A 144,179-nucleotide genomic window follows, 5' to 3' on the forward strand; every position below is an offset into this window, starting at 1 on the left:
CCTGGCATCAGGTGCCATTTGCGTGGGCCCTCAACCGCCTGAAATTGCGCTGTTGCTCTCCTTTTTTTAGTTATCAGATGCTGAGTAGGAGAGGTGACAGCACTTTGACCCAGCAAGGTTTCCCCCGAAGCCACAAACCACCATGCAGTCGGGTCTGGAGGCATTAAGAAGTTGCGAGATTGAGATAAGTGATGTAGGTGCGGTCCGTAGAAGCACCCATAATAATGATATTTATTAATTTATTTAGCGCTATTAATTCAATAACGCTTTACATACATTGGCAACACTGTCCCCATTGGGGCTCACAATCTAAGGTCCCTATCAGTATATTTTTGGAGTGTGGGAGGAAACCCAGGACCCCAGCGCTGCAAAAGCTACAGTGCTAACCACTGAGCCACCGTTCCGCCCAATCAGGGCTTTCTCTTCCTCAGTCATTTTGTCATTTAGCCGTGTCCTTGACCATCATGACCATTACTTTTTATGTGGACTCTGGGCACATTCCCGACGACCGCAGTACTCAGACAGCAGCCGCGGTTGTCCGCTGCCGGCCCTTTAAATTGTCCTCAGCACGCTGGCACAGGCTTTGTGGGCGGGGTAAGCACGAGATTCACTGAGCTCCCATCCCACAGTCCCACACAAGGAGCAGCAGATGTACCGCCCTCTCTGCTGTACCTGCCTCCCGCTGCTATGAGCTTCCCTTCTGTACTTGCCTCCCCCTGTGATAAGCCTCCTGCCTCCCACTGCGGTGAGCCTCCTGCCTCCCCCTGCGGTGAGCCTCCTGCCTCCCCCTGGTGTGAGCGCCTTGCTGTTCCTACCTCCAGCCGCTGTGAGCCTCCTGCCTCCAGATGCTGTGAGCCTCCTGCCTCCCCCTGGTGTGAGCTTCCTGCCTCCCCCTGCTGTGAGCCTCCTGCCTCTCTCTCCTGTGAGACTCCTGCCTCCACCTGCTATGAGCCTCCCCCTGCTGTAAGTCTCTCCCTGTTGTGAGCCTCCTACCTCCTGCGAGCCTCCTGCCTCCCGCTGCTGTGTACCCCCCCTAGTAATGTGTACGCCCACCAGTGCTGTGTGCCACCCCCAGTGCTGGCTGTATCCCCATGGTGATGTTCGTGCCCCAGTCCTGTTCGTGCCCCAGTCCTGTTCGTGCCCCCAAGTGATGTCCAAGTCCCAGCCCCTCCTGTGATGTGTATATGCCCCCAGCCCCTCCTGTGATGTATATGTACGTCCCCAGTCCCTCTTGTGATGTATGTGTATATGTCCATAGTCCCTCCTGTGAGTATATATGTGTCCACAGCTCCTCCTGTGATGTATTTTTTGCGGCCACTGAAGGTTCGTAGAAATTTCCATATGGCCCCTGGCAGAAGAAAGGTTCCCCAGCCCTGATCTAAATGATCGCCAAGAAGTCTTTGGACTTCTTTGAGCTGAGGTGGCGGAGGTGAAAATAACGCACCAATCCACCGCCCGTCACGTCTGTTGCCTCCCAGACATATCCACCACCACCTCCAGTCCCACAGCCATAAGGATGTCCTGTGGGACACTCTGAGACAATACATTTTTGGCCAACCGAGGAAGGCTGGCACTCAGGACCACATTTCCATCTTTATAGAGGTGGAACAAACACATACAGAGACTACTCCCATGACCTAGCATGTGGCCCAAGTGTCCAGGGAACCTATGCCCCTTGACAACCATCCACATACTATCCCGCTGACACCCCATCTATGGATGTACCAACTCATCATCCACCTACTCACCTCATCCTTGAAACAGTCTCACCATCCCACCCAGATTACCCTCCTCATATTATAATTTGCCCATTTAAGTTGCTTGTGAAAGTATCAAACACTCATCTCCTGGACTCCAATGTGTATTTCACATTGTTTGGCCTTTTTATTTGTGTGTGTTGATAGTATCAAATAAAAACTAGGTGTTGGATATTTATTAAGTCTATTTATTGCGTTTTATAGCACACAGTTTTTTTATTTATATATACACTACAGTTCAAAAGTTTGCGGTCATCCAGACAATTTTGTCTTTTCCATGAAAAATCATACTTTTATTTATCAAATGAGTTATATAATGAATAGAAAATATAGTCCAGACATTGACTAGGATAGAAATAATGATTTTTACTTGAAATAATAATTTTCTCCTTCAGACTTTGCTTTCGTCACAGAAAGCTCCTTTGCAGCAATTCCAGCTTTGCAGACCTTTGGCATTCTAGCTGTTAATTTGCAGAGGTTATCTGGAGATATTTCACCCCATGCTTCCCTTCCCCAACTCCCACGAGTTGGATTGGCTTGATGGGCACTTTTTGCACCATACGGTCAAGCTGCTCCCAGAACGGCTCAATAGGGTTGAGATCTGGTGACTGGGCTGGCCACTCCATTACAGATACCAGCTGCCTGCTTCTTCCCTAAATATTTCATGCATAATTTGGAGGTGTGCTTTGGGTCATTGTCCTGTTGTAGGATGAAATTGCCTCCAATCAAGCGCGGTCCACAGGGAATGGCATGGCGTTGCAAAATGGAGTGATAGCCTTCATTATTCAAAATCCCTTTTACCTTGTACAAATCTCCCACTTTATCAGCATCACAGCAACCCCAGACCATCACATTACCTCCACCATGCTTGACAGATGGCGTCAGGCACTCTTCCAGCAACTTTTCAGTTGTTCTGCGTCTCACAAGTGTTCTTCTGTGTGATCCAAACATCTCAAACTTTGATTCCTCTGTCCATAACACTTTTTTCCAATCTTCCTCTGTCCAATGTCTGTGTTCTTTTGCCTATATTATTATCTTTTCCTTATATTAGCCAGTCTCAGATATGGCTTTTTCTTTGCCACTCTGCCCTGAAGGCCAGCATCCCGCAGTCGCCTCTTCACTGTAGACGTTGACACTGACGTTTTAAGGGTACTATTTAATGAAGCTGCAAGTTGAGGACCTGTGAGACGTCGATTTCTCAAACTAGAGACTCTAATGTACTTGTCTTGTTGCTCAGTTGTGCAGTGCGGCCTCCCACTTCTCTTTCTACTCTGGTTAGAGCCTGTTTGTGCTCTCCTCTGAAGGGAGTAGTACACACCGTTGTAGGAAATCTTTAGTTTCTTGGCAATTTCCCGCATGGAATATCCTTCATTTCTAAGAACAAGAATAGGCTGTCGAGTTTCACATGAAAGTTCTCTTTTTCTGGCCATTTTGAGAGTTTAATGGAACCAAAAAATGTAATGCTCCAGATTCTCAACTAGGTCAAATGAAGGTCAGTTTTATAGCTTCTCTAATCGGCAAAACTGTTTTCAGCTGTGCTAACATACTTGCACAAGGGTTTTCAAGGGATTTCTAAACATCCATTAGCCTTCTAACACAGTTAGCAAACACAATGTACCATTAGAACACTGGAGTGGTGGTTGTTGGAAATGGGCCTCTATACACCTATGTAGATATTGCATTAAAAACCAGACGTTTGCAGCTAGAATAGTAATTTGCCCCATTAACAATGTATAGAGTGTATTTATGTTTAATTTAATGTTAGCTTCATTGAAAAGAAAATGTGCTTTTCTTTAAAAAATAAGGAAATATCTAAGTGACCCTAAACTTTTCAACTGTAGTGTATGTATATGGAAAGGTGCAACTTCTAATTCAAAACATTGTTACACACAAAAACAATGATCCTATCCATTATATATTTATATTATCTGCACATGGTGCAGATCCCTTGGGTGTCATAAAATAGTTTGGAAACATATTACGAGTTCTGAAGCCTGAAGAATCGTGCCGTCTTCCAGGAAGGTTACATCATGGAAGTGATTCGGGGATGTTTTCTCTATCAACATTCACAGAATTCGGACTATCATGAATGTGAGTGAAATTATGGAGGATCACACATGCTTGAATGACGTCATTGATATTTTGTTTGCTTAATTGGAAGACATTCATTAATACCCTCCAGTTAGCACACAAAATGCCAAAGGCTATAATTAAAGACCCTCCATTGTTCGGTCAAAACTCTCTGTGGAAAAGGCCTCATGACATGGCGGCTCAGTTGAAAGGCCTCATCCACATAATTTTCTGATAAACTGTCCAGAAAAAAACAAAAAAGTCAAGTTGTCACCCACCCCTGGAGCTGAGGGTGGTCCCCGGCTCCCGCACGCAGACTGGTGGATTGGACATCGTGGCAGAGATGTGGGAGTTAAAGGGACCCTGTCAGGTCCAATATGCACCCAGAACCACGAGCAGTTGTGGGTGCATATTGCTGATTCCTGCCTAACCGTCCCTGTATACACTAGCATAGATAAACAGATCTTTAGAAAAAGTATTTCTAAAGATCTTTTATTGTATGCTAATGAGCACGGGGACTAATCCCCTGGGCGTTGCTTCCCCTGGCTAATCGGCCCCATTAGCATGTTAGTACGTCCCTGTGGGGCATGATCTCACTCACCTCTTCGCTGCCATTGCCGCCTGACGCTGAATTTCAGCTCAGTGTGCATGATCCCGGAGTTTGGGTCATGTGCACTACTTCAGTTTGAAACCAGGACGCAAACACCCGGCTTCATAGTGCGCATGACCCAAACTCCGGGGTCATGCACACTGAGCCAAAATCCAGTGTCGGGCGGCGACGGCAGCGAAGAGGTGAGTGAAATCATCCTCCTTCTACCCAGCCTAGTACTGTAAAGCGCAGGAGCGAGGAAAGGTTACAAATTGCCCGCACATGCACACCACAATACTTTGATCTGTCCTGAGTAGGACAGATCAAAGTGCGCCTGCACAGGACCACAATGTCGACTAGTGTGCATGACACATTATCCATACTGGGCTAAGAAGAAGGAGAACGGCGATTGCTGTAGAGAGGAGGTGCCAGACCGGAGAGCAGCGACACCCATCGTACCGGAGAGCAGCGACACCCATCGTACCGGAGAGCAGCGACCCCCATCGTACCGGAGAGCAGCGACACCCATCGTACCGGAGAGCAGCGACACCCATCGTACCGGAGAGCAGCGACACCCATCGTACCGGAGAGCAGCGACACCCATCGTACCGGAGAGCAGCGACACCCATCGTACCGGAGAGCAGCGACACCCATCGTACCGGAGAGCAGCGACACCCATCGTACCGGAGAGCAGCGACACCCATCGTACCGGAGAGCAGCGACACCCATCGTACCGAAGAGCAGCGACACCCATCGTACCGCAGAGCAGCGACACCCATCGTACCGGAGAGCAGCGACACCCATCGTACCGGAGAGCAGCGACACCCATCGTACCGGAGAGCAGCGACACCCATCAGACCGGACCGCCCCCTAGGGGAGTATTAAAAAAGTGATTTTTATGTTATACAGAGTGGCCTGGGGTCTTATATACAGTATTCTGGAATGCTGCATATAAGAGCTCACTGGTGGTGGCCGCAGCTTATGGGGGCCAAATCTGGTGACAGCTTCCCTTTAACACTAGAAACCTATAATGCAGAATGAGTATAAGGAGCCGAATAATTCATACGATAAAATAGAAATCTTTATTGCAAATATTATTAAAAACAAGAATTTAAAAAGAAGAGGACACTGACAGAAAGTCCGAGGTTGTCAACAAAACAAGATTTGTTCCAATAATGAATATTACACAGATATTATCTACGTACACAGAAGAATTCAAAGAGGTGATAAGTATGGAAAAAGATATGTAAAAAAATTAATGAATGTAGCTCTCACTGAAGGGGAGGGGTGTATATTCAAGAACACTGCATAAAAAATGCTGGAAGCAAAGTATACAAACAGGATGCTGCAGAGCATACACCAATATAAAGGATCAACACTCCTTATAAAAAGGTTAGATAAATGATGCCAAAAGAGCAACTGAAGTTATAACCCCAAGAGAGACCAATAATTCCAAAGTTAATATACAGAATTCCACAGGGATTTTAAAAAAAATCACATCTTACATGATCCTGGGAGGGATAATAAATATGTCATGGCTAAGTTGAAAGCAGACGATGGTATAGAATCAAAACAATTCACAATCAATGTGAGAATAGCGGTCAAAAGGTTTCTCGTCTAGCTTCTTCCAGGGGGTAAAGAAGAAGCTAGACGCGAAACGTGCGTAGGAGTACTTCTTTAGGCTCCCTGGTTGTTCTCTTATCCGTGCACACGCACTTCCACAGGTATTATCCTGGTTGATCCCCTCTTATAGCTGGTCCTTCCTTTTTTTTGGTCTAAGCTTTGCCACAACGCCATTTTGGTGTACCTTTTGAAATTATATCATCTTTTGATAGTAGTTATATTTTTTATTCTGAGTTGTCTTTGCTGCTGGTCTGCCGTTTTAATACGCCAATTCGGTGTGTATTTATATGGACTAAAGGTGGTGTCACACACAGCGACGGCGACAACAACGTCGCTGCTAAGTCACCATTTTCTGTGACGTAGCAGCGACGTCCCGTCGCTGTCGCTGTGTGTGACATCCAGCAACAACCTGGCCCCTGCTGTGAGGTCGCCGGTCGTTGATGAATGTCCTGCTTCATTTTTTGCTCGTCGCTCTCCCGCTGTGAAGCACACATCGCTGTGTGTGACAGCGAGAGAGCGACGAACTGAAGCGAGCAGGGAGCTGGCTTCTGGCAGCTGCGGTAAGCTGTAACTAAGGTAAATATCGGGTAACCAAGGGAAGCCCTTTCTTGGTTACCCAATATTTACATTAGTTACTAGCACCGCTGCTCTCACGCTGTCAGTGCCGGCTCCCTGCACACGTAGCCGGAGTACACTTCGGGTAATTAACCCAATGTGTACTCTGGCTAGGAGTGCAGGGAGCCAGCGCTAAGCGGTGTGCGCTGGTAACCAAGGTAAATATTGGGTAATGGTTACCCGATATTTACCTTAGTTACCAAGCGCAGCATCACTTCCACGCGTCGCTGCTGGCTGGGGGCTGGTCACTGGTGAGATCTGCCTGTTTGACAGCTCACCAGCGACCATTTAACGACGCAGCAGCGATCCTGATAAGGTCAGGTCGCCCGTCGTGATCGCTGCTGCGTCGCTATGTGTGAAAGGGGCTTAAGACTTCTCTGTGGCAGCAAGGACTTTATATATTAACCTTTTGACCGCTATTCTCACATTGATTGGGAATTATTTTGATTCTATACCTTTGTCTGCTTTCAACTTAGCCATGACATATTTATTATCACTCCCAGGATCATGTAAGATGTGATTTTTTTAAAATCCCTGTGGAATTCTGTATATTAACTTTGGAATTATTGGTCTCTCTTGGGGTTATACCTTCAGTTGCTCTTTTGGCATCATTTATCTAACCTTTTTATAAGGAGTGTTGATCCTTTATATTGGTGTGTGCTCTGCAGCATCCTGTTTGTATACTTTGCTTCCAGCATCTTTTATGCAGTGTTCTTGAATATACACCCCTCCCCTTCAGTGAGAGATACATTCATTAATTTTTGTACATTTCTTTTTCCATACTTATCACCTCTTTGAATTCTTCTATGTACTTAGATAATATCTGTGTAATATTCATTATTGGAACAAATCTTTTGTTGACAACCTCAGACTTTCTGTCAGTGTCCTCTTCTTTTTAAATTCTTGTTTTTAATAATATTTGCAATAAAGATTTCTATTTTATCGTATGAATTATTCGGCTCCTTATTCTCATTCTGCATTATAGGTTTCTACTAGTACTTGAGTAAGAGCCCTATCTGTATATTCTGGGTCTCATTTAGGTTTTTTCCCTTTAACACTAGAAGTCACAGAAATTTCGAGTTCCCCCCTTAAGTCCCGAAAGAGGGTCAAATGACATACAATAAACTGAATAGAGCTAACTAGAAACTAAATGGCTAAACTCAATGGAAAACAACAACCTCCTGTGGTGCGACAGTAATGGCCTTAATTACAGAACAAAAGACGGTGATTATAGGATTCTAGCTAAAATCCTTCAGGTCATTCGACCCGTCTCTGGGTTCCAAAGGTAGAAATGTTAAATGACCCCTCTCTGGGACTTCTAGTGTTAAATCCCAACAAAACCCCCTAAAATCACATGATCTGTCATGTGATGTGTGCAGAACCCTTTCAAGTGTTGGGTTTTCTGTAATCGCGATATTATGTCACAGTGTCCCACTGGTGTCAGCTCTTCACTGACATTTCCACGTGTTTCTTCTCGCCGCCTCCGCTGTAATCTTGTTCTTAATGATAAAGCTTTTCCATAAAAAAAAAAAAAAAAAAAAAAGCTCCGTTTCCTACCTGTGTACGCGGGGCGCCCTCTGGTGTCCGTTGTCGGTATAGGCGGGCTCTGGATGGCGGCTCCTGGAGTGGCGCTGAGCCCGCACGGATGGTGTCCTGAGCCGCCGCCGGACTCCGCTCTGCTCTCAGCAATCCACCGTCATGGCGACATTTGTCAGCGAACTGGAAGCGGCCAAGAAAGGCCTGAGCGAGGCGCTGGGGGAGAACGTGAAGCAGTGAGTGCAGGGTGTCAGCGGACAGGGCGAGAACCGGAGGCCTGCACATCCCCGGGCTAAAGTAACCGCGCGCCCCGGGGTGCTGAGGGCGAGCTGGGCCGTCACTGTGCGGCCTGCATGGCCAGTAATGGCAGGTGTGAGGAGCCAGCTGCTACATGGAGAGCACACACTGGGCTGAGTGTATCCACTGTACTGGAGGTGTGTGTGTATATATAATATATATATATATATATCTCACACACACATCTCCCAATGCTTAATGCATAGGGGTCCCATGTGACTGGGGGGGTTGCCTCTTCCGCATGCGACTAATGGGGGGCTGCCTCTTCTGCCTGCGGCTGCATGTGACTAATGGGGGGCTGCCTCTTCTGCCTGCGGCTGCATGTGACTAATGGGGGGCTGCCTCTTCTGCCTGCAGCCTCATGTGTCTACTGGGGACTGCCTCTTCTGCCTGCGGCTGCATGTGACTAATGGGGGCTGCCTCTTCCACCTGTGGCCGCATGCGTCTAGTGGGGGCTGCCTCTTCTGCCTAAGGCCACATTTGTCTAATGGGGGGCTGCTTTTTCTGCCTGAGGCTGCATGTGACTAATGGGGGCTGCCTCTTCTACATGCAGCCTCAGGCTCCCCGGCCGCAGATAGAAGAGGCAGCCCACCATTAGACAAATGCGGCTTTAGGCAGAAGAGGCAGCCCCCACTAGACGCATGCGACCACAGGTGGAAGAGGCAGACCCTCCACTAGACACATGCAGGCGGAAGAGGCAGCCCACCACTAGACACATGCAGCCGCAGGCGGAAGAGACAGCCCCCCAGTCATATGCGGCCACAGGCAGAAGAGGCAGCCCCCAGTAGACACATGAGGCTGCAGGCAGAAGAAACAGCCCCCCATTAGTCACAAATCGGGGGCTGCCTTTTCTGCCTGAGGCTGCATGTGACTAATGGGGGGCTGCCTCATCTGCTTGCGGCCGCATGTGTCTTATGGGGGGCTACCTCTTCTGCCTGCAGCCGCATGTGGCTGTGGGAGGGGCTGCATGTTGCTGGGCAGAGGGGCTGTTTCCTCCTTCTCCTGTGGCTAAGGCCGCATGTGACTTGTGGATGCCACTTCCATCCCTGATTTTAATGAATTTTACTCTGGCTTCTTGTGTGTATTCCTTAGTACAGAGGTTCCCAACTCCAGTCCTCAAGGCACACCAACAGTGCATGTTTTCAGGATTTCCTTAGTATTGCACAGGTGATAATTTAATCACCTGCAAAGGTGCTGAATCCAACACCCATGCAATGCTAAAGAAATCCTGAAAACATGCACTATTGGTGTGCCTTGAGGACTGGAGTTGGGAACCTCTGCCTTAGTATTCATGAGCTGCAGGTAGTTCTGTTCCTCACTTTTTACTTACAGCTTTCTGTCTATGCACAGAGGTCAGGTGAAGCCGAAGCCCATAAATGTTCAAAAACATGGTGAAAGTCTCCCTTTAATAAAAGCATAACATAGAGAGCCATCCCCTAGAATCGCCTCCATCACACAGCCTCTGATCCTCGGCTGCAGCCCTTCCAGCTTTAGTTTCTCAGGCAGTGGGGTCCTGGGTAGTATCTGGTGTGTGATGCATCCAGCTATGCGCTGTGATATCCGTTTTTATACAGAGGCCACTTCCAGGTGGTAACAAAGCTGGAGAATCTGATTGAGATTATCGGAAAACCTGTTTTAACCATTTTTTTTTATTTGTGTTTCAGATATTGGGCAAATTTAAAACTCTGGTTCAAGCAGAAAATAAGTAAAGAAGAGTTTGATGTTGAAGCTCGGCGGCTTCTCTCTCAGGAGAATGGTGAGGATGAATGTGTGCTAATTTATTACCGTGTTTTTCGGACTATAAGACGCACCGGACCATAAGGCTATGTGCGCATGTGCGCACGTTGCGTTTTTTACCGCGGAAACGCTGCATTTTGAACTGCATGCGTTCAGCTTCCCCAGCAAAGTCTATGAGAAAGCCGAAGAATCAATGCACATGCTGCGTTTGTAAACGCAGCGTTTTGAATGCCCAAAATCGCTGCGGAAAAGAAAGCATGTCACTTCTTTTGTGCGTTGTAGCTGCGTTCTCCACCCATTGAAATCAATGATGTGGGTCAGAACGCACCAAAATGCACTTGGACTGCATTTTTGTTGCGTTCCGCATGCTTTTTTGACAAACAAAACGCAGGTCTTTTCAGTCTCTGTGATGTCTGTCAATTTCTGTCTGTGGATGTCTGTGAATCTCCCTCTGTCGGTCGGTTGGTCTCTTTCTCTGTCAGTTGGTTTCTCTCTCTCTCTCTCTCTCTCTCTCTCTCTCTCTCTCTCTCTCTCTCTCTCTCTCTCTCTCTCTCTCTCTCTCTCTCTCTCTCTCTCTCTCTCTCTCTCTCTCTCTCTCTCTCTCTCTCTGTCGGTCTGTGCCTCTCTGTCCGTCGGTCAGTCTCCCCCTCCCCCTCTCTCATACTCGCCGTTCCCCGATCACCGGCGCGGCGCTGCACAGCGTTCACACTGCTCTGGCGGCATTTCCTCTTTTGAAAATGCCGGCCGCTCATTATTCAATCTCGTATTCCCTGCTTTCCCCGCCAACCGGCGCCTATGATTGGTTGCAGTCAGACACGCCCCCACGCTGAGTGACAGCTGTCTCACTGCAACCAATCACAGCCGCAGGTGGGCGGGTCTATATCGTGCAGTAAAATAAATAAATAATTAAAAAAAAACGGCGTGCGGTCCCCCCAATATTGATACCAGCCAAGATACAGCCACACGGCTGAAGGCTGGTATTCTCAGGATGGGGAGCGCCAGAGGTCCTGCGACGCATCCAGCTCTGCTACATGAAGCTGACAGGAGCGGCAGTAGAACACCGCCACCCCTGTGAGCTCCACGCAGCAACTGAAGTGAATCGCGCTGTCAGCGGGGACGTCACTGAGGTAATGCCGGTGTGTGTGCGGTGATGATGAGGGCTGTAGTGTCGGGATGTCGGCGGTAATGTCGGGATGTGTGCGGGGATGTCGGCGGTAATGTCGGGATGTGTGCGGGGATGTCGGCGGGGATGTCGGCGGTAATGTCGGGATGTGTGCCGGGATGTGTGCCGGGATGTCGGCGGTAATGTCGGGATGTGTGCAGGGATGTCGGCGGTAATGTCGGGATGTGTGCCGGGATGTCGGCGGTAATGTCGGGATGTGTGCCGGGATGTCGGCAGTAATGTCGGGATGTGTGCCGGGATGTCGGCAGTAATGTCGGGATGTGTGCCGGGATGTCGGCGGTAATGTCAGGATGTGTGCCGGGATGTCGGCGGTAATGTCGGGATGTGTGCGGGGATGTTGGCGCAAAAATGCATGCAAAACGCATGGAAAAAGCATCCAAAATGCATGCGTTGTGGATGCATTTTATTTTATAAACGCAGTGTCCAGTCTGCCAGAGGGTGTGTTCTTTTCCGCACTGCAGAGAACGCAACGTGCGCACATAGCCTAAGACGCACCCTGGTTTTAGAGGAGAAAAATAGGAAATAAAATTTTAAGCAAAAAAATGTGGTCATGACACACTGTTATGGGGCGAGGATCTGCTGCTGACACTGTTATGGGGTAATGTCCCCAAATTCTCTACTAAGGTACCCCATCTTGGTTATGGTCCCCATCCTTGTATATATGTCCCCCATCCTGCTATATACCCCCATTTTGCTATATACCCCCATCCTGCTATATACCCCCATCCTGCTATATACCCCCATCCTGCTATATACCCCCATCCTGCTATATACCCCCATCCTGCTATATGGCCTGCATCCTGTGGCACAGAAAAAAATAAACGTTTATACTCCCCTTTCCTCCCTCCAGCAGCATCGCTCATCCTCCTGTCTGTGTCAGCAGCAGCGCCGCTGACCTGTGTGGAGCCATCACTGTTTCCTGCAGCATCGCAATGTCCTCCTGTCTGCCGTCCGCTGATGTGTGGAGAGCAGGGCGCACAGGGATGACTTCATCGCTGTGTGCACCGCTCTCTACACAGATCAGCTGGCCGGCAGACAGGAGGACATTGCGATGCTGCAGGGAACAGTGACTGGTGAGTGTACCGTACTTATTCACTCCCCCCCCCGCGTTGATGATGATGCGCGGGGAGCAGTGAATACAGCAGAGCATGATCACTCCAGGCTGTAGTTGCCAGGGGTGATCATGCGGGCCGGCTGTTTACTATGTGCGCATCCCCCACCCATCATCCCGCCCACCTGTCAGCGCCAGCTTCAGCGCTGAGAGATGATGGGCGGGAGGATGGGCATGCATATGAAGTGAGTGGGCCCACGTAGTCACAGCAGGCGCTGTTACAGCCTGCTCGTGCCCCCGACGACCCGCTCCACCGCAGCACCCTCATTCTCCACAGCCACATTCAGACTATGACGCACCCCCCACTTTACCCCAATATTTGGGGGAAAAAAAGTGTCTTATAGTCTGAAAAATACGGTACATGAAGCAGTGCTGGAGTATCTGCGAGCGCTCACCTCGTACCCAGGGTACAGAAGCCTCAGCCGTTCTGATCATTCATGAGAATGTTCTGATGGGGATGGCTCTGGGATGACTTGCTACTGGACTGTTAACTGGTTACTCCAATATTAGCAAGTGTGCTAGGACTCCACTGATTCCAACAGCAGCGATCTAATATCACTCCCGAAAATTGAAGGTTAGCCCTGAATGTGCAGCACCGATAATGGCAGAGCGAGTGCAGTGCTCCACAATCTCCATCAGTCACAGAGAGAATGAATGAAGCATGGCCGCTGCTTCTACCTAAACAAGCATTTCAGAGCCTCATTTTTGGGATTGTGAGACCCAGCAGTCAGCACGTTATCGTCCATCCTAGAGGGGTGATCACATGCTATGATGGGAACGTTGAAATAGTGTTAGTCGGGCACGTACCCTGCATTCAGGCTCTATGGGAAGGATAGAAATGGACGACTCCTGCTCCGTGTAAGGGGCTTTGTGGTAAGATGTTACACTGCACCTCCTTGCTGTGGTTGTGCTGCAGAATGCCATATTGTCATCGTTGGTTGTACTTATTGGTTGGCGTTTCTGCAGTCAAATCCGTAATAATTTGGCATTCCTTGCCATCCGGTGGGTGGAATTCCCCCTTAATATTTTGTTTCTAGACTTTCAAAGAAATGAAGAATAATAAATGTGTAAATCAATGACGCACCTACGGGCTCGAGGTCTGATTGGGGAAATTTGATTCCACCCGGCCTGCTGACTGAAGGACCAATGGAATAATTGACATTCATGTATCTAAGCAAAAGAATTGTCTGGCAGTCAGCGCTAGAAACTGCTAGATGGTGTTACACCTTAGATGTGTTTTCTGGTGATGCTTGCCCTTCCTATTTTAGATGTGGTTGTATGATGGAAGGATTGGTACATGCTTACTATAACTTGGAGACAAAACCAAACACATCATCTTTCCAACATCCGACTTAAATCCCCGACTCGATTTATCTACGAATTTAGAGGCAACCTGTCACCAGATTTGGCAACGATAAGGTGCGGCCACCACCACAAGGCCCTTTTATATATAGCATTCTAGAATACTGTATATAAGAGCCCAGGCCGCTGTGTAGAAGGTAAAAATCACTTTATAATACTCACCTAACGGTCACTGCGGTGCAGACTGATCAGATGGGTGTCTCTGCTCTCAGAGACCGGCACCTCCTCTTTCGTCCATCTCTGTCCTTCTTCTGAAGCTGCAATGCATGACGCGTCCTACGTCATCCACACAGGCTGACATTGAGGTCCCGCTGAGCAGCGCAGATCAAAGTATTGTAGTGCGCCTGTGCAGGATTTCAATGCCAGCTAGTGTAGAGTAAATGACTTGGGACGCGTCATGCACCCCGGCTTCAGAAGGAGGAGTACAAAGATGGCTGAAAGAGGAGGTGCCGGTATCGGAGAAAAGAGACACCCATCTGCACCGAACCACCCCCTAGGTGAATGTTATAAAGTGTTTTTTATGTTCTACACAGCGGCCTGGGCTCTTATATACAGTATTCTATAATGCTGTATATAAGAGCTCAGTGCTGGTGGCTGCAGCTTATAGTCACCAAATCTGGTGACAGGTTCCCTTTAAGCAACATTACACTATACCCTGTACCGGTGGTCCGCTGCCTCGGAGTAACCCTTGAATCTCACCTGTCAATCAAACCGCACATCCAAGCTCTCGCAACCTCCAGTTAAAATATTTCCAGAGTTCGTCTATTAGAATTAGAGATGGGCGAGCACTACAATGCTCGGGTTCCCGAGTTGAGCAGGTCAGAGGCTCTGAAAGTGCTGAACTCGAGGAACGAGTGTAATGTAAGTCACTGATGGTGCAGTTCGGCTCTCGGCCCACATACAGGCAGCCATACACAGAGGATTTCCGGCTGGAGGGAGGACGGGGCTTTTTTTCCTCTTTCGTTTTATGTGACACACAACATCCGGAAGCCTGGCGTTAACCCCAGTGAGAGCCATTCAGAGACTGTGCATGGCTTTCCCTGAGCTCTGCCTCCATACGTTATGCAGTGAAGGAAGCCTGTGCGTTGTGGTCATTGTCTCACGTTCGAAACATCCGAGCACCCGTGATACTCGGCCAAACTCCGTGAGTACCTAAGCCCCCCGCTGCTCGATCGAGTAACGAGCAGTGCCGAGCACACACTCTCCTCACTAATTAAAATGTTATCTAATACCCTCATCATTTCTTGTGTTGACTACTGCAATATCCTCCATTGCCACACTGTAAACACTCTTGCATCTCTCCAGTCCATCCTTAACCCCTTTACGACCGCCGATACGCCTTTTAACGGCGGTAAATAAGGGTACTTTTTCCGATCCGCCGCTTTTTAACGGCGGTCGGAAAAAAGGGTCTAGCGCCCCCCAGAGTCAGAAAATTTCCGGGGTCTCAGCTGCCGGGGGTAGCTGAGACCCTGGAGATCATGATTCGGGCCGGTTTTTCCGGTCCCCGCTCACCTGATGACCGGTATACACCGTATACCGATCATCAAGTTATAGTAAATGACCGCGCCGGTAAAAAATCATTTATCTCCCATCTGGCATGATCAAACATGTCAGATGGGAGATAAATCTTTTTCCCGGTTCCCTCCGGTCCCCCGGTGTCCCCAAAGTGCCCCCCCCGACCCCCAACCCCCTCCCGAAAATCCAAGATGGCCGCGCGCACCGGCGATCACAGCAGCGCGCCGGCCGCATTTCCACTGTTCCTATGGTTTCTGTCGTATGTGCCATAACACATACGACAGAAACCTGCTCCCTAGGCCCTGCCGGGTCCCCCCCTACCCCCCCCCCTGGTGTCCCCCGGTGTCCCCCGGTGTCATACATACCTGTCGCAGCTCTGATCCCCCGCGGCCCCCTCCTCCGGCTCCTTCTGTGCAGACTCCGGTCACATGAGCAGAGCGCAGCTGTCAGCTTCCTGTGTTCAGGACGCTGGCTGCTCGCACTCTGCAGCTGTGACCCAGGGAGGGTGGGTGCAGATTCTTTGCACCCACTCTCCTCAAATGGAGGGTCTGCCCTCCTAGAAAATGGGGGATACGTTCCCTGAACGTCTCCCCCATATTCTAGAAGGTCCAGAGGCGACGTGGACGTCCAAATGGATTATTGTGGATTTTTTTTTTTTTCTTTTCAATAAATTGGTCAATCAGGGAATGTTTTGGGGAGTGTTTTTTCAAATAAATTTTTTTTTGTTGTCAATTTTATTTTTATTACTGTCAATTAGTTATGTCGGGTATCTGATAGACGCCGTGACATAACTAATTGCTGGGCTTGATGCCAGGTGACATTACACACCTGGTATCAACCCCATTCATTACCCCGTTAGCCAACGCACCAGGGCGCGGGATGAGCTGGGGCGAAGCACCAGAATTGGCGCATCTAATGGATGCGCCACTTCTGGGGCGGCTGCGGCCTGCTATTTTTAGGCTGGGAAGAGTCCAATAACCGTGGCTCTTCCCATCCTGAGAATACCAGACCCCAGCTGTCAGCTTCACCTTGGCTGGTGATCTAATTTGGGGGGACCCCACGTTTGTTTTTTTTTTTTTTAATTATTTATTTATAAATAATTAAAAAAAAAAAACAGCTTGGGGAGCCCTCCAAATTGATCACCAGACAAGATGAAGCTGTCAGCTGTGGTTTGCAGGCTACAGCTGTCTGCTTTACCCTAGCTGGCTATCAAAAATAGGGGGGGCCCCACGTCATTTATTTTAATTCTTTTTTTTTTTTTTTGGCTAAATACAAGGCTAGGCATCCTTTAGTGTCACATGAAAGGCACTAAAGGGCGCCAGCTTAGAATATGCAGGGGGGTGGGACGTTATATATGTTTGACATCTATCCATTCATCCATTGTAGCATTTTACGCTGTGTGCCCACAATCAGGGTTTGCAACGTTTTGGGCGCAGAGTGTTTTCCCTGCGTCCATAACGCTGCGTTGTGCAGTAGAAGCACAGTGGCAGGATTTTTAGAAATCCCGTGCCCACTGTGTTTCTTTTCTCCGCAGCATAAATCGACCTGTGGCGCAGCTTCCCGAGCCTCAGCATGTCAATTTATGCTGCGGAGATGAGTGTTCTTTGCAGGTAGAATAGAACTAAAGTCCACAGCAGCCTGAACCCAAATCGTGGGCATGGGCAGCTGCGTTCTCCCGTGGACAACACTCACATTTCTGCAGGAGGCTGACACTGGGTACTAGACGCCGTGTCGCTGGATCATGGCCACATAGCCTAAAGGCTACTTTACAGGCTGCGATATCGGTCCCGATATCGCTAGCGTGGGTACCCGCCCCCATCTGTTGTGCGACACGGGCAATCGCTGCCCGTGCCGCACAACATCGCGCAGATGCGTCACACATACTTACCTGCCCGGCGACGTCGCTGTGACCGGCAAACCGCCTCCTTTCTAAGGGGGCTGTCCGTGTGGCGTCACAGTGACGTCACTGAGCGGCCGCCCAATAGAAGCGGAGGGGCGGAGATGAGTGGCCGGAACATCCCGCCCACCTCCTTCCTTCCTCATAGCGGCCGGGAGGCAGGTAAGGAGAGGTTCCTCGTTCCTGCGGCGTCACACATAGCGATGTGTGCTGCCGCAGGAGCGACGAACTACATCGTTACTGCTGCAGTAACGATAATCGAGAATGGACCCCCATGTCACTGATGAGCGATTTTGCACATTTTTGCAACGATGCAAAATCGCTCATCGGTGTCACACGCAGCAACATCGCTAATGCGGCCGGATGTGCGTCACCAATTCCGTGACCCTAACGACTCCGCATTAGCGATGTCGCAGCGTGTAAAGCCCCCTTAACAGTGAGAAATTTTTTGCTACAGCAACAGTTTTGTGAAGTACCTGTGGATTCAAAATGTTTACTATACTCCTGAATAAAATCCTTGAGGGGTCCAGTTTCCAAAATGAGGTCACTTGTGGGGGGTTTCTGATGTATAGGTGCCCAAGGGGCCCTGCTAATGTGACATGGTGCGCGCAATTTACTTCAACTTTTCCAAAATTCAAATGGTGCTCCTTCCATTCCAAGCCCTCCCATTTATCCAAACAAAGGTTTTTGGCCACATGTGTGGTATCCCTGCGCTCACAAGAAATTAGATAACAACCTGTGGGGTACACGTTTTGTTGTTGCCTCTTGAAAAAGTGAAAAATGTGTCGCTAAATCAACATTTTTGTGAAAAAAATGAAAATTTCAATATGGCAACCTAAGCTTATCAAATTCTGTGAAGTATTCGTGGATTCAAAATGCTCAATATACACCTAGATTAAAGCCTTGAGGGGTCTTATTTCCAGAATGGGGTCACTTGTGGGGGACCTCCACTGCTTAGGCACCTCAGGGGTTCTCCTAATGCAACATGGCGTCCGCTATTGATTCCAGCCAATTTTGCAGTCAAATTGCACTCCTTCTCTTCTGAGCCCTGTAGTGTGCCCAAACAGTTGATTTCCACCACATACAAGATATCAACAAACTCAGGAGAAATTGCGCAATAAATTTCATGGTGATTTTTTTCCTGTTACCCTTGTGAAAAAAAAAGCTACCTGGTTGAAGTAACAATTTTGTGGTAAAATTTTATTTTTTTATTTTCATGGCTCAACGTTATAAACTTCTGTAAAGCTCCTGGGGGTTCAGGGTACTCACCAAACATCAAGATAAATTCCTTGAGGGGCCTAGTTTCCAATATGGGGTCACTTGTGGTGTTTTTTTGCTGTTTACGTACCTTAGGGGTCCTCCAAATGCGACATGGTGCCCGCAATCTTTTTCAGCCAAATTTCCTTTCCAAAATTCAAATATTGCTCCTTCCGTTCCAAGCCCTCCCATTTCTCCAAACAAAGGTTTCAGACCACAAGTGAGGTATCACCGCGCTCATAAAAAAGTGGGTAACAAACATTGGGGTCAAATTTTTGGAATTACCTCTTGAAAAAGTGAAAAAATTGATGCTAAAGCAACATTTTTGAGAAAAAAATGAAAATTTTCAATGTGACAACGTAACGTTATCAAAATCTGTGAAGTACCTGTGGATCCAAAATGCTCACTATACCCCTAGATAGAAGCCTTAAGGGGTCTAGTTTCCAAAATGGTGTCACTTGTAAGGGGTTTCTGCTGTTTAGGTACCTTGGCGGACATGTAAATGCAACATGGTGCCCGCAATCTATTTCAGCCAAATTTGCTTTCCAAAATTCACATATTGCTCCTTCTGTTCCGAGCCCTCCCATTTGTCCAAACAAAGGTTTCTGACCACATGTGGGGTATTGGCGCGTTCATAAGAAAGTGGGTAACAAGTTTTGGGGTTCATTTTGTTGTGTTATTTCTTCTAAAAGTGAATAAATTTGGGGTAGAGCAACATTTTAGGTAAAATTTTATTTTTTGCTTTTTTTCATTCCACTTTGCTTTAGTTCCTGTGAAGCACCTGAAGGGTTAATAAACTTCTTGGATGTGGTTTTGAGTACTTTGAGGCGTGCTGTTTTGAGAATGGTGTCACTTTTGGGTATTTTCTGTCACCCAGGCCTCTCAAAGTCACTTCAAATGTGATGTGGTCCCTAAAAAAATGGTTTTGTGAATTTTGTTGAAAAAATGGGAAATTGCTGATGAACTTTGACCCCTTCTAACTTCCTAACCCCAAAACATTTTGTTTCAGAAATTGCGCTAATGTAAAGTAGACAAGTGGGAAATGTTATTTATTAAGTGTTTTGTGTGACATAACTCTCTGGGTTAAGGGCATAAAAATTAAAAGTTTGAAAATTGCAAAATTTTCAAAATTTTCATCAAATTTCCGATTTTTTCACAAATAAAAGCAAAAAATATCGTTCTAAATTTATAACTATCATGAAGTACAATATGTCACGAAAAAACAATGTCAGAATCACCGGGATCCGTTGAAGCGTTCCAGAGTTATAACCTCATAAAGTGACACTGGTCAGAATTGCAAAAAATGGCCTGGTCATTAAGTACAAAACTGGCTTTGTCCTTAAGGGGTTAAAGGGAATCTGTCAGCAGGTGTTTCCCACCTCATCTGAGAGCTGCATGATATAGGCAAAGAGACCCTGAATTCAACAATCTGTCACTTAATTAATTGTTTTGACACAGAGTTTTTAGATTTAGCAATGCAGCAGAGCTGAGAAACGTGCACCTGCCCACATCAGGCTCTGTATGTACAATATTTATAGACAGTGAGCTACTAATCACAGCAGGGGCGTGCTGGACTACCAGGCAAGCAATGCTGTAATCCGAGCAATGATAAGGTCCTGGTGTTAAAACAATCAATGCAGGTAAGCAGTACAGAGCTTGATAAGAGACACATCTCTGAAATCTTTGTTTTAATCCCTACTGCATGTTGTCTTCAGATGACCTGGCAAACACCTGCTGACAGATTCCCTTTAACTCAGCTTCCTGACTAATCCACCTCTCACCTCACTACTCCTTTTTCTCCTCTCTGCAAATCCCATCATTGACTCCTAATTTCCCAATGAATACAGTTTAGACTACTAACATTGACTTACAAAGCCTTCCATAACCTGTCTCATCCATATATCTCCGAACTAATCTCCAGAGTCCTCCACACATGTAATGTCTTATCCTCCCAAGACCTCCTTCTCTCCTCCACACTTGTACGTTCCTCACCCAGTCGCCTCCAAGACTTCTCCCAAGTGTCCCCCATCCTCTGGAATTCTGTGCCCCAACATGTCCGATTATCCACCACATTCGGGACTTTCAGACAGAACTTGAAAACCCATCTTTTCAAGAAAGCTACAGCCTGCAATGTCCCCACTGCCGCCTCGCCACCACCGGAGCAGGCGCAACCCCCAACCTACTGTCTACTCCGCATTATTCTATAGACTCTATATCCACAAGGACAGGACCCTCTCCCCTCTTTACCAGTCTGCTTGCTCATTGCTATATTTTGATTATAACCCCTTCTCATGTACAGCACCATGGAATCAATGATGATCTGAAAATAAATACTGTAAATATTAGATAACACCACCTTATATCTGACCCTTACACGGCAAGACAAATGGTCTCTGAGATGCCTGCTAATATAAGCGTATTTTTGTTGCAGTCCATTCCCACAATGATTTCCTCCTGGCTATTCTTACCCGATGCCAAATTCTTATTTCATCTCCTGGTAAGTAACTGCATTAAGTTTTCTTATTAGTTATTTTAACGTTGGTAATAAGGATGATACATGATGATGTGACACGCCAATGTTTCGCTTGTTTTAGAGGGAGCCGGAGTATTACCCTGCACAACCAAAACGAAGCCTAAAGGAAAGAAAAAAATCACCTCTGTTCGGCAGAAGTTTGATGTAAGCCCGTGTATCCTCTCGTAAGATGAAGTGTGCAATTGTAATGTAAAGCAAGGTGGGGTCAGTACAGCTTATCTGTGCCTTGCTGCCCCATCAGAGGGCAGCGTGATGTGGACACAGAGACCCTGATATCAGTGATGTCACTTTCTGAGCTTGAGTTTTGATAAAATCCCTGTTTTCTCTGCTGCAAGTCTAGCAGCTCTCTTAGGCTACTTTCACACATCACTTTTTTTGCCATCAAGCACAATCCGGTTTGTGCCTGATGCGACGGATTTGTCGCATATTGTATCAAAACTGATTCAACGGATCTGGTAAATTAATAGATCCGTCTAATACACTTCTGGTCACATTTTTTGTGACCAGAAGTGAATTTCCACAACTTCTGGGCATGCCCAGAAACAAAAGACAGAGCCATCGCCTGATTCCGTCATTTGACAGATGATGATGCCCATAGGCTTCCATTATAAAAAAGACGGATGGCGCCGGATCCGTCGCTTTCCATTTTTTCGATGCACACAAAAAACGTTGCACTGTCCGTTGCTTCCAGCGGCCGCACTCTCAATTTCTTTGTCGCTCCATTGGGAGACCCAGACAATTGGGGTGTATAGCTTCTGCCTCCGGAGGCCACACAAAGTATTACACTTTAAAAGTGTAACCCCTCCCCTCTGCCTATACACCCTCCCGTGGATCACGGGCTCCTCAGTTTGGTTTTTATGCTTTGTGTGGAAGGAGGCACACATCCACTCATGCATTCTCATTTTAGTTATTTCGGTTGGAAGAAAAGCGGGCCCCCACGGGGCCCCCGGCATGTTCCCTTCTCACCCCACTACGTCGGCGGTGCTGTTAAGGGTGAGGTACCCATTGCGGGTACAAAGGCCGGAGCCTCATGCCGTTTTCCTTCACCATCCCTCAGCGGCTCTGGGAGAAGTGGGATCCTGACCGGTCATCCATTTACTGGGACCGGGCTCCCTCCGCAGCCCCTGTGGGAATCTGCCGGACAGGAGTCTATTCATCCTCAGGGACCGGGCCCTGCATCTATAAGGTACTCTGTGTTTCCATGGGGACTGTGCATGGAGCACCTCTTTCCCGGACGCTGCAGCAGCTGCGGATTTGTGAAGACCGGCGGACCTCCGCGCCGACCGCGCCTGCTTGTCGGCCGCGGTTTTAACTTTAGTCCCCGGCTTCATCGCGGCCTAGTAGCAAAACTCCCGCCCCCGGGCCTGTCTGTCAGGGGTAAAGGCGGGACGGCCGACCTGACGTCGGATGTGAGGGCCGGAGCATCCTGTATGTTTCCTCCCCCCTCACTGATCACTGTGGGGACCCCAGATTCCCGCACTTTCCTAGCGCCGCCCACGGCTCCACTCCTCCCCTGAGAGCTCCGGCAGCCATTTTTTGGCATTCTGCCGGTGGAGGATTATCAGGGAAGAGCTCTGGGAGACCTAAGGCAGGGAATCTGGAGGACACACACTCCGCTTTTTACCGGTCACCCGGTGCTGGTCCCCCTAGGGTGCCGGAATAGATACGTATTTTGTATATATATATTTCTGTTCGGCCGGGCTGTATACCCTTTCCCATATACCCTCAGTGATCACTCTCCTAGGAGACAACAGCATGTCGTCCACAAGGAGCAAGGGCGCTAAGGCACAGGGTTTTTTTGCGTCCTGTACCTCGTGTGCGGCTATGTTACCTGCGGGTTCCACCTACCCTCACTGTGAGCAATGCTCGACCCCTGTTTCGCTTGCTCAGCCGGAGCCTCGGTCACTTGTGGGCCCCTCGGCTCAGGTTGACCACCCTGCTCCCCCGGTCCAGGCGGCAGGAACAGAGTTTGCAGTTTTTGCTGAGAAACTCTGAGTCACTTTCACAATCCATGGCTCAGTCTATGGACAAGTGGTCTGCCAAGCTGCTAGAAGCCTTGCAGTCCAGACCGGCCCTTACACAGGCCCCGGGCCCTGCTGGTTTGTCGCCTCCAGGTACCTCTCGGTCCGCGTCGCAGCACGCTCCCGGGGGGGACCCTAGGCCTCACGTGGAGGACTCCTGCACGGACCACAGTCCCAGACCGGCTAAGCGGGCTCGCTGGGAATCTTCCCCGACTTCTTCACGCTGCTCGGGGTCCCACCTTGATGACTCTCTGGAGGACGAGGCGGACGGCGCAGCTCAGGGCTCTGACCCTGACGTCGCCCTCAACCTTGATACACCTGAAGGGGACGCCTTAGTAAATGATCTTATCTCGTCCATCAATCAGGTGTTAGATCTATCTCCCCCGCCTCCACCTGTAGAGGAGTCGGCTTCTCAGCAGGAGAAACACCAGTTTCGGTTCCCCAAACGTACACGGAGTGCGTTTTTCGATCACTCTAACTTCAGAGATGCTGTCCAGAAGCCGAGCGGTTCCGGACAAGCGCTTTACTAAGCGCCTTACTGACACACGTTACCCCTTCCCCTCTGACGTTGTTAAGGGTTGGGCTCAATGTCCCAAGGTGGATCCTCCAGTCTCTAGATTGGCGGCTAGATCTGTGGTATCGGTTGCAGATGGCTCATCGCTAAAAGATGCCACTGACAGGCAGATAGAGCTACTGGTGAAATCCATCTATGAAGCCACGGGCGCGTCTTTTGCCCCGGCTTTTGCAGCCGTATGGGCACTCCAAGCTATCTCAGCTTGTCTTGCTGAGATTAATGCGGTCACACGTACTTCTGCTCCGCAGGTTGCGTCTTTGACTTCTCAGGCGACGGCATTTTCTTCATACGCCATGAACGCAGTCCTAGACTCTGCTAGCCGTACAGCGGTGGCATCCGCTAATTCAGTGGCAGTCCGCAGGGCCATGTGGCTGCGAGAATGGAAGGCAGACTCGGCTTCCAAGAGGTTCTTAACCGGTTTGCCGTTTTCTGGCGACCGATTGTTTGGCGAACGATTGGATGAGATTATTAAGGAATCCAAGGGAAAGGACTCCTCCTTACCCCAGTCCAAACCGAAGAGACCTCAGCAACGGAAAATACAATCGAGGTTTCGGTCCTTTCGTCCCTCCGCCAAGTCCCAATCCTCTTCGTCCAACAGGCCGGAGAAGGGCCAGAGGAACTCCTATGCGTGGCGGTCTAAGTCACGACCCCAAAAAGCCGCAGGAGGCACTGCCTCCAAGGCGGCCTCCTCATGACTCTCGGCATCCCCGAACCGCATCCTCGGTCGGTGGCAGGCTCTCCCGCTTTTGCGACGCCTGGTGGCCACATGTCCAAGACCGATGGGTGAGAGACATTCTGTCTCACGGTTACAGGATAGAGTTCAGCTCTCGTCCTCCGACTCGTTTCTTCAGAACATCTCCGCCACCCGCTCGGGCCGACGCACTTGTTCAGGCAGTGGACGCTCTGAAGGCAGAAGGAGTTGTGATTCCCGTTCCCCCTCAGGAACTTGGTCGCGGCTTTTACTCCAACTTGTTCGTGGTGCCAAAGAAGGACGGATCATTCCGTCCCGTTCTGGACCTCAAACTACTAAACAGACATGTGAGCACCAGACTGTTTCGGATGGAATCTCTCCGCTCGGTCATCGCATCGATGTCACAAGGAGACTTCCTAGCATCGATCGACATCAAGGATGCCTATCTCCACGTGCCGATCGCACCCGAACATCAACGCTTCTTGCGTTTCGCCATCGGGGACGAACACCTTCAGTTCGTGGCATTGCCTTTCGGCCTGGCGACAGCCCCACGGGTTTTCACCAAAGTCATGGCATCCGTCGTGGCGGTCCTACACTCTCAGGGCCACTCGGTGATTCCCTACTTAGACGATCTCCTAGTCAGGGCACCTTCTTGGGTGGCGTGTCAACACAGCCTTACCATCGCTCTGGAGACTCTCCAGCAGTTCGGGTGGATCATCAACTTCCCAAAATCCAAGTTGACACCGACCCAGTCACTGACTTACCTCGGGATGGAGTTTCATACACAATCAGCGGTAGTCAAGCTACCGCTGGACAAACAGCTGTCTCTGCAGGCAGGGGTGCAATCTCTTCTTCGGGGACAGTCACACCCCTTGAGGCGCCTCATGCACTTCCTGGGGAAGATGGTGGCAGCGATGGAGGCAGTGCCCTTCGCGCAATTTCATCTGCGCCCACTCCAATGGGACATTCTCCGCAAATGGGACAGGAAGTCGACTTCCCTCGACAGGAACGTCTCTCTTTCCCTTGCAACCAAGACGTCTCTTCAGTGGTGGCTTCTTCCCAATTCTCTATCGCAGGGAAAATCCTTCCTGCCCCCAACCTGGGCTGTGGTCACCACGGACGCGAGCCTGTCAGGGTGGGGAGCGGTTTTCCTCCACCACAGGGCTCAGGGAACCTGGACTCCGATGGAGTCTTCCCTTCAGATCAATGTTTTGGAGATAAGGGCAGTGTATCTAGCCCTATTGGCCTTCCAGCGGTGGCTGGAGGGCAGACAGATCCGTGTACAGTCGGACAACGCCACTGCCGTCGCATACATCAACCACCAGGGCGGCACGCGCAGTCGTCATGCCTTCCAGGAAGTCCGGCGGATTCTGCAGTGGGTGGAAGCCACAGCCTCCACGATCTCCGCAGTTCACATCCCGGGCGTAGAAAACTGGGAAGCAGATTTTCTCAGTCGTCAGGGCATGGACGCGGGGGAATGGTCTCTTCACCCAGACGTGTTTCGAGAGATCTGTCGCCGCTGGGGAACGCCGGACGTCGATCTCATGGCGTCACGGCACAACAACAAAGTCCCGCCATTCATGGCTCGGTCTCAAGATCACAGAGCTCTGGCGGCGGACGCGTTAGTTCAGGATTGGTCGCAGTTTCGACTGCCTTATGTGTTTCCTCCTCTGGCGATGCTGCCCAGAGTGTTACGCAAGATCAGGTCCGACTGCCGTCACGCCATCCTCGTCGCTCCAGACTGGCCGAGGCGGTCGTGGTACCCGGATCTGTGGCATCTCACGGTGGGTCAGCCGTGGGCGCTTCCAGACCGCCCAGACTTGCTGTCACAAGGGCCGTTTTTCCATCTGAATTCTGCGGCCCTCAACCTGACTGTGTGGCCATTGAGTCCTGGCTCCTAGCGTCTTCAGGGTTATCTCAGGATGTCATTGCCACTATGAGACAAGCCAGGAAACCAACGTCCGCCAAGATCTATTACAGGTCTTGGCGGATCTTCTTGTCCTGGTGCTCTGATAATGGTTTTGCTCCCTGGCCTTTTGCCTTACCCATTTTTCTTTCATTCCTTCAATCCGGAATGGACAAGGGTTTGTCACTCGGCTCTCTCAAGGGACAAGTATCGGCGCTCTCAGTATTTTTTCAAAAGCGTCTAGCCAGGCTTCCGCAGGTCCGCACGTTCCTGCAGGGAATTTGCCACATAGTCCCACCTTACAAGCGCCCGCTGGAACCCTGGGACCTTAACAGGGTGCTAACGGCTCTTCAGAAGCCACCTTTCGAGCCGCTGCGGGATGTCTCTTTATCACGTCTTTCGCAAAAGGTGGCATTTCTAGTGGCAGTTACATCACTCCGAAGAGTGTCGGAGCTTGCAGCGCTGTCATGCAAAGCCCCCTTCCTAGTGTTTCACCAGGATAAGGTGGTTCTGCGTCCTGTCCCGGAATTTCTCCCTAAGGTGGTATCTCCGTTTCATCTCAATCAGGATATCTCCTTACCTTCATTTTGCCCTAATCCAATTCACCAATGTGAAAAGGACTTGCACTCATTAGATCTAGTGAGAGTACTCCGGTTCTACGTGTCTCGCACGGCGCCCCTGCGCCGTTCAGATGCGCTCTTTGTCCTTGTTGCTGGCCGGCGTAAGGGATCGCAGGCTTCCAAGTCAACCTTGGCTCGGTGGATCAAGGAACCGATTCTTGAAGCTTACCGTTCTGCGGGGCTTCCGCTTCCTTCGGGGCTGAAAGCCCATTCTACCAGAGCCGTGGGTGCGTCCTGGGCATTGCGGCACCGGGCTACGGCTCAGCAGGTGTGTCAGGCAGCTACCTGGTCTAGTCTGCACACTTTCACGAAACACTATCAGGTGCATACCTATGCTTCGGCAGACGCCAGTCTAGGTAGGCGAGTCCTGCAGGCGGCGGTTGCCCACCTGTAAGAGGGAGTCGTGTCGGCTCTTTTTATTGAGGTATTCTTTTACCCACCCAGGGACTGCTTTTGGACGTCCCAATTGTCTGGGTCTCCCAATGGAGCGACAAAGAAGAAGGGAATTTTGTTTACTTACCGTAAATTCCTTTTCTTCTAGCTCCTATTGGGAGACCCAGCACCCGCCCCTGTTCCCTTCGGGCTGTTGTTCTTTTGTGTACACATGTTGTTCATGTTGAATTGTTCTTTTGGTTCATGGTCTTCAGTTCTCCGAACATCCTTCGGATTGAATTTACCTTAGACCAATTTATAAGTTTCCTCCTTCCTGCTTTTGCACCAAAACTGAGGAGCCCGTGATGCACGGGAGGGTGTATAGGCAGAGGGGAGGGGTTACACTTTTAAAGTGTAATACTTTGTGTGGCCTCCGGAGACAGAAGCTATACACCCAATTGTCTGGGTCTCCCAATAGGAGCTAGAAGAAAAGGAATTTACGGTAAGTAAACAAAATTCCCTTCTTTTGCCGCATCCGGCGGCCGCCGGATGAAATGCAAGGCCATGCTGCACAGTCTGGCGCTAATACAAGTCTGTGAGGAAAAAAACGGATCCAGCGTCATCAGACTGATCCGTTTTATCCGGAATTTGCCGGATTGTGCCTGATGGCAAAAAACTGATGTGTGAAAGAGGCCATAATGATAAGCTCTGTATAACCCCACCGACACCACTGATTGGCTGCTTTCTGCCTATTCACAGTGTACACAGAAAGCTGGCAATCTGTGGAGGGGGCGGGGTTATGCAGAGCTCATGAATATAGAGCACTACATGGCAGCAGGTTTACTAGTCCTCTACTGATAATCTGCAAATGACAAAGCTAGAATGCATGTTAAAAAGACCCCCAACTTAGAGCATCATAATGAGATCCTGATTCCAGCGATGTGTCACTTACTGAGCTGTTTGCTGTCATTTTGATAAAATCAATGTTTTTTCTGCTGCAGATCTAGCAGTTATACAGAGCTCATGAATATGCTGGACTACCTGCAGCACGCCAAGTAGTCCTGTAATGATAATCTACTGCTGATTAAACAGTGATTTTATCACAACTACAGCAAGCAGCCTTGTAAGGGACACATTACTGGAATCAGGATCTCTGCACCCCTATCAATGGTGACAGATTCCCTTTAATAGTAATGAGCATAGAAATGTAAGATCTCCTTGCGTTCCACATTACCTGATTTCCAGGGTGTTTTTGTTCCTTTCAATCCTCCTAAGCCCTGCTGCCATGTGGTCCTAGATAGTGTATGGTGTGATAGAATAAATGTGGTTTTGTCATGAACACTGATCACACCTTTTGATTATTCTTCTGAACAGCATATACACGTTTACTGATTATATGCAGGGAGCAGGCCCTGAGCTGCCGCTGTAAGACCCTTCATTGCTTTCTTCTCCAGCATCGTTTCCAGCCTCAGAATCCTCTGGCAGGAGCTCAGCAGTTTGTGAGTCGGGATCCTCAGGAGGACGATGAGCTGAAGCTGTGTTCTCACACCATGACGTTGCCCAGCAGAGGGCAGCTGGAGGGGCGGATGATTGTTACTGCTTTTGAGCATGGATTGGACAATGTAACAGAGGACGCAGTGACCATTGTTATGCACGCATTAGAGGTACGGGGTCTTTGGGCTTTATTAAACTTTACATAAGTAGCTGAGACCTCATGAGTCACATGGCTCATGGCTTCCCTGATGTCAGCAGTATAGCCCGTTCTAGGACAGTCTGCAAACAAGGACATGTCATATCATTCTGTATGCTTGGGAACAATTCCCAGGGCAACAGGAAATGTACTATTTCACACCCTGTTGTGCATTTTTTTATTTTGTTGACAACTGAAATCAGTTTAATAAGCAATGAGGCCATAAATAAATTATTAGTGGGGATGCCACCCCAGGGCTCCTGTCATCACACGGCTGAGTGCTTGACCCCGACTGTATACCAGTCCTATCCATATTTTGGTCCTACATACTGTAGAGAAGCAGGCGTCACTGCATCTTTCATTCCAATAAACAGTTACTACCATATTTTCCGGCGTATAAGACGACTTTTTAACGCCTGAAAATCTTCTCAAAAGTCGGGGGTCGTCTTATACGCCGGGTGTCCTCACTTTACACACAATAAAAGATATTCTCACCTGACCTCCGTGCCCGCGGAGCCTCCAGCTTTTTCTTGTAGTCCGCAGGCATACAGACTCCTCTGTGATAGCATCCATGCACGGAGCGGCCGCTGCAGGATGTTGTCATGGCTTTACTACGGTTGAATGCTTTACGGTGCCACAAAGCATTTAATTGCAGTAAAGCGCTGATAGTACCGGCGGCCCTGTGTATTGGACGCGCTTTACTGCAGTTGAATGCTTTGTGGCGCTGTAAAGCATTCAACTGTAGTAAAGACATGACGACATCCTGCAGCGGCCGCTCCGTGCTCTGGACGCTGTCACAGAGGGCTCTGTGTGCCTGCGGACTGCAAGAAACAGCTGGAGCCTCCGCGGGCATGGAGGACAGGTGAGAATATCATTTATTAAGTGTGAACAACTGCATGACAGGGGACAGAAGGGAACCAGCATGAGGGCATTATTGTACAATGGGCTCATTACTGCACGGGAAATTACAGCAGGGGACATCACTAAACAATGGGGACATTACTTGGGTCGGCTTACACTCGAGTGTATACAATTTATCCCAAACTCTGTTTTAACTGGAAAAGTTGGGGGTCGTCTTATACGCCGGAAAATAATATAATAAAAATAATAATAATATTTATTCATTTATATAGCGCTATTAATTCCATAGCGCTTTACATACATTGGCAACACTGTCCCCATTGGGGTTCACAATCTAGAGTCCCTATCAGTATGTTTTTGGAGTGTGGGAGGAAACCGGAGTACCCGGAGGAAACCCACGCAAACACGGGAAGAACATACAAACTCCTTGCAGATGTTGTCCTTAGTGGGACTAGAACCCAGGACCCCAGCGCTGCAAGGCTGCAGTGCTAACCACTGAGCCACCGTGCCGCCCTAAATACAGTATTTTCCTGAATCCAGTATACTACAATGAAGGGTTAAATAATAAACCTAAATAAAAAGAAACAAACTTTGCATGTTTGGTATCGTACTGACCTGGAGAATCTTGTTGTCAGGTGATTTTATGGTATATTGCATGCTGTAAACCCCCACCCCCCCCGTATTCTTTGTCGTGCTTTCAAATCTTTTTCCTGTTCTCCTGTAAATCACATAAGTGGATGGTGTCATTAAAAAGTACAACTAGTTTTGCATAGAGGAGAAGAAGTAAATAAGAAATATGGCTCTTGGAAAAAGGGGAGGAAAGGCACAAAAATGGAGGAAAGGGTTTAGAAAGCGGCTTAAGAATGAAATATGCACTGATTAGGTGAATATTACTAAGCTGGAGGTCAGCACAGTATCAGGACTACTGTGTGACGACTGAACGTGATGGCAAAGCAATTTTATATACAGGGAATTGAAAACGTTTTCATCCCCTGTAAAATTTCCTCGTTTTTTTTCCCGTTACTTCCAAAAACTTAAAGGGAACCTGTCACCACTTTTTTGGCCTATAAGCTGCCGCCACCACCACCGGCCTCTTATATACAGCATTCTAACATGCTGTATATAAGAGCCCAGGCCGCTGTGTAGAACATAAAATTCACTTTATAATGCTCACCTGGGGGGGTTGGTGCGATGCAAAATGGTCAGATGGGTGTCTCCGGTACCGGCACCTCCTCTTTTGGCCATCTTTGTCCTCCTTTTGAAGCCGGTGTGCATGACACATCCTACGTCATACACCCTCGCCGGTATTGAGGTCCTGAGCTGGCAGATCAAAGTATTGTAGTGCACCTGCGCAGGACCTAAATACCGGCCTGTTTGGATGACGTAGGATGGCGTCATGCACGCCGGCTTCAGAAGAAGGACTAAGATGGCCGAAAGAGGAGGCGCCGGTCCCAGAAAACAGCGCCACCCATCTGACCAGTTTTCACCACACCGACCCTCTAGTATTATAAAGTGTTTTTCTTCATGGTTCCTTATGGGAGACCCAGACCATGGGGTGTATAGCTTCTGCCTCCGGAGGACACACAAAGTACTACACTAAAAAGTGTAGCTCCTCCCTCCGAGCATATACACCCCCTGGAAGACCATATCCAGCCAGTTTAATGCTTTGTGTTTCTGGAGGTCACACACACATGCATTCTCATCTGATTTTTGATTTTCATTTTTGATTTTAAAGAATTGGAAGAAAAGCGGGTCCAAGCTGGACTCCCGGCATGTCCCTTCTCACCCCACTGTGTTGGCGGTGCTGTTAAGGTTGATTCTACAAGGCTGGAGCCTTACATGCCGCGCTCCTTCACCATCCCTATGGGCTCTGGCTTGAAGTGGGAGCCATCACGGTTCTCACTGCTTTGCAGGAGACCAGTCTCCATCCGCAGCCCCTTGAGGTCCCTGCCTGGACGGAGCGCTCACCCCTCAGGGACCTGGCCCTCTCTGAGGAGATGTTTCCCTCCCCTGTATCTCTCCTTGGCCCTCCGGTTCCCGCTCCTGGACCTAGCCCCACCAGTGTGGGCTCTTAAGGCCGTCTCTGCTTCTCTGGCGGAGATGCATTCCCTCACCAGGGACTCTATGCCCGAAATGGTTGCTTTAACTTCCCAGGCTTCGGCCTTTTCATCCTATGCCATGTCTGCCATTCTGGAGGCTTCTCACCGCACGGCGGTGGCTTCCGCTAATTCCCTCGCGATCCGCAGAATCTTGTGGCTTCGAGAGTGGAAAGCAGACGCTTCTTCCAAGAAGTACCTTGCTGGGCTCCCTTTTGCTGGGTCCCGGCTGTTCGGTGAACAACTGGATGAAATTATTAAGGAAGCTACTGGCGGGAAGAGTACTTCCTTGCCACAAACTAAAACCAGGAAACCTGTCCAGGGCAGGAACCAGTCGAGGTTTCGTTCCTTTCGTTCCTCTAACTGGTCATCCTCTAAGCCCTCAGCCTCGTCCACTAACTCAGCCAAGGATCGAAAAACCAGCTGGCACACAAAGCCGCGTCCTCCCCTTCTCAGGGCGCCCCTGCTGCTCCGACTCGCTCTGCAGTGCTCACAGAGGATTTTTCCTCTGTTCCCAGACCCCGTCCTCCTAAACGGAGACGTAGAGACTCTTCTCCTTCCTCGTACCACGGCTCTGATTCACGAGCTGAATCGCAGGGCGAGGAGGGATGCCTTTACTGTGGGCTCGGACGCTACCTCTATGTACCCCATTGATCTAACCGAAGGTGATGCGGATGTTAGTGAGTTAATTGCGTCCATTAATTCCGTACTGAACCTCAATCCACCAGTGTCAGAGGCAGAAGAACGGAGGAGCCGCTGCCACTAAGGCAGCCTCCTCTTGACTATCTGGCCGCGCCAGCAACGTCCTTAGTCGGTGGCAGGCTCTCCCACTTTGGCGACGTGTGGTTTCAACACGTCTCCGATCAGTGGGTGCGGGATATCATCTCCCACGGCTACAGGATAGAGTTCTCTTCCAGCCCGCCAAACAGATTTTTTTCTGTCCACTCCCCCCTGCTCCAAGGCCGCCGCCTTCTCCCAGGCCGTGGCATCCTTGCAGGCCAATGGGGTAATTGTACCGGTTCCCGCCCGGGAACGGTTCAGAGGTTTCTACTCAAATCTCTTCCTAGTCCCCAAAAAGGACGGTTCCTTCCGGCCCATCCTGGATCTCAAGCTTCTCAACAAGCATGTTCAGGTGCGGCACTTTCGCATGGAGTCTCTGCGATCAGTCATTGCCTCAATGACCCAAGGAGATTTCCTAGCATCCATCGACATCAGAGATGCCTACTTGCATGTGCCAATTGCGGTTTCACACCAGCGTTGGCTACGTTTTGCAATCGGAGAGGAACATTTCCAATTCGTGGCTCTCCCCTTCGGGTTAGCCACGGCCCCTCGAGTATTCACCAAGGTCATGGCAGCAGTGGTTGCGGTTCTGCACCTACAGGGGTTGGCAGTGATTCCTTACCTGGACGACCTTCTAGTCAAGGCTTCATCCAGTGCAGACTGTCAGCGGAGTGTCTCGATCACTCTCGCCACGCTTGTTCAATTTGGGTGGCTTGTCAATCTGCCCAAGTCCACTCTGAACCCGACACAGAATCTTACGTACCTAGGGATGCAATTCGAGACTCTGCCGGCACTTGTGAAGCTGCCCTTAGTCAAACAGCAGTCCCTCCATCTGGCGGTGCGCTCTCTGTTGAGGCCCCGCCGTCATTCCATCAGGCACCTCATGCAGGTGCTGGGTCAGATGGTGGCGTCAATGGAAGCGGTTCCCTTTGCCCAGTTCCATCTGCGTCCCCTGCAGCTGGACATTCTCCGCTGTTGGGACAAGCGGACCTCTTCCTTGCACAGGCTAGTGGCTCTGTCGCCGCAGACCAGGAGCTCTCTTCAGTGGTGGCTTCGGCCCCTCTCTCTGTCCCAGGGACGCTCCTTTCTGATCCCGTCCTGGGTGATTCTCACCACGGATGCCAGTCTATCCGGCTGGGGAGCAGTATTTCTCCACCACCGAGCACAGGGCACTTGGACGCCGTCCGAATCAGCCCTCTCGATCAATGTGCTGGAAATCAGAGCTGTGCTCCTAGCTCTCGTAGCCTTTCACCACCTGTTGGCGGGCAAGCACATTCGAGTCCAGTCAGACAACGCGACAGCAGTTGCCTACATCAATCACCAGGGCGGGACTCGCAGCCGCCTGGCAATGTTGGAGGTTCAACGCATCCTTCAGTGGACGGAGGACTCCAAGTCCACCATATCCGCAGTCCACATCCCAGGCGTAGAAAACTGGGAGGCAGATTATCTCAGCCGTCAAACCGTGGACAGCGGCGAGTGGGCCCTGCATCCGGCAGTGTTCCGGTCAATCTGCCGCAAGTGGGGCACTCCGGAAGTGGACCTAATGGCATCCCGGCACAACAACAAGGTCCCGGTTTACGTGGCTCGCTCCCACGATCTTCAGGCCTTGGCAGCGGACGCGCTGGTTCAAGACTGGTCCCAGTTCCGTCTGGCTTACGTGTTTCCCCCTCTAGCTCTCTTGCCCAGAGTCCTGCGCAAGATCAGGATGGAGGGCCGTCAGGTCATAATCATTGCTCCAGACTGGCCCAGGCGAGCTTGGTACCCAGACCTGCTCCATCTGTCCGTAGAGGTGCCGTGGCATCTCCCGGACCGCCCAGACCTTCTCTCTCAAGGTCCGTTTTTCCGCCAGAATTCTGCGGCTCTCAGATTGACGGCGTGGCTCTTGAGTCCTGGATCCTGACGGCTTCCGGCATTCCTTCTGAAGTCATCTCCACTATGACTCAGGCTCGGAAGTCTTCCTCGGCCAAGATTTACCACAGGACTTGGAGGATTTTCCTGTCCTGGTGTCACTCTTCCGGCCATGCTCCTTGGCCTTTTTCCTTGCCGACCATCCTTTCTTTTCTGCAGTCCGGTCTGCAGCTGGGATTATCCCTCAATTCCCTCAAGGGACAGGTCTCGGCTCTGTCAGTGTTGTTCCAGCGGCGTATCGCCCGACTGGCCCAGGTGCGCACCTTCATGCAGGGCGCATCTCACATCATTCCTCCATACCGGCGGCCTTTGGATCCCTGGGACCTTAATCTGGTCCTCACGGCCTTACAGAAACCCCCCTTCGAGCCTCTTAGGGAGGTTCCTTTGTTTCGCCTCTCACAGAAAGTGGTCTTTCTGGTGGCCATAACTTCTCTCAAGAGAGTTTCTGATTTGGCTGCGCTCTCTTCGGAGTTACCCTTTTTGGTTTTTCACCAAGACAAGGTGGTCCTCCGTCCGACTCCGGACTTTCTTCCTAAGGTGGTGTCTCCTTTCCACCTTAACCAGGACATTTCATTGCCTTCCCTTTGTCCGGCCCCTGTGCATCGCTTTGAGAAAGCATTGCATACTTTAGATTTGGTGCGGGCGCTCCGGATCTATGTGTCATGCACCGCTGCTCTCAGGCGGTGCACTTCTCTTTTTGTGCTGACCACAGGTCAGCGCAAGGGTCTTTCGGCTTCAAAACCGACCCTAGCTCGTTGGATTAGGTCGGCCATCTCCGATGCCTACCAATGTACTCAGGTGCCTCCCCCGCCGGGGATTAAGGCGCACTCGACCAGAGCTGTCGGTGCCTCTTGGGCTTTCAGGCACCAGGCTACGGCTCAGCAAGTCTGTCAGGCTGCCACTTGGTCTAGTCTGCACACCTTTTCGAAGCACTATCAAGTGCATGCTCATGCTTCGGCAGATGCGAGCTTGGGCAGACGCATCCTTCAGGCGGCTGTCGCCCATTTGTGAAGTTAGGTTTTGCCTACTTCGCAGTTCTGTTTATTACCCACCCATGGACTGCTTTGAGACGTCCCATGGTCTGGGTCTCCCATAAGGAACGATGAAGAAAAAGAGAATTTTGTTTACTTACCGTAAATTCTTTTTCTTATAGTTCCGACATGGGAGACCTAGCACCCTCCCTGTTGCCTGTTGGCAGTTTTCTTGTTCCGTGTGTTTTCACCGGCTGTTGTTGTAGACAGAGGTTCCGGTTGTTCCGGGTTTTACTCTCTCTACTTGTGGGTGGATGTCCTCCTTCAGCTTTTGCACTAAACTGGCTGGATATGGTCTTCCAGGGGGTGTATATGCTCGGAGGGAGGAGCTACACTTTTTAGTGTAGTACTTTGTGTGTCCTCCGGAGGCAGAAGCTATACACCCCATGGTCTGGGTCTCCCATGTCGGAATTATAAGAAAAAGAATTTACGGTAAGTAAACAAAATTCTCTTTATTTCCTACACAGCGGCCTGGGCTCTTATATGCAGCATATAAGAATGTTGTATATAAGAGCCCGGTGGTGGTGGCCACAACCTATAGGGCCCAAATATGGTGACAGGTTCCCTTTAAATGTATTTTATTGGAATTTTATGTCATATAAAAACACAAAGTAGCAAGTATTTGTGAAGGGTAAAGGAAATGATCCCTGGTTTTCTAAATATTTAAAAAATATAAATCTGAAAATTGTATTGTTCATTTAGTCAGCCCCCCGTAGTCTGCATCCCCTAAACAAAATCCTCCATGACCAATTGCCTCCAGAAGTCACCTAATTATTATAACTACATCTGTTCTGTGAAGACCTCAGAGGTTTGTCTGAGAACGTTTGAGATCACACAGCATAATGAAAACTAAGGAACACAACAGACAGGTCACGGTTAAAATTAAAGAGTAAAGTAGGGTTAGGTTATATGAAAAAAACAAAACAAAATAAGATTGCCCAAGTTCTGAACATTTCATGGGGCATTGATCAACCCATCATTCAAACATGGAATGACACAACTGGAAAATTACCAAGACATGGCCGTCCTCTTACACTGGCATCCCAATCAAGGAGAGCACTAATTAGAGAAGCAGTCAAGAGGTCCATGGTCACCCTGGAGGAGCCGCAGTGATCCACAGCTCGGGTAGGACAATTGCATATCACTCTGAAAACACCATCCCCACTGTCAAATATGGTGACAGCATCCTGCTGTGGGGAGGCTTTTCTTCAGCAGGGACAGGGAATCTGGTCAGAGCTGATGGGAAGATGGATGGAGCTAAATACAGGGCAATCCTGTAGGAAAACCTATAAGGGTCGTTTACACTGCTTTGTCCCCTGTTCAGTGGTCCCTTCAGGGCTTACATCCTAACCCCCCACAAAGTTAGATTTGGACATAAATGTGCCGAAGAGGCCATTGACTTTTATGGGGCAGACGGGGGTCACTGTGTGCTCTGCTGTGGACCATTTTCGGGTGTATATGCCTCCTGGAGGCGCATACCCAGACATCAAGTGCATCTGGGTATTCACCACCAGTAAGCATATATGGTGCACAGCAGGGCACACGGTGACTGTTTGCCTAATTAGTCAATGGTCCCGTCGGCACATACGTTCTGATACAATTTTGCAAGTGGTTCGGACGTAGGCCACGACATGACCACTGAACGGGGGAAGAACGGAGTGTAAAAACACCCATAGAGGCTGCAGAAGACCATGTATCATTTCCTTTACACTTCATCAATACTTGCTACTTTGTGCTGGGGTATCACATAAAATACACTTGTTTGTGAGTGTAACATGGAAAAATGTGGAAAAGTTAACAGGGTATGAGTACTTTTTTAAGATTCTATAGATATTATAAAAATAAAATCTGGCGTGGTCATGGCTTTTATAATTTGTTTGATAGTAAAAAGTTCCATCAAGACAATAGAATGGTGAGATCTACAGACTTCAGAGAAGCGGTCCTTCCTTGTTCAGCTTGTAAAGGAATGATGTATTGATTGTGTGTTTATAGAAACATTTAAAGAATTTGCTGACGGCCGTGATCTCGCGTAGACAAGCATATCGCCTTAAAGACGGACACTTCAGATATGCCTTCGGATGCAATATCAATCCCCAGCCATACCTAAGAAACAGCTTGCCAACCTACAATCAACTATTAGACTGGTAAGTGTTGACGTCCGGGTCTGCAGAATTGTTTTTGTAGGTTTTACCCCACAAGCTTTTTTTTTTTTCTTTTTCGCTCCTAATTGGGAGACCCAGACAATTGGGTGTATAGCTATTGCCTCCGGAGGCCACACAAAGTATTACACTTAAAAGTGTAAGGCCCCTCCCCTTCTGGCTATACACCCCCAGTGGGATCACTGGCTCACCAGTTTTGTGCTTTGTGCGAAGGAGGCAACACATCCACGCATAGCTCCACTGTTTAGTCAGCAGCAGCTGCTGACTATGTCGGATGGAAGAAAAGAGGGCCCATACAGGGCTCCCAGCATGCTCCCTTCTCACCCCACTTCATGTCGGAGGTGTTTGTTAAGGTTGAGGTACCCATTGCGGGTACGGAGGCTGGAGCCCACATGCTGCTTCCTTCCCCATCCCTTTTTACAGGGCTCTGGGTGAAGTGGGATTCTATCGGTCTCCAGGCACTGAGACCGTGCTCCATCCACAGCCCCTGGTATCTGCTGGACATGGAGCGGAGTATCTTCAGGGACATGGCCCTGCTACATGGAGGTACTCTGTGTCCCTGTGGGGACCGCGCAGACACACGGCAGCACTGCTGGGTGTGTTAGTGCGCCAGGGACAGCGGCGCTGTCCGCACTAGTGCCATCGCACACCACAGCGTTGCTGGGTGTGTTAGTGTATTGGGTGACTATTGCGCTAACCGCCGCTGCCATTTTTATTTAAGGCGCCGCTGGGATTTGTGGTGCGCCGGGGACTTCCGCGCCGGCCAGCACTGATATGCCGGCCGCGCTTATTAACTCGAGTCCCCGGCTTCTGGGCCTAGTCTCCCTTCGTTACCGCCCACAGGCCTGACAGTCAGGGTAGGGGCGTGACGCTGCATAGCACAGCAGCGCTGAGAGCTGGAGTATGTTTTGCATACTCCACCCCTCTCACTGTGTGCACTGTGAAACCGGATTCCCGCACTTTCTCAGGCACGCCCACGGCTTCCTTCTCTACAAGGACGCCGGCAGCCATGAGTGTCAGTTTCTGTACGATACAGAGACAAGTGTGGAAGACCCTGGCATTCTGATAGTCACACAATCGCTGCAATAGGCGTTAAGCAGCACCTGTGGTGCTAACCCCACTAGTGCAGAAGTGCACTTATAGATATGCTTGTACTATATACATTGCACTGTTTGGTCGCACGTTGTATATACCCTCCTGGATTGTGCGGAGGAGTTATCAACATATTCTCTGTGTAAAACAAAGGTGCAGAACCACATGTTTTTCTATGCAGCCGGTACAGCATGTACGGCTATACGGCCGGCAGGTTACATAGACCCCCATTATATCCAACTCAGCCGGAGTCTCTGCTAATGGCCAGAGGATGAGGACGGTGTCTGCAGTATTTACTGACAGATTTTCTGAGACTATGGCTATGATACTAGAAGCCTAGCAGTCCGGACATGTCTCTCACAACATGGGCACTGTTGAATCATTGATCCATGGCCCCCCTCAGTGTGAACAACTAACAGCTCCGGGAATGTCACACGCATCCCAGAGTCACGGCTCTGCACAGACGTCAGTCCCAGACAGCCTAAGCGGGCTCACTATGAGCGGCCCTCGGTTTCATCAGGGTCCTAGCAGAAGGACTCTCTGTGTAATGAGGCGGAAGTAGCGGCTCAGGATTCTGATCCTGAGACCGCTCTCAATCTGGATACACCTAATGGTGACGCCATAGTGAATAATCTTATAGCGTCCATCAATAGAATGTTGGTTATTTCTCCCAGCTCCTCCAGTGGAGGAGTCAGCTTCACGTATTTTTCTGGACCACTCTGCCTTCAGAGAGGCAGTCCAGGAACACCACACTTATCCAGATATGCGCTTCTCCAAACGGCTTAGGATACACGTTATCCCTGCCCCCTGACGTGGTCAAGGACTGGACCCAGTGTCCCAAGCGGCATCCTCCAATCTCCAGGCTTGTAGCTAGATCCATAGTTGCAGTGGGAGATGGAGCTGCACTTAAAGATGCCACTGACAGACAGATGGATCTCTGGTCTAAATCCATCTATGAGACTGTCGGCGCACCGTTGGCTCCAGCATTCTCACCCTTGGGGCACTCCAAGCTATTTCAGCTTGTCTTACACAGATTGACACGGTTACACGTACATCTGTGCCGCAGGTGGCATCCTTAACCTCTCAAATGTCTGCATTTGTTTCTTACGCGATTCAGGTTGCCCTAGACTCTGCGAACCGTACGGCAGTAGCCTCCGCTGCTCCGTGTTTTTAAGCAGAGCCTGGTCTGCTCGTTAAGTGAATGGAAGGCAGATTCTGCTTCCAAAAAAGGTTGCTTAACCAGTTGCCTTTTTCTGCTGACCGACTGTTTGGTGAGCGTTTGGATGTAACCATTAAACAGTCCAGGGGTAAGGATTCATCCTTTCCTCAGCCCGGACACAACAAACCCCAACAGAGCAGGAGGCAGTCGTGGTTTCGGTCTTTTCGAGGCTCGGGCAGGTCCCATTTTTCCTCGTCCAATGTGGACTCAAAAGGATCAGAGGAGCTCAGATTCTTGGCGGGCTCAGTCACGCCCAAAAAAGAGACAGTCTGAAAACCCGCTTCCAAGGCGGCTTCCTCATGACTTGCGGCCTCCTCTCTCCGCATCCTCGGTCGGTAGCAGGCTCACCCGCCTTGGCGATATTTAGCTGCCATAGGTCAATGACCGTTGGGTGTGAGACATTCTGTCTCACGGGTACAGGATAGAGCTCACTTCTCGTCCTCCAACTCGATTCTTCAGAACTTCTCCACCTCCCGGCCGAGCCGCTGCTCTTCTGCAAACAGGGTGCACTCTATAGGCAGAAAGAGTGATGACCCCCGTTCCTCTTCAGGAACAAGGTCACGGTTTTTACCCCAAATTATTTGCGGTGCCTATAAGAACGGGCCGTTCCGTCCCGTTCTGGATCTAAAACTGCTCAGCAAGCTCGTGGACACCAGGCGGTTCCGGATGGAATCCCTCCGCCATGTCATCGCCTCAATGTCCCAAGGAGATTTCCTAGCATCATTAGGCATCAAGGATGCTTATCCACACGTGCCGATTGATCCAGAGCACTAGCGTTTCTACGCTTCGTTATAGGAGACGAACACCTTCTGTTCGTAGCTCTACCTTCCGGCTAGCGACAGTCCCACTGGTCTTCGCCAAGGTCAGGGCAGCAGTAGTCACAGTCCTGCACTCTCAGGGTCACTCTGTGATCCCATATTTAGACGATCTACTTGTCAACGCACTCTCTTAGGAAACATGCCGACACTGCCCGAACGTTGCGCTGGAGACTCTCTAGAGTTTTGGGTGGATCATCAACTTTTTGAAGTCAGATCCGACCCCGACCCTATCGCTAACATATCTAGGCATGGAGTTTCATACTCTCTCAGCGATAGTGAAGCTTCCGCTAGACAAACAGCATTCACTACGGGCTGCAATCTCTTCTTTAAGAACCAGTCGCACACATTGAGACGCCTCATGCACTTCCTACGTAAGATGGTAGCAATGGAGGCAGTTCTTTTCGCGCAGTTTCATCTGCGTCCACTACAATGTGACATTCTCCGCCAATGGGACGGGGAGTCGACCTCCCTCAACAGAGTCGTCTTTCTTTCTCAGGCGGCCCAGGAATCTCTACGGTGGTGGCTTCTTCCCACCTCATGGTCAAAAAGAAGGTCCTTCCTATCCCCATCCTGGGCGATAGTTACGACAGACGCGAGTCTATCAGGGTGGGGAGCAGTTTTTCTCCACCACAGCGCTCAGGGTACGTGGACTCAGCAAGAGTCCACCCTTCAGATCAATGTTCTTGAACACAGAGCAGTGTATCTTGCCCTACAAACCTTCCAACAGCAGCTGGACAGCAAGCAGATCCGACTTCAGTCGGACAACTCCACAGCGGTGGCATACATCAACCACCAAGGAAGAACGCGCAACCGGCAAGCCTTCCAGGAAGTCCGGCAGGTTCTGATGTGGGTGGAAGACACGGCATCCACCATATCCACAGTTCACATCCCAGGCGTGGAAAACTAGGAAGCTGACTTCCTAAGTCGCCGGGGTGTGGCCGAAAGGGTATGGTCTCTTCACCCGGACGGGTTTCGGGAGATCTGGCGCCGCTGACAGAGGCCGGACGTCGATCTAATGGCGTCACGGCACAACAACAATGTGCCAGCTTCATGGCACGGTTTCACAATCATCGAGCTCTGGCGGCAGACGCCTTAGTTCAGCATTGGTCGCAGTTCCAGCTACCTTATGTGCCACCTCTGGCATTGTTGCCCAGAGTGCTGCGCTAGATCAGGACCGACTGCGGCCGCGCCATCCTCGTCGCTACAGATTGGCCGAGGATGTTGTGGTTCCCGGTTCTGTGGTGCCTCACGGTAGGCTAACCGGCGGCACTACCAGACCAATCAGACTTGCTGTCTCAAGGGCCATTCTTCCATTTGAATTCTACGGCCCTCAACCTGATGGTGTGGCATTGAGTCCTGGAACCTAGTGTCGTCAGGATTTCCTCAGGACGTGGTTGCCACCATGAGACAGGCTAGCATACCAACGTCCGCCAAGATTGACCACAGGACGTGGAAGATATTCTTATCTCGGTGCTCGGCGCAGGGTGTTTCTCCCTGGCCGGTTGCATCGTCTATGTTTCCTTCCTTCCTGCAATCTAGGTTGGAAAAAGGGTTGTCGCTCAGTTCCCTTTAGGGACAAGTCTCAGCGCTATCTGTATTTTTTCAGAAACGACTTCCTCAGGTACGCACGTTCCTACGGGGAGTTTGTCGTCTCAGCACTCCGTACAAGCGGCCGTTAGAGCCCTGGGATCTGAACAAGGTTCTAATTGCTCTCCAGATGCCGCCTTTCGAGCCTTTGAAAGAGGTCTCCCTTCCCGCTTTTCTCGGGAAGTGGCCTTCTAGTAACGGTCTCGTCTCTTAGGAGAGTTTCCGAGCTAGCAACGCTCTCATACAAATCTCCCTTCCTGGTCCTTCACCAGGACAGGGTAGTTCTGCGTCCGATTCCGGAATTTCTCCCTAAGGTGGTATCCCACTTTCATATCAATCAGGATATCACCTCACCTTCTTTGTGTCCTCGTCCAGTCCATCAATTTCAGAAGGATTTGCATCTGTTGGTTCTGGTGAGAGCACTCAGGTTCTACTTCCCGCATGGCGCTCCTGCGCCACCCGGATGCACTCTTTGTCCTTGTCGCTGGTCGGCGTAAACAGTCGCAAGCTTCTGAATCCACCCTGGCTCGGGGGATCGAGGAACCAATTCTTGAAACCTACAGTTCTACTGGGCTTCTGGTTCTCTCAAGGCTGAAGGCCCATTCTGCCAGAGCCGTGGGTGCATCCTGGGCATTACGGCACCAGGCTACGGCTCAGCAGGTGTGTCAGGCACCTACCTGATTGAGTCTGCATACTTTTACCAAGCATTTTCAGGTGCATACCTACGCTTCGGCAGACGCCAGCCTAGGTAGATAAGTCCTTCAGGCGGCGATTGCCCACCTGTAGGAAAGGGCTGTTTGACGGCCCTATCACGAGGTATTCTTTTACCCACCCAGGGACTGCTTTTGGACGTCCCAATTGTCTGGGTCTCCCAATTAGGAGCGAAAAAGAAGAAGGGAATTTTGTTTACTTACCGTAAATTCCTTTTCTTCTAGCTCCAATTGGGAGACCCAGCACCCGCCCTGTTTTCTCGGGGTTTTTCTGTTTTTTCGGGTACACATGTTGTTCATGTGGTATGGTTCAGTTCTCCGATGTTTCCTCGGATTGAATTGGTCTTTAAACCAGTTATTGGCTTTCCTCCTTCTTGCTTTGGCACTAAAACTGGTGAGCCAGTGATCCCACTGGGGGTGTATAGCCAGAAGGGGAGGGGCCTTACACTTTTAAGTGTAATACTTTGTGTGGCCTCCGGAGGCAATAGCTATACACCCAATTGTCTGGGTCTCCCAATTGGAGCTAGAAGAAAAGGAATTTACGGTAAGTAAACAAAATTCCCTTCTTTTTTTTTTGGGGGGGGGGGGGGGAGGAGTAAATTCATAAATTCTGGAGAGATGGTAGAGATTAAAAATTCTGTAAGAACCCTCTGAAAAACCGAACACTTTTCCAAAAAGAGCATCAATCATTTCTACTCCAGTTTTGGAGAAAAAAAAAACTTTCTGCAGTAAAATGTGCCAAGTTCATCAGGGACGCAGCTCTCGGTGAATTTGGCCAGTCCTTCGGGGCGGCCGTGGGAAAAAGTCTGTTCCAGGCCGATTTCTGCTGTGATTTACATTCTCACAACTAAAATAATGGGGTGCAAGTGGCATAAAGAAAAAAAAATGCAAAAGTTGTAACATTTTTGCAAAACTTCACAATAATTTGCAACTTTTCTCCATTTTTTTTTAGTGTAAACTGTTTGATAAATTACCTCCCCCCAGTGAGTGTGAATCCACTCTTCCAGTTTGTCACAAACCTCATTTAGCACAGGTCTTAACCATCATTGAGCATCTGTATTCTACATTTATATAGAAAATGACTAAAACCCTGCATAAATAAGGGCAGGCGACCTTCTTTGCTGCACTACATATGTTGGGGAAGTATATTGAAAGCCAGTGGAAAATACACTCGTAAAAAGGAACCATTGCTGCCTGATACTCTGCTCTAGGGGAACTCCAAATCAGACGTCTCTCCATGGCCTACTTTTATTAAAGGGAATTTGTTGACTTTGCTGCCTGATCTGAGGCATGATGTAGCAACAAAGCCCTTGAATCTAATGCTCGGTCACTTACTGGCTTCGTTCTGTGTATTGCTTGGCATTTATAAACGCTGAATAGTTCTGGATGCTGTGCATAGGCAGAAAGCTAAAAGTAAAAAACAGTGCAGAACTAACAAGTTGTCCATAGCCTGGTGCTATGGCTAAAAAGTGATGCAGCCATAGCACCAGGATCTCTGTCCCTCTTTTATGCTGCCCTTGGAGCAGGCAGTGGAGATCTGGTGACAGGTTCCCTTTTTTTCTTACATAGTACCTTCTCTGATTTTTTTTTTTTTCTCTTCACTATTCTTGGGCTATAGATTCAGAAAAAAAAACCTGTGCTCATCGCCTGAGCAGAGAGCCTCCATTCTTCAATAGAAAAAGACGCCAGGTCATACAGTCCAAACTATGATCCGCCAATTGCTTTATATTCGGGGAAAAAATTGCTCCCTGCCTGCAGACATTGCGATCAGAAAAAATCTCTCAATAATGTTCAGTTATTACTGTGACCGTAGCATCTGCAGCAAAATAATGGAGGCGAGAGGATGGTGAGGCCCTTGACGGTTAGGTGTTTTTTTTTTTGTTTTTTTTGGAGAAATATTGACTTATTTTTAGGTAGTATTTTCATAGGTGTTTGTTACATTGTAGCTTACAGAGGTGATCCATATTTTAGATTAGTGAGGCAGCCTTTTACTTCACTCTTTGCTTTTGACTTAAAAAAAAAAATACAATATAATAAGAGGCTATGTGGCACTGCACTTTGCTGGTAAATGCCTATACAGCATTGGAAGCCTGCCTTCTATGAGTCTGCCACCAGATGGCACTGTTTGCTTTCTTTTTTTTCTGTCTGTGTGTTATGTGCTGATATTTCTGCCACAGATTAACACCAGTGATCTGATTGTCTGTGTTAACATTTATCTGTCAGTTTGACCTTTAGGCTATGTGCCCACGCTAGAATGTCCCTGCGGATTTTTTTGCCTGAAAATCAGCGACTTTCGCGGCAAATCCGCACCCGCGGATTTGCCGCGGATTTACCGCGGATTTTGATGCGGATTTCATTTTTCTTTTTTTCCCCATTCAAAACCAAAAATCCGCACAAAATCTGCACCAAACAATTGACATGCTGCAGATTTTTCCGGATCAAAATCCGCGGCAAATCCGCAGCGGAAAAATCCGCAGCATGGGCACAGCATTTCCAAAATGCCATTGAAATGGCTTGGAAGTGCTGCTGCTGCAGATTTTCGGCAAATCCGCGGTAAATCCGCGGCAAAATCCGCAGCAAATCCTGTAGCGTGGGCACATAGCCTTAGTGCTACTGTGGAACGAAAATGTGAAACCAAACTGGCATCATTGCAACCTGGAAGGGTAGAGGAGCTGTCGGGAGAGCTGCTATAATGACATATTAAAGGGGTCTTCCCATCTTCATACATGGATATTGTCAGAACATACAATAACAGGCACTTTTAATAATTACTGGCTATTAAAAGGGATATATATATATATATAATATACACATATATACTCACAAAATAAAAAAGAAGGAATAAGGTGGCACTCACCAAATAAGAATCTTTAGTTATTAAAACAATCAGGACGGCGGCCGTTTTGTGCTCACAGACGCTTTGTTGGGTACAGACTTAAGTGAGTCTAGAGCCGACGAAGCGCCTGCGAGCACAAAACAGCCGCCATTGTCTCTGACGCCCCCCGCATCCTCCCTGCTTCTACATGTCCTGATTTTGTTTTAATAAATGAAGAATCTTATTTGGTGAGTGCCACCTTTTTTCCTTCTTTTTTTTTATTGAAGATTTATTGATGTTTTTTGGAGGTATTGCACCACTTAATATTGCCTGGTTTCCTCACTGGCTTTACTGCTGTGCCGCATGTTAGTGCGTTTGTAAGTGGAGGACATCCCTTGCTACGTGTGGACACTTGATATTATATATATATATATATATATATATATATATAATATATATATATATATAATATATTTTTTTTTACACTGTGCCAAAGAATGGTAGTTGTTAACTACCTTCCTGTTTGTCCCTGGCGCTGATCTCTGCCACCAGACCGCTCCTGCATGCAAGTCACCGTCTTCTGCTGACGTCACATCAGAGCTTCAGCTTCTTTTCCACTCTGCTCTATTGAAGGAGCGTGACTGTCGATGTCATACTGATAGGCAGTCCCAGACCAACCCGTTAAAATTTGCACTCGTTCTCGAGATATTAAGATTTTTCAATTTTGCCGGCAACCACTCCTGTCTCACGTGGAAGCTCTGCACTGAAGCTGACCGAGATTAAGTGGTAACTGGCACACTCCCGTGATTATGGCTTTGAAACAGTGTTAACAAGCTGAATGGAAAAGAGCTTGTAAGCACTGTGCATGTTCTGCTGTCTAACTGCGATGGTCGGTCTCCAATGCAATGAGCTGTAAGCAAGTGTTACTATCTCAAGAATGGCTGAAAATGTAATAAGCAATAAATTGCCAAGTTGCTTGTTTTTACCTGCTCTATACAACAATACCCATTTCTGAAGATGAGAGCAGTCCTTTCTCAGAATGCATAATGGTGTCACTTACAAGCATTTCTACCTTGTCTTGCAAAGTCTTAAGGATGCTTTATACGCTGTGACATTGCTAGCGATCTCGTTAGCAATGTAACACGCCAGATCGCACATTACGATTTGCCAAGATCGCACATGTGACCGGCTCTACAAAAAATGACCTATGTGCGATCTCATCAAATCTTATCTGCAATCTAGCGTGTCACATCGCTAACGAGATCGCTAGCAATGTCGCAGCGTGTAAAGCACCCTTTAGATTTGTTTATCATCTCTTCCAGACTAAATTTTTAAATAAAAATAATTAAATAATTTTTGGCAACCAAAAAAGACAGTTGCACACTGCAGTGCTACGATATGTGTAACAATAAATATGGTATAGAAATATGCATTACTGCTATGAAAAATATGTAAGAATTGAGATACATGGCACACAAAAATGGCTAGTTTTATGTTAGCCCAACAACCAGCGGCAAGGCGACCTTTTTTGTTGTGTCCCTATCAAACAAATGCCTCTTTGTGTTAAAAAACCTACAATTTATGGGCGGATAGGAACCTGCATAACCCTGTAATCTAAGAAAGACCCAACATTTACATATCTTAGCACTACAGAGTGCAATTTTTTTTTTTTTTTATTTTTTTTTTTTTGCTGCTATGTTTCATGCTCAGTATGAACCTCTTCACATTAGAAAGTTATGGAGTGCCATCAGTCTTTCTTTCTTTAAAACCATTTTTGGATCAGGATAATGTGTCTTTTATTCTGGATATTCGTAAATTGGACTAACGCAATTCTATTATGTGTATATGGATGGAGATATGGATATTGATAAAGATAGAAAGATGGATAGAATATACCTATAATCGTACAGCCCTATGAATATCTGGAATCTTTCAAGATGTGGACTACTCATGGTCCTGGAAATTTTCCTTTCTTTGTCGCTCCATTGGGAGACCCAGACAATTGGGTGTATAGCTTCTGCCTCCGGAGGCCACACAAAGTATTACACTTAAAAAAGTGTAACCCCTCCCCTCTGCCTATACACCCTCCCGTGGATCACGGGCTCCTCAGTTTTATGCTTTGTGTGGAAGGAGGCACACATCCACTCGTGCATTCTCATATTAGTTATGTCGGTTGGAAGAAAAGAGGGCCCCCACGGGGCCCCCGGCATGTTCCCTTCTCACCCCACTACGTCGGCGGTGTTGTTAAGGTTGAGGTACCCATTGTGGGTACAAAGGCCGGAGCCTCATGCCGTCTCCTTCACCATCCCTTAGCGGCTCTGGGAGAAGTGGGATCCTGAGCGGTCATCCATTTACTGGGACCGTGCTCCCTCCGCAGCCCCTGTGGGAATCTGCCGGACCGGAGTCTATTCAACCTCAGGGACCGGGCCCTGCAACTCTAAGGTACTCTGTGTCCCCATAGGGGACTGTGCAGGGAGCGCACCTTCTTCCCGGACGCTGCGGCAGCTGCTGAATTGAGAAGGCCGACGGACTTCCGCGCCGACCTTGCCTGCTTGTTGGGCGCGGTCTCAAATTTAGTCCCCGGCTTCATCGCGGCCTAGTCGCAAAAATCCCGCCCCCAGGCCTGCCTGTCAGGGGTAAGGGCGGGACGGCCGACCTGACGTCGGATGTGAGGGCCGGACCATCCTGCATGTTTCCTCCCCCCTCACTGATCACTGTGGGGACCCCAGATTCCCGCACTTTCCTGGCGCCGCCCACGGCTCCACTCCTCCCCTGAGAGCTCCGGCAGCCATTTTTTGGCATTCTGCCGGTGGAGGATTCTCAGTGAAGAGCTCTGCAGCTCCGGGGGACCTAAGGCAGGGAATCTGGAGGACACACACTCCGCTTTTTAGCGGTCGGTAAGCCACACCGGTCACCTGGTGCTGGTCCCCCTAGGGTGCCGGAATAGATACGTATTTATATATATATATATATATATATATATATATATATATATATATATATTACGTATCTATTCCGGCACCCTAGGGGGACCAGCACCAGGTGACCATATATATATTATTTATATATATATATATATATATATATATATATATATATATATATATATATATATATATATATATATATATATATATATATATATATATATATATATATATATATATATATATATATATATATATATATATATATACTTCTGTTCGGTCGGGCTGTATACCCTTTTTTTTTTTTTTTTGCCCATATACCCTCAGTGATCATTCTCCTAGGAGACAACAGCATGTCGTCCACAAGGAGCAAAGCTGTTAAGGCACAGGGTTTTTTTGCGGCCTGTACCTCTTGTGGGGCTATGTTACCTGCGGGTTCCACCTACCCTCACTGTGAGCAATGCTCGACCCCTGCTTCGCTTGCTCAGCCGGAGCCTCGATCACTAGTGGGCCCCTCGGCTCATGTAGACCCCCCTGCTCCCCCTGTCCAGGCGGCAGGGACAGAGTTTGCCTCTTTCTTTGTCGCTGCATTGGGAGACCCAGACAATTGGGTGTATAGGCTATGCCTCCGGAGGCCGCACAAAGTATTACACTAAAAGTGTAAAGCCCCTCCCCTTCTGCGTATACACCCCCCGTGCTCCCACGGGCTCCTCAGTTTTTTGCTTTGTGCGAAGGAGGCAGACATGCACGCATAGCTCCACAGCTTAGTCAGCAGCAGCTGCTGACTATGTCGGATGGAAGAAAAGAGGGCCCATAACAGGGCCCCCAGCATGCTCCCTTCTCACCCCACTCTTGTCGGCGGTGTTGTTAAGGTTGAGGTATCCATTGCGGGTACGGAGGCTGGAGCCCACATGCTGTTTTCCTTCCCCATCCCCCTTAGGGCTCTGGGTGAAGTGGGATCCTATCGGTCTCCAGGCACATGAGACCGTGCTCCATCCACAGCTCCTGAGGACTCTGCTGGATAGGAGCCGAGTATCGTTCAGGGACATGGCCCTGCTACGTTGAGGTACTCTGTGTCCCCGTGGGGACCGCGCACAGCAACACTCCAGCATTGCTGGGTGTGCTAGTGCACCGGGGACCGCGGTGCTGACTGCGTTTGTGCCATTACACACTGCAGCGTCGCTGAGTGTGTTAGTGTATGGGGACTGCCGCGCTGACCGCCGCTGCCATTGTTATCACTGCGGCGCGGCTGGGACTGTTAGTGCGCCGGGGACTTCCGCGCCGACCGCGCTTATACGGCGGCCGCGCTTATAACTCGAGTCCCCGGCTTTTGCGGCCTAGTCTCTTTTTCTTCCCGCCCCCAGCCCTGCCAGTCAGGTGAAGGGCGGGACGCTGTATAGAACGGCATCACTGAGGGCTGGAGCATGCTTTGCATACTCCACCCCCCTCACTGTGCACAGTGGGGCACCAGTTCCCGCACTTTCTGGGTCACGCCTACGGCTCCCTCCTCTCCTCAGGACGCCGGCAGCCATTCCTGTCAGCTCCCCTGACGCTGCAGAGGGGAGACAAGCTCTGGGGGACCCAGGCTGGGATGCTGGTGGCCACACAACCGCTTTAAGCGGGCGGTAATCAGCACCTGAGGTGCTGGCCCCACTTGTGCAGAAGTGTAATTATAGATTATATGTTTATAGGCTATACTTTACACTGTATGGTGCACGGTGGATTTCTGGCTATATACCCTATTGTGTTGCTCAGGGGAGACAACAGCATGGCACCCACAAGAGGCACTTGCTCAGCCAGAGCCTCTGCTAAGGGGGGCCCAGGGGGAACCACCAGCTAACACTGTCCAGGTGACAGGGACGGAGTTTGCAGTTTTTACTGACAGACTTTCTGAGACTATAGCTAAGATTCTAGAAGCTTTGCAGTCCAGACCGGTATCTCAGACCATGGGCACTGTGGAATCATTGCCCCCTGGTTCCCCTCAGTTGAAACAACAATGTTCCCCCGGGGTGTCTCATAGATCCCCGGGTGAGGTCTCTGACACGGACCGCAGCCCCAGACCGCCTAAGCGAGCTCGCTGGAAAATCCCCTCGACCTCATCACATTGTTCAGGGTCTCAGAAGGAGGACTCTCTGTATGATGAAGCGGAGGTAGCTGATCAGGATTCTGATCCTGAGGCCGCTCTCAACCTTGATACTCCTGATGGTGACGCCATAGTGAATGATCTTATCGCGTCCATACATCAAATGTTGGATTTTTCTCCCTCGGCTCCTCCAGTGGAGGAGTCAGCCTCTCAGCAGGAGAAATTCCATTTCAGGTTCCCCAAGCGTACAACGAGTATGTTTCTGGATCACTCCGACTTCAGAGGGACAGTCCAGAAACACCGAGTTTGTCCAGATAAGTGTTTTTTCCAAGCGCATTAAGGACACACGTTATCCCTTCCCCCCCGAGGTTGTCAAGGGCTGGACTCAGTGTCCTAAGGGGATCCTCCTGTCTCCAGACTGGCGGCTAGATCCATAGTTGCAGTTGAAGATGGAGCTTCGCTCAAGGATGCCACTGACAGACAGATGGAGCTCTGGTTGAAATCCATATATGAAGCTATCGGCGCGTCTTTTGCTCCAGCATTCGCAGCCGTATGGGCACTCCAAGCTATTGCAGCGGGTCAAGCGCAAATTGACGCACTCACACGTACGTCTACGCCGCAAGTGACGTCCATAACTTCTCAAACGTCAGCATTTGCGTTCTACGCTATTAATGCTGTCCTGGACTCTGCGAGCCTACGGCGGTTGCAGCCGACAATTCGGTGGCAATACGCAGAGCCTTGTGGCTACGGGAATGGAAGGCAGATTCGGCTTCCAAAAAGTGCTTAACCGGTTTGCCATTTTCTGGCGACCGTTTGTTTGGTGAGAGGCTGGATGAAATCATCAAACAATCCATGGGAAAGGAAACATCCTTACCCCAGGCCAAACCAAAATTACCCCAACAGAGGAGGGGACAGTCGAGGTTTCGGTCCTTTCGGGGTGCGGGCAGGTCCCAATTCTCCTCGAACAAGAGGCCTCAGAAGGATCAGAGGAACTCCGATCCATGGCGGTCTAAGTCAGAGACATTCTGTCTCACGGTTACAGGATAGAGTTCGGCTCTCGTCCTCCGACTCGATTTTTCAGAACATCTCCGCCTCCCAAGCGAGCCGATGCTCTTCTGCAGGCGCTGGGCACTCTGAAGACAGAAGGAGTGGTGATCCCTGTTCCTCTTCAGCAACAGGGTCACGGTTTTTACTCCAACCTGTTTGTGGTTCCAAAGAAGGACGGGTCTTTCCGTCCTGTCCTGGACCTAAAACTGCTCAACAAACACGTAAAGACCAGGCGGTTCCTGATGGAATCCCTCCGCTCCGTCATCGCCTCAATGTCCCAAGGAGATTTCCTTGCATCGATCGATATCAAAGATGCTTATCTCCACGTACCGATTGCTCCAGAGCATCAGCGCTTCTTGCGCTTCGCCATAGGAGACGAACACCTGCAGTTCGTGGCACTGCCGTTCGGCCTGGCGACAGCCCCACGGGTTTTCACCAAGGCCATGGCTGCAGTAGTTGCGGTCCTCCACTCTCAGGGTCACTCGGTGATCCCTTACTTAGACGATCTGCTGGTCAAGGCTCCCTCTCAAGAGGCATGCCAGCACAGCCTCACCGCGACTCTGGAGACTCTCCAGAGTTTCGGGTGGATCATCAATTTTCCAAAGTCAAATCTGACACCGGCCCAATCGCTGGCATATCTTGGCATGGAGTTTCATACCCTCTCAGCGATAGTGAAGCTTCCGCTGAACAAGCAGCGCTCACTGCAGACGGGGGTGCAATCTCTCCTTCAAGGTCAATCACACCCCTTGAGGCGCCTCATGCACTTCCTGGGGAAGATGGTGGCAGCAATGGAGGCAGTCCCGTTCGCGCAGTTTCACCTGCGTCCTCTTCAATGGGACATCCTACGCAAATGGGACAGGAAGCCGACGTCCCTCGACAGGAACGTCTCCCTCTCTCAGGCAACCAAAGCTTCCCTTCGGTGGTGGCTTCATCCCACTTCATTATCGAAGGGGAAATCCTTCCTACCCCCATCCTGGGCGGTGGTCATGACGGACGCGAGTCTGACAGGGTGGGGAGCAGTTTTTCTCCACCACAGGGCTCAGGGTACGTGGACTCGGCAAGAGTCCTCACTTCAGATCAATGTTCTGGAGATCAGGGCAGTGTATCTAGCCCTAAAAGCGTTCCAGCAGTGGCTGGAAGGCAAGCAGATCCGAATTCAGTCGGACAACTCCACAGCGGTGGCTTACATCAACCACCAAGGAGGAACACGCAGTCGGCAAGCCTTCCAGGAGGTCCGGCGGATTTTGATGTGGGTGGAAGCCACGGCCTCCACCATCTCCGCAGTTCACATCCCGGGCGTGGAAAACTGAGAAGCAGATTTTCTCAGTCGCCAGGGCATGGACGCAGGGGAATGGTCCCTTCACCCGGACGTGTTTCAGGAGATCTGTTGCCGCTGGGGGATGCCGGACGTCGACCTAATGGCGTCCCGGCACAACAACAAGGTCCCGGCATTCATGGCACGTTCTCACGATCACAGAGCTCTGGCGGCAGACGCCTTAGTTCAGGATTGGTCGCAGTTTCAACTCCCTTATGTGTTTCCTCCGCTGGCACTGTTGCCCAGAGTGTTACGCAAGATCAGGACCGACTGCCGCCGCGCCATCCTCGTCGCTCCAGACTGGCCGAGGAGGTCGTGGTACCCGGATCGGTGGCATCTCACGGTCGGCCAACCGTGGGCACTACCAGACCGACCAGACTTGCTGTCTCAAGGGCCGTTTTTTCCATCTGAATTCTGCGGCCCTCAACCTAACTGTGTGGCCATTGAGTCCTGGATCTTAGCGTCTTCAGGATTATCTCAAGAGGTCATGGCCACTATGAGACAGGCTAGGAAACCAACGTCCGCCAAGATCTACACAGGACGTGGAAAATATTCCTGTCATGGTGCTCTGATCAGGGTTTTTCTCCCTGGCCATTTGCCTTGCCCACTTTTCTGTCCTTTCTTCAGTCCGGATTGGAAAAGGGTTTGTCGCTTGGCTCCCTTAAGGGACAAGTCTCTGCGCTCTCTGTGTTTCTTTCAGAAGCGCTTGGCCAGACTTCCACAGGTACGCACGTTCCTGCAGGGGGTTTGTCACATCGTCCCTCCTTACAAACGTCCGTTGGAACCCTGGGATCTGAACAGGGTGCTGATGGTTCTTCAGAAACCACCGTTCGGGCCAATGAGGGATATTTCTCTCGCACGCCTTTCGCAGAAAGTGGTTTTCCTAGTAGCAGTCACTTCACTTCGGAGAGTGTCTGAGCTAGCAGCATTGTCATGCAAAGCCCCTTTCCTGGTGTTTCACCAGGACAAGGTGGTTCTGCGTCCGGTTCCGGAATTTTTACCTAAGGTGGTATCCCCTTTTCATCTCAATCAGGATATCTCTTACCCTCTTTTTGCCCTCATCCAATTCACCAATGTGAAAAGGATTTGCACTTGTTAGATCTGGTGAGAGCACTCAGACTACATTTCTCGTACGGCGCACCTGCGCCGCTCGGATGCACTCTTTGTCCTTGTCGCTGGCCAGCGTAAAGGGTCACAGGCTTCCAAATCAACCCTGGCTCGGTGGATCAAGGAACCAATTCTCGAAGCTTACCGTTCTGCTGGGCTTCCGGTTCCCTCAGGGCTGAAGGCCCATTCTACCAGAGCCGTGGGTGCGTCCTGGGCTTTGAGGCACCAGGCTACGGCTCAACAGGTGTGTCAGGCGGCTACCTGGTCGAGCCTGCACTCTTTCACGAAACACTATCAGGTGCATACCTATGCTTCGGCGGATGCCAGCCTAGGTAGGCGAGTCCTTCAGGCGGCGGTTGCCCACCTGTAGGACGGAGCCGTTTCGGCTCTATTATGAGGTATTATTTACCCACCCAGGGACTGCTTTTGGACGTCCCAATTGTCTGGGTCTCCCAATGGAGCGACAAAGAAGAAGGGAATTTTGTTTACTTACCGTAAATTCCTTTTCTTCTAGCTCCAATTGGGAGACCCAGCACCCGCCCCTGTTTTTTTGTGTACACATGTTGTTCATGTTGAATGGTTTCAGTTCTCCGATATTCCTTCGGATTGAATTTACTTTAAACCAGTTTATAATATTTTTTCCTCCTTCTTGCTTTTGCACCAAAACTGAGGAGCCCGTGGGAGCACGGGGGGTGTATACGCAGAAGGGGAGGGGCTTTACACTTTTAGTGTAATACTTTGTGCGGCCTCCGGAGGCATAGCCTATACACCCAATTGTCTGGGTCTCCCAATTGGAGCTAGAAGAAAAGGAATTTACGGTAAGTAAACAAAATTCCCTTCTTTGCTGAGAAACTCTCTGAGTCACTTTCACAATCCATGGCTCAGTCTATGGACAAGTGGTCTGCCAAGCTGCTAGAAGCTTTGCAGTCCAGACCGGTCCTTACACAGGCCCCGGCCCCTGTTGGATCGTCGCCTCCAGGCCCCTCTCGGTCCGCGCCGCAGCGCGCTCCCAGGTTGGGCCCTAGGTCTCACGTGGAGGACTCCTGCCCGGACCACAGTCCTAGACAGGCTAAGCGGGCTCGCTGGGAATCTTCCCCGACTTCTTCACGCTGCTCGGGTTCCCAGCTTGAGGACTCTCTGGAGGACGAGGCGGACGTCGCAGCTCAGGGCTCTGACCCGGACGTCGCCCTTAACCTTGATACACCTGAAGGGGACGCCTTAGTGAATGATCTTATCTCGTCCATCAACCAGGTGTTGGATCTCTCTCCCCCGCCTCCTACTGTAGAGGAGTCGGCGTCTCAGCAGGAGAAACACCAGTTTAGGTTCCCCAAACGTACACGTAGTGCGTTTTTCGATCACTCTAACTTCAGAGATGCTGTCCAGAAGCCCAGAACGGTTCTGGACAAGCGCTTTACTAAGCGCCTCACTGACACGCGTTACCTTTTCCCCTCCGAGGTCGTTAAGGGTTGGGCTCAGTGTCCCAAGGTGGATCCTCCAGTCTCTAGATTGGCGGCTAGATCTGTGGTATCGGTTGCAGATGGCTCATCGCTAAAGGATGCCACTGACCGGCAGATAGAGCTTCTAGTGAAGTCCATCTATGAGGCCACGGGCGCGTCTTTTGCCCCGGCTTTTGCAGCCGTGTGGGCACTCCAAGCTATCTCGGCTTGTCTAACTGAGATTAATGCTGTCACACGTAATTCTGCTCCGCAAGTTGCGTCTTTGACTTCTCGAGCGTCAGCTTTTTCTTCCTACGCCATGAACGCAGTCCTAGACTCTGCTGGCCGTACAGCTGTGGCATCTGCTAACTCTGTGGCAGTCAGCAGGGCCATGTGGCTGCGCGAATGGAAGGCAGACTCGGCCTCCAAGAGGTTCTTAACTGGTTTGCCGTTTTCTGGCGACCGCTTGTTTGGCGAACGATTGGATGAGATTATTAAGGAATCCAAGGGAAAGGACTCCTCCTTACCCCAATCCAAACCTAAGAGACCTCAGCAACGAAAAATACAATCGAGGTTTCGGTCCTTTCGTCCCTCCGCCAAGCCCCAATCCTCTTCGTCCAGCAGGCCGGAGAAAGGCCAGAGGAACTCCTATGCGTGGCGGTCCAAGTCACGCCCCCAAAAGGCCGCAGGAGGCACTGCCTCCAAGGCGGCCTCCTCATGACTCTCCGGCATCCCCTAGCCGCTTCCTCGGTCGGTGGCAGGCTCTCCCGCTTTGGCGACGCCTGGTGGCCACATGTTCAAGACCGATGGGTGAGAGACATTCTGTCTCACGGTTACAGGATAGAGTTCAGCTCTCGTCCTGCGGCTTGTTTCTTCAGAACCTCTCCGCCCCCCGCTCAGGCCGACGCACTTTTTCAGGCAGTGGACGCTCTGAAGACAGAAGGAGTTGTGATCCCCGTTCCCCTTCAGGAACGTGGTCGCGGCTTTTACTCCAACTTGTTCGTGGTGCCAAAAAAGGACGGATCATTCCGTCCCGTTCTGGACCTCAAACTACTCAACAGACATGTGAGAACCAGACGGTTTCGGATGGAATCTCTCCGCTCGGTCATCGCCTCGATGTCACAAGGAGACTTCCTAGCATCGATCGACATCAAGGATGCTTATCTCCATGTACCGATCGCACCCGAACATCGTTTCCTGCGTTTCGCCATCGGGGACGAACACCTTCAGTTCGTGGCATTGCCTTTCGGCTTGGCGACAGCCCCACGGGTTTTCACCAAAGTCATGGCATCCGTTGTGGCGGTCCTGCATTCTCAGGGCCACTCGGTGATTCCCTATTTAGACGATCTCCTAGTCAGGGCCCCTTCTCGGGTGGCGTGTCAACACAGCCTTACCGTCGCTCTGGCGACTCTCCAGCAGTTCGGGTGGATCATCAACTTCCCGAAATCCAAGTTGACACCGACCCAATCACTGACTTACCTCGGGATGGAGTTTCATACACAGTCAGCGGTAGTCAAGCTACCGCGGGACAAACAGCTTTCTCTGCAGGCAGGGGTGCAATCTCTTCTTCGGGGTCAGTCACACCCCTTAAGGCGCCTCATGCACTTCCTGGGGAAGATGGTGGCAGCGATGGAGGCAGTGCCGTTCGCGCAATTCCATCTGCGGCCACTCCAATGGGACATTCTCCGCAAATGGGACAGGAGGTCGGCTTCCCTCGACAGGAAAGTCTCTCTTTCCCTTGCAACCAAGACGTCTCTTCAGTGGTGGCTCCTTCCCAATTCTCTGTCGCAGGGAAAATCCTTCCTACCCCCAACCTGGGCTGTGGTCACCACGGACGCGAGCCTGTCAGGGTGGGGAGCGGTTTTTCTCCACCACAGGGCTCAGGGAACCTGGACTCCGATGGAGTCTTCCCTTCAGATCAATGTTCTGGAGATAAGGGCAGTGTATCTAGCCCTATTGGCTTTCCATCGGTGGCTGGAGGGCAGGCAGATCCGTATCCAGTCGGACAACGCCACTGCCGTCGCATACATCAACCACCAAGGCGGCACTCGCAGTCGTCAAGCCTTCCAGGAAGTCCGGCAGATTCTGCAGTGGGTGGAAGCCACAGCCTCCACCATCTCCGCAGTTCACATCCCGGGCGTAGAAAACTGGGAAGCAGATTTTCTCAGTCGTCAGGGCATGGATGCGGGGGAATGGTCTCTACACCCAGAAGTGTTTCGAGAGATCTGTCGCCGCTGGGGAACGCCGGACGTCGATCTCATGGCATCACGGCACAACAACAAAGTTCCGGCATTCATGGCTCGGTCTCTGGATCACAGAGCTCTGGCGGCGGATGCGTTAGTTCAGGATTGGTCGCAGTTTCGACTGCCTTATGTGTTTCCTCCTCTGGCGATGCTGCCCAGAGTGCTACGCAAGATCAGATCCGACTGCCGTCGCGCCATTCTCGTCGCTTCAGATTGGCCGAGGCGGTCGTGGTACCCGGATCTGTGGCATCTCACGGTGGGACAACCGTGGGCGCTTCCAGACCGCCCAGACTTGCTGTCACAAGGCCCGTTTTTCCATCTGAATTCTGTGGCCCTCAACCTGACTGTGTGGCCATTGAGTCCTGGCTCCTAGCGTCTTCAGGGTTATCTCAGGATGTCATTGCCACCATGAGACAGGCCAGGAAGCCAACGTCCGCCAAGATCTATTACAGGTCTTGGCAAATCTTCTTATCCGGGTTCTCTAACGGTTTTCCTCCATGGCCGTTTGCCTTACCCACTTTTCTTTCATTCCTTCAATCCGGAATGGACAAGGGTTTGTCACTCGGCTCTCTCAAGGGCCAAGTATCGGCGCTCTCCGTATTTTTTCAAAAGCGCCTAGCCAGGCTTCCGCAGGTCCGCACGTTCCTGCAGGGAGTTTGCCACATAGTCCCACCTTACAAACGTCCGCTGGAACCCTGGGATCTTAACAGGGTGCTAACGGCTCTTCAGAAACCACCTTTCGAGCCGCTGCGGGATGTCTCTTTATCACGTCTTTCGCAGAAGGTGGCCTTTCTAGTGGCAGTTACATCACTCCGGAGAGTGTCTGAGCTTGCAGCGCTGTCATGCAAAGCCCCCTTCCTGGTGTTTCACCAGGATAAAGTGGTTCTGCGTCCGGTCCCGGATTTTCTCCCTAAGGTGGTATCTCCTTTTCATCTCAATCAAGATCTCTCCTTGCCTTCATTTTGCCCTAATCCAATTCACCAATGTGAAAAGGATTTGCACTCTTTGGATCTAGTGAGAGCACTCCGGTTCTACGTGTCTCGCACGGCGCCCCTGCGTCGTTCAGATGCGCTCTTTGTCCTTGTCGCTGGCCAGCGTAAGGGTTCGCAGGCTTCCAAGTCAACCTTGGCTCGGTGGATCAAGGAACCGATTCTCGAAGCCTACCGTTCTTCTGGGCTTCCGCTTCCTTCAGGGCTGAAAGCCCATTCTACCAGAGCCGTGGGTGCGTCCTGGGCATTGCGGCACCGGGCTACGGCTCAGGTGTGTCAGGCAGCTACGTGGTCTAGTCTGCACACTTTCACGAAACACTATCAAGTGCATACCTATGCTTCGGCAGACGCCAATTTAGGTAGGCGAGTCCTTCAGGCGGCGGTTGCCCACCTGTAAGAGGGGGCCGTTGCGGCTCTTTTTTTATTGAGGTATTCTTTTACCCACCCAGGGACTGCTTTTGGACGTCCCAATTGTCTGGGTCTCCCAATGGAGCGACAAAGAAGAAGAGAATTTTGTTTAGTTACCGTAAATTCCTTTTCTTCTAGCTCCTATTGGGAGACCCAGCACCCGCCCCTGTTCCCTTCGGGCTGTTGTTCTTTTGTGTACACATGTTGTTCATGTTGAATTGTTCTTTTGGTTCATGGTTTGCAGTTCTCCGAACATCCTTCGGATTGAATTTACCCTAGCCCAATTTATAAGTTTTCTCCTTCCTGCTTTTGCACCAAAACTGAGGAGCCCGTGATCCACGGGAGGGTGTATAGGCAGAGGGGAGGGGTTACACTTTTTTAAGTGTAATACTTTGTGTGGCCTCCGGAGGCAGAAGCTATACACCCAATTGTCTGGGTCTCCTAATAGGAGCTAGAAGAAAAGGAATTTACGGTAAGTAAACAAAATTCCCTTCTTATACCTCGTTCACACATCCATTTTTTGTCGTATGTGTTTTAGCCGAGTTTTTTTTTTACGTAATAGTTGTCCATTATATTCTATGGGCTTTTTCACATACACATACTTTTTTGCAGACCTGCGCTCACTGTCTGACAGGTAGGTGAAGCTTAGTAACTTTTTTTTTTAAGCATATTAGAAAAAGGAATGCTAAACTGATTGCAAAAGCACATAAAGCAAATTGTTTATTTTTTCTTGTATACAAATAAGAAAAAACAATAAAGTCTTCAGCCTCATTTACATATCAGTATCTCATCAAACTCAGAAGCTGCTCCTAAACATGGGAGCCGTCTTTTTTTATTATTATTATTATTATTATTATTATAGCGCCATTTATTCTATATCACTTTACATGTGAAAGGGGTATACATAATAGGGACAAGTACAATAATCATAAACAATACAAGGCACAGACAGGTGCAGGTGGGGAGAAGACCCTGCCCGCGAGGGCTCAGTCTACAAAGGATGGGTGAGGGTAGAGATGGTCGTGTAGCAGTATAGCGGACTGAGGGTTACGGCAGGTTGTAGGCTTGTTGGAAGAGGTGGGTCTTCAGGTTCCTTTTGAAGCTTTCCAAGGTAGGCGAGAGTCTGATATGTTGTGGCAGAACATTCCATAGTATGGGGGAGGCACGGGAGAAACCTTGGATGCGGTGGTGGGAAGAGGAGCTGAGAGGGGAGTAGAGAAGGAGATCTTGGGAGAATCGAATTTTACGTGCGGGTAAGTACCAGGAGACTAGGTCACAGATGTGTGGAGGAGACAGGTTGTGGATGGCTTTTTAGGTCATTTAGTTAGTGTTTTGAACTGGAGTCGTTGGGCAATGGGAAGCCAGTGAAGGGATTGGCAGAGAGGAGAGGTCGGGGAGTAGCGGGGGGACAGGTGGATTAGCCGGGCACCATAGTTTAGAATAGATTGTAGGGGTGTGACATTGTTAGAAGGGAGGCCACAGGGCAGGAGGTTGCAATAATACAGGCAGGTAATAATAAGGGCACGCACTAGGGTTTTTGCAGCTTCTTGGGAAAGGAATATCTGGATCCGGGAAATATTTTGAATTGGAGGCAGCAGGAGGTGAAGAGGGCTTGGATGTGTGGCTTGAAAGAGAGATCAGAGTCTAGAGTTAAGGCCCCTTTACACACTGCAACATCGCTAACGACATCCTTGTAATGTTACCGGTTTTGTAACGTAATGGCGACCTCCCCAGCGACATTGCAGTGTGTGACACGCAGCAGTGACCTGGCCCCCGCTGTGAGGTCGCTGATCGCTACAAATCTTTCAGGACCATTTTTGGTCCTTTGTTTCCCGCTGTGCAGAATGCATTGGTGTGTTTGACACCGTGACAGCGACTTCGTTAGCGACTTCCCTTTCAAATAGCTGCTTTGACACATCCCCAATGACTAGCTAGGTCGTTCTGCAGGTCCATATCGCTGCTTCGTCGTTGGCCAGGTCTGCCTGTTTGACAGCTCACCAGAGACTCACCAGAGACTTTGTAGCGATCCCGGCCAGGTTGGGATCGCTGGTGGGATCGCTGAAAGTCTGTGTGTAAAGGGGCCTTTACTCCCAGGCAGTGAGCACATGGCACTGGGGAGACTGAGCAGCCATTGACATTGATGGATATGTTAGATGGGGGGGTTGAGTGAGGAGGAGGAAAGATAATGAATTCTGTCTTGTCCATGTTCAGTTTTAGGAATCTCAATATTATAGCTTTTCTCAGGTGGATTCCCTCCTGCACATTCCCCAACGCTTACATTTTCCCATGTTTGCTGGGCCAGACTGAGATCACATGCTTTTCTTTGTCGCTCCATTGGGAGACCCAGACAATTGGGTGTATAGCTTCTGCCTCCGGAGGCCACACAAAGTATTACACTTTAAAAAGTGTAACCCCTCCCCTCTGCCTATACACCCTCCCGTGCATCACGGGCTCCTCAGTTTTATGCTTTGTGTTGAAGGAGGCACACATTCACTCAAGCTCCCATTTTAGTCAGCAGCAGCTGCTGATTGTATCGGATGGAAGAAAAGAGGGCCCCCAACAGGGCCCCCGGCATGCTCCCTTCTCACCCCACTAAGTCGGCGGTGCTGTTAAGGTTGAGGTACCCATTGCGGGTACAAAGGCTGGAGCCACATGCCGTTTTTCCTTCCCCATCCCTTAGAGGCTCTGGGAGAAGTGGGATCCTAACCGGTCACCATTCACTGGGACCGGGCTCCCTCCGCAGCCCCTGGGGGAATCTGCCGGACAGGAGACTGGGTATCATCAGGGACAGGCCCTGCATCTAAAAGGTACTCTGTGTCCCCTTGGGGACGGTGCATGGAGCGCCTGTGTTACAGACGCTGCAGCGGCTGCTGTTTTTTTTTGTGACGACCGGGACTACCGCGCCGACCGCGCCTGTTTGCCGGCCGCGCTATTAAATTTAGTCCCCGGCTTCTGCGGCCTAGTACCATAACTCCCGCCCCCGGGCCTGCCAGTCAGGGGTAAGGGCGGGACGGTCGACTGGACGTCGGCAGTGAGGGCTGGAGCATACTTAGGTGTCCTCCTCCCCCCTCACTGAGCACTGTGGGGCACCAGATTCCTGCACTTTATTAGTCACCGCCCACGGCTCCCTCCTCCCCTGAGAGCTCTGGCAGACATTTTTACAATCACTTCTGCCGCTTTGGGCGGTCGGTAAGCCACACCGGTTACCCGGTGCTGGCCCCCCTAGGGTGCCGAAGTGTGTGTGTGTGTGTGTATATGTATGTGTATGTATATATATATATATATATATATATAATATATATATATATATATATATATATATATATATATATATATATATATATATATATATATATATATATATATATATATATATATATATTATAATCTCTTTGAATACATTTCTCTGTTCGGCCGCATTGTTTTGCTTTTGGCTATATACCCTCACTGATCACTCTCAGAGGAGACAACAGCATGTCGTCCGCAAAGAGCAAGGGTGCCAAGGCACGGGCTTATTTTGCAAATCCATGGCTCAGTCTATGGACAGATGGTCTGCTAAGATACTAGAAGCCTTGCAGTCCAGATCGGTAACACAGGTCCCGGGCACTGTGAGTTCATCGCCCCCAGGCCCCTCTTGGTCGGCGCAGCAGAGTGCTCCTGGGGTGACACCTAGGTCCCACGGGGAGGACTCCGACACGGACCGCAGTCCCAGACCGGCTAAGCGGGCTCGCTGGGAACCTTCCCCGACTTCATCACGCTGTTCGGGGTTTCAGCATGAGGACTCTCTGGAGGATGAAGCGGAGGTCGCAGCTCAGGGCTCTGATCCTGACGTTGCTCTCAATCTTGATACACCTGAAGGGGACGCCATAGTAAATGACCTTATAGCGTCCATCAACCAGGTGCTAGATCTTTCTCCCCCAACTCCACCTATAGAGGAGTCGGCTTCGCAGCAGGAGAAACACCAGTTTAGGTTTCCCAAACGTACACGGAGTGCGTTTTTCGATCACTCTAACTTCAGAGATGCTGTCCAGAAGCACAGAGCATTTCCGGACAAGCGCTTTACTAAGCGCCTTAATGACACACGTTACCCCTTCCCCACTGACGTAGTTAAGGGTTGGGCTCAGTGTCCCAAGGTGGATCCTCCAGTCTCCAGACTGGCGGCTAGATCCGTAGTATCAGTGGCAGATGGTTCATCGCTCAAGGATGCCACTGACAGGCAAATAGAGCTCCTGATGAAATCCATCTATGAAGCCATAGGCGCGTCTTTTGCTCCGGTCTTCGCAGCCATGTGGGCACTCCAAGCTATCTCAGCTTGTCTGTCTGAGATTAATACGGTCACACGTACCTCTGCTCCGCAAGTTGTGTCTTTGACTTCTCAGGCGTCGGCCTTTTCGTCCTACGCCATGAACGCTGTCCTGGACTCTGCGAGCCGTACAGCGGTAGCGTCCGCCAACTCGGTGGCAGTCCGCAGGGCCATGTGGCTACGCGAATGGAAGGCAGACTCTGCTTCCAAGAAGTTCTTAACCGGTTTGCCATTTTCTGGCGACCGTTTGTTTGGCGAGCAATTGGATGAAATTATTAACAATCCAAGGGAAAGGACTCGTCCTTACCCCAGTCCAAACCAAACAGACCTCAGCAACGAAAAATTCGATCGAGGTTTCGGTCCTTTCGGCCCTCAGCCAGGTCCCAATCTTCCACGTCCAACAGGTCAGAGAAGGGCCAGATTAACTCTTCTGCATGGCGGTCTAAGTCACGTCCTCCAAAGACCGCCAGAGGAACCGCCTCCAAGGCGGCCTCCTCATGACTTTCGGCCTCCCCAAACCGCATCCTCGGTCGGTGGCAGGCTCTCCCGCTTTTGCGACGCCTGGTGGCCACATGTCCAAGACCGATGGGTGAGAGACATTCTGTCTCACGGTTACAGGATAGAGCTCAGTTCTCGTCCTCCGACTCGTTTCTTCAGAACATCTCCGCCCCCCGAGCGAGCCGATGCACTTTTTCAGGCGGTGAACACTCTGAAGGCAGAAGGAGTTGTGATCCCCGTTCCCCTTCAAGAACGTGGTCGCGGTTTTTACGCCAACTTGTTCGTGGTGCCAAAAAAGGACGGATCATTCCGTCCCGTTCTGGACCTCAAACTGCTCAACAGACACGTGAGAACCAGACGGTTCCGGATGGAATCTCTCCGCTCTGTCATCGCCTCGATGTCCCAAGGAGACTTCCTAGCATCAATCGACATCAGTGATGCTTATCTCCATGTGCCGATTGCACCAGAGCATCAACGCTTCCTGCGTGCCATCGGGGACGAACACCTTCAGTTCGTGGCACTGCCTTTCGGCCTGGCGACAGCCCCACGGGTCTTCACCAAGGTCATGGCATCCGTGGTGGCGGTCCTACACTCTCAGGGCCACTCGGTGATCCCTTACTTAGACGATCTCCTAGTCAAGGCACCCTCCCGGGTGGCATGTCAACACAGCCTGACCATTGCTCTGGAGACTCTCCAGAGGTTCGGGTGGATCATCAATTTCCCAAAGTCAAAATTGACACCGACCCAATCACTGACTTACCTCGGGATGGAGTTTCATACTCTCTCAGCGATAGTGAAGCTTCCGCTGGACAAACAGCGTTCGCTGCAGACAGGGGTGCACTCTCTCCTTCGGGCCCAGTCACACCCCTTGAGGCGCCTCATGCACTTCCTAGGGAAGATGGTGGCAGCAATGGAGGCAGTTCCCTTTGCGCAGTTTCATCTGCGTCCACTTCAATGGGACATTCTCCGCAAATGGGACAGGAGGTCGACGTCCCTAGACAGGAACGTCTCTCTTTCACTGGCAGCCAAAACCTCTCTTCAGTGGTGGCTTCTTCCCACTTCTTTGTCGAAGGGAAAATCCTTCCTGCCCCATCCTGGGCTGTGGTCACGACGGACGCGAGTCTGTCAGGGTGGGGGCGGTCTTCCTCCACCACAGGGCTCAGGGATCCTGGAATCCGACAGAGTCCTCCCTTCAGATCAATGTTCTGGAGATAAGGGCAGTGTATCTAGCCCTAAAGGCGTTCCATCGGTGGCTGGAGGGCAGGCAGATCCGCATACAGTCGGACAACGCCACGGCGGTCGCATACATCAACCACCAGGGCGGCACACGCAGTCGTCAAGCCTTCCAAGAAGTTCGGTGGATTCTGCTGTGGGCGGAAGCCACAGCCTCCACCATCTCCGCAGTTCACATCCCGGGCGTAGAAAACTGGGAAGCAGACTTTCTCAGTCGCCAGGGCATGGACGCAGGGGAATGGTCTCTTCACCCGGACGTGTTTCAAGAGATCTGTTGCCGCTGGGGAACGCCGGACGTCGACCTCATGGCGTCTCGGCACAACCACAAAGTCCCGGCATTCATGGCACGGTCTCAAGATCACAGAGCTCTGGCGGCGGACGCATTAGTTCATGATTGGTCGCAGTTTCGACTGCCTTATGTATTTCCTCCTCTGGCACTGCTGCCCAGAGTGTTACGCAAGATCAGGTCCGACTGCCGTCGCGCCATCCTCGTCGCTCCAGACTGGCCGAGGAGGTCGTGGTACCCGGATCTGTGGCACCTCACGGTGGGTCAACCGTGGGCACTCCCAGACCGACCAGACTTGCTGTCTCAAGGGCCATTTTTCCATCTGAATTCTGCGGCCCTCAACCTGACTGTGTGGCCATTGAGTCCTGGCTCCTAGCGTCCTCAGGGTTATCTCAAAATGTCATTGCCACTATGAGACAAGCCAGGAAACCAACGTCCGCCAAGATCTATCACAGGGCTTGGAGGATCTTCTTATCCTGGTGCTCTGATCAGGGTTTTACCCCCTGGCCGTTTGCCTTACCCACTTTTCTTTCTTTCCTTCAATCCGGAATGGACAAGGGTTTGTCTCTCGGCTCTCTCAAGGGACAAGTATCGGCGCTTTCCGTGTTTTTTCAAAAGCGTCTAGCCAGGCTTCCGCAGGTCCGCACGTTCCTGCAGGGAGTTTGCCACATAGTCCCACCTTACAAGCGTCCGCTGGAACCCTGGGATCTTAACAGGGTGCTAACGGCTCTTCAGAAACCACCTTTCGAGCCGATGCGGGATGTCTCTCTATCTCGCCTTTCGCAGAAGGTGGCCTTCCTAGTGGCAGTCACATCACTTCGGAGAGTGTCTGAGCTAGCAGCGCTGTCATGCAAAACCCCCTTCCTGGTGTTTCACCAGGATAAGGTGGTTCTGCGTCCGGTCCCGGAATTTCTCCCTAAGGTGGTATCCCCTTTTCATCTCAATCAGGATATCTCCTTACCTTCTTTTTGCCCTCATCCAGTTCACCAATGTGAAAAGGATTTGCACTTGTTAGATCTCGTGAGAGCACTCCGTCTCTACATTTCTCGCACGGCGCCCCTGCGCCGTTCTGATGCGCTCTTTGTCCTTGTCGCTGGCCAGCGTAAGGGGTCGCAGGCTTCCAAGTCAACCTTGGCTCGGTGGATCAAGGAACCGATTCTTGAAGCCTACCGTTTTTCTGGGCTTCCGATTCCTTCAGGGCTGAAAGCCCATTCTACCAGAGCCGTGGGTGCATCCTGGGCATTGCGGCACCAGGCTACGGCTCAGCAGGTGTGTCAGGCGGCTACCTGGTCGAGCCTGCACTCTTTCACGAAACACTATCAGGTGCATGCCTATGCTTCGGCAGATGCCAGCCTAGGTAGGCGAGTCCTTCAGGCGGCGGTTGCCCACCTGTAAGAGGGGGCCGTTTTTCGGCTCTTTTTATCGAGGTATTCTTTTATCCACCCAGGGACTGCTTTTGGACGTCCCAATTGTCTGGGTCTCCCAATGGAGCGACAAAGAAGAAGGGAATTTTGTTTACTTACCGTAAATTCCTTTTCTTCTAGCTCCTATTGGGAGACCCAGCACCCGCCCCTGTTCCCTTCGGGCTGTTGTTCTTTTGTGTACACATGTTGTTCATGTTGAATTGTTCTTTTGGTTCATGGTTTCAGTTCTCCGAACATCCTTCGGATTGAATTTACCTTAGACCAATTTATAAGTTTCCTCCTTCCTGCTTTTGCACCAAAACTGAGGAGCCCGTGATGCACGGGAGGGTGTATAGGCAGAGGGGAGGGGTTACACTTTTTAAAGTGTAATACTTTGTGTGGCCTCCGGAGGCAGAAGCTATACACCCAATTGTCTGGGTCTCCCAATAGGAGCTAGAAGAAAAGGAATTTACGGTAAGTAAACAAAATTCCCTTCTTTATAACATGGTGAGATAGAAGTAAGCATTAGATTATTAAAGATTGTTTCCAAAGGGATTCACATGAGGAGCAACAACACTCAGGCCAGGCTCAGATACTTCATTGTTGCTTAATATGTCCCAATTGATCCGTGTGTGCCAAGACCTCTCCCGTAATATTACATCATGGACACGAGGTAGGGTGGATCCACAAACTTGTGGTTTATGACAGTGAGACATTACCACTGTCTGGGTGCGACAAAATAAACAATGCTCATATGAGATATATGGATGATATTTTTTTTTCTAATCTTTGTAAACTGTCCAGTTCTGATATGCCCGTTCTTACTAGAACCTTCATTTCCACTTTTTAGCTGATGTTAGTGGAGCATTGTGTTTTCTTGCAGCCCAGCCTCTGGAGGTTGCATGCACTGGGAAAGCCTTTCTGGCAAAATGACACCATAAATTCACAATCTTTGTCATGCAGCTGTAATTAGTGCGTTTTGTAGAGTACCAGTCATGAGAAAACCTTTTCAGTGTCAGTTGTTCCTAGGTGCGTATAGTACAAGTTTTCGTGGCCGTCGAGACTGCGTTCAGACGTTACTTGGGTGTTTGCCGTATGCTGCTTTTTGCAACATAAGCAAAAATCTATGTAAATGCCATTCAGCCAAGCAAGGGTTTTTATGATAATCCTAAATGGGTAAAATTGGAAAGTGGTTATAAAAAGAAGCAGCTTTGCAATTTGCCTCTTAAAAAAAATAATCTTGAAATTTCTCAAGAAAGGAGGGATTTTTAGTAGTATGGTTTTGCTGCTCACTTTCTAGATTTCTGCCCACCTCATAGCCTTTCAAAGGATGCACAATTCCTAGGCAAGGAGCACAGGGTTTACAAGTACTTAAAGGGAACCAATCACCAGGATTTTCCTATATAAGCTAAAGCCAATGCTATACTGGCGCTATCAGGCTGATTCTCTACATACCTGTACTGGTCAGCTCGGATGTATATGTTTTGAAACCCAAGAAAGTAAAGTTTACACAATCTGCAGATTCTTCAGTGACGGCAGCTGAGGATCAGATAATATCTGGGGGTATTCATAGTTATCCCCTCCCCCTGTTAGAATTAGCATAAGTATTATACAAACATTTCACTTTTTCTCTTCCAGGACCTGTGCTGAGGTCATACATACCCATGTGACCAAAAGTGGCAACAGAAAAATGTTACTTCGTGGTATCGGCTTTATTGGCTGAGGCTCTGCCCCTTCTGGTCACATGGGTATGACCTCACACAGGTCCTGCAAGATAAAAAGTGAATTGTTTGTATAATACTTATGCTAATTCTAACAGGGGGAGGGGATAACTATGAATACCCCCCTGCTATTATCTGATCCTCAGCTGCTGTCACTCAAGAAGCTGCTGATTTTATAAACTTTCTTGGATTCACAAACCTAAACATCCGAGCTGCCCTACAGGTATGTATAGACTCAGCCTGATAGTGTCAGTATAGCACTGGCTTAAGCTTATATACGAAAATTCTGGTGATTGGTTCCCTTTTAAGCTTACAAGCATCGGTTGGCTCATTGGATCTGCGGCTTCAGAGACTCTTCTCTTGAAGCTGCGGAGACCAAGCTGCTTCTGCTGTAAGGATTGGAAAGTATGGTTCACCATGCCGCCAACCCGATCTGTTAATGCTCAGGATCATACCACCCTCCGAAAACCGAAAACTGAAAACCAGGAGAGTACTGTGCTCTCTAAGACTGAACAGAAGAACAAGCATTTAATTAAGGGGAACTGACTACCAAGATTTTGCGATATGAAGTAAAGGCAGGGCCATACAGGCAGAAAGATACTGAATCCAGGCATAACTTTTGTTGAAAGATCGGCTGCTTGGTTGCTGATATATCTTCAATCAAAGTTGTAGTAATGCACTGAACTTTGATTGACGTGTGCATCGGGGATGGGTCTTTTGGGTTTGGTCCTCGGTGTATATTTCTCAGGCGTATATTCCTCCTCCTGTGTCTTGTATTGCATGCCCCTTTTTCTTAATTTAAAGGGAACCTGTCATCAGAAATTTAGCTATAAACCTAAAAGTTTCCCCCTCTGCAGCTCCTGGGCTGCATTCTAGCAAGGTTCCTCTAGTTTTTCTGGCCCCTTTTATACCAAAATAAACACTTTATAAAGTTGTACCTTTTCGTATGTAAATTTCGTAAATTATCCATGGGGGCAGGCTCTCTGCTGACCGTTACTGTCGTCCTGCCGATTTACGCCGCCCCCGAACGCTGAATTTCAAACCTCAGGACGCCACCCCTGGGCGCCCGAGGTCCCGCGCATGCGCTGTGCGACTGTAGCGGGACTGTGCACTGCGTGCACGTGTGACCGCTGGTGACGTTTTGCGCAGGCACGAGGTTATGGGCGGTGCTGTGAGTGTCATCAGCAAGTGCCCGCCCATAACCTCGTGACCGCACTTTCCCCTCTTCCTCCAGCGTTATGCGCCGGCCAAATGACCAGACGTCACCTCCTTCCCATCGTACCCTGCAGCAGGAAATGCATGGGAGGAGCTGAGCAGCACAGCACAGGAGAAGCGGAAAGGATCTGAACGACGTACAGAGGGGAGAGCGCGGCCACGAGAGTATGGGCGGGCACTTGCGATGCAATCACAGCGCCGCCCATACTCTCGTGCCTGCGACCACGTCACCAGGTGTCCTGGCGTGCACGGGACCTCGGGCGCAGTGGGCGGCGTCCTGAGGGATGATTTGGAGCGTGGGGGGACGGCATAAGGGACAGCAACGGACACCAGAGAGCCCGCCCCCATGGAGAATTTACAAGATTTTCATACCAAAAGGTACAACTTTATAAAGTGTTTATTTTGGTTTAAAAGGGGGCACAAAAAGTATAGAAACCTTACTAGAATGCAGCACAGGAGCTGCAGAGGGGGAAACTTTTAGGTTGAAAGCCAAATTTCTGATGACAGGTTCCCTTTAAATATCGCGCCATGCCACCATTGCTGCTGTTGGCTTGCCATTCAAGACACAGGAGGAAGAGTATACACCACGAAACCTGACCCACAAATGCCCGCATCCGTTGCACACGTCAATCAACCTGCAGTACATTTCTGTAACTTTGGTTAAAGATAATTCAGCAACCAAGCAGCCGATCTTTCTACAACAGGCACAGTATGCCCTTTATTCAGTATCCTAGTGCCAGCATGGCACTGCCTTTACTTCGTATAGCAAAATCCTGTTGTTGCTTTTTCTCTCTGCTGTCATTCTCCTGCTGAGAGCTTTTTATCTTTTAGTATACAGCTGGTTTCTGTTGAGTCCGGCCACCAGACATTAAAGAATGTACGTCTGGAACTCCAATTGTGTGAACAATGTGCAAAACACAAAAACCTATAACTATACAATAAGGTAAACGGTTGCACACTAGTCATAAAACCACACCAAGGTAATCTCTATTTTTGGGGTCCCTAACTTACGTGTAACCTCACCTGCAGTTAAAAAACTTGCTCTGTATGGGAAGCAAAGGACCAAGCTTTTGCATTGATCAATACAATGGCTAAACATCTTATATTCCTATTTTCTTTATCGTTCCTTATGGGAGACCCAAACCATGGGTGTATAGCTACTTCCTCCGGAGGACACACAAAGTACTACACTCAAACGTGTAGCTCCTCCCTCCGGCTATATACACCCCCTGGATGACAATCTACCCAGTTCATTGCTTTGTGTTTCAGGAGGTCACACACACTTGCATTCTCTGATATTTTTCATTTTTATTTTTAAAGATTTGGAAGAAAAGCGGGTCCAGTCTGGACTCCCGGCATGTCCCTTCACGCCCCACTCTGCGGGGTGCTGTTAAGGTTGACTTTAATAAGGCTGGAGCCTTCACATGCCGAGCTCCTTCGCATCCTCTGTCGAGGCTCTGTTTGAAGTGGGAGTCATCACGGTCCTCTCTGCTTGCAGGAGGCCGGCTTCATCCGCAGCCCTGTCTGGTCCCTGCTGGAAGGAGCGTTTACCCCCCTCTCCAGGGACATGGCCCTGCGTCTCAAGAGCTAAGTATTGAGACGTTTTTCAGGGGTCCCGGGTACTTTTATTTGGGGGACAGTATGTTTTGTAACTTTACTGTGAATTTCGGCCGGTTCTGGGAGTTTCCTCTGAGAACCGCGCCGAAGGTGCCTGCTGCTCGGCCGCGTTTTGAAATCTAGGCCCCGGCTTCAGTTTGGGCCTAGTTTCGTTTTCGGCTCCCTGCATGTTTTGCATACGGCGCCGCCCACCGCCCGGCCAGCAGAGGGGAGGACTCTCCTCTCTGGAGAGATGTGCCCTCCCCTGTACCTCGTCCTGTATCTCTCTGCCCTCCGTTTTTCCCGCTCCTGGGCTTATACACGCCCCCCCTCCTCCTCCCAGCGCCATTTTCTCAGCGTTCTTACACTGGACGGCGCTGGGAGCTGCAGCTGTTGCTGTTTTGGGAAAGCTGTCGCTTCACTGGGACTTGGAGCTGTGGAATCCGGAGGGCACACAGAGAGTGGTGTGGTAAGCCACAACCTCTGGTTGTGGGCTTTTTATATACACTTTCAGGCATTCTACAGGAGTGTTTATTGCTGCAGAGTCCCCCCATCAGCAGCATGTCTGTCACCCGGAGCATGGCTGCAAACATGTATGCTTTTTGCACTGCATGTAAGCGCATTCTGCCAGAGCCGAGCACATTCCCACATTGTGATGCCTGTGCTAATATGGTTGTGTCTCAGCCTAGAGCCTCCTCAGGGGCCCCCTCGGCTGCTCCGGCCCTGGTAGCTGAACTCCCGGCTTGGGTAGCATCTTTTTCACAAGCTATTTCCCAGTCTTTTGCCGACTCCATGGGGCAGCTGTCCCGGACACTGCTGTCTATGCATCAGCCCCCCCTCAAAGTGTCTCTGCTGCTCAGAGCTCTGCGGAGCCCTCAGAGCATGTTCTAGGTCCCAGTCCCCCTAAACGGAGACGTAGGGACCCTTCTCCTCCCTCGTCCCACGGCTCTGATTCACGTGCCGACGTGCAGGGCGAGGGGGATTCGTTTACTGTGGGCTCAGACGCTACTTCTATGTACCCCATTGATTTGTCTGAGGGTGATGCGGATGTTAGTGACTTGATTGCGTCCATTAACTCCGTTCTGAACCTCAACCCACCAGAGTCAGACGAACAAACCTCTCTGGTAGAGGTACACCAGTTTACCTCACCTAAGAAAGCTAAAAGTATGTTTTTTAACCACTCCAGCTTTCAGACCACTGTTAACAAGCCCAGGGCCTGTCCTGACAAACGCTTTCTGAAGCGTAGTTCAGATGACCGTTTTCCTTTTCCACCAGAGGTGGTTAAGGAATGGGCCCAGTCCCCAAAGGTAGACCCTCCGGTGTCCAGAATCTCAGCCCGCACAGTCGTAGCTGTGGCTGATGGCACTTCTCTTAAAAATCCCACTGACCGCCAGGTTGACCTTCTGGCCAAGTCTGTATATGAGGCGGCAGGAGCCTCGTTCTCCCCGTCTTTTGCGGCAGTATGGGCTCTTAAGGCAGTCTCTGCCTCTCTGGCGGAGATGCATTCACTCACCAGACACTCTATTCCTGAGATGGATGCCTTAACTTCTCAAGCTTCGGCTTTTGCATCCTACGCCATGTCTGCCATCCTGGAGGCTTCTCACCGCACGGCGGTGGCCTCCGCTAACTCCCTCGCGATCCGCAGGATCTTGTGGCTTCGAGAGTGGAAAGCAGACGCTTCCTCTAAGAAGTACCTTGCGAGTCTCCCTTTTGCTGGGTCCCGGCTGTTTGGAGAACAGCTGGATGACATAATTAAGGAAGCTACTGGCGGAAAGAGTACTTCCTTGCCGCAAACTAAGGCCAGGAAACCGGTCCAGAGCAGGAACCAATCGAATTTTCGTTCCTTTCGTTCCTCTAACTGGTCAGCCTCTAAGCCCTCGACCTCGTCCACTACCGCAGCCAAGGATCGTAAACCCAACTGGCGCGCAAAGCCGCGTCCTCAAAAGGCCGGAGGAGCCGCTGCCACTAAGGCAGCCTCCTCTTGACTATCTGGCTACGCCAGCAACGTCCTTGGTCGGTGGCAGGCTCTCCCACTTTGGCGACGTGTGGTTTCAACACGTCTCCGATCAGTGGGTGCGGGATATCATCTCCCACGGCTACAGGATAGAATTTTCTTCCAGCCCGCCAAACAGATTTTTTCTGTCCACCCCCCCCCCTGCTCCAAAGCCGCCGCCTTCTCTCAGGCCGTGGCATCCCTGCAGGCCAACGGTGTAATTGTTCCGGTTCCCGCCCGGGAACGGTTCAGCGGTTTCTACTCAAACCTCTTTCTAGTCCCCAAAAAGGACGGTTCCTTCCGGCCCATCCTGGATCTCAAGCTTCTCAACAAGCACGTTCAGGTGCGGCACTTTCGCATGGAATCTCTGAGATCGGTCATTGCCTCAATGACCCAAGGAGATTTTCTAGCATCCATCGACATCAGAGATGCCTATCTGCATGTTCCTATTGCGGTTTCGCACCAGCGTTGGCTACGCTTTGCAATAGGAGAGGAACATTTCCAATTCGTGGCTCTCCCCTTCGGCCTAGCCACGGCCCCTCGAGTATTCACCAAGGTCATGGCAGCAGTGGTTGCGGTCCTGCACCTCCAGGGGTTGGCAGTGATTCCTTACCTGGACGACCTTCTAGTCAAGGCCTCATCCAGTGCAGACTGCCAGCGGAGTGTCTCGCTCACTCTCGCCACTCTAGTCCAGTTCGGGTGGCTGGTCAATTTGCCCAAGTCCACTCTGATTCCAACCCAGAAACTCGAGTACCTAGGGATGCAATTCGAGACTCTGCCGGCACTTGTGAAGCTGCCCTTAGTCAAACAGCAGTCTCTTCGTCTGGCGGTACGCTCTCTGCTGAGGCACCGCCGTCATTCCATCAGACACCTCATGCGGGTGCTGGGTCAGATGGTGGCGTCAATGGAAGCGGTTCCCTTTGCCCAGTTCCATCTGCGTCCCCTGCAGCTGGACATCCTCCGCTGTTGGGACAAGCGGATCTCTTCCTTGCACAGGCTGGTGGCTCTGTCGCCACAAACCAGGAGCTCTCTTCAGTGGTGGCTTCGGCCCCTCTCTCTGTCACAGGGACGCTCCTTCCTGACTCCGTCCTGGGTAATCCTCACCACGGATGCCAGTCTCTCCGGTTGGGGAGCAGTATTTCTCCATCACCGAGCACAGGGCACTTGGACTTCGTCCGAATCAGCCCTCTCAATCAATGTGCTGGAGATCAGAGCTGTGTTTCTAGCTCTCCTAGCCTTTCACCACCTGTTGGTGGGCAAGCACATCCGAGTCCAGTCAGACAACGCGACAGCGGTTGCCTACATCAATCACCAGGGCGGGACTCACAGCCGTCTGGCGATGTTGGAGGTTCAACGAATCCTCCAGTGGACGGAGGACTCGAAGTCCACCATATCTGCAGTCCACATCCCAGGCGTGGAAAACTGGGAGGCCGATTATCTCAGCCGTCAAACCGTAGACGGCGGCGAGTGGGCTCTGCATCCGGCAGTGTTCAAATCACTCTGCCGCAAGTGGGGCACTCCAGAGGTAGATCTAATGGCATCCCGGCACAACAACAAGGTTCCGGTTTACGTGGCTCGCTCCCACGATCCTCAAGCCTTCGCAGCAGACGCACTGGTTCAAGATTGGTCTCAGTTCCGTCTGGCCTATGTGTTTCCCCCTCTAGCGCTCTTGCCCAGGGTTCTGCGCAAGATCAGAATGGAGGGCCGTCGAGTCATGCTCATTGCTCCGGACTGGCCCAGGCGAGCGTGGTACCCAGACCTGCTCCGTCTGTCCGTAGAGGTGCCGTGGCGTCTCCCGGACCGCCCAGACCTTCTCTCTCAAGGTCCGTTCTTCCGCCAGAATTCTGCGGCTCTCAGATTGACGGCGTGGCTCTTGAGTCCTGGATCCTGACGGCTTCAGGCATTCCCTCTGAGGTCATCTCCACCATGACTCAGGCTCGGAAGTCTTCCTCGGCCAAGATTTACCACAGGACTTGGAAAATTTTCCTGTCCTGGTGTCGTTCGTCCGGCCATGCCCCTTGGCCGTTCTCCTTGCCGACCATCCTGTCTTTTCTACAGTCCGGTCTACAGCTAGGACTGTCCCTCAATTCCCTTAAGGGACAGGTGTCGGCTCTGTCGGTATTGTTCCAGCGGCGTATCGCCCGACTGGCTCAGGTGCGCACCTTCATGCAGGGCGCATCTCACATCATTCCTCCTTACCGGCGGCCCTTGGATCCCTGGGACCTTAATCTGGTCCTCACGGCCTTACAGAAACCCCCCTTTGAGCCTCTCAGGGAAGTTCCCTTGTCTAGACTTTCACAGAAAGTTGTTTTTCTAGTAGCCATAACTTCTCTCAGGAGAGTTTCGGATTTGGCTGCGCTCTCTTCAGAATCCCCCTTTTTGGTGTTTCACCAAGACAAGGTGGTTCTTCGTCCGACTCCGGACTTTCTCCCTAAGGTGGTGTCTCCTTTCCACCTTAACCAGGACATTTCATTACCTTCTCTTTGTCCGGCCCCGGTGCATCGCTTTGAGAAGGCGTTGCACTCCTTGGATTTGGTGCGGGCGCTCCGAATCTATGTGTCACGCACCGCTGTTTTTAGGCGGTGCACATCTCTTTTTGTGCTAACCACTGGTCAGCGCAAGGGTCTCGCTGCTTCTAAACCGACTCTAGCTCGTTGGATCAGGTCGGCTATCTCCGATGCCTACCAGTGTTCTCAGGTGCCTCCCCCGCCGGGGATTAAGGCGCACTCGACCAGAGCTGTCGGTGCCTCCTGGGCTTTCAGGCACCAGGCTACGGCTCAGCAGGTTTGTCAGGCTGCCACATGGTCCAGTCTGCACACTTTTTCGAAGCACTACCAGGTGCATGCTCATGCTTCGGCAGATGCGAGCTTGGGCAGATGCATTCTTCAGGCGGCTGTCGCCCATTTGTGAAGTTAGGTTTTCCTACTTCTCAGTTTGGTTTATTTCCCGCCCATGGACTGCTTTGGAACGTCCCATGGTTTGGGTCTCCCATAAGGAACGATAAAGAAAAAGAGAATTTTGTTTACTTACCGTAAATTCTTTTTCTTATAGTTCCGACATGGGAGACCCAGCACCCTCCCTGTTGCCTGTTGGCAGCTTTTTGTTCCGTGTGTTTCACCGGCTGTTGTTAGTAGACAGAGTTCTGGTCTTTCCGAGTTTACTCTTTCTCTACTTATGGGTGGATGTCCTCCTTCAGCTTTTGCACTGAACTGGGTAGATTGTCATCCAGGGGGTGTATATAGCCGGAGGGAGGAGCTACACGTTTGAGTGTAGTACTTTGTGTGTCCTCCGGAGGCAGTAGCTATACACCCATGGTTTGGGTCTCCCATGTCGGAACTATAAGAAAAAGAATTTACGGTAAGTAAACAAAATTCTCTTTATTCACAGCAGTTATGCAAATTCCATTTTCAAGGTTTTTCAATTTTTCAGATAGTTCATTGTATTTTTCAGTCTAGTATTCCCATAGCAGTTCTGCTTTTCATTATTCCCCTATACATTGTGACTAGTGTGCAACTCTTTACCTTATTGTACGGCCAGCAGACATTGGCCGCGTGTGTGCTGTAGTTATATCCAAGGAGTGGGGTTAATTGCTGATATACCAGTCTCCAGCCTAGTGATTTCTATATAGTGGGTAGCTGTTTACCTCCCTCCCACTCCCTCTCTGCTCCTGACAAGCTGCTGTTATAAATTGTGCTATATTTCTAGACCCAACCATTCGCAGATTTCATTGCAGGTCTCCTAATCACTGCTCTCTCTGTCTGTACCCGAGTACTAGTGTAGACTCCAGAACAAACCACTGATAGCTGAATTTGTTACAACACTTGTGCTGAGCTAGTTCCAATACTACAGCTCTGCTGTTCATCAGAACTGTCACTCAGGGAGGGGCCTCCTCTCTGTCAGAACCCAGGAAGTGAGGAGATGGGAACACTGAGCTGCTCAAGAGGCGATTTAAAGAGGACCAACCACCAGGATTATCATATATAAACTAAAGCCAGTGCCAAACTGGCCCTGTCATGGTGATTCTAAACATACCTTTAGCTGTGATATCGGATGTTTACTTTTTGAAATATAGGCAAGTAAAGTTTGTGAAAAGCACTGTTATTTGATAAGAGGTGCATCGGAATATTTAATAAATGGGTTGGGTTTTGCTAGGTATTCCTGCCCCTGTCTTCTGCCTGTCCCTCCTCCCTATCCTTCCTCCCTTGTAATAAGAGACAGGAGGAGGAAGGACAGGCAGACAGGGGTGGGAATAACTAGCAAAACCCAGCCCATTTATTTAATATTCTGTTGCACCTATCAATCAAATAACAGTGCATTTCACAAACTTTACTTGGCTATATTTGAGAAACTATACATCCGATCTCACAACTAAAGGTATGTTTAGACTCAGCATGATAGCGCCAGTATAGCACTGGCTTTAGTTTATATAGGAAAATCCTGGTGGTTGGTCCTCTTTAAGAACGACCCTTTATCAAACTTTGTACAAATACAGTTAGCATGTAGCATTAAGAAATTATTAAATTAAAACATTGAAAGATTAATCACCTGGTGGATCCTCACCGCTTCAGCCTCAAGAGTCTACTGGTTCGTGGAGTGGTAACGTGGACTTCCACATGACTTCTGCAGCTGATTACTGACCTCACAGATCACGTGCTGTACATATTGGCAGCAGCTGAGCTTCCTGATTATCTGCACTGACTGTGGCAGAGCTGCCTGTCATTAAATCAGGAAATAAATAAGGAATCCTGTGCGCAGCTGGATCTTTTGCTCTCGAGCAGCGGGAGATCTAACAGATGAGACTTTGCTCCGGTTAGGACCCTTCGGGAAAGCAGGACCGGATCTGATCCCAGGTTTCGCTCTAAGTATTTGCTGTATTTACAGCAGGATGAATGCAGTCTTATACACAGACACTTTAGTACTCAGTGAATGTTCCTGTAGTGGTCATTTCCAGTAAGAATTGACCAAGTACATTTTTCCACCCTTTACCTATTTACTCTGTAAAGTGTACTCGAGTCTCCAGTAACAGTCATATGTTAGTTTCAGCCCAGTCCAGGCTTGGCGATCCCCTTACTGACAATAGAGCAGGGACTGTCCACTTGTTCTTGTTTCACCTGTTTTTTTCTTTTTTCGGTGGGGAAAGGATTACTCATGTGGACTGATTTTGCTGTTAAACTATATGATGTTATCACCCTGTGGTAATGGTGACGCTGCTTACAAAGAGGAAGTCTTACTCATACCAATCTAATGAATGTATTCTCTAGGTGCTTTATCTGGACACTTTTTTCTTTTTTTTTCTCCCTTTTTTTTCTTTTTTTTTCTTTTTTTTTCTTTTTTCTTAGGTTTTTCATTAGATTTCTATTAACCAATTAACAAGATCTAAAGCATGGAAAGTGAAAATTTTATTTGACTTTTTGGATTTGTAGATGATCAGAAAGGGCTAAACTTCTCATAGCAAAACAATACTCTATTATTTCCCTACTGAAAATATAGACCGAAAGGGAATTTATTGAGGAGGATCCACCCTCTTAAGCCGTCTATATGAATTCAGATCATAGGGAGTTGAATAAAATATTTTGATATCTGCAATCCAATCTCTTATTCCAGAAAAATCCATGTCTTTTTTACATGTAAATGGATTGGCACAGAATTCCCTGATTAATCTGCATTCAGAGCTTATTTTAAATGAAAGGGGATGTTACCAGTATGAGACATGTAATGACAGACAGTCTGCTCGCCTGATTTCACTGCAGAGATGTGTGTGATTATACAATACAGCAGAGCAAAACTTTGTCTCATACATTGTACAAGCACATCTTCAGTTCCAGCTCTCCCCTCTTAGTGTTGTCATTTCTGATGTATTGCACTCACCTCCCACCCCCCATCCCCAGCTGCCTATGAGATGGAGAATGAAGAATTGATGGTTCTGTTAGCTCTGTGGCAGAGCTGTGCCTCATTACAACTGAGAAGAGAGCTGCAGAGGTGTTTGTAATGAGACATAGTTCAGTTCTGCTATACTGTGTTAGGGCTCTTTCATACGTCCATGCAACATGGTCCATGCACAGACTGGCTGCGGCTCTCCCGAACAGAGCGTGACTGCTTCATATATTTCTGTGAGGCTGTCACAGGAGACCTGCAGCCAGTTTGAACATTTGCAGTCCATGCACAGACCGCAATGCAACGGACTGGCTGGGGCTCTCCTGATCAGCTCATTGAAATATATAAAGCTGTCACGCTCTGGTCGGGAGAACTGTGGCCAGTCTGTGTATTATGGTCGTTGCACGGATTTCTGAAAGAGCCCTTGGTGAGATCAGAAGAGCAGACTGTCAGTCATTACATGACTCACATTAGTGATGCCTCCTTTCATTTAAAATAGGCCCTAGAGGCAGAATCTCAGCAAAATCTGTGTCTGACCCATAAACAGCTCATTTACATATTAATAAAAATGTGGATTTCTCTGGAGTAAGACATTAGATTACCAATATAGAGGTATCATTTTATTCAGCTTCCTATAGACGGCTTAGGGGGGTTGATCCTAGTGACACAATTTCTTAAAGGGAATCTATCCTAGTCAGACACAGAAAAATATAGACATTAGTGTCAGTGTTTGTGTTTTTATAGGGCGTGCTCGTGAATAATATTTGGCCATATTTTATTTCTTATAGCATCATATACTTTAGTGCACAGTTTACTATGCTCCCTTTTTGATATAGTGGTGTTTTCTGTGTTTCAGTCCACCCATGATCCCTTCTCATACTGGAAACCAGAATCCTGGAACAAGTATACATCCGGATGACGCAGAACAACAAGCCGCCCTCTTATTAGCCTGTTCTGGAGACAGCCTACCGCCCAGCCTGCCCCCCGTCAACATGTTTGATCTTTTTGAAACCTTGAAGGTAATGCTGCTGTGTAATTTAATGGCCTTGGTCATATCTGTGCCATCTTATGAAAATATAATTGTCTCAGAAAATCGGCTATAGATTCTAGAATGTAATTGTAGTGCTGGGTTGTAATGCAGAGGTTCACCCTTATATAGTGCTAGAAAAAAAGAAATTGCTTCCTAATTCAGCATACTAGATGAACAAAAGTATTGAGACACATATCATAATCTTTCAATTTAGGTTTTTCCATTCATTGCTACCTGTATATACAATCGTGCCATTTGCCTTTACTAGTTTGACAGAAGAGCTGGTGGTGCAGAGCTCACTAATTCCAGCATGGTCTTTTAATTGGAGCCACCGGTGTAACAAGTCAGTTCATGACATTTCTTCCCTTCTAAATATTGCACATGTGAGCAGTATTATTAAAAAGAACCACAACAATTCAGCCACATAGTGACTGTTATACGTTATGCTCCTCACTAATCAGTGACCCCGATCTGTAACGATCTGCTGACTCCATAACGGCAGAGTCCAAACCTCATCTGGTATTATTGGGGGTCTTAGGTCTTCATCCCCAAGTGTTCTGGCCTTCATCCCCAAGTGTTCTGGCCTTCATCCCCAAGTGTTCTGGCCTTCATCCCCAAGTGTTCTGGCCTTCATCCCCAAGTGTTCTGGCCTTCATCCCCAAGTGTTCTGGCCTTCATCCCCAAGTGTTCTGGCCTTCATCCCCAAGTGTTCTGGCCAATGGTAACACACACACACACACACACACACACACACACACACACACACACACACACACTGTGTGAAACGCTGTCACGTGGCCACGAATATGCGATATGCAGACTCCCAGCCAATATCTGATTAGTGGGTGCGGTCTCACTGATTGGGTCCGGCCTTTTTCAATACACTTACATTCTAGTCGGATTCTGGCCGGCAGTCTGCATATATCATACTTGCAGCCATGTGACCAACATTTCCAGCTCTGACTCCGGAGAATCCTCACAGCACAGTGTGGGCGATGTGAGGGTTCACACGTCTGCAGTCACATAGTGACACATAGAGGGACTGCAGACTTGTGTATTTAGGCTGGAAACCCCCTTTAACAACAGAACACAAACTGTGCCCCCGCCAGGCGCTTCATGACCAAGTGGCTGCATGCAGCCTTGCATCACTAAGCACAATACCAACCACTGGATGAAGTGATGTAAGGCAGCCATTGGACTCTGGAGCAGTTGAAGCAAGTTTTGTCCAGTGACAGATTACGCTTTTCTATTTAACATGTGATGGACATGTCTGGATTTGGGTCATGCCAGGAGAATGCTACCTGATGCTTGTGTTTGCTGTGTGCTCAGTAGCTGAGTCTACATCATACCTGGCACAGCTCGTCTGGCTTTCTTAGCGACAAATACTGGCCATATATTCCCGGCAGAATCTGCCAGGTATAAGATGCAGGCTCAGCTGCTGAACCCTTCACATGGATACCCGACATAGGCAGTACCAGTGTCGGGATGGTATTAAAGTGGCTGTCTATGGAGGTGCTTTATTTTTTCCTTTTATTTTACAGCATGGTGCAGAGTTTCTGAAAAAATCTTTCTAATGATATCTGTCTTAGTGAATTGAACGGGTAAAGCCCCATATAAATCCACACTTGCATACAAACACTATACATAAACGTGTGTTTACAATGCTGGTTACATGTGGATATCTGTCACCTGTGAACACAACTTTCTGGTTTCAATGTGGAAGTGAAGACACTGACCTTGCACTTTTACCTCTTTCAGATTCACAGAGAAGTCATCCCTTCTCACACGGTTTATGCACTGAACATAGAGCGGATAATTATGAGACTTTGGCACCCTAGCCAGGAGGAGCTTCAGCAAGACCAAATTCATCGACAGAGGTTATCAGCCAAGGAAGGACTATTCAGTTAAACACCGAAGCCTTTTTTTATAGAAAAATCTCCCCAACCCCATCCTTTTTCTGAACTACTGTACAACTGATGAACTGAAAACATTTTTAAGAATAATTTACAATTTTTTGGACTCAGGCTTATATGAACTTCATCATTTTTGTTAAATAAACATAAAAAAACATAATTTTGTACATCTTGGTGTTAATTATAAAAGTCTAAAATCAGAACAAAATATCGGCAAAATAGAAAAATCAGCTCTCCTAAGAAGGTGCTGGACGTACGGTCTACTATAACGAATACTCTTGACCCTAAACAATCCAGGATTGTGAATGCTCCATTATTAATATTTTGTTCCATATGGAAGAACTCCGATGTGCACTAGCACATTGCCTATACTTGACCCGATAAAAAACCAAGTTTGTCTGAATGATTATATTGGGATTGGGCAATAATTGAATTAATTCGATTAGTTTGGTACTTGATGTCCTCTGCATTCTGGGTTCGCCTACAAATGTGAATTTGATTGAAGCATTACCCCACGACACTTTGAGGGGGAGAGGTCGTGAGTTTGTGCAACAGAGTATGAGTAGCTTCCTCATTAGGAGGAACCGCAGCCTCCGTTTTGGGAGGTACCATCTCTGTGAATTATACTGACCTAAATGCTCACAGGCTCCGTCCTAATCCAGTGTGGGCTGCATGGTCAGGGCGGGTGTTCCAGCAGGGCTAAGGACACTTTATCCATCTTCATTAGTAAAATTTCGTTTATTGTAGATAAGTGTAAGAGTCCAGGAAGGACAACAAAGATTAAAGGGAGCCTGCCAGGTCCTGTGTGCACCCAGCAACACGAGCAGTTCTGGGTGCATATATCTAACCCCTGCCTAGCAGTCCCAGCCTATAGTAGCATAGATAAAGGGATGTGTAGAAAAAGTATTTCTAAAGATCCTTTATGATATGCTAATGTGGCCAGCGACTAGTCACAAAGGCGTTACTTCCCTTGGCTAATAGTCCAAAAATTGCTGCACACTTAAGTTGGATTGCAAAAAATTCTTTAATAAAGTGCAAAATATACAGTGTAATTTAACAAATGGCAACCTCTGAAACTGATGTGTCGGTCAATCGGTCTTTATCAAAGAGTCGCTCAGTATGGCTTGTGACAATATGGAACTGAAGGCTCTTAGGCCAGACAAAGGCATAACCCTGGTTGAGGCAGCTGTTTCCTTTTGAAGGTATATGTAAGGAAGTGGTGTGTACTGAGAGATTCAGAGGGAGCAGTTATGATCGGTTGCAATAAATACCGTCCTATAGTTCTGCGTATAAGACGGTCAGTGGTCTTAAAGTATTGATCCAGCTGCTGTAAATTATGGAGGGTCCATATGATTAAGGTAAGGAGGGAAGGTATTGGCTCTGGTCCCACACTCTTATGGAGATTTGTTGGAGGCCTTGTAGGGCTGGTGTGTCCTGGCTAGAATTTTTGGACTATTTGATGTAAGGGCTTTGGACCCCTTTGTCAGCACCTTAATTCATGTGCCGTGTGCTCTCCATTTTTTCTAGTGAACCTCCTTTGGCTAGTTGGCCCCCTTAGCATGTTAGCACGCCCATGTGGGCTTGCTAACATGCTAATGAATGTGCAGTGTCAGAGGCTTGGTTGTTCTCACCTCTCTGTTGCCACCGCTGGTGTTCGGCTCAGTACGCATGATCAGACTTTCAGTCATACGCACTACATCAGTTTGAAGCCGGGACGCGTACACCCAGTTTCATAGTATGCATGACCGGAAGTTCGGGACTTCTGATTGTGCACACTGAGCCAAAAACCAGCATTGGCCGTGGCAGCAGAAAAGAGATGAGCGGCCTCATTATCATATCATAAAGGATTTTTAGAAATACTTTTTCTTAAGTAAAGGACAACACTGAGAAAAATGTAGCAAGTGGAATGCGATAAAAAATCGCATTCCACCCAGACCCATGTTACGCTAAGGGTTGTTTTTTTTTCCCTCAGCCCTAATCGGACCTAGAAAACAGTTGCAGCATGCTGTGGGTTGAATCCGATTTGATTTCACTTGTACACATATAAGTTTGTACGTGCGAGAGAAACATCGCATTGTACTCGCATGACACCGACGTGCAGTGCGATAGATGCATCAGCTAATAGAGGAGATGGGGAGATTACTCCCTCCCTGTCCTCCCACAGCTGTGCTGCGATCGCAGGATCGCATAACAATATAATGACCCTCGGCTTACACTCACAGCAGAGCGGAAGCCGAGGGTCATTAGCATAACACATCCAATGCTCTCGCATCAGATGCTAAATGCCCATGTGACCTTAGCCTAAAGATTTCTTTATCTATGCTACTATAGGCTGGGACACTTAGGCAGGGATTAGAAACATGCACCCAGGACTGCTCGTGGTTCTGGGTGCATATTGCACCTAACATGTGCCCTTTAAAATCAATTAATGTCCATGACACTCAACGTGTTTCTAGTGTGTAAACACCCTTAAAGGCAACTTGTCACCATTTTTTTTCAGTATTGAACCAAAAGTCTCACCTTGTGCAGCTCCCGGGCTGCATTCTATGAAGGTATACTTTGTTCCTGAATCCCCTTGCAGACCCCAGAAATAACTTTATAAAATCTGACTATTATCTATGCAAATTACCTGTTCTTGTTGGATGGGCTTTTTCGACTTCTGTCCACCCCCCCTCCTGCCGCTGTTTGCCACCCTCCTTTGACCACTGACGTATCTGACGCCTCTGTCATCATCCATGTAGCTGGGCTGAATCTCGCGCCTGCGTAGTCATTCCTGGCTCACGCAGGTGCACTTCGCTCTGCCCCATTGCGGGCAGAGCCGAAAACATAGGTGCGCTTGTGCGAGCCCGTGAGCTTGCTCACTATCTCGCGTCTGCCCAGAGAGATCACGGGCTCACGCAAGCGCAGCTATGTTTTTGGCTCTGCCCGCAATGGACTGGAGCTTGCCGCGATACCTGTGAACTGTATAGAACTGTACTGCATTTGTGCCGGATCTAGCAGTGCGGTAAAATACCGCTGATGTGAAACCAGCCTTAGGCTCTGTGCGCACTAGACCGTTTTACCCGCGGATTTACCCGCGGATTTGCCGCGGAAATTTCTTGAGAAATGTCTGCAATCTTTGTGCAGACATTTCACAGCAAATTCTATGAAAAAAAAAAATAACTGTGCGGATTTTTCTCAAGAAATTTCCTTGAGAAGAATTTCTCGAGAAAATTTCTTGAGAAAATGAGCATGTCCATTATTTCCGCAGGTACCCTGCGGATTTCGGCAGTACAGCCTGCAAAATCCGCAGGGAACCACTCGCGGGAAAATCGCGGCAAAATCGCGGCTATTCCGCAGGTAATCCGCGGCAAATCCGCATGCGGATTTGGTGCGGATTTTTTCCGGAGGTCTGGAAATCTTTCACTCCCAGAAGTTTCTCAAGAAATTTTCTTGAGAAACTTCACATTTCTAGTGCGCACATAGCCTAAAGGGTGTTAACACACCAGAAACACGTCGAGCGTGCCATGGACAATAATTGATTTTAGTCTGTTATCCTTCCTGGGCTTTTACACTTATTTACAATAAAGTACAATTTTATTCATGAACATGGATCACATTTTCTTACAACTGGATGTTCATGTTTCAGCAAAGACTACTCTGTGCCCTGAATATCCCGGATATAAAGATGGTGATGAGCTGTATTATTCCTCTATCAGTGTTTCAGCAGGGAACATGGACTTTGGGGTTAGATAAGGATACATTTTTAATTGGCAGCTGGTCAGTACATTCACATTGGGAGTATCCTTTTCCCAGTGTTTTTCATACATGCTTCATCATAAATCTGATTACTGCAAAACTGTACCTCTGCGGCAGGACAGCTACGCAATGTGTTCTGTGAACTGCACTTGAATCTTTTAGGCTGCGCCAAGCCTGACCTACAGTCTGTACTAGGAGATGGTTATATAATCATTCTGTGGATACTGTATCTTCATAGCACAAATATAATTAATCAGTAGAATGAAGAGGACTGTTCACACCAAAGGGATATTTTCTGAAGCTTTTATTCACATTAAGGCCTTGTGCGCACACTGCGTTTTTACCCGCGGTTTTGCTGCAGAAATTTCTTAAGAAATGTTTGGAACCTTTCTGCAGACATTTCCCAGCAAAACCTATGGGAAAAAAATAGCTGTGCGCACACTGCATTTTTTTTCTCAAGAAAATTCTTTCTGCAGAATTTCTTGAGACAATTTCTTGAGAAAATGTGCATGTCACTTCTTTTCCGCAGGTACCTGCGGTATTTCATTCCATTCACTGTAATGTAATATCGAAATACCATAGGTAGCAAATGATGTGCGGTATACCCTTGGTATAGCCGCAGTTTACCTGCGGTAATGCTTATCACTGCCTGCGGTTTGCCGAGAAGTGATGTCATTATGACAGGAAGAGGAAGCGGAGCAGAGAGTAAACACACACAGATCATAGACACAGACATAGAAAACACACAGATCACACTCACACACCGACATATAGACTACACATTGAAATCAAACGGACATATAAAAATAAAAAAACGTGGGCTCCGCCGTATTTTTACCTTCCAGCCGAGGTAAACACACAGCGGCGGCCCGGTGTTCTCAGGCTGGGGAGGGCGAGCACCAGGGTTAATGCACCCCCCTCCCGCAGCCGAGAATATCAGCCCGCAGCTGCCCCGTGACTGTCGCATCCATTATGCAGCAGTCCCGGAGTGTCCCCGGCTCTTCCAGATGCCGTGATGTGGTGGCAATCCAGGTAATAAGGAGTTAAATGGCAGTGGATCGCTGCCATTTAAGTTTCGGCTTAATCATGGCAGCGTCTATGAGACAGCTTTCATGATTAACCCGTAAGTAAAGTGAAAAAACACACACACAACGAAAAATCCTTTATTTTAAATAAAATAACAAAAAAGCCCCTCTTTCACCCCTTTATTAAACGCCCCAAACACACAGCTCCGGCGTAATCCACGGAGGTCCCACGATGCTTGCAGACTGATCCATCCGTGTCTGACACACTACTGAATGCAGCCTCGCAACGAGACTGCAGAGAGGTAACCACAGGTCATTTCTCACGGCCGGTAATGTGAATACATTACCGTTCGGGAGAACCGCAGTGATCTGTCTATCTATCGCTCTCTCGGAAGGAAATTACTTTTTTCTTTCTTTTCTCAATGTGCTTTATTGCATTGAATGCATTAATGGTAAAATCCGCGGGGACCAACTTGTGGTAAATCCGCGGTGAAACCGCAGCAAATCGCGGCAAAAACGCGGGTACGGTTTTTCCGTGGTTTTTATTGCTGGTGCGGGATTCTTTCAGAGGGTCCGTTTTTTTTCTTAAGAAAATGGCACTTTCTAGTGCGCACATAGCCTAAAAGCATCGCTGACGTGTTTTGAGCTGACAGTAACTCTTAGTCGTAGCATAAATGCATACATATATACAACCATTTTATAGACATTACAAAAAAAAAAACTACGTCCAATCAGGACATATTGTTAATCATTCCCACTTTGATAAACATGTATGAGAAAAGTCGCATATCACAATTTTAACCTATTCAGTGCTGATCCAAACATTACTATTATCATTATAAAAAAAATTGTAAAAAAAATGTTTTGTAAAAAAAGTTAATCCTTTTCACATAAACACTATTTAGTAGTAATATAGTAGCTCTGTCTTAAAGTTCAGCCATTAGGTTAAACGGTATTCAATTAACCCCTTCACGACCGGCCGATTTTTTTTTTTTTTTTTTTTTTTTTTTTTTTTTTGCGCTTTCCGTTTTTTTTTCGCCTTTCTTCTTCCAAGAGATGTAACTTTTTTATTTTTCACTATTGTTTTTGAGATATTTTGTTCACTGTGTTCACTATATGGTAAAACTGATGTGTGGGTGTGATGCCTGAGGTCGGTGCGAGTTTGTAGACACCAAATATGTAAAGGTTTACTTTTATCTAAGGGGTTAAAAAAAAATCAGAAGTTTGTCCTAAAAAAGTGGCACACATTTTGCGCCATATTCCGCGACCCGTAGCATTCTCATTTTTCGAGATTTATGGCTCAGTGACGGCCTATTTTTTGCGTCTCAAGCTGCCATTTTTAAGAGTACCATGTTTGCGCAGATGCTACGTTTTGATCGCCTGGTATTGCATTTAGCACAAAATTTGTGGTGACCAAAAACCATTTACCAATCAGATTAATTGATTTTATATTTTGATAGATCGGGCATTTCTGAATGCGGTAATACCAAATATGTGTATATTTTATTTTTTTAACCCTTTAATTTTCAATGGGACGAAAGGGGGGGTGATTTGAACTTAGGTTTTATTTTTTTTTTAAATTTTTTAAAACTTTTTTTAACTTTTTTTTTTTTTTTACTAAACCTCCTAGGGCAGTGATGGCGAACCTATGGCACGCGTGCCACACTGGGCACGCAGAGCCCTTTTTGCTGGCACGCGCGCTGTCGCCACACTGAGCCACTTTGTACTGTCGGTGTGGTTGCGCCGACAGTACAAACTGTTGTTGGAGCGGAGGAGACATTTCCCCTGCCTCTGACACGCCTCCTCTCCTGAGCCGCAGGCCTGTTGCCTAGGAGACGGAGGGGCGTCAGTAGGCGGCGCCGGCGTCCTGTGGGCGCGCGGGATCTTTCTGAACTGACTGAGGACGGCGCGCAGCGGAGGAGCAGGGGCTGCAAGGTGAGTTTTTTTATTTTTTATTTTCAAGCTGTGTGCGGTTGTGCCAGGACGGGGGCAAACCCAGAGCACGGGGGGGGCAACCACTCAGAGCACGGGGGCAACCACTCAGAGCACGGGGGCAACCACTCAGAGCACGGGGGCAACCACTCAGAGCACGGGGGCAACCACTCAGAGCACGGGGGCAACCACTCAGAGCACGGGAGCAACCACTCAGCGCACGGGGGCAAACACTCAGCGCACGGGGGCAAACACTCAGCGCACGGGGGCAAACACTCAGCGCACGGGGGCAAACACTCAGCGCACGGGGGCAAACACTCAGCGCACGGGGGCAAACACACAGAGCACGGGGGCAAACACACAGAGCACGGGGGCATACAGAGCACGGGGGAAACATGGAGAGCACAGGGCAAACATGGCTGCAAGGATGGAGAGAAACGTGCAAAGATGGGGGGAAACATGACTGCAAAGATGGGGGAAACATGACTGCAAGGATGGGGGGAAACATGACTGCAAGGATGGGGGGGAACATGCCAGGAAGGGGAACATGCCAGGATGGGGTTCATTTACCAGGATGGGGGATACATTTACCAGGATGGGGGGAAACATGAAAGGATGGGGGTACATGAACATGCCAGAATGAGGAAAATTGCCAGGATGGGGAACATTTAGCAGGAATGGTGACATTTATCAGGATGGGGTATATTTTTCCAGGATGGGGTACGTTTACCAGGAAAGGGGACATTTACCAGGATAAGGGAACATACCTGGATGAGGTACATTTACCAGGAATGAGATACATGCCTGGATGGAGTACATTTACCAGGATGGGGTACATTTACCAGGATGAGGAATATTTACCAGGATGGGGACAAATATACCAGAATGTAGGAAATGCATATCAGGATGGGGGACATGTTTACCAGGAAGTGGCCAGGAAGGGGGACATAACTACACAATGAAGGGGAGGGGAGCAACTCATACGTTTTTATGGGTTTTCAGTATGTTCAGACTTTGAAATGTAGATGTGGATTACAGGGTAACATCTGATTGCATTCCATGCTAAAATCCCTTGTGTCTAATATGCTGCAATTTTTTTCCAGAAAGATCAATCCAACTGCTGTGTCTGGAAAGGGCAGGGGCTCAGCTTCAATGTGTGGTAAGCGTGCATGAGCGTGATGCCCCCTGCTGAAGAGAAGAGAAGACTGCAAAGGTAAGGTTACAATCAATTATTTACATAATAGGATTGGTTGGCACTTCAGAAAAAAAAATGGGTTTAGGGATACAGTTTAGGCACTCGGCCTGCAAAAGGTTCGCCATGACTGTCCTAAGGGGTTACTGTATATGGATCAGCAATCTGATCGCTCAGCTATATCTGCTGATCATAGCTATACAGCTGTAAACAGCAGTCATGCTCATTTCTCCATCGTTTCATTGGGGGACACAGGACCATGGGTTATGCTGCTGTCACTAGGAGGCTGACACTAAGTAAACAGAAAAAGTTAGCTCCTCCCCAGCAGTATAACCCCTGAGCCAGAGGCGGACTCAATCAGTTTAGTTTTTTGCTTAGTGTCGTAGGAGGCTGATGTGGGCCGACTGGGCCCTCTTCAGCCACTTGATTTTTTGCGTATATTTTTTCTTTTTTCTCTTGGCGACGCTCGTCGCTCTCATCTGTTGGAATTTTCTTTTTCTGCAGGTATCGTTTCTCTACCTCAGCCCTCGCAGCCCGTGTGGGTACCGCTCCCCTGGGTCGCAGAAGCTTGAGTTCTCGGGCCCTCTCCCCCGTCCAATTCCACGGTACCACTCCCGGGTTGGCACGCTGGGCTAATCCTTCCTGGGCACCTCCTATTCACCCTGCGGTATCACCCCAAAGGGTGCAAGGGCATACAGCAGGGACTGGACCTCACAGCGCGTCTGGATGATGATGGGGCCCGCAGCGCTGCTTCAGGGGGCTCCCTGCCCCCACCGGCGTCCACCTTCCCTGCCTGCCTGCCTGCCTGCCTGCCTCATCCTTCTGCGGTCCGCAGCCTGCACACTGGCAGAGGCTACGCCGCCGACCAGGTAGGACACCCCCTCCTACCTTCCCCCCAGGCGGTTACAAAATATGGGCCCCGGTCCGGGCCTACTCACCGGGCGCCCCGGCCACGTCCTCTCCCAGCGCTGGAGTCCGCACTGACGGCCGGTGCACGGATGTCGCTGCCGCGCCGCCGCCCCCACAGGTAGAACCGCCGGTTTCTACATAATCCGGCGCTGGCTGCTTCCTTTTAGGCTCCGGCCTGGGCCTAGTCACCGGACGCCCCGGGCCGCATCGGGCGACAGAGCGCACGCACTGCCGCCATCCGGTCTTCGCAGCTGCGCCGCAGCCACCGGACAGCCGGCCGGTACCCTCCATGCTCCGGCAGCCTTCAAAATTTAGGCCCCGGCTTCGGCCTTGTCCCCGGCGTCCTAGGCCCGCCTCCTGCCGCAGCGCGATTGGCCGCCGGCCGCTCAATCTCCACCCTCCTCCCAGCCCCAGGCATCACAGGAGGGGGCGGTGGGGGTTTTTTCCCGCTCTCCTCGGCCCCCCCCCCCCCCACTCCCACCCCAGCATTCATTTTAAAAAAAAAAAAAAAAAGAGACTGATTATAGCAGTCTCCCTAGTCTGCGGATTGCTGAAGCTACAGCAACCACTCATAGGGGGGAAAAGTAGCCAACATTAGCCACTGAACGGTAGTGGTTGTTCTGTTCTTTTGTCATGGGCTCAGTTTATTTCAATATGTAAAGGTAGACATATATGTATATTAACTATTACGAGCACAATACAGCTTGAGAATTTAATTAAAAATTATGGGATTGGTTTGATTCAATGGGAATTTTTTCTGCATTTTTTCTGCAGCATAATGTCTGAACCTGTCTTTTCTTGCATCATGACTCTTTGTGTGAGATCCTACAGGTGCTTCCTTATGATGGTTGTAAATTGCTCTTTTTATTCTTAGTAAGAATATACTTTTTGATATTTGCAAAAAGTACATGGTTGCATTCTAGACTCCCCCTTTTTTCTTTGTGTTCAAGGTTATTGTTTGAGTCTGCAATATAAGTTCTAAATAATGGAAATCTGGAAGTGGTTTTTCTATGTACATATATATATATATATATATATATATATATATATATATAGATTATGTATATTAACTCTTACGAGCTCTTATTCGGGTTCTTGATTTGCATAAGAGGTACAGTTGGTTTAGGGCTGTTCTCTCAGTTATGAATTGCCCCGAACGTTGTCACATTAGTACTCCAGCTTCCGCGGGCCCTGGCACTGCACGCACCGGTATCCCGCACCGGCAGGCGGGTTGGCGCTCTCTCTCTCAGACCCCGCATACCCGTGCTGACGTCCCTCGGGTGGGTGCGCATGCGCTGCGCCCCCGGGCTGTCGCTCTGCCGTAACCGTCCGCAAGACTGGCGCTTTCCCCCCGGTGAGTTGGGTCCCGTACTAAGGATCTTTTCCTCTGCCCAAGGCGGACCCGCCAGGTCTCGTCTTCTGCGCTCCCAGGGTTCACCTTACTCCTCAGGTCCAGACTGCCTCTCCTCTAGTAGTCTTTCGACCTTTCGGGGATGGCCCAGGCGTTTCCACCTCTGCTGGACTTCGAGCAGGAGTACCGGGATGTTTGGCGCATGACTAATAGCCGGGTAAGGATGGTGAGTCAAGCCTTAAAGGTACGGACAGTCCTTCTCTACGTGCACGCACCGGGGGAGGTGAGTCCCGTACCAGGGACCTCACCCGCTGCTCGAAGCGTACCCGCCAGGTCTCGCCTTCGGCGCCTCCCCCTGGTTTTTCCTTCATTCCCAGGTCCAAAGCTCCCGCTCGTCCAGAAGCCTTCCGACCTCTCTGGGGATGACCCAGACGTACCACCTCTGCTGGATTCCGGGCAAGCGCCGAGGTTCAGCGCATGACGATTAGCCGGGAAGATACGGTGAGTCAGACCATAAGGCCACGGATAGTTCTCTTCTCCTCTCTGAGCACGCAGGTCTCCTTGAAGACTTTTCTAGAGGACCCAGGATGTTTGTCAGTGGACATCCAATAGTTTGCAGAGCTACTGCTCCTTCACAGACATCAGCCAGACTGGACGTTACCAGCGGTAAGTCTTGTTATTCTCTTTATTCATTCTCCAAGGGGCTCCGGAGAGAAGTGGCATGCCCCCCTGCGATCGACTCGCCAGGTTACCTCTTGGCTGATCATCCCTAAGGTGACGTCTCTCAGGGACCACACGGTCTCCCTACGCAGAGGACTACATTCCATATCTGCCGATCAGAACTGGTTGACATCTTCGGTAAGTCCCTTCTCATCATAGCCCTGGCACTTTCACAGCTTCACGGTCTGAGCCTATAGCAGCAGTGTGACCACACGTCGAGGCCTCTGCCTCAGGAGCGGGATCGCGGAGGCGACATCTAAAGAGTCGCTGACCTTCCTTCCGCCTTTAGGTGAACGTACCTTCGGACATAGGTTAGTCCAGTGGATCCCCTAGACTACGTGAGGGAAGTGTACATCTCTCCATAGGCTACGTGAGGGAAGGGCACATCTCTTCCCAGCATCGGCCCAGACGCTCAGGATCGTCGCCTTCACCGCTCGGCTCCTGTCCGTTCGAGCCGCAACCGTCAGGGCGCCTCTATTTCTCATCGTCATTTCTCGCTACTAGGGCAGCTGTTCCACCGGTTGGAGTCCTTTCAGATCTCGGCCCGGTAGATCATCCCCTTAGGCATGTTTTTCGAGACCGCCATAGGGAAGTTACTCTTCACGCTGGAGTAGTTTTTCCTTCCCCGCACCAAGTTAGGTTCGATACGTTACTCCGCAGCGGCTGGGGGAGGTGATAGCGGTGGTACACTTACCGGTGTTCATCCTTGCCCTTCCAGAGGTCCCCACTGAAGAACGGAGATAAGTAACCTCCGTCTGCCCCGGGGGATCCGCCTTTCCCTTCCTAGTGGACCAGCTTTCGTGTCCGGTCCCTGGGAAGATCCCCTCTCCGTCTCCTCTGGCGAATAGCATCAGCCATTACCAGTCTCCTATGCTAGGGTGGGCTTGTCCACTTTCCACAGCACGATCCCTAGGAACACCCCCTTTGTGTGGTCTCCCCTTCAGCATTCCAGGATTTCAGATCCATCCGGTTAGACTGGTTACGTTTTCTTCACTGGGGCGAGGTTGTTCCGGTCAGGTCCCAGTCGGACCATGCCACAGCGGTGGCGTGCATCATCCACCAGGGAGACGCAGGAAGTGTCGTGAATAAGGAAGAGGTCAAGAAGATCTTGCTCTGGGCCGGATCTCGCGCTCTCTAATCTCAGCAGTCCACTTCCCTACTAGGCAGAATGGCTCCTCAACCGGGTAGTCTCCAGCCAGATCTACGACGAAGGAAGACCTCCAGTAGTGGTCCTATTTGCCCCCCGATCCAGCTTCTAGTCAACGGCGCACCTAGGGTGCCACCCTTTTCTGCGCTAGGTGACGACGCCCTCGCCCGGCTGTGAGGCCGGTTCATTTTTTCATTTTCTTGGGCATCTGCCTACGGCTCCCCATGGACCGAGGCAGAGGGTGGCTATGGAGGGGCCCAGGCGAGCATAGTTCACAGAAGTCACTCAATCCACTCGCAGAGACCCTGTGGCGCTTTCCAGACCGTCCAGTTCTTCCGTGTCGAGCCCGCTCTGACACCAGGACTTAGAAGCCCTAAGTTTCCCGACCTTAAGAGCGGATCCCGGGTTCTTGCTCGCACAGGCCGGTTGGCAAGAAGGATGCAGACAATGTTGGAGACCGGGGAGCTGGTTCCCTCGAAAATGTATTACCACACGTGTGGCATTCATCCGGGGGGTAAAAGTGCACATCTTCTTCCTCTCTCTTTCTCGCTCCTTTCCTGCACTACTGCCATGCTGACAGTCAGATCTGGATGCGGCTTTCTAGCGCGTCCCTCTAGGGGCCTGGTGTCGACGCGGTCATTTCAGTTCAGAGGCTTATCACTTATCGTCCCACGACCAAGGTGTTTCACGCAGAGAAGCGTCCATCTGGCTCGGCGGCATCGCCGTCCACTAGTGACGTGGGACCTTAATCTAGCGATGGGTTCACCTCACGGCTCTCGGTTTGAGCTTTTCCGAGGGCTTCTTACTCCCACATGTTTGGATAGGTGGGCTCCTCGTGACCGTCTCCTTGTCTCAAGGGGCATCAGGGCGGACATCTCTCTCTTGTTGCCTTTGTTCCCCCCCTTTTTTTCCAGGTCCTCCAGTAGGGCAAGGGGGGTGCTCCGGCCACTACCCTCCCTTCGGTCCAAGGCAGCCCGCCTTCCTTCCAGATAAGGTGTTTGGGGTTTCGAGTTCGGTTCTAGTACCTTCTCTCAGCCTGAAAAGAGCCTAGTCCGGACCGCACTTTTCGGTATGCTCCGACAGTCAGTTCATCTTTCAGGACAGTTCCTCTTTTCATCCGGTCCCAGGAGGCGCATGCTGGCGCCCAGGGCTAAGATTTCCATAGAGATCCTTCCGTCATAGGTGAAGCCTATCGCATGGAAAACGGACCTCCGCCGTTTTTTTCTACCGTCCAAGGAGGGTTTCTTGGATGATTGGACTACAGACGTTGACGGACCGAGGTCTGCCGGGCCTCCTACTGGTCTAGTGGGCAGACCTTTACTAGTTCCTATCAGGTCACACCCAAGCTTTGGCAGTGGCCAGTCTTGCCGTTATCTTTGCGGGCGGCAGTAGCACACCTGTAACAAGGTAGGTAATTGTAGGTCTGGGTCAAGCCCGACTGGAGGTAGCGGTTTCCTACCGATCTCCGGTGATGGTTCTCTTCCCACCCAGGGACTGCTTTTGGACATCCCATGGTCCTGTGTCCCCCAATGAAACGATGGAGAAAGATAGATTTTTGTGTACTCACCGTAAAATCTCTTTCTCTGAGTCTTCATTGGGGGACACAGCACCCACCCTGCTTGTGTTTTTTTGAGTTACATTTTACCGGTCTGTTGCCTCAGTGGCCTTATTCCCAGGCCATTGGTCGCACGTCTATTTGGTTAAGGTTTTTTCCTTGTCTTATTCCGGATTGTTTGGTTCTCCTCCTACTGCTTGTGCACTAAACTGATTGAGTCCGCCTCTGGCTCAGGGGTTATACTGCTGGGGAGGAGCTAACTTTTTCTGTTTACTTAGTGTCAGCCTCCTAGTGACAGCAGCATAACCCATGGTCCTGTGTCCCCCAATGAAGACTCAGAGAAAGAGATTTTACGGTGAGTACACAAAAATCTATCTTTTCTGCCTCACCCAGCTCTGGGCTGGGTGAAACCGAAAGTAATGCGAGCTACAGGAGTCATCACATGACCCTGTGCTACCATGACAACCAACGGAAGTCACGTGATCACGTCACATGACTTCCGGTATCGGCCGGTAAGTAAATGCTTATCGCTAATGCTGTTATAATGACGCTGTCACATATTGACCGCCATTCAAGGGGTTAAACGGCACGGGCAGATAACGATTCTGCTCATAACGATTCTGCTCGTGCCTGGCAGGCACACATCTCAGCTTTAAAAATCAGCTGAGATGTGCGCCGATCGCTGTATGCTGCCGGTGGCAGACCGTGGGCAGTAATACGAAGACTGCTAGGACGTAATATTACTGCCCACGGTCATTAAGGGGTTATAAAAAATTGTAAAAAAAATGTTTATCTTTTTCACATAAACACTATTTAGTAGTACGGTAATATAGTAGATCTGTCTTAAAGTTCAATCCATAAGGGTAAACAGTATTCAATTGCAAAATCCAATAAATTTCTCTTGCACATAATGTCGCCATCCTATCTCCTCCTCGGTATGATTTCTTGATGTGATCTATAGCCATAACTTTTAAAGTTGATGTATCACCTCCATGTACTTCCAAAAAATGGCGAGATAGTCCTGTTAAAGATTTTTTTGTTCGTATTAGGATTAACTTTTGCTCCATTCAGATGTTCTGATATTCAGGTTTTTAATTTTTGGGATGTGGATACAACATACTCCAGACAGCAACTGTAACAAGTAACTACATAACTACATGATCATGATTACAGTTGATATAAGAATTTATCTTGAAATTAGTTTCATTGTACATAGATTTAAAACACTGACGTGGCTGATTTGCCGGGCAAAGTACCGTAAAATTACTGCAGATGGGGTTTTGAAAAATTTGATGAAATGTGACAGTAATGGCGGCTCATCAGAGGCATGCTCACTGATGCTCCATCCAACTCGCCTGATCTCTTCCATCAATTATGGGCTCAAGCAGTCAGAACCATAGGTAAGTGGGTTCGAAGGGTCAGGAAGGTCTGAAGCTCAGTTACCAAGGAGCAAAATAAAAGATTACGATTCGTGATTGGCGAACTCCCTGATGATTTGGAGTCTCGCCCAAACATTTTGTAAAGATTGAGTTTGGGTTCTGAGTAGAGATAAGCGAACCGGTCGCGGTTCGGCTCGAGGTCTGTTCGCTGAACGGAGGTCCCGTTCGAGTTCGGTTCGTCGAACGTTCGACGAACCGAACTCGAACCACATAGGAAACAATGGCAGGCATTCACAAACACACAAAAACACCGAGAAAACACCCTCAAAGGTGTCCAAAAGGTGACAAACAACTCACAACACAACACAAACACATGGGAAAGTGACAAGGACATATACTCATGTGAAAACAAAAGAGCAGGACAAGGAAAAAAAGGAGACACAGATATAGGCATGGCACGCCCTTCTAAAATCATGTAAAACACCGCAAGGTGACTTCAAGCGGAGTCTCCCTTTTTTCCAAAAATTGGGCCCCACACCCACCCACCCATCCCCCCATCCTTGCAGTCAGTGGCAGCACTTGTGCCCTAGTTGTACACTTTACAGCTAGATTTGCATCAAGCACATTCAAAAATACGCCATTCTTAACTGTCCCCAGGATGACACCGGGGTAGGTAGCAAAGTCTTTGCTGAACCATGACTTGTTCATCTTGGCTCCTTTTAAAAAACAATGTAAGCAATGGTTACTCCAAGCGGAGTCTCCCTTTTTTTCCAAAAATTGTGCCCCACACACACCCACCCATTCAGTGGCAGCACTTGTGCCCTAGTTGTACACTTCACAGCTAGATTGGCATCAAGCACATTCAAAAATACGCCATTCTTAACCGTCCCCAGGATGACACCGGGGTAGGTAGCAAAGTCTTTGCTGAACCATGACTTGTTCATCTTGGCTCCTTTTAAAAACAATGTAAGCAAGGGTTACTCCAAGCGGAGTCTCCCTTTTTTCAAAAAATTGGGCCACACAGACACCCACCCCTTCAGTGGCAGCACTTGTGCCCTAGTTGCAAACAGGATGTTTTGATTTGCATCAAGCACATTCCAAATCCACAAGCATTTACTCTCCCCAGGATGACACAGGGGTAGTAAATTCCTTGTGGATCCATGACTTGTTCATTTTGATGAACGTTAGTCTGTCCACATTGTCACTGGACAGACGCGTGCGCTTATCTGTCAGCACACACCCAGCAGCACTGAAGACACGTTCAGAGACAACGCTGGCAGCTGGACACGACAAAATCTCCAAGGCGTAAGTGGAGAGCTCTGGCCATTTTTCAAGATTTGAAGCCCAAAATGAGCAAGGCTCCATTTGCAAAGTCATGGCATTGATGTTCATTTGGAGATACTCCTGTATCATCCTCTCCAGCCGTTGACTATGTGTTAGACTTGTTGTCTCTGTTGGCCTTGCAAAGGAGGGTCTAAAAAAATTATGAAAAGATTCCATAAAATTGCTGTTACCAGCACCAGATACAGTCCTACTGGTATGGGTAGACTGTTGAAGATGACGAGACCGTCCCATGTTTGTCAAGTTACAACTGGGAGATTCACTCCCTGCACCTGCACGGTTGTTTGGTGGAAAAGCCGAGCTAAGATCGAGTAACAGCTTCTGCTGATACTCCTGCATACGTGCGTCCCTTTCTATGGCTGGAATTATGTCACAAAATTTGGACTTGTACCGGGGATCTCATAGTGTGGCAAGCCAGTAGTCATCATCACTTCTAATTTTGACAATACGAGGGTCATGTTGGAGGTAGTGCAGGAAGAAAGCACTCATGTGTCTTGCGCAGCCATGCGGACCAAGTCCACGCTGTGTTTGTGGCATAGAGGTGCTAACCGTTCTTTCTTCCTCTGACATCTCCCCCCAACCTCTTTCAACTGAAATTTGACCAAGGTTTCCCTCATCCGCTGAGTCTTCCTTGTCCATGGACAGTTCGTCCTCCATTTCTTCATGTTCTCCTGCACCTTCCTCAACATTTCGCCTGCTACCATGCGCCCTTATTGATCCCTGTCCCCCATGGTCCCATGCCTGCTGCGTTGGTGATGATGAACATCTGGACCTTGGTGAAGTTGTTGTGTCTTGCGCATATGAATCCTCCTGTAGTTCCTCCCCTTCCTGTTGTCCCACCCCCTGACTCCGAATAGTGTTTAGCGTGTGCTCCAGCATGTAAATGACTGGAATTGTCATGCTGATAATGGCATTGTCAGCGCTAAACATATTCGTCGCCATGTCGAAACTGTGCAGAAGGGTGCATAGGTCCTTGATCTGAGACCACTCCATCAGGGTGATCTGCCCCACCTCTGCATCTCGTTGGCCCAGGCTATACGTCATGACGTATTGCACCAGGGCTCGGCGGTGCTGCCACAGTCGCTGTGACATGTGGAGAGTCGAATTCCAGCGTGTCGGCACATCGCATTTCAGGCGATGAACCGGCAGGCCGAAAGACTTCTGGAGCGATGCAAGTCGCTCAGCTGTGGCGCTTGAACGGCGGAAGTGAGCAGACAGTTTTCGTGCCCTGGTCAGAAGGCCATCTAGGCCGGGATAGTTAAAAATTGCTGGACAACAAGGTTTCAACACGTGAGCCATACAAGGTACGTGTGTCACCTTGCCCAGGCGAAGGGCCGCACCCAGGTTTGCAGCATTGTCGCACACGGCCTTACCAGGCTGTAGGTTGAGTGGAGACAACCATTTATTAAACTCGGACCGCAGAGCTGACCACAACTCCTCAGCTGTGTGACTCTTATTCCCAAGACATGTCAAGCTAAAGACCGCCTGATGACGTTGTGCTCTGCTGCCAGCATAGTAATGAGGGGTGCGTGATTCCTTCTGCGCAGTGAGAATGCTGGTGGCCTGACCAGGCAGGCTTGGGGCGGAGGTGGAGGACACAGATGAGGTGGAGGAGGCAGAAGCAGTGTCGGAACTTGGACAGACAGAGAATTGACACACAAGTCGTGGGGACGGCAAGACTTGTGCAGCAGACCCTTCACCATCTATCACCATAGTTACCCAGTGCCCAATCAGCGACATGTAACGTCCCTGTCCATGCTTACTGGTCCAAGTATCGGTAGTAAAATGCACCCGTTCACACACACAGTTTCTCAAGGAAGCGGTGATGTTGTGTGCGACATGCTGGTGTAGCGCGGGCACACCTTTCTTAGAGAAATAGTGGCGACTGGGCATCTGGTACTGGGGCACAGCGACAGACATAAGGTCTCTAAAATCCTGTGTGTCCACCAGGCGGAAAGGCAGCATTTCGGTAGCCAAGAGCTTACAGAGGGATAAAGTCAACCTCTTAGCTTTGTCATGGGTCGCAGGAAATGGCCTTTTATTTGTCCACATCTGAGGGACAGAGATCTGGCTGCTGTGTGTAGACGGTGTTGAGTAGGGTGTCCCTAGAAAAATGCAGGTTTGTGAGGAAAGTCCAGTCGGAGACATGATGTTGCCTTCATCCAACGTTGGTGCTATCGATGTCTGAGAGAGCTGTACACACGCACTTGTTTCCCCTTCCAAACCAACTGATGACCTACCAAGCAAACTGCCTGTTGCGGTTACAGTGGTGGAAGTTGTGTGTGGAAAACCAGGTGTGACAGCTGTCCCCACAGTCCTAGAAGATGAAGAGCGCGCGGATGCACTGGAAGGGGCAGGCGGTGGATGGTTCGCTCCGCTAGGCCGCATTGCAGCACGGTGAGCTTCCCACTGGGACATATGATATTTATTCATGTGACGATTCATGGAAGAAGTTGTCAAACTGCTGAAGTTTTGCCCTCTATTAACAGAATCACGACAAATTTTACAGATCACATAATTTGGGCGATCTTTTGCTATGTCAAAAAAGGACCAGGCTAGGCAAGGCTTAGAGGGCATGCGACCTGCTGAGCCCCCCCGACTAGTGCTCAGAGGCAGAGTGGTGGCTGAGGATGCAGTTGTAGACGTGCTACCAGTGCTCCGACTCTGTCCAGGAAGGCGCAAGGTAACTTCGTCGTCGGTTGCATCCTCCTCCACCGCCTCTGTTGACCTCCTCGAGTGCCTGACTGTGGGTTGACAGTAGGTGGGATCTAGAACTTCCTCATCAATTGTTGTGTTTGCACTCCCCTCACCCTCAGACTGAGCCTCTTCTTGCCCTGACCGAATATTTAAGTTGTCATCCCAATCTGGTATCTGCGTCTCATCGTCATCAGTATGTTCCTCATTGTCTATAACCACAGGTGTTACAGTTTGTGACAAAGGGTCAACATTATGCTCTGAACCTTGGTCCTCACGGCCTGAATCAGAGTCACAAAGGTTCTGGGCATCACTGCAGACCATTTCCTGGTCTGTACTCACTGTAGCTTGGGAGCAGACCTCTGATTCCCAGGCTATAGTGTGACTGAACAGCTCTGCAGACTCAGCCATCTCAGTTCCACCATACTGTGCAGGGCTGATGGAGACTTCAGAGCTGGGAGAAAGCAAGTTTGATTGGGATGACAACTCAGAGGACTGGTGTTTTTTGGATGCGGTAGTTGAGGTGGCTGAGAGGGCACTTGTTGGACCACTTGAGATCCATTCAAGCATTTTCCTTGTTTGGCCATCATCTACCTTTGTTCCTGTTGTTCGTGTCCGTAAAAAAGGGAGCACATCGGATTGTCCACGGTAAGTAGTAGACATCTTACTTTTGCTGGTAGATGGTCTATCTTCAGCAGATGTTAATGGAGCTTTGCCACCTTCCCCACGGACAAACCCTTTTTTTCCTTTTCCAACACGCCTCTTCCCCTTTCCACCAGCATCTGTCATTTTGCCACTCATGTTGATTGCGACAAGATTGTGCACTTAAAATGTGGTAGTAAAAATTGAGAGGTGGTGTAGATTGCAGCGGTGGTCTAGCTTTATTAACAGCAGAATAATAAAGAATAATTATCCCTGACAATGCAACTACGGCCCTTAAACTGGCAGCATAAATTGCTAGTATAATGGCTTAGTAACAATGAGTTTGAGTGTGCAATGCAGGCAGAGGTGCTGCAAATATCTTTGCACTTGTGGGACGATACAGAAGTCCAATAGCCACGTTTAGGATGCCACTAAGTTCACTCAGTGTTTGCTATTATAATGGCTTAGTAACAATGAGTTTGAGTGTGCAATGCAGGCAGACGTGCTGCAAATATCTTTGCACTTGTGGGACGATACAGAAGTCCAACAGCCACGTTTAGGATGCCACTAAGTTCACTCAGTGTTTGCTAGTATAATGGCTTAGTTAAAAAGAGTTTGAGTGTGCAATGCAGGCAGACGTGCTGCAAATATCTTTGCACTACTGGGGCAATACAGCAGTCCAACAGCCACGTTTAGGATGCCACTAAGTTCACTCAGTGTTTGCTAGTATAATGGCTTAGTAACAATGAGTTGGAGTGTGCAAAGGGCAGGAGGGTACAGTGGCAGGGTTGTGGGTCTCTGGGTAGGGGAAAGGAAGCCTGCCTTTCTATCCCTCCTAATGGGGAAATGCAGCGAGGAAATCCCTGACCTTAGCTACACAGACGCTGTCATCTTGTGTAGCTGTTAAACTCTGTTTTCACGGACCTGTCACCTATGGCTCTGACCCTGCCGGTATGAGCCCTTAAAAGGACTGATAGAAAGTGCTATCCCTAAGCTTTCCAGCGCTGTGTATGGAGCGTATACAGCAGTATCGGCGATAGGAGCTGTGCCAGTGATGTCTGACACCAAGGACGCAGAAGGCAGATAATGGCGTGCTGGAGGAAAATGTCCGGTTTTATAATGCAGGGACATGTGACATGGACATCCTATCACACATGCCGTTGCTTCTCTGGCTAAAAGTCCACTTAGCTGTGTGTGTGTCTGGGATTGGCTGACATGCTGGCCCGCCCCACAACACGCGCGCGCTTAGGGAAGGAAGACAAGGAAAAAAAAAATGGCGATCGCCATTATCCATACAGCAGTGATCTGAATGCGCTGTTCCCGCACACTATACACTGAAATGTCATAATAGTGTGAGTCACAGAGTGACTTACACTATTACAGCGGAAAGCCAGCTAGGAATTAGCTGTTTTTTTTTGCTGCTAGAACCGTTCTCGAACGTATCTAGAACTATCGAGCTTTAGCTAAAAGCTCGAGTTCTAGTTCGATCTAGAACAGCCCCCAAAATCACTCGAACCGCGAACTGGAGAACCTCGAACCACGAACCGCGCTCAACTCTAGTTCTGAGATAACGCGATCTTGGGCTTTACAGTTATGGGATGGGGCGAGGGGTCTGTAAAATAAAGAATATAGTTAATATTAAACATTGTCATTATACTTACAGGTCCCTCGACGCATCCTGCATACTCTGTCTCCCAGCCTCTTCTTCTTCCGTGTCCGATCACTGCTGTGTCGCTTGGTAACCAGCACTTACTAAATGACCTTCCATGACGTCATAGCCATGTGACCAGTGTGATGTGAATGTTGTACAGACACTGGCTTACAGACTGGTCACATGGATAGGACATCATCGAAGGTCCTGTTAACTGCACTTTGATTGTCACTGTGTGAGTGTCGCATCACATCACATGGAAATACATGCAGCCATCCGCTCCTGTCCGGACAGTGTGCAGCCGTACCGGGTGATGCCGATGCAAGACTCACACAGTGACAGTCAAGGTTCAATCGAATACATGAGCCATGGACTCGGGTGAACCCCGAGTTCACTGCGAACACGGCCAAAAACAGCCGAAGAATGACGAGCACTGCAATGCATGCCCCCGGAAGTTAACAGGACCTGCCATGATGTCATAGCCATGTGACCAGTCTAACCCAATGTGTGTACAACATTCACACCAGACTGGTCACATGGCTATATTATGGCAGGTCCTTTAGTCAGTGGTGGTTACTGGCGGCACAGCAATGATCGGATGCAAAAGCAGAAGCGGATGGGAAACAGTCTGCAGGATGCTTCATGGGATCTGTAAGTATAAGTATAATCATAATGTTTTTTTAATGATGTGCTTTTTTTTTTTGTTTGTTTACAGTCCCTAGACCCGAACCTAACACGAAATTCCCAGAAAGCTCGTGTTTGGGATCACGTGCACAAGCACTATGTGTTCAGTACGGACCCTGAACTTTACAGTTCTGGTTCGCCCACCACTAATTACGATGTCAGTTGTTTCTCTATAATGCACTGTTTTATACTGTTGGAGTTCCAAGATCCCAATCTCCTTAATTGATTTTTCTGCTTTCTATTTTAGGCAAACATGAAAAATAATTCAAATTCTTTCTACTTCAGTTGAAACTGCAGCTAGCTATTTTTTCCAGCAAATAAATATCCCCCAGACACGATCATTACCTTTTTTAAGTTCCTTTGTACCATATTTTACACTGAACATAAATAGAAACCTAACACTTTTGTTTTTGCCTCTATTTTTCGCAAACTGAGCTCAGATCTAGGACTTTTTCTCTAAAATATTGTTCACAAATTTTGTCCACTCTGTTAGTGAGCACTTCTTTGCCGAGATAATCCATCCACTTCACAGCTGTGTCATATCAAGATGCTGATTAAACAGCATGATTAATGCACAGGTGTGCCTTAGGCTGACCACAAGAAAAGGCCACTCTTAAAATGTGCAGATTTACAGTATTGAGAGGGGGGGGGGGGTGTCAGAAAACCAGTCTGTATCAAAAACTACACTATGCAGCCCAGTAAGTGACACACCGCTGGAATCCAGGTCTCTGCCTCTACATTGTGCTGCTCTCAGATTAGGTGGCAAAACCTGGTGACAGATTCCATTGAAGAAAAGGTTGTCTATTAGTGGATACTCCTCTTTAATAGATTTGTATAAATTAAATGGGTAAATATTTTATTAAAGTTTTTGTGGGTTTTTTTTGTAAACCAATAATTCTGTTTTGCAACTAGACCGGTGTGTCCATATAAATGCTATTTCAATCTGGATTTAGTTCCCTGCACGGCCCTTTTCATTCTCATTTCCTCTAAATTCTATTGCAAAGTGTAAAATTTACTGAGAAAATTTGCTGAGATTCTGCCCAAGAACGAGCACGGTCTGATCTCTGCAGGGTTTTGGAAAATTCTTCCCTCTTTTTGTACTATAAACTTGCGGAAGTTTTGTGCTGCAGAATTGGTATAGGAAATATGCCAAGGAGGAACCTGACCCCAGCCAATGTCTTTTTGTGTTTTGTTTTTTTCTTCTTTTATGGTAAAACGGAATGTATTTATATTTTCATTTTTTTATTCAAATATAATTTTTTCATGCATTTTTTTTTTACATTTTTTTTATTTTCTAACTTTTTAGTGACCTAAAATGGTCTAAATTTCTGTCGTGTTTAAAACATGTGAAGGAAAAAGATGTATTTTGATATGCCAGCTTTTATTTATATACTATTTTGTATTTTTTAAATTTTAGTATTAGTGAAAAGCGAGCACTACCATGCTCGGGTGCTCATAACATGCATAATGGAAGTCAATGGGGAACTTGAGCATTTTTATGGAAGAGTTCCCTGAAAAATGCCTGCGTTCTCCATTGACTTACATTACTCGGGTACTGAATACCGAAGTCTCACCCATCCAAGCGTCCAACTGCTCGTTACATGAACTGAGAACCCGAGCATCTTAGTGTTCACTCACCACTATTTAGTATAATTTTGTACATTAGGCTTCTTCCGCTATAGAGGAATGTAGGGAAAATGGGCTCTCCAGAACATGCTATGTTTTTTAACTTGTCCACCCCCTACCCAATAAAAAAACCAAAACAGTAAAAACAAATAAAAAACAAATCACTATGGAGTATATCTACTTATCCTTATTAGAAATGTATAATTAAAAAAAAATTGAAAAAATGTACAGTTTTGTTTTTTTTTTTAAATATTTAAAATTTATTTTAATGGTATGAAAAAAAGATTAAAAATAGAGCTGGAGTGACAGGGGCTTCAGATCTAAAAATGGCTCTTCAGTCTCATTTAGTAATAAATAATAAAAAATAATAATCTTTATTTCTATAGCGCCAACATATTCTGCAGCGCTTTACAGTTCAGAGGTTCATATATTCATTTATATATCAATTCAAACACTGATTTCATAGTAACGGAAGAATGAACCGGCCATGTAATGGTGTTGCAGTCTTGTCTTTATAAGAGCTACATGCACATGTACAGCTCTGGCAAAAATTAAGAGACCTCTTCCAAATTTTCAGTTTTTCTATTTATCTCTTTATAGGTATATTTTGGAGTAAAATATAAATTGTTCTTTTATTCTATAAACTACTGACAACGTCTCCGAATTTCTAAGCAATAAATTTTGTATTTATTTTCTGAAAATGAGAAATGGCAAAATAACAAAACAATGCATTGCTTTCATACCTCAAATAATGCAAAGAAAACAAGTTCATAATCACTTAGAAACAACAATACTAATAATGTTTTAACTCGGGAAGAGTTCAGAAATCAATATTTTGTGGAATAACCATGGTTTTTAATCACAGCTTTAATGCATCTTGGCTGCTTTCCACCAGTCTATCACACTTCTTTTGGGTGACCTTATGCCACTCCCCGGTGTAAAAATGTAAGCAGTTCTTCTTTTTTTGATGGCTTGTGACTCTCCATCTTACTCTTAATTACATTCCAGAGGTTTTTAATGGGTTTCAGGTCTGAAGATTGGGCTGGCCATGACAGGGTTTTGGTGTGGGGGTTCTTCATACACAATGATTGACCTAGCTGTGTGGCATGGTGCATTGTGCTGCTAGAAAAAAACAGTTCTCAGAGTTGGGGAACATTGCCTGAGCAGAAGCAACCAACTGTTTTTCCAGGATAGCCTTGTATGCGGCTTGATTCATACATCCTTTGCAAAGTTTAATCTGCCCAATTCCAGCCTTGCTGAAGCATCCCCAGATCATCACCGATCCTCCACCAAATTTCACAGTGGCTGCAAGACAATGGCTTGTACGCCTCTCCAGGTCTCCGCCTAACCATTAGACGACCAGGTGTTGGGCAAAGCTAAAAATTAGACTCATCAGAGAAGATGACCTTACTCTAGAAATTGGGCAGGAATTGGGCAGATTAGACTTTGCGAAGGACGTATGAATCAAGCCGCATACAAGGTTATCTTGGAAAAACAGTTGCTTCTTTGTGTTCAGGCAATGTTCCCGAACTCTGAGGACTGTTTTTTCCAGCAGGACAATGCACCATGCCACACAGCAAGGTCAATCAATGTGTGGATGAAGGACCACCACATCAAAACCCTGTCATGGTCTGAGTTAAAACGTTATTAGCATTGTTGTTTCTAAATGATGATGAACTTGTTTTCTTTGCATTATTTGAGGTCTGAAAGCAATGTATTTTTTTTTTGTTATTTTGACCATTTCTAATTTTCAGAAAATAAATACGAAATTTATTGCTTGGAAATTCGGAGACGTTGTCAGTAGTGATGAGCGAGCATGCTTGTCACTACTCGGTACTCGCACGAGTATCGCTGTACTCGGGCTGCTCGGCGGGGACCGAGTAATCTCGCGATACTCGTGCTGTACTCGTGGTCTTCATTTCTGCATGTTGGCGCTCTTTTGAGAGCCAGCCCTCATGCAGGGATTGGCTGGCAGACCACTGCAATGCCACAGCCCTGTTAGTTGTGGAATTGCAGTGATTGGCCGGCCTGCACAGCGTGACCGAGCCTTTATATCGGCCGGCGCGCTGTGCTCTGCTCACAACTATCCAGACAGTCAGTGCAGGGAGAGTGTCGCTGATTCAGGGAAAGCTTTGCGGCCCTTTATAGTTAGTTCCGGAGCAGGGCTGCAAACAGTGTGACCAGAAGTCCTTCTCAGGACTATTCTAGTTGTATACAGGCAGGCAGGGTATAGCCAGGTCGGAGTACAGTAGCAGAGTCCTTCTCAGGACTATTGTTGCTATATACAGGCAGGGTATAGCCAGGTCGGAATACAGGCTAGTGACCAGAAGAGTCCTTGTCAGGACTATTGTAGCAGTATACAGGCAGGCAGGCAGGGTAGTGGTGACCGTATACCAGCCTTCATCATATCTGGGGCTGGTGTACACAGTGTAAAACAGTCCAGATAGTGTCAGACTTCTCAGTAATTGTCGCTCCTAAAAACCAGTTAGGTTCTTATTGCGTCCGTGCTTGCATTTAAAAACAGCACGTGTGTGGCAGTCAGTGGCAGCGTACAGGTGCGCGTTTTGCACAAACTATTATATAACGCACAAGTCTAGTGTATAATACACGTCAGTCAGCAGTGTCTGATAGTGTCAGACTTCTCAGTAATTGTCGCTCCTAAAAACCAGTTAGGTTCTTATTGCGTCCGTGCTTGCATTTAAAAACAGCACGTGTGTGGCAGTCGGTGGCAGGGTACAGGTGCGCGTTTTGCACAAACTATTATATAACGCACAAGTCTAGTGTATAATACACGTCAGTCAGCAGTGTCTGATAGTGTCAGACTTCTCAGTAATTGTCGCTCCTAAAAACCAGTTAGGTTCTTATTGCGTCCGTGCTTGCATTTAAAAACAGCACGTGTGTGGCAGTCGGTGGCAGGGTACAGGTGCGCGTTTTGCACAAACTATTATATAACGCACAAGTCTAGTGTATAATACACGTCAGTCAGCAGTGTCTGATAGTGTCAGACTTCTCAGTAATTGTCGCTCCTAAAAACCAGTTAGGTTCTTATTGCGTCCGTGCTTGCATTTAAAAACAGCACGTGTGTGGCAGTCGGTGGCAGGGTACAGGTGCGCGTTTTGCACAAACTATTATATAACGCACAAGTCTAGTGTATAATACACGTCAGTCAGCAGTGTCTGATAGTGTCAGACTTCTCAGTAATTGTCGCTCCGAAAAACCAGTTAGGTTCTTATTGCGTCCGTGCTTGCATTTAAAAACAGCACGTGTGTGGCAGTCGGTGGCAGGGTACAGGTGCGCGTTTTGCACAAACTATTATATAACGCACAAGTCTAGTGTATAATACACGTCAGTCAGCAGTGTCTGATAGTGTCAGACTCCTCAGTAATTGTCGCTCCTAAAAACCAGTTAGGTTCTTATTGCGTCCGTGCTTGCATTTAAAAACAGCACGTGTGTGGCAGTCGGTGGCAGGGTACAGGTGCGCGTTTTGCACAAACTATTATATAACGCACAAGTCTAGTGTATAATACACGTCAGTCAGCAGTGTCTGATAGTGTCAGACTTCTCAGTAATTGTCGCTCCTAAAAACCAGTTAGGTTCTTATTGCGTCCGTGCTTGCATTTAAAAACAGCACGTGTGTGGCAGTCGGTGGCAGGGTACAGGTGCGCGTTTTGCACAAACTATTATATAACGCACAAGTCTAGTGTATAATACACGTCAGTCAGCAGTGGCTGATAGTGTCAGACTTCTCAGTAATTGTCGCTCCGAAAAACCAGTTAGGTTCTTATTGCGTCCGTGCTTGCATTTAAAAACAGCACGTGTGTGGCAGTCGGTGGCAGGGTACAGGTGCGCGTTTTGCACAAACTATTATATAACGCACAAGTCTAGTGTATAATACACGTCAGTCAGCAGTGTCTGATAGTGTCAGACTTCTCAGTAATTGTCGCTCCGAAAAACCAGTTAGGTTCTTATTGCGTCCGTGCTTGCATTTAAAAACAGCACGTGTGTGGCAGTCGGTGGCAGGGTACAGGTGCGCGTTTTGCACAAACTATTATATAACGCACAAGTCTAGTGTATATGTCACGCTCCCCGTGTCCCAGCACCACTCCTTACCCACTGATCCAATCCATGTGTCCACCAGTCATGGCTGCCGCTCCCGCTCCTGCTCCCCTGAGTCATGCTCCTGGTCTCAGGAGTCTGACTTTGAGTATTGGCCTCAGGATTCTGTATAGGACCGGGCCGCGCCCACTCTCCTGGTCTTATAGGCCCAGCACACCTGCAGCAGGAAATGACATGAGGCTGTGCTGGGTATATAAGACTTGCCTTTCCATAGGGGCGTTGCCTGATCAACGTGTCCTTTAGCTTGTCTTTAGAGCTAGATGCTCAGGTCCCCTTGTGCTCTCTCCTGTGACTGTTTGTCTTTTGCTACCGGGTACCTCTGCCTGTTTCCTGCATTATCCCATAGAACTCCGTGATCCTGCTGACCCGGTTATAACCGTCCCGGCCACGTCAGTGCTCCGGCTGCCGTGTACTCTGCCACCTGGTGGCGTACTCGGTCCAGTGGATCCACCTCCTGGGCTTACCAGTCCTCTCAGCCCTGACAGATTGATCAGGCCATGGATCCCGCTGGAGCACAAACATCTGAGCTGGCCGAACTACGCCAGGAACTGGTGCAACAGCGTGACACCTTACACCGCATACTAAAGTTCCTGACGTCTGTGGACCACCGGTTGTACACATTACAGACTGCCGCCTCGTCTCGGTCCACGCAGCAAACGGCGTCCGGATCTGAACCTGCTGTCTCCGCAACCTCGCAACTTCGCCTCGCTGCTCCGCCTCGCTATGCTGGGGACCCCAAGAACTGCCGGGGGTTTTTGAACCAGTGCTCCCTGCATTTCAAGTTACTTCCTCATTTGTTTGTCTCAGACCAGGCTAAAGTGGCATTCCTGATGTCACACTTGGAAGGCGAAGCTCTAGCCTGGATTAACCCCCTGTGGGAGAATGAGGATCCAGTGACCACTGACATCCGGGAATTCCTGCACGCTTTCCGAGGTACATTCGATGAACCCGGACGTGCCACCACGGTGACCTCTTCGCTCCTCCGGCTACGCCAAGGGACCCTGACCGTCGGCCAATACGCCATCCAGTTCCGCACGCTCGCCTCTGAGCTGGGCTGGAACAATGAGGCCTTGACGGCGGCCTTTTGGGAAGGACTCTCTGGCCGCGTCAAAGACGAGCTTGCTGGCCGTGACGTTCCACGCACCTTGGACGCCTTAATATCTTTAGCCACCCGGATTGACCTCCGTTTCCAGGAGCGAACCAAAGAGGTATTCCGGGAGAAGCTACCACCCCGTCACGCCTTGTCCCCGCAGAGGCCTACCGCTCCTTTGCCCCTGCCTTCCTGTGACCTGTTCCCGGAACCAATGCAAATAGACCGGCTGAGCCAAGCCGAGCAACGCCGCGCAGAGCGACTCGCCCGGGGCCTGTGTTTCTACTGCGGAAGCGGTTCTCATCTGCTCCGCTCTTGCCCGGAGAGACCAGGTAGACCCCAAGCCCAAGGGATGGTGGGAACCGCCACCCTTGGTACCGGAATTCCTTCAGTCCCGGTTACACAGACTGTCCAGGTCACGACCGAGAAGACCCAGTTCACGGCGGAGGCTCACATTGATTCGGGAGCAGCGGCTAATTTCATCCGACAAGCTACCGTGGATCGTTATCGGATACCGGTCATCCCGCTTGCAAAACCCCTCTGGTTCGCCTCCGTGGACGGAAAACAATTATACGAACCTGTCCGGTACACCACCGAACCCGTGAGACTTTGTATTGGTACCCAGCACACTGAGACTATTGCGTTCTACGTCATCCCGAGAATGACTCCTGCGCTCCTGCTGGGTCTGCCCTGGCTGCGACTACATGACCCTGACATCAGTTGGCGCTCTGGGGCAATCTCTCGCTGGAGTCCCTCGTGCCATGATACCTGCCTACAGCCTGTTCCTCGGCCCCTGTCACCTGACCCTATCATGGCACAAGAAGAGGAGAATCTGACGCAGTCCAGCGGTGTACCACAGCTCCTGGCACTTGTGCCTGTGGTGCCACCAGAACCGGAAGTGACGGCGCTCTCCAGCGTCGTTCCACCGTCCCTGACGATTGAGACTCTGATGCCAACGGCTGCCGGGGATGAGTCCCTGTCCTGTGTCCGGTCCGAGACGCCCGGGCCGGTTGTCCTCGCTGCCAGTCCTGTTTCTGACGGTCCTCCTCTTCCCGTTGCCCCCGTTGCCACTGCTGGGAGATCGGCTACGCGCCGTGCAGCTAAGAAGGCGGTACGGGGTCAGCGGTCCTTCCCCGCCTTTGCGTTGGGTCCCGATCCGGTGTCTCGATCCGGGGTGCCCCTGGGGTTCTGTGCTCGGAGGGGGGGGCTTAGAGGGGGGGGTACTGTCACGCTCCCCGTGTCCCAGCACCACTCCTTACCCACTGATCCAATCCATGTGTCCACCAGTCATGGCTGCCGCTCCCGCTCCTGCTCCCCTGAGTCATGCTCCTGGTCTCAGGAGTCTGACTTTGAGTATTGGCCTCAGGATTCTGTATAGGACCGGGCCGCGCCCACTCTCCTGGTCTTATAGGCCCAGCACACCTGCAGCAGGAAATGACATGAGGCTGTGCTGGGTATATAAGACTTGCCTTTCCATAGGGGCGTTGCCTGATCAACGTGTCCTTTAGCTTGTCTTTAGAGCTAGATGCTCAGGTCCCCTTGTGCTCTCTCCTGTGACTGTTTGTCTTTTGCTACCGGGTACCTCTGCCTGTTTCCTGCATTATCCCATAGAACTCCGTGATCCTGCTGACCCGGTTATAACCGTCCCGGCCACGTCAGTGCTCCGGCTGCCGTGTACTCTGCCACCTGGTGGCGTACTCGGTCCAGTGGATCCACCTCCTGGGCTTACCAGTCCTCTCAGCCCTGACAGTATAATACACGTCAGTCAGCAGTGGCTGATAGTGTCAGACTTCTCAGTAATTGTCGCTCCGAAAAACCAGTTAGGTTCTTATTGCGTCCGTGCTTGCATTTAAAAACAGCACGTGTGTGGCAGTCGGTGGCAGGGTACAGGTGCGCGTTTTGCACAAACTATTATATAACGCACAAGTCTAGTGTATAATACACGTCAGTCAGCAGTGTCTGATAGTGTCAGACTTCTCAGTAATTGTCGCTCCGAAAAACCAGTTAGGTTCTTATTGCGTCCGTGCTTGCATTTAAAAACAGCATGTGTGTGGCAGTCGGTGGCAGCGTCAGGCTCCATATTGTCCCTGGATAGAGACGTGCATGATGGCCTGTAAACATGAAGTGCCCATTGTAAGTAAGTGGGTCTATTGTAGTATAGCCCTTAGGCAGGGCAGCCAAAAATTGGGAGGCTCCACGTTGTCCCTGGATAGAGACGTGCATGAGGGCCTGTAAACCTGAAGTGCCCATTGGAAGGAAGTGGGTCTATTGTAGTATAGCCCTTAGGCAGGGCAGCCAAAAATTGGGAGGCTCCACGTTGTCCCTGGGTAGAGACGTGCATGAGGGCCTCAAAACATTGTTCCCATTGCAAAGGAGCGGGTCTCCTGTCGTTGTAATGTCCATTCTGCAAAGAATGGGCGAAAAAATTTACCACTGGGGGTATACCTGAAACAAAGGCCTAAGTATTGCAATTTGTAACGGTCATCATCATGGTGGCGCATGAGGAGAAGGAGGAGCAGTCCAGCGATTATCCAAAGTCCAGAAGTGTGTACCCATGGGTGAGTGGAGGTACATGGCAAACTTTAAATTCCGCTCTCATTTGCTGGTGGTGTGGTGAAGTCTGGCCCAATCCAACCCTTGTTCATCTTGATCAGAGTCAGCCTGTCAGCATTTTCAGTTGACAGGCGGGTGCGTTTATCTGTAATGATTCCACCTGCGGCACTAAAAACACGCTCTGACAAAACGCTAGCAGCAGGGCAGGCCAGGCCTTCCAAGGCGTAGAGAGCCAATTCATGCCACGTGTCCAGCTTGGATACCCAATAATTGTAAGGCACAGAGGAATGTCGGAGTACAGTTGTTCGATCTGCAAGGTACTCCTTCAGCATCTGGGCAAACTTAGGATTTCTTGTGGCACTACCCCGCACCTCAGGGGCTGTGGTACGTGAGGGGCTGAGAAAACTGTCCCACATCTTAAAGACTGTTCCCCTACCTCTGGCGGATTGGACTTGTGCCTCTCTCGGCTGTACGCCTCGGTTGTCCACTGATTCATGACCTATGCCGCTAGCGTTTTGTGAGGGGAATGCTTTGCCTACTTCCGTGACTATGGCCTTCTGGAACTGCTGCATTTTGCCTGACCTCTCCGCCTCGGGAATAAGAGACATAAAGTTCTCCTTTTAGCGTGGGTCTAACAGTGTTACCAACCAGTAATGATTGTCGGCCAAGATGTTCTTAACGCGAGGGTCACGAGACAGGCAGCTTACCATAAAGTCAGCCATGTGTGCCAGACTCTTAACAGCCATCACTTCAGTATCCTGACCAACACGATGACTGAACATGCTGTCCTCCTCCTCCTCCTCCTCATCATCTACCCTGTCCTCTGGCCAGCCACGCTGAACCGAGGATATGACTGCATGTCATATCCTCAATTTGGCCAGAGAGTTGCTCCATGTCTTCATCCTCCTCCTCGTCATAGTCCTCCACTGCACGTTGTGATGAGACGAGGCTGGGCTGTGTGTTATCATCACCCACACCCACTAATGTTTCTTGCTCAAACTCATCGCGCTCCGCCTGCAATGCATCATGGTTGTTTTTTGAGCAGAGACCATTTTAGAAGGCAGAGAAGCGGTATGGTGACGCTAATAATGTCGTCATCGCCGCTCACCATCTTGGTGGAGTCCTCAAAGTTTTGGCGGATGGTGCATAGGTCGGACATCCATCTCCACTCCTCAGGTGTTATGTGTGGAGTTTGACCCATTTCCCGACGGCTTAGGTGATGCAGGTACTCAACAACTGCCCTCTTCTGCTCACATATCCTAACCAACTTGTGCAGAGTTGAATTCCAACGCGTGGGGACATCACACACCAGTCTGTGTGCCGGAAGATGCAAACGGCGTCTTAAGCCGGCAAGGCCGGCTGAAGCAGTAGGTGACTTTCGAAAATGTGCAGACAGGCGGCGAACTTTTACCAGCAGATCAGACAGCTCTGAGTATGACTTTAGAAACCGCTGAACCACGAGGTTGAGCACATGGGCCACGCATGGAACATGTGTCAGCTGGCCTCGCCTCAAAGCCGCCACCAGGTTCCGGCCATTGTCACACACGACCTTTCCTGGCTTTAGGTTCAGAGTTGTGAGCCAGTGATCTGCCTGCTGTTTCAGAGCTGTCCACACCTCTTCTGCATTGTGGGGTTTGTCACCTATGCAGATTAGCTTCAGCACTGCCTGTTGCCGCTTCGCCGAGGCAGTGCTGCAGTGCTTCTGTGTCGCCCTGGACAAGCCAGGGGCCACAGAGCACAACACTTAAACACCCCACACTCCCTGCAGGCATATCATAGTCAAAACACAAAATCCTTGTTGCCTTCCCCAGGGGCTGTTGTCCACACCAGGGTGTGGAGCCAGGCGGTTGGTCTCCACCCACCGAGGAGGAGGGAAAACACAGGCAGTGAGAGTTAAGCTAAGGAAGTGGAAGGAGGAAAGTAGTAGAGAGGAGAAAAGTGACAGCAAAGAGCCTGAAGTTGGTCCGGGTGTGTGGCCTGGACAGGACAGCAAGGTTGGCAGGATGTGGTGACCGTCTGCAGTGGAGGCCGATTGGAGTCTGCCGTAAGGACCGTGGACGGGTGGTGACCCGGCCGTACCGGACCGGTATACAAAGAGAAGCCAGCACCATTGGCAGAGGACTTTCGGATCCCGGCAAGGCTTGGTGTCGCCGTGAATTTGCCAAATCCGTTAGTGAAGGGGACCTCAGGGTTTCCAAACAGCCAAGTCCAGATAGAAGGCAACCGTACAACCGTGAAGGGGAGACACAGCCACCGCCAAGGGCAACCGTCTCCCAGTGCCATCGCCTGTGGGCAAAAGGGGCTCCTCCGGCCCATATCCAGGTCAGGGAGCGGGTTACCGTTGGGAAACCATCACTACCAACACTTAACTTAGGTGCAGGGAGAGACAGTCATCACTAACCTGCAGGGAGGAACAACCGCAGCCGTCCGAGTGACCCGTCCATCCAGCCACTTGTTTTACCGTGAACTGTGTCATCATCATTGGGCTGAGTGAGTACCTCCGTGCCGTGCGGCACAGCGCTGCCCCTGCGACCCTGCACTTCATCAGGCCCCGCAACCCGCCTGTCATCCATCTCTACCCCATCACCAGGCCCCGGGACAACCAACCCCCCTACCCACGGAGGGGAGAAATAACAACAAAGCTGCTCCCTGTCACAGGCTCCCGGGATCCCCGTCCAGAGCAGCGGTGGTGTCCACACAATCACCACAACCGTGGGTGGCGTCACGGACAATATCCCCAAAACCCAAACCACCCCTTTTCACTCACGGGCGAGTAGCGCCGCTCGAGTCCCCGGGATCCGGCCATCGCTCGAGCCAACGAGCAGCAGCAGCCGTAGAGCTGCGTCAGCCGGACCCGAGCAGTGGGAGAGCGCACCGTCCCCTCCTCCGCCCGCGACACTTCCAGCTTGGGACTGGTGTGGAGGGTAAAGTGGATCAGGATGCGCAGGAGGAGGAGGAGGCTGAGGAGCATGACATTCCGGAGCTGTAGAGTGTGTGTGAAACCCTGACTGAGGTAGGGCCTGCAAAACTTGGTGTGTGAAGGACGTGTTCCGTCCCTCGCTCAGACTGGGTCCCAGCTTGCACAATATTAACCCAGTGTGACGTCAACGAGATGTAGCGGCCTTGCCCACATGCACTTGTCCACGTGTCTGTGGTTAGGTGGACTTTGGTTGAAACAGCGTTGTTCAGGGCACGTGTGATGTTTTGTGACATGTGGTTAGTTATGCAATGCGGGGACGGCACACCGGGAGAAATAGTGGCGGCTGTGGACCGAGTAACGTGGGACAGCTGCCACCATCAGGTCGCGGAATGCTTCTGTCTCAACCAGCCTAAAAGGCAACATTTCCAGCGCAAGCAGTCGCGAAATGTTAGCATTTAGAACTCTGGCATGTGGGGTGTTGGCAGTGTATTTGCGCCTGCGTTCAAAGGTTTGCTGAATGGATAACTGAACGTTGCGCTGGGACAAGGACGTGCTTGATGATGGTGTTCTTTCTGCGTAGGCAACTGCAGGTGCAGGAGTGGAGGAGGCTTGTTCGCAGGCAGCATGGACAGGGGATTTCCTCGCATGCACAACCAGCGAAGACGTAGCAGTGACATCAGCAAGCACTGCTCCTCGACTCTGTTGTACTTCCCACAAAGTCGGGTGCTTGGCTGACATGTGCCTGATCATGCTGGTGGTGGTCAGGCTGCTAGTTTTGGTACCCCTGCTGATGCTGGCATGGCAGGTGTTGCAAATGGCCTTTTTAGAATCATCTGGAGCCAACTTAAAAAACTGCCAGTGTCAGAGTTCCGGGTTTTCCAGTTTTCTTTTGAAAGAGCTTGCCCTTTGTTAACATGGAGTTTTCTGTTCTGTTGCCCTACTTCCTGTCCATCTGTTTAAAAGCCGCCCCTAAAGCTTAGTCCAGTGCCTGAGTATACTGCTTCCTGTGTGCTCCTGCCCTGCTGCTTTTGGTTCCTGATTGTTATTCGGATCCTCTTGGAAAACAACCGACACCGACTCTGGACTTCATCTGGTATCATCTAGCTGTGCCTGGACTCCGTTTGCCGTCTTTGGTCGGCACTTCTGCCCGGTTCCTTCCGTTTAATACCACTCTGGACTCACATCACGTACGGACATTTTTGGACTTACCTATTGCCCTTTTGTGTCCCGGCTGCTGCGCATTTAGGGCTTCTGGGGTGATTGCCAGACAGTCCCTGTATAGGGGTTCGCTCTTGGTGGTCTCCCTGGGGGAGTCCGGTGCGCGGTCCCGGGAATTCCCTTTCGCTCAGTCCCTGGAAGGTATTTCCTGTATTTATGTTCTACTGTGTTTTTGTTCCGTTTATGTACATATTTGCTGGTTGCATATTATAAACGTCTTGCACCAAGAACTCGTCTCTGGTTGTCATTGCCCTAACGCAATCGAAATCCTCAATACATACAATAGTATTACAGCCAGACTCGGGAAGACCTAACATTTGTACAGGCACCTTGTGTCGTGTTGTTCCGGGGAACAGTTGCCTGACGTCTGCCTGGGGCCACCACTCTGCTTCTTACTGCCTGTTGTGATGCTACGCCTCCCTCCCCCTGTGCACTGCTGTCCTCGCTCTGCATATCCTCCTGCCAGGTTGGGTCAGTTACTGGATCATCCACCACGTCGTCTTCCTCTTCCGCACCCTGCTCCTCCTCCTGACTTCCTGACAATTGTGTCTCATCATCGTCCACCCCTTGTTGAGACACGTTGCCAACTTCGTGAGAACGTGGCTGCTCAAATATTTGGGCATCTGTACATACAATCTCGTCATGGCCCACTTCAACAGGAGCTGGCGAGAGGCCAGAATTTGTGAATGGAAACGTGAACGAACAGCTCTTCCGAGTGTCCAAGTGTGGGATCAGTAATGTCCGTGGACGTGTACTCGGCCTGGTGGTAGGAAGGAGGATCAGGTTCTGAAATGTGCGGTGCAGTATCACGGCTACTGACACTTGACCGTGTGGAAGACAGAGTGTTTGTGGTGGTGCCAATCTGACTGGAAGCATTATCCGCTATCCAACTAAAAACCTGTTGACACTGGTCTTGGTTCAAGAGCGGTGTACTGCTGCGGTCCCCAAGAATTTGGGACAGGACGTGCGAGCGACTAGATGTGGCCCTTTGTTGTGGCGAAATTAGAGCTTGCACACAACCTCGGTCTCTGCCTGCACCACCATCACGTCCACTTCCTTGTTCGTTGACAACGCCCTTGCGCATTTTGCAATGCTGTGCTGATGTGTATTCACTAGACTTGTGCGTTATATCCAAGTTTTTGCAAAACTCACACAAATGCAGCGGAAAGCTGCCACCAACAGGCACACACGTGCGGTTTTTAAATGCAAGAACGGAGGCACTAAGAACCTAACAGGTCTCTATCCAGGGACAACGTGGAGCCTCCCAATTTTTGGCTGCCCTGCCTAAGGGCTATACTACAATAGACCCACTTCCTTACAATGGGCACTTCAGGTTTACAGGCCCTCATGCACGTCTCTATCCAGGGACAACGTGGAGCCTCCCAATTTTTGGCTGCCCTGCCTAAGGGCTATACTACAATAGACCCACTTCCTTACAATGGGCACTTCAGGTTTACAGGCCCTCATGCACGTCTCTATCCAGGGACAACGTGGAGCCTCCCAATTTTTGGCTGCCCTGGCAAAGGAAAATACTACAAAGACTCACTTCCTCAAAATGGGCACATTAGACTCAAGAGGCCTTCATGTACGTCTCTTCTCAGGGACATCGGAGTGCCACACAATGTTTTCACGTAAAATCTTTCATGTATTAATCTCAAAAAGTAACATACACCAGCTCTATCTCACTATTGGGTATGTGCCCTTAACATTTCCGCCATGAAAAAACATTTTGGGGTCATTTTGGAAGGTTTTCTGGTGAGTCCGTAAAAATGGCGTAAAACGCGGACAAAATTGTTCACAGCTGTGACTTTTGAGTGATAAATGCTTCAAGGGGTCTTCCCCATGCTGTTGCCATGTCATTTGAGCACTCTTCTGAGACTTTTGTGCCATTTTTAGGGTTTCTCCATGCTGCCGGGGGGTCATTTCACAAAAATACTCGGGTCTCCCATAGGATAACATTGGGCTCGTTGCTCGGCCCGAGTACACGAGTATCTTGGGAGGCTCGGCCCGAGCTTCGAGCACCCGAGCTTTTTAGTACTCGCTCATCACTAGTTGTCAGTAGTTTATTGAATAAAAGAACAATTGACATTTTACTCCAAAATATACCTATAAAGAGAAAAATCTGAAAAACGGACAATTTGGAAGTGGTCTCTTAATTTTTGCCAGAGCTGTATATGCGCATGTAGCTCTTATAAAGACAAGACTGCAACACCGTTACATGGCCGGTTCATTATTCCGTTACTATGAAATCAGTGTTTGAATTGATATATAAATGAACATATGAACCTCTGAACTGTGAAGCGCTGCAGAATATGTTGGCACTATAGAAATAAATATTTATTTAATATTATTATTATTATTATTGTTAAATGAGACTGAAAAGACATTTTTAGATCTGAATCCTCTGTCACTCCAGCTCTATTTTTAATCTTTTTTTTCATACCATTAAAAGAAATTTTAAATATTTAAAAAAACAAACTGTACATTTTTTCATTTTTTTGTAATGATACATTTCCATTAAGGGTAATTAGATATACTTCACTGTGATTTGATTTGCTGTTTTTGTTTTTTTTGTTATTATTGAGTAGGGGGTGGGTAAGTTAAAAAACAGATCATGCTCTGGAGAAGCCATTTTCCCTAGATTCCTCTATAGCGGAAGAAGTCCTAATGTACACAATTATACTAAATATTGAGGCGGGAACACTAAGCTGCTCGGGTTCTCGGTACCTGTAACGAGCAGTTGGACGCTCACAGTGTTAGACTGGCTACCGGAGGAATCTCCAGTAATGCCAGGCCTGGATTCCGGTACCTGCATTGCACTCCGGAGCTCTCACCTGAGCTCCGGCGTGCAGCCTAGACTGTACCGCGATTTATAGAATAAGGGGGCACCTTTCCCCTATTGGGATCACCATCAGCAAAATTGGGGCAAATTAAGACAGGAGAAAAAGAGTTGCTGTATATAGGGATCAACCAATGCGTTTTTGTTCAATTCAAAAAATTATTTTATTGGTATAAAAATTTGTGCATACATAGAATCCACACAAGACCGTGAAAGGGTTAAAAACATTTAAAATATGTATAATTAACGAACACCCCAATACATGGTTCCATGTCAGGAACCTGACACCGAAATTCCGAATACCACTATACTAGATGTACCATACAATAATAAATCCAGGTGGGATACAGATCATAAATGTCATTGTGTCGCCCTGGGCAAGCCAGGGGACACAGGACACAACCACCACACCCCACATCCCAGGTAGGAACACCACAGTCAAAACACAAATCCTTGTTGCCCTCTTCCAGAGACTGTTGATGCACACCAGGGGGTGGGCCAGGCGGTTGGCTCCGCCCACCGAGGAGGTCACAGTGCTGGAGGAGGGAGGAAAACAGGCAGATTAGCTCAGGAGGAGCTTGAGTGAACATCGAGAGAAAGTCCAGTGAAGGGCTAGAGTAAACCACAAGGAGTGAAAGTAGAAAGGAGAAAGTAGAAAGTGACAGAAAAGCCTGAAGGTCCGTGACTGTGTGTCCGGACGGAACCAGCAAGGTTGACAACGACGGTGGCTGTCCGGAGTGGGACGGTTCGGAGGTTCCTGGAAGGACCCCGTTGGCTGTGTGCCCGGTGGTCTGGAGCAGTGTTCCGAAGGACAGTCAGCACCAGGACAGGGGCCTTTCGGACCCCAGCAGGGCTAGGAGTCGTCAGATCTGCTAAATCCGTTAGTGAAGGGGACGTAGATCTCCCAGCAACAAAGTCCCGATTGACGGCAACAGCCCGACCATTACCGGGGAGACACCGCCACCGCCAAGGCACCAGTTTCCCCAGGGCCAGCGCCTGCGGGCAAAGTGTAGAGCTCCTCCGGCCCAGATTGCAGCCGGGGAGCGGGTAACCGGAGGGAATCCACCGCTACCACCATCAGAACACAAGGTGCAGGGAAGAGTGACAACACCGTTAACTACCGGGAGTGCAGGTGCAACCGTCTGTGGGACCGTCCTACCAGCCGTTGGTTTACCGAACAAACTGTGTCCGTGTCTCAGGCTGAGTGAGTACCACAGTGCCGCAAGGCACAGCGCTGCCCCCGCGTCCCTGCGCCCTCCAGGCTCTACACTTCACATCTCTTCACCGGGCCCCGGGATCACCAACCCCTACCCACGGAGGGGCAACACAACACCTGGCTGCTCCCATCACCATCCCCGGGACCCCCACACTGAGCAGCGGTGGTGCCATCACCACAACCGTGGGTGGCGTCACGAACTACAACCCCAACAAACACCCCCCCCTTTCACTCACGGGCGAGGAGTGTCGCTCGAGACACCCCGGGATCCGGCCCGCAGCTCGAGCCACCAGGAGCAACTGCCGGACCCGAGCAGAAGGGGTGAGCGCGGTGTGCTGACACCCTCCTCCCCGCTCGCGACAACTTGGCGTCACGAACAGGATCTTACCGCTCTGCCGTCAGGTAGAGGTGCGCCTTGTTACAGCCGGAGGTATCCGGCAGGAAAATTTCAGAAGCCGCCATCTTTGGCGCGAAAAGTTCCCGCTCGAGCGTCTTCTCGAGCAGTAGAGGCGCGAAGGCCAAAACCCTGCCCCGAGAGAGGAGGGGCCGGAAAGAGCTAAGGGGGACGCGATGGCGGCTGGCGGCATGTAGACGCCGCTATAAAAGCAGGGACGCCAGGACTCTGCAAACATCCCGTTCCTGGAAGCAAACGAACCAGCCGTCATGTGGATGCCGTCCCGCAACACCGTGCCCCCCGCGCCTGGAACCGCGGCGTGGGTAGAGATCCGGACCGCGCAGCTCTACCAACGGCTGCAGGTGAAGATGCAGCTCCTCATGGAGGAGTGGGAGGCCGACATGGCGGACGTTGTAGCCACCGTGCGGAGACGCGAGGAGGAAGCGGAGAAAGGGAGGGTGAATGACCCACGTCCCGATGCCCTTGAGGGGCCGGTCATCACGGCTGTGGGGCCCGGTCCAAGCCCTCTCCCTTCGCTGCCTCCCTCGCCACCCGTCCCGGAGGCCGTGACCCCGCCACTAGGCCTGCTACCACCGCAACCGGTAGCAGTACCCAGCGTCCCCGCCCAAGCGGGCCAACCTGTAGTCGGAGCTCGCAGCAGGTCAGCGGTGTTGCCGTGGAAGACTCCGAAGACCGAACCGGAGGCATCCCCTGAGAAATTCCCCGAGCCGGAGCCGAAGACCCGCTCCGAGACGAAGGCCCGGCAGCGGAAAGCTCCTAAGCCCATCCCCCACACCTCGGCTGAGGTAGCGCCGGGTTGCTGCTGCAAGGCAGCGCCCAAGGCCATGACACCGCGGGATACGCCACCCACCTTCCTGACGGTGGGTAACGTTCTAGATGTCCCGCGGGGCCCGACCCGTGCGCCGGCGCTGGCAGCAGCGCCGTACTGGGATAGGGAGCCGGTACCGCTGGGCCTGGAGATCGCCGAGAGAGAGAGGAAGAAGGCCGAGCTGGTGGCCAGAGCGATCCGTGAGAAAGAAAATCTCCGGCAAGCGACCTTCCGTGACCGGGGACCGCTGTACGAGGGGCAGGTGAGGCGGTTTGATGTCTGCTGGGGCTACGGGTTCATCTATGAGCCGGGCCTGGAGGCCGAGGTGTTTGTAGCCCGGCGGGACGTGCATGCTCACCTGCCCGAAGAACATCCCGGCCGTAACCTGATGCCGGGAGATATTGTGCAGTATACCCGGCACTTTGGGGAGCGAGGATGGTTTGCGCTGGACGTTAACCTCAGAAGGGGCCCGGAGGCCCGAGCGAGCGCAGACCTTTACCCCTTGCCAGCAGCCCCAGCGCTTGAAAGACCGGAGTAGGGCAATGGAAGCCCGCAGCACCGTCCCCGTTGGGACCATCTGTGTGTTTGTTTGAGAAAAGTTGAAAGTTTTGAAAAATGAAAAATGATTACCGAAGTGTTACCTGATTATCTGTGTGATTAGCAACCGGCTGGAGCCGGCACCGTTGTCCCCGTGGGGACCGTTCAAAGTTTAAAAATGCATGGGAACTGCCATGGACAAGCCCGTGAACTCTGCAGGGCAACCACAAACGTTAGTGGCTTGTAAATATGTTGGGTACCGTTACCGTTTCCGCAATGCCGCCTCCGGAGAGGCAGGTTGGAGGGAGGGCCCTGAGCAGAGCAGGCCAGGGCCCAGCCACCAAAGGGACCGGTGGCTACCCTCTGGAGGGGAAGGACAGATCCCGCTCGGGTGACTTGTGCTGGACTGTGGGTCAAGGGGTGCTGCCTGGGCTTTAGGGGCAGCATCAGGGCCAGGTTGCTTGGGTGGGAGAGAGCGGAAACCGTGACCGTACACCGTTGAAACGTTAAAAGAAAATGTGCCTCCCGTCTTGGGAAGAATTTATTGAAAATGTATATATGTTTAACCTGTTATCCCCTTTTTCACAGAAAAATAAAACCGGTGTAGGACGGCAGCCCGCGGACGGTCTGCATTTTGCTAAGGGGGAATGTGTCGCCCTGGGCAAGCCAGGGGACACAGGACACAACCACCACACCCCACATCCCAGGTAGGAACACCACAGTCAAAACACAAATCCTTGTTGCCCTCTTCCAGAGACTGTTGATGCACACCAGGGGGTGGGCCAGGCGGTTGGCTCCGCCCACCGAGGAGGTCACAGTGCTGGAGGAGGGAGGAAAACAGGCAGATTAGCTCAGGAGGAGCTTGAGTGAACATCGAGAGAAAGTCCAGTGAAGGGCTAGAGTAAACCACAAGGAGTGAAAGTAGAAAGGAGAAAGTAGAAAGTGACAGAAAAGCCTGAAGGTCCGTGACTGTGTGTCCGGACGGAACCAGCAAGGTTGACAACGACGGTGGCTGTCCGGAGTGGGACGGTTCGGAGGTTCCTGGAAGGACCCCGTTGGCTGTGTGCCCGGTGGTCTGGAGCAGTGTTCCGAAGGACAGTCAGCACCAGGACAGGGGCCTTTCGGACCCCAGCAGGGCTAGGAGTCGTCAGATCTGCTAAATCCGTTAGTGAAGGGGACGTAGATTTCCCAGCAACAAAGTCCCGATTGACGGCAACAGCCCGACCATTACCGGGGAGACACCGCCACCGCCAAGGCACCAGTTTCCCCAGGGCCAGCGCCTGCGGGCAAAGTGTAGAGCTCCTCCGGCCCAGATTGCAGCCGGGGAGCGGGTAACTGGAGGGAATCCACCGCTACCACCATCAGAACACAAGGTGCAGGGAAGAGTGACAACACCGTTAACTACCGGGAGTGCAGGTGCAACCGTCTGTGGGACCGTCCTACCAGCCGTTGGTTTACCGAACAAACTGTGTCCGTGTCTCAGGCTGAGTGAGTACCACAGTGCCGCAAGGCACAGCGCTGCCCCCGCGTCCATGCGCCCTCCAGGCTCTACACTTCACATCTCTTCACCGGGCCCCGGGATCACCAACCCCTACCCACGGAGGGGCAACACAACACCTGGCTGCTCCCATCACCATCCCCGGGACCCCCACACTGAGCAGCGGTGGTGCCATCACCACAACCGTGGGTGGCGTCACGAACTACAACCCCAACAAACACCCCCCCCTTTCACTCACGGGCGAGGAGTGTCGCTCGAGACACCCCGGGATCCGGCCCGCAGCTCGAGCCACCAGGAGCAACTGCCGGACCCGAGCAGAAGGGGTGAGCGCGGTGTGCTGACACCCTCCTCCCCGCTCGCGACATCATCAGTTACTGCAATCATATACCCAATAGTACATAAAAGTATAGCATACTATCTGACACCACCATTGTTAAATACAATGTAATAATTATAGACCACCAGCAGGACAAAAAAAGACCTTATATAAAGGAAATCAGCGTACAACAGGCACCGATTTAAGTAAGGTAAAACACCAGCTAACCAAAGGCGTCTGAGATGAAACACCAGGTTATATTACCACCTTCTGAGGTCCAGATTTAAAGCAGTACAAGGTCCCAGGATCGGTGTGGGTATGGGGAGTTGCCCCACGCGTATCGCCACAGAGAGTGTGGCTTCCTCAAGGGCCAAAAAATAAACTGGTACTACTAGACTGTACCGCGAGCGCCGAGTGATTGATTCCCCGGTTTAGTTCATGTCAGCTGCAGACAGGCCGGGGTGATCTCCGGTGCTTTCACCTATACTCTGGAGATCAGCCCGGGCCTGTCTGCAGCTGTCGTGAACTGAACCGCAAGCACCGGGGAATCAATCACTCGGTGCTCGCGGTACAGTCTAGGCTGCACTCCGGACCTCAGGTGAGAGCTCCGGAGTGCAATGCAGGTACCTTAATCCAGGCCTGGCATTACTGGAGATTCCTCCGGTAGCCAGTCCGACGCTGGACGCTCAGATGGGCGAGACTTCAGTACCCGAGTAATGTAAGTCAATGGAGAATGCAGAGAAAAATCAGAAAAACTGACAATTTTGCAGTGCTGTCTTAAGTTTTGCCAGAGCTGAAGATAGTTTGGGTGAAGAAATTATACTTATAGATTGCCTTTAATACTTCACGTAGTGATAAAATATGTTTTCTGGATCCATCAAATTTCTTTTGCAAATGCCACTTAATGGGAGTGACACCACAAGCTAAACGAAGGATGATGACATTTCAGGAAAGTTTTATGTGCAGTTCGATGTAATTGCAGAAAGGTCAGGAAGATAATGATCACGTCACTATCAGGTGCAGTCACTCCACTAATATGTGGGTGGGGGGAAGCAAAGGAGAAGGGAAGTTTTTGAATTTTCACCATATCATTATGTGAAATAAATGCAGGCTGTTAATCTCTTTGCAAGTAAACAATTTTCTGTCACATAACCCATTAGTTTTGATCTTATGACCAGGACAAATTTCTTTTAAATCCGACCAGTGTCACTTTATGGGGTAATAACGCTGAACGCGTAAACATATTCCAGTAATTCTTGGATTGTTTTATGGGACACACTGTACTTTATATTAGTGGTAGATTTCGTCTGATGTGTGTTGCGTTTATTTATGAACATATTGGAATTTTGGTGAAAATTTTGAAAAAACAGCAATTTTTAAATTTTCAATTTCTATATCCTTAAACCAGTTAGTCATGCTGTACAAAATAATATTTCATATATGTCTACTTTTTACATTTGCATTACTTTTCAAACATCATTGAATTTTATTTGGATGTCAGAAAGGTTAAACCTTTAGCAGTAGTTTTTTCCTGATATTTAAAAAACCTGTTTCTTCGGGGACCTAGTCACATTTAAATGGAATTTAAGGAGCTTATATATTGGAATCTTTTCAAAATCAATTTAAAAAAAAAAAAAAAAGCACACCCCTTTAAAACTGCTATCAGGACTTTTTTTTAACCCTTCAGATGCCTCACAGGAATTAATGCAAAGTGGAATACAAATTTTTTTTTTCCTCCAAAATATTGTTCTAGACTCATTTTTTTCCCACTTTTACAAGGGATTGCATGAGGAAATGGACAGCACAAATTATTACCCAGTTTTTACTGAGCGTGCCAATACCCCGCATGTGGTCAGAAACCTCTGTTTGGACGCTCAGCAGGGCTCGGAAAGTAAGGAGCAATATTTCAATTTTGTAACACAAATTGCTGAAATTCATTATGGGCACCATGTCACATTTGCAGAACTCCTAGGCTGCCTAAACAGTGAAAATCCCCACAATTGACCCCATTTTATAAACTATATGCTTTAAGGATTTTCATTCAAGGGTAAAGGGAGAATTTTGAGCCCACAGGTACTTCACAGAATTTGATAACAGGTTATCATAGTGATAATTTTAATTTTTTTTCCCCTAAAAAAATCTTGCTGTGGCCCAAAGTTTTTCACTTTTGCAAACGGTAACATGAAAAAGTAGACCCCACAGTTTTTTACCCAGTTACTTCTAAAGTGGTGATGCCCCACATGTAGTCAAAAAGTTCTGTTTGGACAAACAGGGCTTGAAAAGCAAGAATGGAGTATACATTTGGCTGGAATAGATTATAGACACCATGTCGCATTTACAGAGCCCATGAGGTACTAAAACATCAGAAACCCTAAGGCTATGTGCGCACGTTGCCTTTTTTTGTGACCACAAAGATGCAGCGTTTTTGGCCGCAAAAAGGGCATATAAATGCACCCGCGGTAAAAACGCATTTTTTGCTGCGTTTTGCTCTGTTTTTGGTCACTGCGTTTTGCTGCGTTTTTCCAATGCATTGCATGGGTGGAAAAACGCAGAAAAGAATTGACATGCTGCTTTTTTTTTTTGCTTTTTTTTTAACCTCAAAAACGCAGCAAAAAAAAAAAAAAAGCACTGCGGACAACAAAAATGAAAACTCAGACTTTGCTGGGGAAGGAAAGTCATGCAGTTTGCGGACCAAAAACGCACCCGAAAAACGCGCAAAAATGCATCAAAAAATGCACTGTGCGCACATGGTCTTAGAAGTGACCCCATTTTGTAAACTAGATCCATCAAGGAATTCATCTAGGGGGTGCCTCACAGAACTTTTTAAAATTTGGATGTGAAAACGAAAATTACGTTTTTGCTACTAAAAACTTGTATTTCCAAATTTGTCATTTTTACAAGGGAGAGATAATAAGAGAAAATATATCTGATCATTTATTACTCAAAATATTTACACAATACATGGTCAAAGATTGCTATTTGGGCAGATGGTGGGGCTCGGAATAGAAAGAGCGCTATTTGATTTTTAGAGCATCAAGTTGTGAATGTTATGTTGCATTTTTAGACATGCCAAAAAAGCAGATTTTATCCCCCACAAGTGACCCCATTTTGCAAACTTGACCTCTCAAGGAAGTCAACTAGGGTTGAGCAAATTAAAAAAAAAAAGTTTAAAACATTTAAATGTGAAAACAAAACATTACATTTTTTTCACAAATACTATTTTAGCACCAAATTTATAGTTTACACAATGGGTAATAAGAGAAAAAGGACCCTATTGTTTGCTCTGCAATTTTAGCAGAACAGTGTTACTCTATACATGGTCAAAAATAATATTTGGGCACATCCTAAACTCTAAAAGCAAAGAGCGCTATTTAAGGTTTGGAATGCAAATTTGACACCATGTTGCAGTTGCAGAGCCTCAAAAAGGTGCCTAAAAAGCTGAACACTTCCATAATGAATTCATCTATTGTTGTTGTAGAGATGTTTAAGCCATAAACTACACAAATTTTATAAGATTGGGCCATGGAAATACTGTTATTTTCCACTAAAATGTTTACTTTAGTCTCAAAGTTTTAACTCAGACAAGGAGTAATAGGAAAAAAATGAACAGGACATTTTGTTATGCAATTTTACAGAACATGGCAGTACCCCGTATGTGGTTGAGCAGTACTGTTTGAGCACTCAGCAGAGATCAGATGAGGAGTGCTACTTGGATTTTAGAATGCAGATTCCATTATACAGTGTCTCCACCCACATCCTGTCCACCGCCATTAACTTGAGAACGGCGGCAGCTATAGGCATAGAAGGGGTGTGTAGGTATAGTAAAGTAGCCATGCGCTATGCAATGAAACTACTTAAAGCGCCACCTGGTGGAAAACAACGGAGTTAGCATTTTTATCTCGAAAACGGAACGCGATAGAGAAAAAAGTGAATTAAAAAATTGAAGGGCATCATCAATTCAATACAAATCGACACCTTGCATACAGAAATGCTATGATATGAAACCCATGACACCCCCAAAACATTGAATGCTGGTCACGCATATTGTGCTCATTTAACTTTGATGCTCAAAGTGGCCACCGTCAGCTGCAATGCACATCTGGACTCTGGACAGCATACTGTATCTTGCTGCACGTTGTGCAATATGGTACATGACACGTTTGCACAAGCATCTGTAATACGCCGTTATAGGTCCTGCAATGTTGGTGGAGGGGTCGCATACACCTGCTGTTTGATGTGGCCTCACAAAAAGAAGTCCAATGGCGTCAGGTCAGGTGAGCATGGAGGCCACTCTATGCAGCCACCATACCCAATGACTTGTAGGAAGGTCTCCATGAGGTATCGCTTCACGTCCGCAGCCTTGTGAGTTTTACACGTTCTAATCATAGCATTTCTGTATGCAAGGTGTCGATTCGTATTGAACTGATGATGCCCTACAACTTTTTAATTCACTTTCTTTTTCTATTTTGTTCCGTTTTCGAGATAAAAATGCTAACTCCGTTGTTTTCCACTAGGTGGCGCTATAGGTGGTTTCATTGTTTAGCGCATGGATACTTTACTATACCTAGACACCACTTCTATGCCTATAGCTGCCACCGTTCTCAAGTTAATGTCGGTGGACAGAATATGGGTGGACACACTGTAGATTGCGGGCTTCATTAGCTGAACCCCCAAGGTGCCAGATCAGCAGAAACCCCCAGGAGTGACCCCATATTGGAAATTTCACTGCTTAAAGAAAAGCTGTCAGCAGGATTTAGTACTATAAAGTAATGGCACCCTTAAGCTGATTAAATTGATACCTACAGTGAACAAATGCAAGTGGTGGTTGTTGAATAATCCTCTAAAGTTTTCATTTCATGACGTCTTCTGTGCATCGGGGCAGGACTAGGGGGTGGGTTTTCTTCTGCTCCTCCATCTACCTCCTCTCTTTCTTTTACAGGCCACTGACCTATATCTTTTTTGAAATTCTGAGCCACAGCCGCCCGCTCTGACGTGAGTGATGCGTGCGCAGTGTGATTCTTCAGCCGGTCTGCAGGTCTTCAATAAAATGGCACCAGAGGCCGCACATGTATAGATCAAGATTTCGGTTTAATGAACAAGTAATAGAGCCAAAATCTCAATGTGCAGAATTATACTGCGCTCGCGCCGCCCACCTTCTTGATGGCAGCAGAGTGGAATTTCAAAAAGGAAGCGGGTCATGGAATAATCCGTGACCTGTAAAAGACATAGAGGTGGCAAGCAGAGGGGCAGAGAAGCAGAAAAAGTTTCTACCCCCAAATCCTGCTTCATCTAAGGGTGAAGTAAGTATTTGAAACGAAAGCAATGTGGAAGGAAAAAAAATGAAAATTTTACTTTTTTACACAAAAATGTTACTTTAGCCATAAAATTTTGCTTTTTCACAAGGGCATCAGGAAAAAAATGTACCATAAAATTTATTGTGCAATTTGCCTTGCGTGCACAGATACCTTATATATGGTGGAAATCAATTGTTTGGGCGCACGCCAGGGCTCGGAAGGGAAGGAGCGCCATTCGAATTTTTGAAAGCAAAATTAGCTGAACTCATTAGCGGACCCCATGTTGCATTTCGAGACCCTCTAAGGTGCCCAAACAGTGGAGCTCCCCCACAAGAGACCCCATTTTTGAAACTAGACCCCTCAAGGAATTTATCTAGATGTTTGGTGAGCACCTTGAACCCCTGGGGGCCTCACAGAAGTTGATAACGTTGAGCCATGAAAATAAAAAAAAAAATCTTTACCACAAAATTGTTACTTCAACCTTTTTTTCCCAAGGGTAACAGGAAAAATGCACCATAACATTTATTGTGCAATTTCTCCTGAGTACGTTGATACCTTAAATGTGATTGACATCAACTGTTTAGGTGCACGTCAGGGCTCAGAAGGCAAGGGGCGCCATTTGACTTTTCAAACGCACAGACACTGATCAGGGATGTACATCACTGATCGGCCGCTACAGGATGCACACATGGATGAGGTGCAAAAAGCAACAGGGGATATGGACAAAAAAAACAAAAGAAAAAAAGTCCTGCCCAAAATTGAGCACGGATGCCAATGCATGATGTACATCATGGATCGCCACTCGCAAGACGCACGGATGCATAAGGTTCAAAAAGGGACAGGGGATGAGGGACAAATAAAATTATACTCACAGGATCAGAGGGGCAGCAGGAAGTTCACTGACCAGATCAATTGCAGTAGGAAAAGCAGGCAGTATAATGGACAGCTTATTACAGGATGCAGCAGGCAGTAAGATAGATGGCTCACCAAGGACTCAGGAAGGACCCAGCGATGGAGGCAGATGTGATTGGACCAATGAAGATCTCAGACGACCCGGTGGCAGCAGGTAGGGGACATCAAAGGGAGACAGCAGATGCCGAGGGGACGACAGGGAAAGATAGAGAGGTCGCAGATTGGCGGCGGGGGAGATCGTAGATCGGCAGTGGGGCAGCACAGGAGCGCGCAGGGGAAGCAGGATGCAGGAGTGGCAATCATACAGCAGCAGTGGTGTGGTACTACAAGTACCAGCAGGGGCACGGCCGGAGGTGGAGACAGATAAATTGCAGATCGTCGGGGCGCAGCATGTGTGCATGCAGGGGCTGCAGGATGCAGGAGCGATGATCGGACAGCGACGGTGACGTGGTACTACAAGTACCAACAGGGGCACAGCATGCAGGTGGGGGCAGATAGAGACATCAAAGGGGCAGATAGATCGTAGATTGGCAGGGGGGAAGCATGGGAGCGCACAGGGGCAGTACAAAATACTTACAGCGGCAGAAAGATGCAGGAGCGGCGATCGGAGAGTGGTCATGGCGTGGTACCACAATTACCAGCAGGGCACGATGCAGACATGCTGGAAAGAGGACTCTCCAGGCCAAAACAAGCCTGGGAAGGGCGATCACCGCCAGGTCAGACTACATTCCCTGCATGCAGATTGGAGCGATTGCTCGTCATAACATGATCGCTCCAATCAGTGCTGTGGGAGGCGCCATGTTTGCTGGCCTCAAGCCTATGATCTGCTGCTGCAGCAAATCACAGCTGGATCTCACTGGATCGCACTGGGGACTTTTTTTTTAGCTGAAAACAGTGCGGTTCAGATTAGCCTCCATGGAATTGGAATCCCTATATTTTAACATCCCACAATGAAGGGGGACTAACCGCCTGCCAAATATCTCTTGAAGCCCATGTGATCCCTTATGAATCTGTATTTAAACTCATCAGATTTATCCTTATGCATAACTTCTCTTTTGGTGAGGAACTATATAACTCGCTGGAACTGCTATGGGCAGCAAAATGACACCTCAATATGCCAACCTTGTCATGGCTAAACTTGAAAATTACTTTTTAGCACCCTGCTACATCAAATCCTTGGCCTATTTCCATTACATCAAGAACATCTTAATAACCTTGACTGAGTCTGAACAAAAACATAAAATTCCATGGAAGATTCAATACATTTCATCCCACTATAAACCTGACATTGGACCACTCAAATACAGAAATAAACTTTTGGGATACGAACATAAAAATTCTAAATGGTTCAATCCAGACATCTGTGTATCAGAAGCCAGTTGACCGGCCTACATACCTCAGATGGGACAGCTTCTACCTGAATCACATCAAAAAGTCCATTATCTTAAAACAGGCCCTCAGATATAATCATATGTTTCAATCCAACAGACAGGGATGAGCACTAAACCAGTCTTAAAAAGTCATTTTTAAACCTAGGCTACCACCCCACCACGTTGGATGATCTTCAATATGGAGAAAAACAGGAAAATAATCATGTACCTTTGCTGGTGAACCAAAATGAAGTGCTGAGAAAAACTGCTAGAAAACGTCACCATACTCTACACAAAGATGACCATATAAAAATAATATTTGAAGATGAGTTCTCATCTCCACACGATTACATTATTCTTTCTTCAGCCATGAAAACTGAAGTGTGACTAGCCTTATAAGGCCCAAACGAACATAGACATTAGACAGTTAATACTGAAGTCACTGTAAAATAGTAAGTATCTGCTTAGAGACTGTCGGTAAATCTGCAAGATTTCAAGGACATGTCTATAATAGACAATGTGAAGTTATTAAAAAGAGCACCAAGTTTATGTTTTATATAAAAACGTTTTTTTGTTTTTATAAACAAAGAGTCTGCAATGAGACAAAATTTAATTTTAATGGCCTTTGTCAGGGCTCATGTAGACATCCGAGCAAATCAGCCTGATCTTGGACTGCAAAGCACAAACTGGCTGATGTTCCTCCAACCAGACCATGACAACTTCATATATTTCTATAAGGCCACCTTCATATGTCAGTGAAAAACACACACGTTTTTCACTGGCATGATAAAATTGCATATGTCCCTCCGTGTGCAGTGATTTTGGCACACGTGTGATCTCCGTGTGCTATCCGTGATAATACACAGAGATCAGGCACTTATACTCACCTGTCCATGCTCCTGCTGTCCGTGGTGCTAAAGTCTCCCCCAATGCTGTGTCTGGCCACCACTGTCTCCCCTCTGCAGCTACTTTCGGGTCGGCTGTGCAGTGCATATGAGTATAATTAGCAGGCCTGAAATCAGGAGACAGCAGTGGCCGGAGACAGCGTCGCTGGAGATGGGTGAGTTTAAAAAGCTTTTTATTTTAAATGCACGTGATTTTTCTGGTACATGTTTCACGAACCACACCATTGTGTGGTCTGTGGGACATCAGTGATGCCATAAAAAAACAGACTTATCTCCATTCAGAAATCACGGACATGCGTGTAAGTCAATGAGAAATCACTGATGTGTGCACAGACCTATTGATTATAATGGGTCTGCGTGTGTGCGTGATTCTGGTACGTATAAAAACTGCAACATATGTACCAGAATTACTGACGTGTGTAGGGGGCCTTAAGCTGTGATGCTCGGGTCGGGAGAGCTTCGGCCAATCCATGCATCAAGGTCCGAGATCAGAACAATTTGCACAGACGTCTGCATGAGCCCTAAGTTACATGTCACATACTGAAGACGTCTGCATGAGCCCTAAGTTACATGTCACATACTGAAGACGTCTGCATGAGCCCTAAGTTACATGTCACATACTGAAGACGTCTGCATGAGCCCTAAGTTACATGTGACATACTGGCAACTCCTCCCATTTAAAATAATCTCTGGGCACAGATTCTCATGGAGATCTATGTCCATCCCATGGATCTTAACAGCTAATTAACATATTAAGAAAATGTGTATCTTTCTGGAATAAGATATTGGATAACAGATATCGAGGTATCACTTTATTCAGCTTCCTATGACCTGCATGCCCATGTAGATGGTTTTGGATGGTTGATCCTACTGACAGATTCCCTTTAACCCTTTAAGATAGAAGCCTTCAATACATTTACTTTTGACAAGATCATAATTTATAAATTGCATGTATTTTATAGCATCTATGAGCCCTGAAACTATAATGTACAGTAAGTGATGGCTGTCCGATTGCAAAACTCTGAGATGTTGTCCCTTTGTATTTCATTGAGCACATAGTCCATTGTTATGTGACAGATTTACAATTTGCAGTTGTTTTGACATTGACTGCTATGGGATGTGGTTTTTGCTGTTTGTAAAGAGGAAGGAAATATTCAATCACTATGAAACACATCTACAATGGGATCTTGGGGTCTTGAAACAAACATTAACTTTTGCTTTCTTACAGAAACACATGATTGTGCACAGCAAATGCCAAATTTAATTTCCATCATGTCATCTTGCAGAGGAATCGAAAATTTGTCTCCAAGTTTCCATACAGACTGATCATTAGTATCAAAGTAGCAGGATAAACTTTTACTTTGTGAATATACTTGGCAAACATTTTTTGTCTTGTGGTATTAGTTGTCAGTTTTTGATCCAAATTGTTCAACATCTAAAAAAGCATATGTAGAACCTCTTAAGAAGATGGTATTCCTAACAGCAATTCACGTGGGTCTCCTATTCATCTTCCATGGCATCTCTAAACATGTTGTGAGGGTGGCAGGGTGCAGTAGTCGTGGGCAGAGGCGAGCCTCTGCTTTCAGGCAGTGCTTGTCTTCTGGGCTGCACCCCTGTCACCTCCACAGTGCAACAAGGAACACCATGACCCCACTTCTTTAGGGTTGAGTCCAATATAATGTTTAACATCTCTTTACTGAAGAACTCACACAGTTTCTGTGGAACACATTCAATGCGGGCACGAAGTTTCAACGTTACGGGCTTGTTTGGTTTCTTTTCACATTTTCCTGGACACTGCTCCCTCTTGCACATCTCTCTGGCTACTATAGGACTGTCTTTGTCTCCCGATAACACCACAGTGGGACATAATGAATTAATAGAGTCTATAGCGGGGTGGGGGTCCCCCAGGACGACAAAGAGGCAGTGACCCGAAAAAGTCCGATCCAAACAGCTTTATTGTCATCGCTGAACAGGTAAATGTCCTCCGGGACACAGCCGGGTTACTCACAGTCCATACGATTCCCCGTCTCACTGCTTGCCGTAGGAGACGGTCTTACTATACCCCGTTTTGCTATTCCCGGGGGTCCACAGATCTGTGTTATAGTTCCACACAGGCCTGAACTCTCCTCAGCTTCCTGCTCTGCAGCTTACAAAGCAACTCTGCCACACCCAGGCCTTTACAAAGACCTTTTAAATGAGAACTGTGGCCATGAGCCACCTGCGTAACCCGGCCTGGAGGTTAGTGGACTGACCACTATGTAGGGCTCTAATATGTTTCTGTACGCATTCTGGGAGATACATACCGTCCGTCACATATGAATGGCCCCACTATCTCACAAGTCCCACATGATTCTAACTGCGTCCCCTCCCACAGGGATTCATTTCACCCCTTTACGGATTTCCTTCATCACTGTCTCTATGCTGACTCGTTTGCCCAGGTCTATGTTAGCTCACGCCGAGACCGGTCCTATTGGAGTCAGTCACTTCCCAGAAGAGCAAAAGACCACTACTTCTGAAGGTGCGAAGTTCTGTACATCTGACCCCGGGTACTAGAGAGTTTCTTTTCCCACTTGCTCCGGACTTCCTGCGGTGACCCTGAGGGTCTGGCTAAATTCACACAGGACGTCTCTCACTATACATTCCACAGGTACAGCTTCTGTACTTTACTCACTGGTGTCCCTATCTGACTAAAACCAGGATGTTCTCCCTGCCATAGCCCTTTACTGTGGGTCGGCCTACATCCTTTAACTCTCTCAGCCCTGCTACTTCACCTCAGCCCTAATCTTTCCCCTACAGCTAAGAGACCAGGGACCGATGGCATCTAGTGAAGGCTGAAAACGGTGTACTCGAAAACACACACATACAAATAGCATTTCACATAAATATATATAAATTAACCATGATATCTTAAGGGGGCTCACAGGGCACCAGTGACCAAACTACACAAGCGTTGATAAACAGTAAGCCAGTGACTCAATGAATGAGCAAAATGCTTGTTGATTGGTTGAAATGATATTTTATGCAGCATAAAAGATCGCCGTTCATGGAGGCACAATGTCTTGTGTAAACAGAACTCACTCTGCCAAGAACTATGGCAGCCTGTGCACATTGAGCATTCTAGTATACATTGATCATCAATTGCTTTGGTTTGCCTGTGTAAACAGTCAGTCAAACCACTACCGATCAGTAAAACTTTACTGATCGGCAGTCATATCTTGCCAACTGTCAGTCTATGTAAATGAAGCTATAATATTTACCCTTTTAGTCACCATTGTGAATTATTATTATTATTGTTATTATTTATTGCTTGGCTCTTAATTTTTTCTATTCACTGAACCTAGATGGCTTTGTCTATTTAGGGTGAATACATTTATTACTATTTATTATGCATAAACACAAAAAAAATAAAGTTGCTAAATAAAAGTATAGACATAATATTGTTGGGGTGAACTCTTAATCAGAGATCACTAGTTGCCTACTGCCTAGCCTAATTGGTGTGGATCGAGTGCATGCTTGAAAAATGAGATCAGACACAGTCGGATATTCATCTTTCCTTGACAGAAGTCAGCCCATGCTCTGCCTTTATTACAACTGAGCTTGCTCTGATATAACCTTGCAAAGCGGCATGTCCGGATGTGTTCATTGGTCAGTGGGTCGAACAATGTGTTAGTCCATGAGCTGATTGGTGGGCGTCATTGTAGGCGGGTCTATGACATCATTGGATGGATCCATGGTGATGGTGATGTGAGGGACGTCATCTGGTGGATCCATGCTGATGATTTGGTCTGTGATGTCATCTGATCTTTGGGTTGGTCTTCTAGCTTGACCAGGGGTCTTCCCTTATATGGTATCTTCTTACATCTGGACATTCCTTGCATTCCAGGCAAGGTGTGGAGAAACAGGCAATGGCAGCCATCTTTATATCTGTGTCATGTATATGATCTGAAACCTGAATTATGTAAGGCAAATCGACATATTTCCCACAATCCCTTGTCAAGAAGTTAATTAAGTATTTCATCTTATGGCTATCCTCAACAGTCTCCCCTAAATACTTTATTAACCTTCTGACCCTACCGTGGTCCTCTAACACATCAGCTCTAATGCTTTAACTGCAACCTTTTTTCGTTTTGCTTTCCGCTATACAAGCAATACTAATCCTTTGCCCCCACTGATACAGACTGCTGATCAGAGAGTTGATCACATCCCGCACACACAGTTCACAGAGGCACAGGTAACTAGAAGAGCTTACTCAGAATTTGAGATTAATCGATTAGAAAGAGTAAGGCAATTGTAAGAATAAGCTTCTTACTGTTATGCTGCAGCTTTTAGCATTACTGTTTCTGAAAGGCTGATTCTCAGTCAATATCCGAGTGCTGTCCGCGTTTTCGAGACTTTTTTACCTGAATACACCTGATTGTATCACAACACTAATGGATCTCTTCTTGTCTCGGGTCTATAATCTACCACCAGGAGGCCTTTAACAAGATTTCCCTTACACATGGATCCGATTACCTTCAGTAACACAGAGTAGCACTTTTACGGCTTCAAATACCAACAAATAAAACAATACCAGTTACCTACAAGTGTATGTTATCCTTAAAAAGTCACTTAAACCCTTAAAATAATTGATTGGTTCAGGTCAGATAATGTTTTTCCCACCATGAGCCCTTATTTGTGTAATGTTCCTGTACCCATTGTTCCCTTATGGTTATTTCCCATGTATCATCCCCAATCTAGAAATTCTCCATAAGGTTCTATGTGAGATAATCCAGCACTATGTGTGTTGTGACCCTCATTCTGCTGGTCCGATGGACTCTTTACAGTGGTTGTTGTCTCCAGATGGGTTTTCCCTCAAGCTTCATGGAAGTTGCTGTGGTTGGGATAAGCTGGATCGGTCCACCTGATTCTGACTCAGGGATCATTCTGACTTGTCTTTTAGGATCACCCAGTCTCCTGGCTGGAGACCACGTGCTCCTGACACTGATTTAGGTTCTGGAATTGGAGGATACACATGTTTAACACACTATACAGGCAGTTGTATATGGCTCGTACATCACTGGTCAGGACATCACACTGTATCTGCAGTATCTGTGAGAAATATAATCACGTTCTAGGTACTAAACCAAAAATACCTTATGTAAAGATCGAATTATTAAGGAAAACGAACATTTGTTACATGATTTGCCAGCGTCCACCGTTATCTTGTGGATCGTTGCATGTTTATGTTATAATCATTAAAATTCCAAACAACATACACCCATGTGAGTATAGACACAATTAGATATTCCAATAAAGGAGGGGGCAGGGATTGGGGCAATAGCCCTAAACTCTCCCTACCTCGCAGCGGAGGTCGGCACCCTATAAGGCGAATTGGTGCCCCCGCTCACCGACGGCTCACCCTCCCTATCCCTACACTGCTAAGCTAATACATGCTGCTAATGTCAGTGAGGGAATATAGAAACCGTGAGATACAGGGGATAAAGAGGCGTCAATATGCAATTATATATATCCAATTCATTCCCAAAGATTACATATTCACACTCTGTATTTTACATAGCTGTTTGGTAGCTTAAATCAATATGATACAGCAAAATTGAAGGACCAAACCCTAAAATAAATTAAATATCTCACATGTATAACATGTACCCACTGTATCAATATAATAATAAGGCCAGGTAAAGTCACGAGGAAATCTTGTCCGATCACAGACTCTCCACTGTCCAATTCACACTCAGGCTAATAAAATAAACGCATATTTGTCAGATATTTAGCTTGAAAGAAGCCCAACGTGTTTCTCCCTTCTTCACAATGGCAGATGGGTTCATCAGGTACTGATCTCTATAGTGACCTCTGCTATAGAATATGTTCTTTTACCGCTTTTTAGGAACTCCATCTTTACATACCACCAGCACCATGAGTTTTTCAGCAGTAATGTTTTCCACACTGGATATGTTTCAGAGCAGGCCTGAAAAGAAATTCACTCAACACGCACAAAACTCATATAAACCTACTCATGGTAGATGTATATGACTAATCTGCAATCACCGGAGCAGTAGAGCGGATGAGGGGGGTGTTTCTACGAGGTCTTTACAGTTTTTTCTACCTTAATAGGCACACGACTTACAAGACTGGATGTGTCTGGCCACCTGGGTACTGAGCAGTGGTGCCGCCCATATCTTGTCCATCCCAACACCTTTGTCACATGGGTTACCTGGGCCATTATTGAGTAGAACGCTCATGGCAGAGAAAGCTTACTGCCCTTTATCCACAGACCTTCCTCAGTCACTGGCTCCCTGCGTCTCACACTCCGTTCCTTGCTGAATCGCTTGTTCCTGTAAGGATTTAAGAACACAAGGAGTGACCAATGTCACGGACGACGTGACAGGAGCCACCGAGGTACTGGTCTGCATTGGACTCTCAACTCTAGGCCCATTCTTCTTTGTTGTGCACCTGTGCGAGCATCTCCTCCGGCTGCTGCCCATATCCACATTTTGACTATCTTACCCCTTTCCGCTCTACAAACCACAGTGATTGCAAATCTTCATCTCGTTCTCCTATTCCGATGAGAGAGGAGGGAGTGGTTTGATTTTTATTACCTCATGTTGCGTAATCTCAGCATATCCAGTGCAGAATCAACCAGCATCTTGGTATCTGGATCCATCTACGGAAAAACTCAAAATCTGCATTAGCAATGGCCTCATCTGAGACATGTTCAAAACCTGACAATTCTTGTTACATCAGAGCAATCATGAGATATATGTATGTCTGCTGTATCCTCCTTACAGATAAAAATAGAAAGAAAACTTAATAGAAAAACCCAATCGATGAACAAATTAAAACCTTAAATAATACGTGTGACTTTCCACATCATCTTTCCCCCCCTTTTTGAATCTATTATCCAAAACATAATTAGATTCAAAAAGTGTGTGGCCCCAGAGCTCTACATTTAGGCATGAAAGTCACATTGTATAGATTGTACCTAATCAGGAAAACCAGAAATATTGTTTTTATCTGTAACTTAATAATGGAAAACCATTTCAATGGCTTTTATAACCTTTGCTTGAACCACAGAAATCTGCACTGCAATTATTCTTTCTATAAAAAGAAAGCAGATTATTCAATACATTAAATATAGAACACAGAATTCCATAAATCATCCACATTCCTTAAAACAAATTATTGTAATTATGAATAAATATATTGATAAATTATATTATTATTATTATTAATAATAACTATAATGTAGCACAACCTCTGGATATTGGATGTAGGGGCGTTCATTTTTGAAACATTGAGGAGATTATCAGCATCTCTGTGATACTGTCCTATAACTTGAAGGGATAAAAGAATCTAGAACAAATAAACTGGCCATGTGGGAAAACAAAATGTTTATTTGACATAGAAAAATTATCTAACAGACTTCTATGCTTGAAAAGCTATCAATGAATCTAAACATGTCCACAGTTGACTTTTATTTCTTTGGGATAAAATTAGTAAAATAAAACTATTGTCAATGACCTTTTTCCAATATAATTTGCAATGAATTAAATGCAGGAAGCCCCCCCTTTTTTTTTTTTTTTTTTTCTTTCTCTTGGGCTGCTCTCACAATAGATCAAAGGTGAGATGAAAAGCCTGCCCTACAGGTTTTTTTTTGTTTTCTAAAAGTTGCTCCTTTCCCCAAAAGCCAAAAGCACACTGTTCATTTTCCCTGGACACGAGTGATATCTCCCTCCTTCTGTTGGATTTTTTTTATTATTATTTATTTATTTTCCTTTCTGCAAGACATGGATATCCCATGGATATATTTATCTATTTTTTTTTTTTTTTTAAAACATTCAACTCTCAGGATTATTCGCCACAGTCGTAATTGGAATATGTATTATTTATCATGACATCTGCCGCAAAGGTACGTTTATTTTAAGGTTTTTCTCTTATTCTTTTATTGCATATTAATTAATAAGATATTGCTCCTTGTGACTGTCCTGACTCAATCCAACTTGCACACTGGATTTATATTAAGTGTCTTCCACAACTACCCAATCATACAATATTCCATCTTTTAGTGCTATAAACATTTACTAACACTTCATGTTATTCAGTAGCTACAGTTTTGTCAGCTCCACTGAGGCCTATAGAAAATGGCCCCACAGCACGTGATTTCCTTCTCTTTGTTGGGATTGCAGCATCATGTGGGGGAGGGGAAGGTAAACTTTTTTTTTTCTCTTCTCAACTATTTCCCCCTATATTCTATAGTCTGGATTTTATACATACGCACCACACATACATTTATATATCTCATATACACACATTCAGATATCTACAGTCCTGATCCAACTACAGTTAAAAACACTCATGTTTCTGTCTAAGTATATAGTACTCCATCCAATCCATTGTTCATCCCCCGACTTACTTCCTGTCTTTGTCTCAATCATGCCTCAGCCATGTGCTTCATCCACCATTTTAAAATCTGTAGGAACATGTGGCAGAGAAAAGGGAAAACTGACCTCACATCTGCTCAAACTCTGTCTCCCCATTTTCTATAGTCTGTACTTATACATATATATATTTATACACACACACATATGTCCTAGATCTAAGTCTAATTATAGATAAAAACACTTATTTTTCGGTCTAAGTAAATAGTACTCCATCCAATCCATTGCTCAAACATTTACAGAGCACATGGTCTTCTTCACACATCCCCTGACTCACTTTGTTTTCTTTGTCTCAATCATGCTGTAGCCATGTGCTTCGTCCACCATTTTAAAATCTTACCTAAATTGTCTGCCTCCATGACTAGCACATGGTTTATGACAGGATTGCGGCCTAGAGTCCCCACATCTCAACACAGTCCACTCATCCGGATTTTTTCCGACCACAACTACACACAACTTCATCAATTTCTCCATCTTTCTCTCAAGATAAACAACACCAACAAAACCAACAAACAAACACAGGATTAGATGACTCACAACTGACACACAACTTGAACACTAAGTAAAGTTTTTGTTAAGTCTGCAGCAGGCGCCTCGTCACGGTGTCCCTGCCCAGTTTCTACATGGTCCGTAATTCATAAAAACACCAATGGTGTCACCCCTGGCTACAAGGTGCCCGTACCAGCCGATTCACGTCCAGCGCTTTTTCTAGACCCCAAGACACCTCATACCAATTATATCACCCAAGCTTGCGCTAAGCCCCAATGGTATCCGTAGCAGCCATTTCACGTCCAGCGTTAGGCCCCAAGACTACCACATACCAGCCACAATGCGCAACTTAAACGCTATGCCCCAATGGTATCCGTACCAGCCATTCCACGCTACACTGCGCTAGGCCCCAAGATTACCAAGATTACCACGTACCAGCAGTCCCACGTATTTCCTCACAGAGCCATAAACTGTACCACAGGCGACAACCGTATACTATACCACAGACAATATCCTTTACCATATCAACAAATTTGAGAGCCCGTGAAAAACACGTGCCTAACCTGACCAATTAAAACCTGCCCTATATCTCTAGGTCTTGTACCAAACCGTATTAACTACTTAAGTTTCCACTAGAACCACAAACCATATCACAGGCGACAACTAACAGAACTCATAAACCCACATGCTCTCTTAACTACCAGTCAATCTCTCCTCAAGACAAATACAGAAGAGGCAGCAGGCAACTGAATATGTGACGGTTCTTCCGAGATTAATATGGCCAATAGCCGTGAGACCCGTCTGCCCGTCAACAGATACCCCAACAAACCGGACACAGTCAGGCAATCAGTGCCACACACCCCACCGAAACCACGGGAAGACTACAGATTATGAAAAATCAGCAGACCTACCGTACTTTCGTTCGGAAGTGATCAATTTCCTGGGGTGTCCAGCACGTCATGCCATTCCAGTTGCCGGTTCATCAGGATTTCAGGTGTCTCCGTCTATTG

General features: G+C 48.7%; 1 protein-coding gene across 1 annotated transcript; it reads left to right on the forward strand.

The window, feature by feature from the left end:
* The first annotated feature begins 8,220 nt into the window (after nucleotides 1-8,220).
* Nucleotides 8,221-83,704, forward strand: TADA1 (transcriptional adaptor 1). The gene is made up of 8 exons (XM_075320990.1): nucleotides 8,221-8,426; nucleotides 10,152-10,243; nucleotides 20,981-21,046; nucleotides 21,144-21,226; nucleotides 28,721-28,930; nucleotides 37,625-37,776; nucleotides 80,566-80,728; nucleotides 82,498-83,704. The coding sequence occupies exons 1-8, from the start codon at nucleotides 8,353-8,355 to the stop codon at nucleotides 82,645-82,647; spliced, it is 990 nt and encodes a 329-aa protein (XP_075177105.1). The 5' UTR covers nucleotides 8,221-8,352; the 3' UTR covers nucleotides 82,648-83,704.
* Nucleotides 83,705-144,179: the final 60,475 nt, after the last annotated feature.

Source organism: Anomaloglossus baeobatrachus, chromosome 8 (genome assembly GCF_048569485.1).
Source record: "Anomaloglossus baeobatrachus isolate aAnoBae1 chromosome 8, aAnoBae1.hap1, whole genome shotgun sequence".
NCBI classification, from domain to species: Eukaryota; Metazoa; Chordata; class Amphibia; order Anura; family Aromobatidae; genus Anomaloglossus; species Anomaloglossus baeobatrachus.

Coding starts and splice junctions, on each gene's coding strand:
- TADA1 (XM_075320990.1), top strand. CDS start 8,353: ATGGCGACATTTGTCAGCGAACTGGAAGCGGCCAAGAAAGGCCTGAGC. Junction 21,227..28,720: donor CTGTTCGGCAGAAGTTTGAT/GTAAGCCCGTGT, acceptor TTTCTTCTCCAG/CATCGTTTCCAGCCTCAGAA. Junction 37,777..80,565: donor TACAATCAACTATTAGACTG/GTAAGTGTTGAC, acceptor TCTGTGTTTCAG/TCCACCCATGATCCCTTCTC.